General features: G+C 45.4%; 3 protein-coding genes and 1 pseudogene across 5 annotated transcripts; 1 reads left to right on the top strand and 3 right to left on the bottom strand.

The window, feature by feature from the left end:
• Window positions 1-30,946: 30,946 nt before the first annotated feature.
• On the bottom strand, window positions 30,947-37,321 carry ITPRIPL2 (ITPRIP like 2). Its single transcript, XM_030847154.3, has one exon. It carries the CDS (start codon window positions 37,168-37,170, stop codon window positions 35,572-35,574), a length of 1,599 nt encoding a protein of 532 aa, XP_030703014.1. The 5' UTR covers window positions 37,171-37,321; the 3' UTR covers window positions 30,947-35,571.
• A 20,747-nt stretch (window positions 37,322-58,068) lies between these two features.
• COQ7 (coenzyme Q7, hydroxylase) lies at window positions 58,069-73,736 on the bottom strand. The gene is made up of 7 exons (XM_030847127.3): window positions 73,602-73,736; window positions 67,702-67,880; window positions 66,431-66,545; window positions 65,424-65,563; window positions 64,713-64,781; window positions 64,200-64,278; window positions 58,069-58,654 (listed from the first exon to the last, which is right to left on the bottom strand). The coding sequence occupies exons 1-6, from the start codon at window positions 73,672-73,674 to the stop codon at window positions 64,201-64,203; spliced, it is 654 nt and encodes a 217-aa protein (XP_030702987.1). The 5' UTR covers window positions 73,675-73,736; the 3' UTR covers window positions 58,069-58,654; window position 64,200.
• A 5,833-nt stretch (window positions 73,737-79,569) lies between these two features.
• TMC7 (transmembrane channel like 7) lies at window positions 79,570-130,127 on the bottom strand. 3 transcript variants are annotated; one of them, XM_030847121.3, is made up of 16 exons: window positions 129,899-130,127; window positions 115,806-116,049; window positions 114,804-114,952; window positions 110,943-111,110; window positions 107,306-107,388; window positions 103,570-103,715; window positions 99,760-99,907; window positions 98,437-98,610; window positions 97,008-97,165; window positions 93,050-93,167; window positions 92,648-92,745; window positions 90,805-90,991; window positions 88,749-88,879; window positions 85,169-85,324; window positions 82,564-82,642; window positions 79,570-81,707 (listed from the first exon to the last, which is right to left on the bottom strand). In XM_030847121.3, exons 1-16 carry the CDS (start codon window positions 129,963-129,965, stop codon window positions 81,633-81,635), a joined length of 2,181 nt encoding a protein of 726 aa, XP_030702981.2. In that variant the 5' UTR covers window positions 129,966-130,127; the 3' UTR covers window positions 79,570-81,632. The 3 variants fall into 3 exon arrangements, with proteins under 3 accessions (XP_030702981.2, XP_060140970.1, XP_030702985.2); XM_060284987.2 differs by lacking the exon at window positions 129,899-130,127 and adding an exon at window positions 129,684-129,721; XM_030847125.2 differs by lacking the exons at window positions 115,806-116,049; window positions 129,899-130,127 and adding an exon at window positions 115,656-115,780.
• LOC115847368 (mitochondrial fission factor pseudogene) lies at window positions 94,944-95,688 on the top strand (annotated as a pseudogene).
• Window positions 130,128-143,974: the final 13,847 nt, after the last annotated feature.

Below are 143,974 nucleotides of genomic sequence, written 5' to 3'. Positions count from 1 at the left end.
AGTTTCCATCTCAATGCAATCAGAGGACAGAGGCAGCTTCAACTTCGGCAGCCCCTGGAGCGAGCGCAGATGCAAGGGGGGATGTAGCGCTCGGTTTGGCACTGCCTCGGTCAGGTGCCCATGTAAGCATAGGGACGGCACATCATGAATGGCAGCCCACTGGAAACACAAGGAAAAGAGAAGGGAAGTTCCCACAAAGGAAGTAAGGATGGTGAGGAGGCAGCAGCACCAGAGAGCCGTTACATTACTCCCACATGTGGAAAAATCACAACAGGGCAAGATATCCTATGGGCAAGGGCAGCTAGTAGGGGCTTCAGAGAGCACAGGTCTAACATCTGCTCATAGGGAAATGCCTTCCTGGTTATATTCAGATCCACCCTGATCAAGGACAGCACGCTTTTCCTTTCTTAGGGCCAGCCCCATACACATACAGGTCCTCGCTCTCCACTCAAGGGGACTTAAAAGTGTTGAGGATTCTGGGATAGCCTGTGGTCCAAAGCTGGTGGTCATTGGATGATTCACACGGGCAGTGTGAAAACAGCAACCTTATATAAAATAAAATCGAGAAACCAGAAGGGGGAGCTCTCATGTCCTGCTACTGACATGACTCCATGTCAATCGCCTCCCGGAGGGAAGAAGGTACCTTGCACTCCTGAACAGGAAATGCCAAGGCGGAATTTCTCCTAGCACAGCAACAGCCCAGCCAATGAGAAATGTCACTGCTAAGCTAATGAGACGTCATCACCACCCTGAGTTCCTCCTTTCCCCCAGTGAACTGTCATTTAAAACAGCCCCTCCCAACTCCTTCCTTTCCCCTATAAAAGCAGGCTCCCTTCCTTTGTTTTCTGGACATGCTTAAGGTTTATCATAGATTGCACGTCCCCAATCACAGTACTTTGCTGTTCCCAGATAAACTCATTTGCTGGTAAAATAACTAGCTGTTTTAATAATTTAAGGTCAGTTTTAAAACTGTTGACAGTTTTTAAGGTCAACAGCCAGGCAGTGCATTGTCCACTGGGTCCTTTCCACCCCTGACCTTTACAGCTATGCAGGAGTGGCTACACATAATTTTCAGGGCTCAGTGCAAAATGAAAATGAGGGGCCCCTTCATCAAAAGCAAGCACAGGGTCTTTCTGAGCATGGGATCTGTGCCACTGCCACTAAAGCTGGCCCTGTCCTCATGACATAAATGTCTTCTTTCTTGTCCTACTTAGAAGACTCCGGTACCCCTCTCTCCCCCTAGTCACCTGTGCCCCCCTCTTCCTTCACCTCTGGCTCCACTTTTATCTAGTATTGAAAACTAAACAACCAAACAAAAACAAAACAAAAAACCCACCTCTCCTGCAAGTTTAAATCCAAATATCTCTGAGGCTAAAGAGCTCTGCCAGGAGAAAGAGTTTTGCATTTTAAGTACCTTAAAGTACGTCTTACAGTATTTCTCCTCATCCTTGCCTAGAAACGGCCCCAGCATTTTTCGTGGGCCTCGGGTTGAAGATGAGTAGCTTCCTGAACGGAATCCCAGTCCCCAGGGCTGTCACCACTTGGTGATGTTTAATAATAACTATTTCCATTTATTGAGCCCTTACCCTGTGACCAAGTACAGCCCTACACACTCCACATACATGGATTCCATTCCATCCTCACAACAACTCTGTAAGCCAGGCACAAAGGCAGTATCCACTTTTCAAGAAAAAAACTGAGGCTAAGAGATATTCAGCAAATCATCCCAGGTCAGACAGCCAGTCAGTGGCAGAGCTGGGATCTGAGTCCAGGTCCGACAGGGAGCAGAGTTCCTGCGACACCAAACAATGTTTTATCATTCCATTTCTAACCCCACAGAGTCCCGGAGACTGGACACAGGGCAAATGAAGCCATTATTATCTTAAGATGCATGTGGATGCCTTTTGCAGTGCTCAAATCCATTAAAACTGATCAACTTTGAAGGTTACCATGGAAAAGAAAATCAAAGATAGGTCAACCAAAGTGCTTTTGGTGAGAACCAATGTCAAACACTACTAGACTATCCATGTTTCTAGGTTCAGAGTTAAAATCTCTGAAGCTTGAGCGATAGTCTTCCTGAATAAAGCAAATGGGCAATTAGTAGAAATGAATAAGTGTAAACCACCCTGCAGAGAAAGGATGGGTTGGAGATTGCTTTAGAGAGCTGGAGGAGAGGCTGTACTAAAATAGTGGAAACTTGCCCCGTCTTCCCTAAAACACTGTTTGAATCATTTATCCCGCCAAGTGTATTGAGCATAAATTTCTATGAGCCAGCCAGAGTGTAGGGAATGGGAGATTCAAGGTGGGCCATCTCTCAGCCCAAAGGCCTCCCGTGGGCCCCATTGCCTACAGGACAAATACCACCCCCTCGACCTGGCATTCAAGGCCTTCACTAACCTGACTTCATGCCATCTTTAGAGGGAAGGCACACAGTGCATGCGAAGCTGGAGAAGGCGAGGGATCGTACGGGCGAGAGCTGAGTTAACAGTGAGGTCAGGCATTGGGAAGGGAGAAGGGTCTCCTGACTGTCAGTTAACAGTGGCTCATCTCTGTGGCTGGGCTGACGTCACTGTGTGGGAACCACATTTTGCCTTCCTGACCGCCCGAACCACAGATCTCCCTGATGAGATCAGATGCCCCATCACAGTCTCAGAGTGCATGGTGTCTGACACACAAGCTTGTACCCCTTGTATGGGGCTATAGGATCAGGCCACCCGAGATGGCCGTTCTCTTGCTCTCTGTACATCCCCTGCTCGGCCAGTCCCTGCTTCACCTACGCCTACTCACATGACTAACCTTCTCTCTTAACTATGGAGCCTAATCAGTAAACGCCTACATACTTGCCCTGACCCCAGTTTGTGATTGTTCTAATCTTTCAATGAGAACTATCTCCACTATGATAGTTTATCAAAGAGGCATGCCCCTCTGCTGGTTTCCCTGGCCACTGATGAGCCAACCTGAGGTCAAGTCCCTCTATAACTGGTAAACCACCCCCCACGCTGCCCCCATAGCGAAGCTTGCTGCCATGTCCTGCCCGCCGTGCACTGCGCACAGTGGGGTGTGACTGCAGGACCTTGCTTCAGACATGTATGGTCCCCCATCCATTAAACCATGGATGTCTCTGTCACTGACTCTGGGCTCTTTCTTCAGTCTTGAAGCTGGGCAAGAAAAGTGCTTACAGGCCTATGGGGTACAGCCCAACACGGGGTATGTTCACTTGGTCGCCCCAGGCCTTTCCCGGGATCTGGTGCGACCCAGAGACTGTCCCTGCCCCTTGGGCCCCCGCCATTTCCAAAAAACATGCTGCTGACCCAGTGAGTAACCAAGTAATTCCTAAGGGGCCTGGTCTGCTTGATCCCAGACCTGCTCTCACACTGTCGGTTCAGCCAGTTTTCTCAGACAGAGGCACACCTACCTACCCATCACCCCATCTGACTGAAATATTACCCAGATCCTCACTAGGCATGTCTGAGCCTCCTAGCAAACCCCTCACCAAAGTCTTCTAAGGATCAAACTCTTTTTGCCTCAGACAAATCTTCATTTGTCAAAAGTTTTTTTTTTCTTTTGCTTCTGCCTTCTTCTTATCACTCTCTCTCTTTTTTTTTACATCTTTATTGGAGTATAATTGCTTTACAATGGCGTGTTAGCTTCTGATTTATAACAAAGTACATCAGCTATACACATACATGTATTCCCATATCTCCTCCCTCTTGCATCTCCCTCCCACCCCTCTAGGTGGCCAAAAAGGCTTTTTTTTAATTAAAAAAATTTTTTTATGAAGTATAGTTGACTTACAATGTTGCATTAATTTCTGCTGTACAGCAAAGTGACTCAGTTATAGACATTCTATTTCATATTCTTTTCCATTACGGTTTATCACAGGATATTGAATGTAGTTCCCTATGCTATGCAGTAGGACCTTGTTGTTCATCCATTCTATATATAATAGTTTGCATCTGCTAACCCCAAACTCCCAATCCATCCCTCCACTACCCACCTTCCCCTTGGCAACCACAAGTCCATTCTCTATGTCTGTGAGTCTGTTTCTGTTCCATAGATAAGTTCATTTGTGTCATATTTTAGATTCCACAGATAAGTGATATCATATGGTATTTGTCTTTCTCTTTCTGGCTTACTTCACTTAGTATGATAATCTCTAGGTCCATCCATGTTGCTGCAAATGGCATTATTTTATTCTTTTTATGGCTGAGTAGTATTCTATTGTATATATGTGCCACATCTTCTTTATCCGTTCATCTATTGATGGACATTTAGGTTGTTTCCATGTCTTGGCTATTGTATATAGTGCTGCTATGAGCATTGGGGTGCATGTATCTTTTTGAATTACAGTTTTGTCTGGATATAGGCCCAGGAGTGGGATTGCTGGGTCATATGGCAGCTCTGTTTGTCAAAACCTTTGATGTAATTTATGTCAACTGTGAAATACCTTGTAACAAATTTGATACTTACAGAGTATTGTTCAGTTGTGCGAAACCGGCAAGTTTCTTTGTTTCCCATCATTCTTCGCATTTGGGTCTGAAATTCTCTTCCTGTTTCAGGAAACTTACCTGTTAAAGATAATCCAGTCTCCTCTCACTTAAAGCAGACTTTTCCCAGGAAACAGAGGGATCAGAACTCTTTCCCTCAGCTCAAGGGCTGTGCCGTATCCTGACCCCTTCCCAAGACGGATGCATGGAACATGTAAGAATCCCAACGGCATTCTGGGAAGATTGTTGGGTCTGTAGGACCTCAACAATGGGGGGGGTCTCATCCCACATGTCTTTGTGTGGGGACTGGGGCTACGGTGAGCACTGACCCTGCACTTGAACTACCCTTAAATTTGGGGTTCTAAAGTGCCTCCCCTGCCTGACCCTACTGCGGGCCCCGCTTTCCCTGTCAGCTTCTGTTCTTGCTGCTTCCCGCTGAGGAGTCGCAGGTCTACGCTAGTCTGCATTGTGTTGTTTCCTAGATTTCATGCTGGAATCCGTTACCCATGATGGTGGGTCCTGCTCCTGCTTCCATCCTCGTGTCCCTGTGATTGTTTCTTTCCGACCCCAGCTTCTAAAGGTCCACAATGACCTTGGTAGCCCCAAGGCAGGGGGGAGGGTGATGTAAACCCTTGGGTGGCAGGGAGGTTGTGCAGCAGTTGAGACTCTGGGCGGTCACCCTCAAGTCCACCCTCACCCCAGGGTTTCCTCAATCTCTGTCAATCTACCATTCCTGAGCCACCTTGAATTCGATGCCACGCCAAAGCAGGTTTCTCTTAGGGACCCACAGTCTCTCTAGGCTGTGTCACGGAAAGCTGGATTCTCTCAGATCCCCCAAAACCTTTCTAGAGATTTCTACAACTCACTGGCCTTTGCTACTTCCTCCAGGAGGTAAGCAGTGAGGACTCTTAAACCTAATCTCTTACCTCACTTCCTCTCTTTCTCTCCCCTCCTCCTCCCAGCCGATTCTACTTCCCCATTATGTCTGGTAGGAATCTTCTTTCATCATTACCTCATAGCTGTTTCCTTCCTCTTCAGTAGTTCCCAGAGTGTCGTCCCAGACCAGCAGCAGCAGCAGCAGCAGCAGCTAGGAACTTGTAAAAAATGCAGATGATTAGGACCCAATCCAAACCTTCTGAATCAGAAACTCTGACAGTGGGACCCAGCAATCTATATTTGAATAAGCCCTCAGGGGGGTGCTGATGCATGCTCAAGTCTGAGAACCCCTACTTTAAGGTCTAAATCAATAGTTCTCCATCCTGGTTGCTTTAGGATCTCCTGGGTAGCTTTTAAAATTTAGTGGTTGCTAAGTCCCATTGCAGGCCAACTAAATCCAAAGCCCATAGAGACCAGACCAAAATCAGCCCAGCCAAGTGTAGATCAACAGAACTTCCCAACTGACCCACAAACAATAATAACAGGTGTAAGCATTAATAACAGGCATTGTTTTATGCAACTAAGTTTGGGAGTAGTTTGTTATGCAGCAATAGCTAACTGATACACAGCACATGTGTGAACTTCTGGTGGAACAGTGATTGATCTCCTTACTTCCCCAAACCCAGCCCTCATTTCTGTTCCATGCCTGTTTTCCTAGCTGCCCCAGCCACTGGGAGGATACCCTAGCCTGCCAGATCAGACCTTCCCACTGACCCTGACTCAGGCTCAACAAGGCAACCAGTCAGGACCAGATAGAGGCTCCAAATAAATAGAAATATAACATGAGACACATACTTAATTTTATATTTCCTACTAGCCACATTTTCTAAAAAGGTATAAAAAAACCCAGTGATATTAATTTTAATAATATATCTTGTTACATATTTTATTATATATTTCCTTTAACCCAGTATATCCAAAATATCGTCATTTCACCATGTGGCATGGCACATTGCAAATGTTGGCGAGCCACATACAGCTACTGTTTTGGACAGAGCAGCTCCATGCAGACCGCTACACACGTCCCTTCCAGAGCAACAATGACAGCAGGAGTGAGTAAGAAGCAGAAGGAGGGCTTCCCTGGTGGCTCCGTGGTTGAGAGTCCGCCTGCCGATGCAGGGGACGTGGGTTCGTGCCCTGGTCTGGGAAGATCCCACATGCCGCGGAGCGGCCGGGCCCGTGAGCCATGGCCGCTGAGCCTGCGCGTCTGGAGCCTGTGCTCCGCAACGGGAGAGGCCACAACTGTGAGAGGCCCGTGTACCGCAGAAAAAAAAAAAAAAAAAAAAAAGCAGCAGCAGAAGGAGCAGAAAGAGCAGAGCCTCCACCAACCATATGTCACACAGAATCTTGACCCAAGAACAACTGTGCCCAGCATTCTGCCGCTTGTAAGACATCTGCTCATGCTCTCCACCTGCCCTATACTTCTTCCCATTCTGCCCAACAGCTCAAATGTTGCCATCTCTGTGAAGCCTTCCTCGAATGCCCATAGCACTAACTTTAGAATTCTAAAACAGTTCTTAAAGACATACAGATGGCCAACAGGCACGTGAAAATATGCTCAACAACACTAATTATTAGAGAAATGCAAATCAAAACTACAATGAGATACCACCCCACACTGATCAGAATGGCCATTATTAAAAGTCTACAAATAACGAATGCTGGAGAGAGTGTGGAGGAAAGGAAACCTCCTACACTGTTGATGGGAATGTAAACTGGTGCAGCCACTATGAAGAACAGTATGGAGGTTCCTCAAAAAACTAAAAATAGTGTTGCCATATGATCCAGCAATCCCACCCCTGGGCATATATCAAGACAAAACTACAATTCAAAAAGATACATGCAGCCCTATGTTCACAGCAGGACTATTCACAATAGCCAGGACATGGAAACAACCTAAATGTCCATCAACAGATGAATGGATAAAGAAGATGTGGTACATATATATACAGTAGAATACTACTCAGCCATAAAAAGGAATGAAATAATGCCATTTGCAGCAACATGGATGGACCTAGAGATTATCATACTAAGTGAAGTAAGACAGAGAAAGACAAATACGATGTGATATCACTTATATGTGGAATCTAAAATATGACCTATTTATGAAACAGAAACAGACTCACAGACATAGAGAACGGACTGTGGTTGCCAAGGGGGAGAGGGACAGTGGAGGGATGGATTGGGAATTTGGGATTAGTAGCTGCAAATGATTATATATAGACTGGATAAACAACAAGGACCTATTGTATAGCACAGGGAATTATACTCAATCACCCGTGATAAACCATCATGGAAAAGAATGTGAAAAAGAATATATATACATAACTGAGTCACTTTACTGTACAGCAGAAATTAATGCAACATTGTAAGTCAGCTATACTTCAATGAAATAACTTCTAAAAAATAAAACTAAAAAATTCTAGGGGACTTCCGTGGTGGTCCAGTGGTTAAGAATCCACCTTCCAACACAGAGGACGCAGGCTCGATCTCTGGTCGGGGAACTAAGGTCCCATGTGCCGTGGGGCAACTAAGCCAGTGCACCACAACCTACCAAGCCTGCACACCATGACGAAGAGCCCGTGTGCCACAGCTAAGACCCGACACAGCCAAAATAAGCAAATAAATATTTTTTAAAATTCTACGAAACACACACACAAAAATAAAGTAATTAAGTTGTTCTTAATAGCCTGTCCCCAAAACAGCTACCACTTAGTGAGTGCTTTCTGTGTGCCAGGTACTGGGCTGAGCACATAACCTGAACTATACCATTTGATGCTGACACTACACCCTGAGTAGGAATTATTGTCCTCATACAGAGGAAGAAACTGAGGCTCAGAGAGCTAAAGGAGCTTCCAAGCTCACTCAGCTAGTTAGTGGAGGAACCAGGATTTGAACCCAGGGCTGTCAGGCTCTAGAGGCCATGCTTCCAATGCCTGGCCCCTCGCTAATAAAATGTGGTCCTTAGACCAGTAGCAGCATCACCTAGGATCTTGTGAGAAAGGCAGATCTCGGGCTTTTCCCCAAATCTACTTCTGAGAGTCTGAATTTTTAGAAGATCCCAGGTAGTTCATGTGAATATTAAATTATGAAAGGTGCTGGCCGAGGCTAGTCAGTATTTTAGTTACCTGTTTATATGTCTGTTTCATCCCTAGGCCACCAGCCCCGCAAGGGCAATACTGCACCTCTTTCACTTCTCTGTTCCCTGAACACCTATTACAGAGCTTCGCACAGTAAACTGCTGGGAACAGTATTGAATCAAGTTCTCATCCTGCCTATTAGAGTTTTTATCAAGCAGCCTACTTCCTTTTTTTTTTTCTTTAAACCCTGCCTAGGGAAAAGAACAAGAATCCACTGCACAGAGCCAATTTACTACATCTGCCTGTGTCCTCAGCAATAGCCTGTTCCACTTTAAAAGGCATGACAATGCCCTGGAGTCCCTGGTTGCAGAGCTAACCCCCCAAAGTTGTTGAAAGCCAGGGCCCAACACTCAGCTGTGCCGTTCCGATGTTTGCTCTTCAGGAAAGTAATTTTTCTGAATGGAACCCATTCTGCTATCTTAGGAAGGGTAAATCTTTGGAGACTACTCAGCAGAGGTAGCCCCAGAATTTTTACACTAGGAGACGCGTTGGGACTCTGCTGGGAAGGAGGATTGAAAATGAGGATGTCGAATAGCACATCAGATTAAGAATTTTACAATCTTAAAACATCAGAGCTGGCTGTGACATTGCATAAGATGAGTGTTTCAGAAATATTTCTTAAAAGTTTAGCAGTGGGCTTCCCTGGTGGCGCAGTGGTTGAGAGTCCGCCTGCCGATGCAGGGGACATGGGTTCGTGCCCCGGTCCGGGAGGATCCCACATGCCGCGGAGCGGCTGGGCCCGTGAGCCATGGCCGCTGAGCCTGCGCGTCTGGAGCCTGTGCTCCACAATGTGAGAGCCACAACAGTGAGAGGCCCGCGTACCACAAAAAAAAAAAAAAAAAAAAAAAAGTTTAGCAGTGTTGCCAAAACTCAGCCTCTGTTCACCAGTGCTAAATAGAAATGTGGAGACAGAGTTTTGGGTGAAGCAGAAAAGAATAGCTTTATTGCTTTGCCAGACAAAGGGGGCCACGGTGGGCTAATGCCCTTAAAACTGTGTGTCCCCTCCTGGAGGGGGTAGTGAGGAGTCTTATAGTGCTCAAGGAGCAGGGCGTGATCGGTTTGTGGACACTCTTCTGATTGGTTGGTGGTGAGGTAATCGGGAGTCAGCATCATCAACCCTCCAGTTCTAACTCATGTGGGGTCCACGTGCTTGTGGGCAGCGTACAGTTAACTCCTTCCACCTGGTGGGGATTTCAGTATTTGCAAAACAGCTCAAAGGACATGGCTCAGAATATTATCCACAGTGCTTGAGGAGGAGCTAAAGGTCCTTGACTTTGTTTAATGGCTAAAGTATTATTATTTTGTCTTGCTTGACTGTTTTCCTTTCTTTCTGCATTTTCTCACTTCTCTGATTAAATATTTTCTTTGACTAAAGTTTTTCTATAGACAGAAGGCAGGCAGAAGACATGGATGGGGTCTATTCTGGGAAGGCCTCATAGGACCCTGCTTGGTTACAGCAGGAATTAGCTTGGGTTGAGATTTTGCTCATCTCTTAGATGCTACTGAGATCCGGGATCCAGGAATGCCTGAATCTTGCCCCTGTCAATCTCCTTATACCACCCGCTCACTCCACCTCATTCCCAATGTTACTTAGGGAGCCACGTGCAAGGGATAGTAGCTAGACTGGAATCAAGACACTTTATTAATAGTTGAACCTAGACCTAATAATCACCAGTGTAAAATTTCCTTTAAATATGGCACAAATGAACCAATCTATAAAAGGGAAACAGACTCACAGACATGGAGAACAGACTTGTGGTTGCCAAGGGGGAGGGGGGAGGGAGAGGGATGGACTGGGAGTTTGGGGTTGGTAGATGCAAACTATTACATGTAGAATGGATGAACAACAAGGTCCTACTCTATAGCACAGGGAACTGTATCCAATCTCCTGGGATAAACCACAATGGAAAAGAATATAAAAAGAATGTATATATATAGTGTATAACTGAGTCACTTTGCTGTGTAGCAGAAATTAGCACAACCTTGTAAATCAACTATACTACCATCTTAAAAAAGGAAAAAAATAAAACTCCCTTTAAAAAGGGAGCACTTTTCTAGAGCACTCAGTTTAAGCTCTAGAATAAAACTGGCTTCTTAATCCCCGCCCCCATCCATGAATATAAATCTTGGAGCCTGCCCAGCCTCATGGAGTGGGGGAGGGGCTGAACAGAGCTGCAGCCATTGCCACACAGTGACCCCTCCCACTAGTGACCCACGGCCCAGGGAGTGTCCTGGACTCTCAGGGAGCCGACTAGCACCTTCCCCTCATAGAGGAACTAAAAGGGTGATGGGCACTGGGGTCAGGCATGATGTCTGAAGAGTCCTCTATGTGGACATAAATAAATCAATAACCTCTCAGGCACCACCCAACCCCCTTCACTTTGCACAAGAAAACCGAGATCCCCAAAGGAAAAGTGGCTCACACAACAGGACCACCGGCACAGCTGGAGTGAGAACTTGGGTTTCTGATTTCTGATTCAGAGCTTGGCAGATGGATTCTCTTCCCAGCTGGACACAGTCTCCAAGACTTATCAACTCTGTCAAAGAATGAAAGGTACTCAAGTGGCATCGAATCTCCTGGAAGTGGAAGTAGCACTCCCCTTGGCCAAAACAGGATCACACAGATACCCCTGGTTGCAAAGACGTCTGGGACAGCAGGGAATAGTATTTCCCAACTGACTGGCTTAGTGACCCATAGTCTAAGATGAGCCCACTCCTACCTGGAACTAATTCAGAGTAGGCAAAGAAATAGGGGGGATGGGTAACTTGTAGGTAACATCGTCCATATTACAAATGAATAGCCTGATATTAGAGAGGTAAATTGATTTGCCTAAGGTCACAGCTAATTAATGGTCAAATTACATTTCTCCCTTGATTCCCGAGTTTGAGCTCTTAGCTGCAATGAAACACTGACTTTCAGAAAGAAAACAAAAATATGCGACTCTTCAGAATTTTGGGAATCTAATCATTTTTAAATCATCTCAGTTCAAAGATACTTGAAATTTGTACACATTTTTCATTCAAAGCAGCAGATCGTTTTTTCTTCACAATGGAAGGATGTAGGACGATCAAACCTCACACCTCCAGGAGGCGCTACTCACACGGGACCTGTGTTACCAGCACCCTCTAAGTTGTGCAGTGCACGACCTGCCCAGCCACAGATATCGAACGGTGCTATGTTTAATCTGTCTGGGCTCCAGTTCCTTCATCTGCAAATTGAGCTGGTTGTTCTGGAATGATTCTGAGGTCCCTTGTGAGACCTGACGATACTGTGACAAACCATGTGTATTCACACAGGAGAATAACAAATAGGCCAGTACAGGAAGGTGTCATGCTTTCCCAGGAGGCCTTGCTGGTGCTTTGCCAAAGTGCAGCGTAGAGATGGTTCTGACATTCCCCATATTGCCCATAATACAGCCCTTTTGGTTGTAAAACACCCTTGTCAACAACCCAGAACTCTCTGGAGCTTAATTTTTCAGAAACCAAGTACGTCCTTATGGTCACATAAAAGTGATGCCTCTTCCTTGTCAGACTAGCAGCGAATAGGGTGCTGATCCTTGAAGGACACTCTTCCTGGGCATGGTGCCTGCTGTGAATTGGCATGACCTTTCCCCCTCATATCTGTCTAGTCCCCAGAGGCATAGGCCCTCTTATTACATTTTCTCAGCCTGGAGTTTAGCTCCACAGGCAACCTCCTGTCATTTGTCTGATGGATATTATTTCTTCTAAGAATCTAATTAGGATCTTTTAAAGGGTTCAGCCTGGGAGTGAGGGAATTAACTATGACTCAGAGTGTGTGCTTTTCAAAGCCAAGCAAAAAGTTAGATGATCATTTGATTTATTCATGTATTTATTCATTCCACAAACCCTGACAATGCACCTTTTTTGTGCCAGTCTCTGCTGGGAGTTCAGGCAAGTGAAGAGAAATGGATGATTTCTGGGCTTGCCTGGTGGCGCAGTGGTTGAGAATCCACCTGCCAATACAGGGAACACAGGTTTGAGCCCTGGTCCGGGAGGATCCCACATGCTGCGGAGCAACTAAGCCTGTGCGTCACAACTACTGAGCCTGTGCTCTAGAGCCCACATGCCACAGCTACTGAGCCCGTGTGCCACAACTGCTGAGTCTGCTTGCCACAGCTACTGAAGCCTGTGCGCCTGGAGCCCGTGCTCCGCAATGAGAGAGACCACCGCGGTGATAGGCCCACGCGCCATGGCGAGAGGCCCACGCGCCATGGCGAGGAGTGGCCCCCACTCGCTACAACTAGAGAAAGCCCGCGCGCAGCAACGAAGACCCAACGCAGCCAAAAATAAATAAATAGATAAAAAGAAATGGACGATTTCTTTCCACCTTGGAACTGTTTAGCCACATATCACAAGGGCGCTCCACTTCAAGGAAAGTGACGAAACATGGCACAAAACGCCATGGGTCCACCAAGTCACCTTTTAGTTCCCTCTTTTTGGGGGGTGGGGCCACGTAACTAGTTCTAACCAAAGGGCTCTAGCAGAAGTGACCAGTGTCATGAAGAAGCAGGGTGCAAACATCCATTCTCTCTTCCCCTGGCTTGGCGACCAAGAGTGCAGGGGTGGAGGTGTCTGAATATCTGTCAGCCTGAGTCTCTGAGTGACTGAGTGAGGCAGAGCCCCACCCCTGCTTCCCATACCCTAATTCAGATGTGTAGCAGGAACGAGAAATAAACATTTGTCTTCTTAAGCCACTGAGATTCGGGGATTCACTTATCGCCACTACAAAACTTAGCCTCACCTGACTAATCTAAAATCTAAACATTTAAACCAGTTACACTGGTGGTGATGGACCTGGGGAGAACAGTTATATACCTCATTTATTTGGTAAATGTTTACAGAGCACAGACTATATGCCATATACAGTGTTGTGGTTCCAAAAATGAGTAAAGGATTGTCTCTGTCCTCATGGAGCTCATGATTTGATCATGATCATAACATTACAGTGTCTGACACATAGTAATTGCTCAGCAAATAATATTACTACTCTAACTGAAGCTCAGATATCCACACCTGCAGTGCGTTCCCAGCAAGATTATTATTCCCCAGACTTCAATATTTGTGTATAGGTAAAATTCCAAATGGTAGTTCGCACAAAGCTTTAGTAGAGCACTTAATGGGTTCTGACAAAGGCACACAGCTTCGCAATCCAAACCCCTATCAAGATACAGAACATCTCCATCACCCCAGAAAGTGCTCTCATGTTCCTGCTTTTCTCATCCATGCTGATCTTCACCTCTGTAAAGATATCTAAAAGGGTAAAATTAAAGGCAAACACACATAATTCTAAAAGAGCAACTCAAAGTTCTGCAAGCCATGGATGGCAAACCAGGGCGGGGGGTGCCACTTACGGAGCACCTTCTGTGACCGAGGCACTGCAGATGCAGCAGTGAACTCAACAGCCCCCCAAATCCCTGCCCTCACTGTGTTTCTATACCGGTGTGGGGAGTGGGTGGCAATAAACACAGAAATAAGCAAATATATGGATTTCCAGATAGTGATAAGTGCTACAGAGAAAAATGAAGCAGAAAAGGAAACTAGTGGGTATGAGGCACGGGGACGTGGGGTTGCGATTTTAAAGAGGGTGGTTAGGAAACCTCACTGGGTGACAGTTAAGCAAACACCTGCAAATGGCAAGATGTATAGGAAAGTGTGATGAAGGAATACATGAGCGTATTAGTCTGCCAGGGCTGCCAAAACAAAATAACACAGACTGGCGGTCTTAAACAACAAACATTTTTTTCTGAAAAGTTCTGGAAGTCCCAGATCACGGTGTCAGCAGGTTTCTCCTAAGGCCTCTCTCCTTGCAGATGGCCACCTTCTCCCTGTGTCCTCACATGGTCGTCTCTCCATTTACGTGTTGTCTGTGTCCTAACCTCTCCCTCTAAGGACACCAGTCATATTGGATGAGGGCCCACCCATCTGACCTCATTTTACATTAATTATCTCTTTAAAGGTTCTATCTCCAAATACAGTCACATTCTGATGTACTGGGCATTAGGACTTCGACACAATGAATTTTGAGGGGAACACAATTCAGTCCATAACAGTGAGTGAATGAATGAATGAACAGATGAACCAGTCTGCTGCTTTGCTTCTGGGTGAGAAAGTGAAGGTAGCCAGAGAAACATGAAGAGAAACAAAGGACAAGGAACAAGCAGCCACATCAGGAGAAAAGCTGAGGATTTGACACGTGTTGTTTTTCAAATCCCTCTTGGCCAGTTCAAAATGTGCTTTTTTCTGGCTCTGGCTCTCAACTATTTCCAGAAGTGGTTTTATTAACTGATGGCTTGCAGCAGGAAGTCATAGAGGAAAACCCTGATCTTGGAACCAGAAGAGCTGGGTTCTGTATCTACTCTGCTGAGTGACTTTGAAGAAGTCACTTAACCTCTCTGCTTCATCTATAAAATGGAGATGAGAATCCTGCCCCTTCACAGAACTGGCAGAGAAGTGAAGTGAGGCAATCGGCAGGCAGATGAGGGCGTGTAGCAACAGGGCTTAGTAAACAGGGAAATGTAATATAAATAAAAGCAGAAGGTATTACTGTGAAGCTTGCAGTGAAAACTACTGCAGACAGCTCATAGCTGGGGCCTTCCGGCCACTTCAAAGGGAGTTTATTAAACTCTAGTCCCTGTCCTGCTTGTTTCCCCTCAATCCCCAGGGCCATCAGAGAGCTGGGAAGGTGCAGGCTGGGGAGAAGAAAGGCTTATAAAAATGGGAAGAGAGGTTGACCCCATCTCAGGCGCAGAACTGGCCATTCCTGCCTCACCAAGGATCCTTTATACACACACATACATATATAAAGCTGTAGATGTTTAATGCATACAACCTGATGTGTTTGGAGATAAGTATATACCCGTGAAACCAACATGACTGTCGATGCCATAAACTTATTCATCACCTTCAAAAGTTCCTCTTGCCCCCTTTGTTTTTGTTTTTTTTCTCTTTTGTGGTAAGAGCACTTAACATAAGATCTATCCGCTTAGTGAATTTTGAAGTATATAATACAGCACTGTTAGTCATGAGCTCTATGTTATACAGTAGATCTCCAGAGTTTTATTTTGTATGACTGAAACCCTTGGACCACCAGCCCCCAGGCCCTGGCAACCACCATTCTACTCTCTGCTTCTGTGAATCTGATTATGTCTGAGTCCACATATGAGTGAGATCACGCTGTATTTGACTTTCTGTGGTCTGATTTATTACTTGGCATAACGTCCTCCAGGTCCATCCATGTTGCTGCAAGTGGCGGGATTTCCTACTTTTTAAGGCTGAATAATATCCCATCATATGTATATACCACATTTTCTTTATCATCAAGGATTCTTGGTATCGAAAGCTGACAATAATGGGCCCCCTCCTTGCCAGATTTGGTACTAAGCCCTCCCCAGGCATCAATTCACTGAATCCTGACAATACCCTCTGAGTCTGGAGCTATTATCTACCCATTTTTTAGATGAAGAAACTGAGGCTCAATGGAGTTAAATAATTGCCCAGAGTCATGTGGCTATTAAGAGACAGAACTGAGCCCAAATCAACTTCCACCTACACCCTTTCATAATTACACAAAAGGCGCTAAGGTGTGCCTGGCACTAAGCAGGTGCTAAAGATATTTAAGGCATCTCAATTCTGTTTGAATCCCAGCTCTGACACTTCCTAGCTGTGTGACTTTGGACACGTTATTTACCTTCTCAGAGGACTACCCTGCCCGTCTGTCACCTCCAGTGCTGGCCAAGTGTGAGCTGGGGGTTGTTCTTTAGCCTCTTTGAGCCTCAGTTCCCTTAGCTGTACAATGGAGACAGTAACAGCCCATATCCCAAGTGAAAAGCACTTACCCCAGGACCTGGCATCTATCATTTTGTGACAGCAACAACAGTGCATCTACACCGCACGGGGGCAAGGAAGAAGAGCAGAGATAGAAACACAAACAGAAAGAATAAATTTAAATTTTGTATATTTTGCCCTTTCAGAGCTTAGGATCAAAAAATAATTATCTCAGCTAAAGATGTGTCATTATCCTTTGATTAGAAAACAAGAAACAGTGTGATGTGTTGTGTTTCCCTTTTTGCTTTGGCTACCAGAAAGCTCACAGCTAAATTCCATTCTTATTCATAGTAACTGGATAGAACAGAGTCTAGGCTTAGTCTTCCTTTATGCTATATGCATTTTAAAATTTCTGTTCTATTGACTTTATTGTCCTGTAACATTTAGAGTTAACATAAAAAAATTAGTAATCCAGCCTCTTGAAAAGTAGGTAAAAATAGTCAAGACATATTATGTAGTTATATGTCAACTATATATAGGCTAAAGCAGTACATTTGAAATCAAAACATTACCTGTTACTTGAATTTTAGACAAAGATAAAAGGCACTGAGATTACTTTCAAAGTAAGAGATTACTTTCAAAGTGGATTAGTTCAGATGAAATATTTAGGGGGAAAAAAATGTAAGTGATTCCCAGTGCAGGTCAATCCTACTTGCAGGCAGAGAGGAGGGTCAGTTCTGGGCCCCCAGGGTCCACTGGGCTGGCCCTCAGCTTTTCCAGGTCCCAGCTCTAGGAGGAGCAGTGGCCTGCACCGTTTCCCATGCCTTCAGGGGTTTCCTGTTTATCTTTCCAGATCGTGTGTCCACTTGCACAAAGATGTGAATCCGTGGCAGAAGCCAAGATGACAGGAGCTATTTCTGTAAGTCAGTTTGATGTTAAACATGCTGGAGGAAGGAAATTTACATTTAAATTAAATTTTGGTTATATTCCCATTGTACAGAGTCTCCAGAAAGAGTAACTGTGTGTGTGAGAGAGAGTATGTGTGTTTATATCCAAATATGATATTCTCTCAAATTGATGGTTACAAGGATTCTCATTCTGGTGCTAGTATAATGGCCAAAAGACTGGAAACAATATAAAATTAATCAATGGGACCTGGTAGGATGATATGCCCACAGAATGGAAGAGGACGCAAGTGTTAATAAAGAACGAGGACCCAGCCACTTTGGGAACTAGTCTGGTTAAGATGAACTCACACGTAACCCAGGATTTCCTCAGCCTCCGTCACTCTCAGAAAAAAATCCAAATTCCTCAGCCTGGCCTACACCAGGCTTTCTCACCGTGGGCACTGTTGACGCTTGGGGCCGGATAGTCTATGTAGTGGGGCGCTGTCTCGTGAGTTGTAGGATATGTATGGACGTCCCGGGGTGCCACCCATAAATGCCAGTTGCACCCCTGCCCCCTAAAGTTGTGACAACCAAAACTGTCTCCAGACATTGCCAAAATATTGCTTCATGCAACCACATGGATAAATCTCACAAACATAAAAACACACACACAAAAAGAGTACATATTGGGAATCCCCTGGCAGTCCGCGCTTCCATTGCAGGGGGCACGGGTTCGATCCCTAGTTGGGGAACAAAGATCCCCCATGCCGTGGGGCATGGCCAAAAAAACAAAAGAGTACATATTATTTATAAACCCATTTTGTTGGGAGAAAGAAGGCACAGGCAAGGGGCTTCTGGGATGAAAGTAACAGTCTGTTTCCAGATTGAAGTACTGATTACTCAGGTGTTTTTCACTCTGAAAATTCATCGCGTTGTGCACTTTTCCATAATTATGTTATAATTCAGTAAAAATGGTTTTTAAAAAATGAGGCGTATCTACATGGCTTGATATGGAAAAATCTCCAATACACATGGTAAGTGGGAAGAAAAGCAAGCTGAAGAACACAAATGCTGTAATTCCATTTATAACGTATTTCCGGAAGCATGGGGGCGGGGGGAGGGAAGCGCACACACTACTGATGGGAGTGTGAATTGTTAATCACCGCACAGCGTCCTCACTAAAAATGCCAAGGTGGCCCACACCCCACGACTCAGCACCTCTGGACCTCAGGAATGTGCTCTCGAGAAGTTCCTGCCCACTGCTCAAGGAGACTCAGACAAGGAATGTTCACCACAGTGATGACTGAGGCTCAGAGGAGTTAAGTAACTTGCTGAAGATCACACAGCCTGTGAATCAGAAAGCCAGGATCTGATCTCAGGAGGTTGAGGGCTGCTAGGGGCTCTAACTCTCCAGCACTTCTGCTGGTGCTGCATGTGGGTGGAGTGTCCTGCCACAGCTGGCTAAGAGTCCTCCGGTGGAGCTGCAGGTGTTCACAGGACGCAGGCTTCACAGTGTGGAGGTGAGTGCAGCCTCGCTACACATGCTGCCAGCCCATCCCCCCTAGACCTCAGTGGCTCCTTCCCAGCCTTGGGTTATGCCACAAAATGCCCCCGTTTTACTGCCTCCTCCTTGGGAGGTACCAGCCTCAGGGAAAAGAGGACACAAAGGAAAAGTCCCTCTCTCCTCTCTACTGTAGGTTAACCTGGAATGGCCCTTCCTCAGAGGGCCTGGCAGCCCTGCCCGTTGCCCCAGCCCAACAGAGGAGTGATGACAGATTAGACCCCACCGCCTTGTGGCAGGAAGCCAAGGGTGGCTCTTGCCTTTGGGAAGGGCAAAGCTGTGAGCTGATTGAAGAGATCAAAGGCAGCTCCATCCTTTTCAGATGAAATGAGCTGCTAACACTTTTAAAGAGAGAGAATAAGTAAACACTGAAACCATCTCGGGGCCGAAAAGAAAAGTAGTCACATCCTAGAAACTCTTGCTAGACTCTGAGCTATTCTGCTTTCTCTTCTTCCGATTTGGGATTATCCACCAAAACGTCAAATTCTTTCCCATATTGATGGTGATGATGGTGACAGTAACAATACCAGAGACTCTCACCACTGAGGCTTGTGTAAGGACTTTACATCTAGTAACTCATCTGCTCCTCCCAGTTCGCAAAGAGCCTAAGAAGGAGGTTCAGCTGGTAGCCCAGGCTTGCCACGGAGAAGACTGAGGCCTTGATCAGAGGCAAGTCTCAGCTCCAGGCCAAACCCTTTCCAACTCAGCTGAGGTCAGAATTCTAAGTTGGAAGTCCACATCCTGCCATTGTCCCCGATACGCTGGCCTCAAGGCAGGAGATGATGTCATGGGAACTGATGTTTTTGTCGGAAGGGATGGCAAGGCTGGGGGGAGGGGCGTTCGGAGGGCAGCCCTTCTCTCCCACTCCGGGTCGCTCACAGGGGTGTCCAAAGATCTTTACTTCTTTCTCACATGCTTCTGTGATATTTGCAATTTTTACAGCGAGCATAGATTATTTCTATGATCAAAAACAAACAAGAAAGCTATTTTCATTTTGAAAAAACAATCCAGGGCCAGTTTGCACTTTTCTAGATTCCCAGGGTCAGTTTCCGGCCTATCTGGGTCACTTGCTCCTTGGCCTGGCTCTCTGTGAAAATAACCTAACTGTCCGGGAGTCTCTCTCTGGTTCCTTCAAATTCAGGCTGCTCTCTCAGGCTCGAAGGGGTCATAGGCTGAGGATTATTTAGCACAGAGCCAAGCACCTAGTGAGCACCAACACGTGACCCCTCTGTTACTATTCATGAGTCTTAATTACGTTCTGTGCCAAATACCGCGCTTGCATGCTTGGTTGAGAGAGAGGTTCCCATTTTACGGATGAGGAAAATGAGATTCAGAGAGGCAAAGGGACTTTCCCAAGGATCTGAAGTCAAACCACATTGCATCTTCTGCCCGGCACGTCTTTCCCTCAAGTCTGAATTCAGTCCAATGTCACCTCCCTGCGTGGTCCCTCTCTGAGCTGATTCTCACTTACCTTGCCCAGGGCTCTTTGCCCCTGCCTTCACGTTTGAATCATATGGGGAACGTTAAAAAATCCTGTTTCCTGGCTGCTTCTGTATCAATGGCATCAGAATCTCCGAGGGTGTAATAGTAACTTGGGGGTAGGATGGAGTATAATACTGGAGGCCCGGCAATAGTGTTTATTAACACTCCCCAGGCGATTTCAACGTGCAGCTAAGATTGAGGTCTGTCTTCACTTTCTCATAAGAAGGACCAAAGTAGGGTAAATAACTGTCCAGTTTGCCCAGGACCGAGGGTGTTCCAGGGACATGGGACTTTCAGTGATAAAACTTTGAAAGCCCTGGGCAAACTGAGATGTGTTGGTTACCTTGGCCGAAGCCAGGTCCCACTGGCAGCAAAACCAAATGTCTCCAGGTATCAAGCCAGTACCTAAATGTCTGAAGTTGCCCGCAATGGGCAGTAGGAGATGGTGTTTGAGAGCAGACAGATGAAGAGAGCGTGTCCCACCTGGACCCTCACATTCAGGTGAAATAAACATAACAAGCAGTGCTGCACTATCGGACCAGAGCCACTTGTTTTAAACTTCCAATGGGCAACCTTCAACTCCTACTCTAGAGCCACCAGAACAATTGTCTACCTACAGCAGAGTCCAGTGGACCCATAGTTCTCAAGCTTACACTGCAATTACCTGGGGAGCTTTAACAAAATCCTGATACTCAGGCCCGGCCCACAACAATTGACTCATAGTCTCTGAGGGTGGGACTCAGGAGTTGCTATATTTTTTAATCTCCACAGGTGGCTGTAATGTCTGGCTAGGGCTGAAGACAGATGCAGTGGGCGACGAGATGAAGGAGGAAAGGGGGACATTTCTTCTCCACACCTGGTGTGTCTCTAAAACAGCCTTGGTGTCTGACTTATAAGCTTTGAAGAGCATTTCTGGTCTACCTGCTCTTTACAGCCACTAATAAAAATCAATTCTAAAGCAACAAAGATGTCCTGCAGTAGTTGAATGAACTGTGGTACATCCAGATGACAGAATATTTTTCAGCACTAAAAAGAAATGAGCTACCAAGCCATGAAAAGACATGGAGGAACCTTAACTGCGTGTTATTAAGTAAAAGAAGCCAATCGAAAAAAAGGCTACATACTATATGATTCCAACTATAGGACATTCTGGAAAAGGCAAAACTATGGAGACAGGAAAAAGATCAGGGGGTGGGGGGAGGGAAGAGTGATGAATAGTAGAGCACAGAGGACTTTTAGGGCAGTGGACGTACTCTGTATGATACTAGAACGGTGGGTACGTGTCACTAGACATTTGTCCTAATCCAAAGAATGTACAACCCAAGAGTGAACCCTGATGCAAACTGTGGGTGATAATGATGTGTCCGTGTAAGTCCATCAGTTGTAACAAATGTACCATCTGGTGAGGGATGTTGATAAGGAGGGAGTGGGGACAGTGGGTACATGGGAATCTCTATACCTTCCAGTCAATTTCGTTGTGAATCTATAACTGCCTCTAAAAGAATGGAGTCTTTTTGTTGTTTTTTTTTAATCAAGACTGAAGAAGTGCTTCCAACTCATTCATTCGTCAGGCACCACTGAGCACCCAGTGCCTGACCCAGCTGCATGCTGGGAGATCAGGGTGTGCTGCAGGGGGATGGCTTCTGCTGTGTGACACTGGGCAATATACTTAGCCTTCCTGTGTCTCAGTGATTTCCTCCATGTCAACATCAGCTTGAGGTGCCTGGGTCTCAAGTCGTATGGACACTCCAAGTGGGGCTGGGGATCCAGGGTCCTGGACCCATAGGCTTTGCTGTGGTAGAGAGAGATTTTGCACAATGGTGCTAAGGCAGCAGGGTTTTCTGGCATTAGAACAATACCCTGTGCAAAAGAGGGGAGGAAAAGGTCTTCTGAGTCACTGGTGGAAATTACTATGGTCAGTGGAGAGGGAGGAAACAGTGTAGGCATATGTGTGTACATGCGTGTGAATAGGTGTGATTACATATCGGGGGGGGTGTCTGTGAGGGCATATATACCAGGAGTGTGTGTATGCAATGGAGTGTGTATGTGTGAATGCCTGTGTGCGAATATGAATGTGTGTATATATGAATTTGCAGGAGGATTTTGTATCTATATGAGGACGTAGGTGTACGTATATATGTGAATTGTGGACATACGTGATGGATATATATGTATAATGGTAATGTGTGACTATGAATGCACAGGCATATTTGTGTGAGTGAGTGTGTATGAGAGTGTGTGCTGGTGGGCAAGTTGTTTAACCTTTCTGTGTCTCAGTTTCCTTATGTCTAAAATGAAGACAAGTACTTACCGTGGTAGGTTAAAAGTGGTCACAAGCTCTTTATACCCCTGCCACTGATAGGTGGAGTCCATGTCGCTTCTTTTTAAACCTGCGCTAGACCTGTGGTTTGTTCTGACCAACAGAATCTGGGTCTTACAAGACCTGCAGTTCTGCATTTGCACACGTGGAACACCTCCCCTGGAAGAGTCCAGTGGCCGAGGCATGAGAAGCTAGAGGCAAACGGTGAGGCCACATGGAGGGAAACTGAGGCACACCAGTCCAGCACCAGCTGAGTTCATAGCCCACAGGACCACCAACTGCCCACTACAGGAGTGAGCCCTCCCGGACAGGCCTGTGGTCCCAGTTGGCATCACAAGGAGCAGAACTGAAACTGAGAAGGACCCTCAGGTCCTTGTTACAAACTTCTTGTTTGTAGAAAAAGCTTTAGTCTCCTAGGTCTTCCCTGAGTTCCAAAGAGTAGGCTCAACAGTTAATGACCGGAGAAATGAGAACAATAAGGTCACAGGACTCCTGGTTTCCTCCTGAAGGGGTACAGATAACAACCTGATGCACATCTTTGAGGTGTTCTGCAAAAACTAAGACAGCCCCCACCAACCGGGTAGAGGATGGTGATACATGCTGACCACAAGCATGTGGACCCCAGACTGGTTGGAACCAGAAGGCTGATGACTGAGATTCCTGAAACACTCCCGTTACCTCCCTACCAACCAATCAGGAGAAAGTCCACAAGCTGATCACACACCCTGCAACCCTCACCCCTAACGTTGTCTTTAAAAACCCTCACCTAGGGGCTTCCCTGGTGGCGCAGTGGCTGAGAGTCTGCCTGCCGATGCAGGGGACATGGGTTCGTGCCCCAGTTCGGGAGGATCCCACATGCCGCAGAGCGACTGGGTCCGTGAGCCATGGCCGCTGAGCCTGTGCATCTGGGGCCTGTGCTCCGCAACAGGAGAGGCCACAACAGTGAGAGGCCCGTGTACTGCAAAACAAAAACAAAAACAAAAACAAAAACAAAAAAACCCAAAAAACCCTCACCTAAAAGCTATCAGGAAGTTTGGGTCTTTGAGCACAAGCTGCCCATTCTCCTTGCTCGCTGCCCTGCAATAAACACTGCACTTTCCTTCACTGCAAGCTGGTATCAGTCGATGGCTTTGCTGTGCTGTGGACCTGAGTTCAGTTCCACAGCAGAACTGCCAGCAGAGCTCATTAACACACAGACTCATGAGAGGTAATAATGGTGGTGGTTATTTTTGAGCCACTAAATTTTAGGGTGGTTTATGCAGCAATAGATAACTGATACTATATAGAGTTTTTAAGCACTTAGAACATGGGGTCAGCAAAGTTTTCCTTTGAAGGGCCAGATAGTAAATACTTTAGGTTTGGGGGCCATATGGTCACAGTTGAAACTACTTAGTGCTGCCTTTGCGGTGCAAAAGCAGCTAAGACAGTGCATTAATGATGAGGGTGACTGTGTTCCAATAAAACTTTATTTACACAAACAGGCAGCCGCTGGATTTGGCCCACAGGCAGTTGTTGGGCCAGACCTAGAAAACTGCCTGGGACACGGTACATGCTATAGAAGTGTTAGCTATGGGTGCACGTGTGTGAGTTCAAGAGTGTGTACGTCTGTGAGTGCATCATGTACACACGTGTCTGCATGTGACTGGATGAGTGGAAACGTGTGTGGAATCTGTTTAGTCCTTCTGTAAAAACACAGCAACTAGCCCGTACCAGCTGACGTTTCAAAGCACCTCCGCCCGGGGTTCCTGCTTCTATTCTGAGGAGAAAGCAAAGCATCAGAGAAAATCAAGAGAGGAGAGAGCTGGCCTGTCCCATGGTTTGCATCTGGGCTACTGTAGCGTGACACCCACGCCTTCCTGTCTGCTGGAAGGACGGTGAAGTCAGCTCTCTGGTTGGAGGGGGAGGGGAGGCCATAAAAATGAAAAAGGAACTCTAGAGCTTTTAAGGAGGGGCTTGGGGGGAGGCTCCTGTGTGTGGAGGGGGTGGCGGGGGGTGGCTTTTCTAGGCAACCTGTAAACATCTGCCTGCTGGTTTCGTTTTGTTCTCCCACTGTGGGACTCCAGAGGGGCTACTTCCTGCATGACTAACCGTCTTGGGTCAGTTTGCAGGGGCCAGAAATGCATCAAGTGTTAGCCTGGGAGGCAGTAGATGTGGGTTCAAATCCCTGTCCGCACTTGCTTACTAAGTGGCATTGGGCATTCAGCCTCATCTTGCTGAGCCTCAGTTTCCTTACCTGTATCATGGGGATGATATTAGCGCCACCTCCTAGGACTGTTACAACAATCAAATGAAGATACTGTGCATCCAGGCTTTGGTAAGGAGCTTTGCACACAGTAAATGCTCTGCAAGGTGACACTCTGACACAGACCCCATGGGTTCCTGTGCTGGGCTCCAAGATTTCCAGGAAGTCTTCCCTAACCCCCCGGGGCTGCCTTAAACTCCTTTGGATTTACAGTGTCATTGAAACCTGTTTCTTGCCTTCAAAGCTTCTACCTCTATTTGTTATTCAGCATTCGTTGGCAGGCTTAAGCCTCTGCCTCCTCCAGCAGATTGAAAGCTGCAGCCAAATGAGATGGTGTCTGTTTTGCTAACCACTCCGTCCCCAGGGCCAGCACAGGGCCTGGCACTCAATGATTAGTTACCGAATGAGTGTGAATGGAGATGGAAAACTTCATAATCTGGACATTTCTGGGGCTCTAGGGAAGAACATCTCCTCATTTTTAATCAACACATGAATTTGAGAGGCTTCCGATAGGGTCTTCCAAAACGGGGTTAGGATAGGAGCCCTCTTCAGCAGCCTCTTGTATTAGTTAGGTTAGGCTGGGCTATGCTGCTGAAACAAAGAGCCCTGACATTTCGTTTCAGAGGCCTAACAGCACACAGGTGGATTTCTAACTCAATCAAAGGCCAGTATGAATCAGGTGACTGGCAAGGGCAGCTCTTCTCGGTTCCATCTTGTGCTGCTGGCATCTTCGTGTGTGGCCTTTACTGCCTCTGCAGGATCATAACCAGTCAGTCAGCCCCATCAAACTGCAGGGGTGCTGGGAGACATTGGGTTCCTCGGGGCTACTCGGCAGGTAGCCGAAGAGTCTCTGCCACGTGTAGGAAGGGCTCAGACTTCTTGGCTGGCCACTCACAGGTCTCCCAGGTCCTGGTGTGAGGACTGCCAAATGCATTTTGAAGGCTTGGAAAGTGGAGATTCCTACTAATCAGACTGTTCTTTGAAAATCAGGTATTTATCAGAGGAAAAATAACCAATCATCACAGATCCTTTGCCTAAAATACGGAGCAGTGTTCTCAGTGCAGTTTCTTGCCACGCAAGACCCTGAGGGCCCCCCATCTCCAAATGTCAAAAGCATTTTTCTCCACGGTTGAAATACGTTTTAATGGTTTCACTTTGATAAGGATCGACAGCCGCCCATCAGAGGCTGAGCTCCTAATTCAGGAGACCAATGATTAAATAAACAATAAAGATAAAGATCTTTTGATGACATAAGGTCCTTAAAAGCTCTTGGTTGAGTCTGGCACACAGTGGGATGCCTAGTATTTTTTTTCCTGGTTTCATTGGAAGGTGACCTGATGGACTGTACTTTTTCTTAAGTGCTGGCTTAAAGTCACTGCGTCTAAGATGGCAGTGGGGGGAGGGGAGACACTGAGATAAAGCATGGGAGAAACCACTGAATATTCATGAAAAGAGCCAGCATTTTGTGAACTTAGGCTGTATATGATGTATGTCCTCTCCAGGCTAGATGACAAAAAGAATGAGGGAACTATCACTTCTATTATAGAGGCTTTTCTTTGCTGAGAAGTTTCAGGGTGACTCTGATGACACTTTTTTTAATTCAAAATTTTAAAAAAAATGTTTTCATATCCCTGGGGTTGTAGAAAAAGGGAACTGCTAGTGGGATTAAATCCTGCGCCTGCTTGGCAATATTTTGCCTTGTATGCCCCAGCTGAAGAGTTCTGTCCTAGGGTTTTATTCCTACACCACCACCGCCAACCCTTCAGCTGCCTGTCTCTGTCCCAAAGCAAACCTTACACACACCAGCTGGTGGTTCCACAGCACCTGGTGGGGAGATCCCAGTTTCTCTGCTGAAAGGTTCCAGAGAGGCCATCTGACCTAAGTCAGTGGTTCACAACACTAGCTGCATTCTAGAATCGTCCACAGAGCTGTAGCCATGCCTGGGCTGCACCTGGAGAGTTTCTGACATCACTGGGCCAGGGTAGAGTCCTGAGCATGGATAATTTTACAAAGCCCCTTGTATAGCCAGGGCCAGGACTGAGAACTACTAGCCTGAGCTTTCCACCAGGACTCAAATATCATTTGAGAAATGAAGTGGGGAGAAGTCTTAGAAGATGGCACAATTCAAAAGAAAGAAAGAGACATAACGGTGGTCGTTTCTCTCATTGGATGTCCTCCCTCCTGGGAACATGAACAACAAATATTCATAAGTGCTAACTCACTCACAGTCCTGTGGGAAAGGAAGTTTGGTGATGGGCAGGCTCTGAGCAGAGTGCCTGAGGGTGACCCCTACCCCTTAAGATACGGATTCACCTTCCTGTTGTTCCAGAGATGCTGGGGCACCACTCCTAAGATACGGCAACTAACGTTTGGTAGTGCTTCTCAATCCCATGTGCATTACTCTTTGATTCTCCCGATTAGCCTGTAAAAGGAGGGATTATCAACCCCATTTTGCAAATGAGGAAATTGATGTCCAGAAAACTTAACGGACTTGCCTAAAAGATTACAGCCAGGGAATGGTAGAGCTGGGACTTCAGTCCTAACATTTATGGAGCATTTACTATATGCTAGGACTCAGGATGGGTATAAATTATATAATTATGGAATTATAAATTCCCCAATTACTTCTCACTTCAGTGACATAATCTTCTGCTATTTGTTTCTAGCATTTCTGTGGCAGAATCTTATTTACTCACTAATACCCATTCTTTTTTCATATTTTGCTCAGGGCTGCTGTGTGCCATGTGCCGGGCTCTCTTTCCAGCTTCCCTTGCAGCTAGGAGTGGTCACGTGACACCATTCTGGCCAATGAGATGTAAGGGAAGTCTACTGCATTCCTTAATCCAGTTTCTCTTCTCCATGGCTGTAGTAGCCATTGTGGGATCTTGATAGGACAAGCATGAAGATAAAGGTGAAAATACCCAGAATGACAGAGCAAAGAGATGCCTGGATCCCTGATTCATCCCTAAACTGCTGGATGCCTACCTCCAGGCTTCTGGATGATGAGAAAAAAGAATTTGTTACTATAGATTAGGTTTTCACAAGTTGTGGCCAAATGTCTTCCTAAGTGATACAGTTTCCCACATGCCCTTTATCATTGCTGTTCTTTTCCTTTACAGTTGAACATGCCACCCACCAGCTGAACACCAGCCAGTACCTGACTGAAGCTGAAGTTTAGCCAAGAGGGGACACTGAATCAGTGTCTCAACTGTATTACCTTTGAGACCTATGGCATGTTGTCACCTGAATCAGCACTTTCATTTTCCAGCTTCCACTTGCTTTTATGAGATCAGGGCAAATGCAGGAACACAAACAGCCGTGTAAACACGCCCCCCAAAAGATGGCAACACTGCCACAACTCAGCCAACACTGTGCTTCAGCAGATGAGGGAAACCTGGATTCACTGCGGGAAGGTGGGTTGCATCAAAGTCTGGCTGTCTGAAAGTCAAACGCACAGAAGTCGAGGCTGCCTGTATTTACTCCACCGGCAGCCTCTCCAGATTTCTTCTTTTTTTTTTAAGTTTCCAAATCATTTAGCTACAGCTGAGCTACAAACTACCACTAACTCAGTGGCTTAAAACAATGTGTTCATTTTTGCTTCGAGTCTATGGGCCAGCTGGGTGGGTCTGCTGATCTGGGCCAGGCTTGGCTGGTCTTGGCCAGGCTCCTTCAAGTGTTTCAATCATTCTGTTGTCTGGTCAGTTGCGGGGGAGAAGGGGAAACGGAGCTGGTCTGGGATGGTCTCGGTCGTGTGTCAAAGGCGGCTGTCAGCTCTGGCGACAGGATCACGTGGTCCCTCATCCTCCAGCAAGGCCAGTTATTCACGTGGGGGCAGCAGGTTTCCAAGAGAACAATCAGAGGCAGACAGGCCTAGGCCGGGAACTAGCACAGTGCCCCTTCCGCCACATTCTACTGACTAAAGAAAGTCACAAAGCCATTCCAATTTCAACGTGCAGGTAAAAAGGCTTCCTTCGTGACGGGAGAGACTGCAAAGTCACTTCGCCAGGGGCAGAGGTATAGGAAGCTTTGGAGAACAGGGGCGGCTACTTTTGTAATCAGGCTACACGGTACCCAGAGTAAGAGCTTTTCCTACAGGGGAACACCATGGGCATCAAGGAGCAAGATAAACAAAATCTGGGTAGCAGAGAGATGGTTGGGTGGACAAAAGGGAAATGCACCCTGCAGAGGAGGAAGAATGAGCCCAAAGGGAGCAGAGGAAGAGGTTGGAGACACTGACTAAATGAAAATTCCACCCCGAAAACTGCTTCCACACTGACGCACACTGCGTGCCTAAAGTGCGGCAAGTCCTTTGCAGGCACAATCAACTTAATCTCATTCACTCCTATGAGGGAGGTCCTATTATTTTATTTTTTTTTTTGGGAGGTCCTATTATTAATCCCATTTTATAGATGAGGGAATTGAGGTCCAGACAGGATTGGGTAACTTGCAGAGAGACACACAGATGAGAAGTGCAGGATGCAAGACTTGAAGACAGGCCTCTTGGTGTTAAAGTGCTGGCCCTAACATGACACTGGTCTGTCTCCAGAGTAACTTGTGTCTCTGTCCCCACTCCCCTGCCTGGGCCTGGACCACTGCAGCATCTGATGATTTCCAGTCTGATTAAGTCCAGCCAACTTTTCCATAAAAGGTCAGATAGTAATTCTTTTCAGTGTTGTTTTGCAATTACTCAACCCTGCTAATGGAGAGAGAAAGCAGCCAGAGCAGTATGTAAATGAATGTGTGTGGCTGTGTTCCCATAAAACTTTATTTACAAAAATAGATGAATTGCCACCCCCTGCTCAACCCATTCTCCACCTTGCAGCCAGACTGGGCCAAACTCAAATGTGACCTTGTCATTCCTTCCTAAGGTGGACTGCCAGTATCTTGGGGACCAGTCCAGACTTTCAGTGTGGTTTACAAACTTGTGATCAAAGAGTGGCCCCTGCATCAGTGGCATTGCCATTATCTATTAGGAAGGCAGGCTCTCAGGTCACATCCAGACCTGCGGAATCAGAACTTGCATTCGGACGAGACGCCCAAGTGGTTTGCACATTCGAGTTTGAGAAGCTTTGGCTTCCAGAACCCCTGTGCCCTGGTGCCTTCCTACCTCTCCCACCTCATCCTTTGCCCCCGGAGCCTCCTCGCTCCCGCCCACCCCCACTTTCCAGCCAAACTGACTGCTCCTGTCACCTCTGTGTCCGATGCATTCCTCTCCAGCCCAGCTCCCTTCACGCAGCAAACTCCTATCTATCTCTGGATCTCAACTGCGACACTTCTTCCGAGCAGCCCTCCTCCCTGAAACCCCCGACTGCATGAGGTGCCCCTCTTCTGTGCTTCCAGACCCCCTCCCCCACCTAGCACCCACCACATTGCACAGAAATGACTTCTTTAACTGCCTGCCCTGTCACAGCAGTTTGTGAGCTCATGAGAGGCCGTATCTGTGGTTGCCTCTGTGTGTCCTCAATGCCTGGGGACAGTAGCCACTCAAGAACTAATTGTTGAAAACTAAACAAAACACAGCCGGCCACACCTTTCCCCTGGGAGAGTGCTCTCCACAAGCAGCTTAGCCAGCCAGTGGCTGCAGGTTTCCCCAAACCTCCACCTGGCTCCGAGGCTTTGAAGAGTCCTACGTGGCCTCCAAGATTCCATCTCTCATGAAGCCTGGTGGGTTTTCGTATTAGCAAATGTTTACCATTTGGAGAGGACCTGGGGGCCTAAGAGATTTCTGGGCAAAATTCTTGAGCTATAAATTAGCCACAGGCCAAGACTTGAGTTGTGTTTGGGCTGGTGTATGAGAGCCGAGGGTGGAGGGGGTGGAGGTGGGTGACAGAGGAAGGGCAGGGCCAGAATGTTCTCGATCAGAAAAAGACTTGAAGGCAGGCCCCCGGGTGCCTACAGAGCCATGAACTGGCATCCTTTCCCACCTGTGTACGGTGCCAATTCTGTACAATGATCCCAGCTTTGCTGTGTGGGAAAAAGTCCCATACACCCACTCACTGAAAGCAGGTGGGCCTGTGTAAGGAATCACAAGCCAGTGTAGCCACAGGCTGCTCTCCGGGAAGACGACAACCCTCCCCAAATCTGATGTTCAGTTCACAGGTTTCTACAAGTTCCTTTATTAATAAAGCAAAGTATGAAAGAACAAGGTCCCCAAATGACCCATATGATTAAAAGTGCAAATTTACTCCAACCTGAAATAGAAAACAAATGGCCGGCCTCGACTATTGGGCCGTGGAAATCTGGTGTGATTAGAACGCCTTTTAATCACACAACTGTAGCAGCTGAACCATAGTTGATTACCTCTTTGGTCTCTGTTATTGGAACAAAACATACACTATGACCACAGCCAACAGACTGCATCATAATACACAGTTTGGGGTCAAAATCCACACTAAAAATAACAGTAAAATAAGAGGAATGTTTTAAAGTCAAGTGACTGAATCAAGGCATTTTTTTTTTTAAGCAAAGGGTGCTAAAAATATTCCTGAATATCTGATACTTCAAAAACCAGATTACATATAATTTAGCTGCGTGTTTTAGTCTGTTCTCTCTGTACTGATGCTCACATACATCTTCGTCCTCTCCCAGCTTATACTTGCTTCAATCCCACCAAATCATGTGCTATGTAGGTACAGAAAAAATAAACAGCAGTGTCTAAGAAACAGACATGCAATTGTTTATAAAAACTAACAAACGCCACAATGATAACACTGAACTTTTGTCCTTCCCAAGGGATACTGGGAATGTTCACCAGGTTCATTTTTCCCACCACTGGGGAGGGAGGTAATAACCTTCCTCCACGTGGATACGATAAGTCATCGTCACGGTCAAATGCCACATTTTACGGAAAAGGTGACTTACTCCATGAGGTTAAAGGAGACACTTTGGAAGGCTATTAGTTTCCTTCCTTCAGAAGGCTAGGATGTCAGTTTTGGTGGGAGCCACGGAGTCAGAAAGGGATAGAAACATATGATCAGAACAGTTCTCTTGGCACTGGGGCTGGTAACAAGCCTAAGAAGCTTGGCTGGGAGACCCAGCACTAGTTTGCTGGTGTTCACAGCCACCAACCATCATTGCAAAGGCTAGGAAACTACTAAAAAAAAATAATAATTAATTTAAAAATACAAATAAAGAAGAAAACAAGTTATTCTGCAATCCTTCCTGATCACTCACCTGCAGACTCTGACAGAGCCAAGGAGTTTGGCCCCAACTCACCAGGAAGGAAATGCCAAGAGCTGGCCCCTAGTGGTCTGATGTCCCACCTGACTCCTACGGGTCCAGGGTGGAGAATCCTCCCGGGAATTGTGAGTTAAGTGTTATCTGTGGCCGTGTTCATTTGGGGGGTTTGTTTCTACAATAAAGCTTAGCTCTGAGCGATAAAGCAGACTTGAAATATCATGCCCCCCCACCATGTATAACAACATCATATCCATAACAATAAATATAACCTTATACATACTTGAGGGGTTACCGTCTAAGGCAGGGGTCGCAAACTGGTGGCCCCCAGGCTCAAGCAAATGTGTTTTTTGGCCCACTTGTGTTTTGGATATTTTTTAATTATGTTGTTTAAAAATCAGAAAGTTTCTTTTTTTTTTTTTTTTCTATTTCCAGCCCCACCCTACCCTTTTCCCCGCATGGAGCTGAGCCACGTGGCCCCTGAAGACGGCACAGCCCCCCATCACCACCCAACCCTTCTCTTATTTACCTCCCTAACTTGCTTCTGCAGGCTGCTGAGTTTGCGACCCCTGGCTTGAAGTAGCACATATCTAGAAAATGTGTTTCCTAACCCAGACCTCTCTCGCACCCTCATGTGATTTCCACCCCATCTCCCCTTCTGCCCAGCTCTTCGTTTCACGTCCATCTTAAGTCCTCCTTCCTGAAATCTTCGGATTTCTCTTGGTTTGCTCACATTTTCCCTTTTAGCTTCAGTTTCATTTTGCAAAAACACAGTCTCCTCCTCTCAGCCCACGAGCATTCCGGGATGACTCCCAAGACTGGTCAGTGGGAGTTACTGAAGGGTGTCTTAAGGCAAAATGGCTGAGTCATCTCCCCAAACACTTTCTTCGGACACCGGCTGGACAGTTAATCTTTTCTTAAAAGCACGAACAATTCTGAGCTTTCTTGTATGAGAATATTTGCAATACATGAACCTCCAGTACCAAGTATACACCAAAAATGTATATATTTCAGATCAAGGACATGATGGAGCCCTAATAAAATACAGAATCGAGCTTAATTTAAGTGCCTTGGGCAACCATCACACCTGACTAATATGCCGTATTATTTTCTTTGTACACAGTACATGTTTTGGATTACTAAACATTGATCAAAATTGATCGAAATCTCTAAGTTTTTGGTTACCATGTACAGAGAACAATTGCTCAGCATGGCATTTAAATAAAACATTAATATTTTAAAAATTCACAAACACAATGCCCCATTCATTAAAAAAAATAAAATTTAAAAATCTTGAGGATGGATGAGGCTTTGGGTAATTAACCTGAAAAAAAAAAACCCACAAAGAAACTACAAGAACTGTATGTTACCAGATTCAAAGTTCAAAATGCTATTCAGATAAAAGAGGAACCTATCCACTCAGCTAGAAATATTTGGAAAATTCAGCTTTTAAAGCTTTATAAACCCTCTAATAGCCTCGCTCTCCCCCACTCCAACTACTGGGGAAATTGTAGCTGAGTATGGAAACATTATAAATATATATATTTATATAAAGATCTACCTACTCTTGGAATTTATTTTAAAAATAATTATAAAAAACACTGTGCAGTTTATATCTTCGCAGGAAGTTGGTAGACTGATTCCTGTGCTAAATGCAGTACCTTATGACCTAACACTGACCTCAAAAGCTAGGAATGACTTTGTGGAATCAAGGGGAAATGTCCCCAAACAACCTCAAAGACACAGCACACCATTTGCAACTGTTTCTCTTACAGCCCAAGGTTGCAAAGGACATAAGAAATCTCCGTAGCTCTGATGAGAAGGATTCCCTATAAATCATTTGTTCACAACGATTTCCCCACAGTGGCCAAGCAGGTCCCCTAAAGAAAGAAAGTTTAAAGAGTTCCCTCAAAATAGCTCAGAAATTAAACAATGGCCCAATTCATGTGGCTACTTCTGTCTTCCAAGTTTTACCTTTAAGAGTCTCTGTTAAAAAAAAAAAAAAAATCCCAAAGCTGTAAAAATCCCAAAGTATATCACTGGGATTGGCTGCATTTTCTATTCAGCAGATGATGGACCATTCTAACCTTCAACTGAGTTTTATGTCGACTGATGCAACTGAGAGCTGTTAGAAATTTGGGAGGACGGTGAGGGATTTCAGAATGCGCTAGCTGCAAAATACACCCAGCCTGGTGATATTTATGCCCAGAGAGAAGAAAGAACAGACAGCTGACAAAGGATGTCTCCCTCCATCTCCCCCTAACTTGCCCTCCTCTGCTGTCTTTCTCCTCTGTCAGCTGATTGGGAAAATAACTGATCTTTAAGCACAGAGCCCAAGATACCGAACCCTAAGCGAAATGCATTGCAAGACCTGTGCTGAATCAACCCCTCCTCAAAGGTGGGCTTCGGGCCAATTCAAGGCCGCTTGGGCAATGAGAGCAAAACTTCCCAACTACGGAGGATCACTGAGCATTGGCTGAAAGCAGGCATTGCCTCTTCATTATCTCATTAAACTCGGAAAGAAATCTCCATGCAAAGGGGTTTGCCAAAAAGACTTAAAACAAAAAAAAAAGGTTTCTGTCTCCAGCCAGCAGCAAGCCCTGGTGACACATCTTGCTAGGCAAAGAGTGAAATATCAGTACATCTTTTTCGAGACCCAACATGTTTCATGCCCTCACCGGTGTTGTCAGAAGCACGTATCCTGTTGCCACTCTGCACTGTGACTGGCTCACAGCAGACGCTCAATGAATCAGCGCTGACTGGTGCACATCCCAGCGCGTGCCTAGAGGGACGTTGAGCAAGCCTGCTCCTCAAGGCTGCACCTTTCTTAATAGTCGATGTAACTGGCCTCCCTTTCAGATGCCACACTTGGCACTAGCGATTACCACAAAATGAAAGAACTGATCAAAATAAAGTGCTATTTGCTCTGGAAGTTTCACTAACCAACTCCCGACTGCCTTTCAACACCTGTGACTTAATTCTTCATAATCCTGTCAAACACCTGTGATGGGCCTTTAACAAATACATTAATACCAATTTGAACAGTGGAAACTATGTTCTTCAGAACATAAGCCTCTAGAATAGAACTACAATTCCAGTTGTAGATCAAGATTCAGATTTTTAAAAAGACAATCAGGAACCCAGGACCTACCAAGTAGTTGTGTCAAAAAACATTAGCTTCTTTAAATTTGGGGGCCAGAGAGATCTGTCTAAACAACCCACAATCCCTTCCTTTCCTGATCCTCCCTAAAAGCTGGATCCTTCTACAGAATCATTCCACACAAACCAACATTTGGACCAACTCTTAGCTGCTAACGTTGAACGTCTTTCCGTAGCTTGCCCAGGACACTCTGGTGGGCGTGAAAAAGATGCCACAGCTATCTGGATTGTGGAGCCAGGGGGTGATGCCGAAGCCACCAAATGTCATCCTCTGAATGTTCCAACACCTTCTGCAGGTCATCTTCCTTGCCTTAAACTGGCTTCACTGCCATCCCCACCCCCACCTGGTGGGTGGGGCTTCAGGAGCACCAGGCCAGGCTGGGGCTCTGGCAGGGTTTACGGTTCATCTTCAGGGAACCCCTGGGGGCGCTGATTCCGGGGTGGGGGACACCTGGCAAGGTAGCGGGGACCCCCATAGGCCCGGAGAAGCTGGGGCAGCCTTCGCCACGTGGACAGCAACCGTGCCGCTGCGAGTTCCCGGGCCTGCCTGTCGAAAGTGGCCAGGAGGTCAACCGGGGTGGCTTCACGCAGTACCTTGGGCAGTGGGCCCACCTCGGCGGCCGCCCCTCCAGGGCCCAGGAGGCAGTGGAAGAGTGTACGGCGTCGCAGCAGGCAATCCCTGAGGAACTGTACTAGCTCTTCCAAGCGCTCGCCCAGGTGCGCCTCGTCCCAGCCTTGTGCGGGAGCCCCCTGGCGTAGCAGCGCTGCCAGCAGCACTGTCTTGAGCACGTATGAGGATAGGATGCGTCCCCACTGGGTGGCGGCCGTCGGGTCCAGCCCGCGGGCGCCCAGGTCTCGCAGAGCTTTAAGCAACTGCAGGCACTTGAGGTAGCAGGCACCTGGAGGGGCCCTTTCCTGCAGCCAGCTCAGCAGCTTCTGCTCCTGGCGCGCCGTGTTCACACCCCACAGTGCATCGGCGCGCAGGCCTCCCGGGAGCTCCGACAGGGGCCCGACGGGTGAGGGTGGCAGTGGTGGGGCCACCAGGAAGACGCTGTCGCCCAAGTGGACGGCAGGGATGAGACGCACGGCCATGGAAAGGCGGCAGCAGCCGTAATCGGTGCGGCAGGGGAGGACGTGTAGGGTAGGGGGCTGCTCCAGGCCGCCTGGGGTCAGGCTGACCCGACAACGCCCCTCCAGGCTGTAGCGCACGGTGGCCAGGGAGCGCTGCAGGTGCGACTGAAACCAGCGCAGTACCAGCGTAGCCGAGAGATGGCGCCGCCCGCGCACATCCACGCAGAAGCCGTCGGCGAAGGCTTTGCAGTCCCGGAGCCAGTGGCCCCCGGAAGCCCCTGGCGGCGCCTTCAGTGCGCACACGAAGCAGCCGTGGAAGGCTGGGGCCAGCGCGGGCTCCGCGCCCAGGCTCCGCGGCTCCAGCGCCACCAGGGGAGGGAGGCGCAGCGGCACCAACACGTCGAAGCCGTCGGGCCGGCGGATTTTATGCTGCTCGTAGGCACTGCCTACCTGGATGAAATCTCCGCGAAAGGCCAAGGCCAGCGCTCCCCCGGGGATGGGGCCTGGGGACCCTCGGGCGCGGCCAGCCCGCACCAGCTCGCCCACGATCCGGCTCACGTGTGCTTTGCTGTGGCCCAGCACGTGCGGCGACAGGCGCACCTCGTGCTCGTAATAACTCTCCAGCAAGATGTCGAGGCTGGGCTCTCCTAAGTGTCTAGGAGATAAGGCGGAGTGGCCCCCCAGGCGGGGAGACCCCGGCAGGAAGCGCTGCCGGACAGCGTGGCGACAGCGCAGGAGGATGTAGCCGAGGAGCAGCAGGACGGCCACCTTGAGCAGCGGGAAGCCGCCGTCCGCGCCTTCGGGGGGCTCGGTCCGGGCGTCCCCGCTTCCCCGCAGGACATGGTAGAGGCACACGAGGGCGGTGCACAGGCCAGTCACCAGGGGCCAGAAGACGCGCAGATTCAGGGTGTAGTGCACCGACATTCCGGGCGCCCGGGGCAGCGGCGGCCGAACAGCCCAGGGCGCGAGCCCCGGCGGCGTCCCAGGCCCAGCATGCGCGCAGCGCCCGGGCAGCCCCGCTGTCCCGGTTCCCTTCGCCTCCGCGGCGGCGACCCCGTCGCAGGGCCGGGGAAAGGAGCCCTCCAGCTCGGCCTCCTCTCCCAGCTCAAGCGCTCCTTCCAGCAGCGGCCCGCCCTGCACGCTCCAGCTCCCAGCCGCGCCCCGTGCCGACTGCGCGCTGCGTCCGGCCCGCCGGCCCTCCCCGCCCCGCTCCCCGGCGCGCCGCCTTCGGCCAGCTTCTGGTCCCGCTGCGCTCGCCTCCTACCTCGGGCCGCCCTCCCGGCGCCGTGGGTCCCCGGAGTCCCCCGCTGCTCCCCTCCGCTCTTGTTCCCGTTACTCTGCCACGGGAGTTTCCTCTTCCGAGGGGAGGCGAGGCCGCGCCAGCTAGCGGGGAGGAAATGTCGACGTCTGGAGCCGCGAGGCGAGCGGGCGGGCGGGGTCGACCCCCTCCCGGGCCTCCGCCTTAAAGCGACGCGAGGCGGCGGGAGGGACTTCAGGACGCGCTGGCAACTGGCCTCCCGCGGGCCACCCCTATCCTCCCTCCCCGAAGGCAGAACCAGGAAGGCTCTGATTGCGGGGCGGTAGCCTTGTCCAGGGAGCTTCTGCAGTTGTACTCACACAAAGTTACACTGGGAAGTTGAAAGGAGGGAAAAAGAGCGCACGACGGAACCGTCCATCCCCCGCCCCCCCCAGCAAGTCGTGGTGGCGTGGTGTTGGTGGCGTGGCAGGCCCTGGAACGGAAGCTGCCCTTGCCAGTGTGCCGCTGTCCTTCATTCAAACCAGTATCTACTGAGTACCTACTATGTGCCAGGCGGGAGACCAGGTGCTGGCGAAATAGCAGTTGACAAAATAGACAAGGCTTCTGCCCTCCATAAAGCTTACTGCCTTTTGAGAAAAGGAAACCGAAAGACAAGGGATCCACAGCAGAAAATGCTCTGAAAGAAGCAAAACTGTGTGAGGGAGTGTGAAGGTAGGGGCTGCCCTGTGGAAGCCTGAGGCTCTCTGTGGGTCTGAGACCTGGATGAGGAGGATCCAGCCTTGAAGTAATAATCACAGCCTTTACAAAGGTCATACTGTGTGCCCGTACTGTGCTGATCACCTTACACATTCGCTCCCCGGTTCATCCTATGAAAGGGACACTATTACTTTCCCCATTTTTCAGATGAGGAAACTGAGGTGCAGGCAGGTTCACCCCTTGCCCAAAGTCACACAGCTTTTAGCAGAGCTGTGCCTTGAACACCTGTCTCCAGAGAAGCTGGGAGGCAGGACTCAGGGAAGGGGACTGGGGAGTCCCTTCCTCAACTGCTGAGAAGTGTCCTTTGTCAGGACCTACCCTGGGACCTCAGTCCAGGAAGCTTTGTTTTGTTTCATAACAGGGAGAGCTCCCTGAAATGATCGGCATTTATTTAATTATCCGAATTTATTTAAACAATTAACTGTACTTATTTACACTTCTTGCACCTTCCTTGCTCCCGGAGAGCAAGGGTAAATAGATTAAAAATGTCAGAACCCACATGCCATCTGGAAATCAGGACTCAGGATGCTCCTGGCTTAAGCACCAAGATGACTCCCAGGAAAGCCTCTCAGAGCTGAGCAGAAATGCTTTCAGATCCGCATTCCCACTACTATTAGCTGTGAGATCACGGTCTATTAGTCAGGATTCTTTGGGTTGCAGGTGACAGAAACACAGCTTAGAAAGCATTTTATTGTCGTATTAACTGAGACGTCCATGGGGCTCCTGCTTCAGTATGGCTGGATCTAGGTACGCTCAATCCACTTCTTAGCTCTGCTTTCTTCTCAGTGGGCTGCACTCTCTGCGAGCCTCTCTCCATAGGCCCCTGGCTGCTCCAGCCTTTTCCAGCCTTTTCCTCAATGAAGAAGAAAAGAGAGCTTCGGTTGCCTGAGAGTTGTAGCAAATGTCATGCCTAGGGATAACGTTGGGTCCTACTCTAAAAGTGACCAAGTAAGAGAATGCACTGATTAGCCTGGCCTAGGGTGGTGTGTGGACTGAAATGTGTCCCCTCAAAATTCATATGTTGAAGCCCTTTTTTTCCCCAAATTAAGTTCATATTCACAGGTTTCAGGGGTTAGGATGTGGGCAAATATTTTTGGGGAGCCACCCTCAGTAAATGATGTACTGTATTACCGTTACTATCTTTTCTGCCTGTAATCAGTTTCCGTAGCTCATTTCCTCCAGAGAGTTCAAGGTACAGACCTCAGAACTTTGCTCTTGGAAAAATCTACTGTATGTTTCAGAGCAAGAACAAATTCATCTATTCATTAATTTATTACCCAACATACCATGTGCCAGGCAGAGGGGGATGTGACGGAAAAGAGGGGGCTCTACACTTATGGACTAAAACGCCACACAGGGTGGATGGAGTCAGAAAACTGCCACTGTTTCATTGACTTTTGATCATTATTTCATTAAAAATCTCCTTTAATGTTTAATAGTTGACAAAGGCCACTCCTGGGTTTTTTTTAACAGCTCAGCAAATATATATACACACCCCTCCCAACATTTCTGATATCCCGGAGGTGTGTCCTGTGGAGGAAGAATGGCAACATTGATGAGGGGAAAAGGGAACGAGGTGGTGACATTTCCCATGGGAGGCCCAGGGAAGGCTCCTGGGAGGGAACATCTGATCAGGCTTTGAAGGATGGGAAGGGACAGTGTGTTTGATAGCATGTCTGGTATTTCCACTGCAAACATTTTCATCACATAACTAATTGGCCTTAAGGCAATGTTGCTGTAAAAGATAAAATAATGAAAACCAAAAGAGGGGCATTAAAAAGGACATAATGAAACATGAGAAATGAATAACAAAATTAAAAAGACTTTATTGCAAAATGCAAAAATATTGAGTACATTTAAAATGTGTGTCAATTTATGGCAATACTGCACAGATAATTGATTTTGTTCTGTAAGTTGTACCTAAGCAATTGCCTTTCAAGTCTTTTGTTTATAGTATTTTAGAGAGATTTTGCTTTTGACTCATCTCCCCATTCAGCTTTGCACTTTTTCTCTAAAATTTCTTCCATCCTTAAGAGGGGCATCAGCTTCCAAATACCAGGATGCATATTTGCACCTGAGCCTTGTATCGAGTTGGGAAAACTGTTTGTTTTTGGCAGGTTGTCACATGTCTACTGATAGACGTTCCAAAGTTCTATGAAAGGTGTAGGTTCAACTCTGTGCCTTCAAATCACTGAAGGATTTGCAAACTGATATGTTATCATTTTCTGGTACAGTATGTGCTCTGGCATACTGTCTTACTTCGCACTTCCAGTAACTTTTATCACCATATTTTCTATCAAGTTCACGTATGTAGTTGTTATCATCCTCTATTTTAAGACCGCCACGTCTACTCATCACTGTACAAACCATCATAAGGGCTGAGATTGATGGAATATTAAAATGAGAGTTCTATGTCAGTGGAGAAATAAAACCAAACTGTCAACCAATTGAAAGCAAACTGTCAAACCAAACTGTCATCCAGTTATTTTATCTTTTACAGCAAAATTGCCTCATGGCCAATTAGTTACGCAGTGAAAATGCTTGTGGAAATGTCTGTGCAAAGATGCTTGAGGCGTGAGTCCCGGGAGCCCTTTGAGAAATACCGTGTGCCTCCTGGACGCAGCTCTTCCCCTGTGGTGGCTCCTGAAATGCTCAGAACCAGGCCAGTGAGGGAGGTGCTGCCATCAATGCCATTCTACATACGGGCAAAGTGAGGCAGAGAGAGAGCAAGAAACTTACTCAGAGTCACACAGCTGGCAAGGCTGACTCCAGGGCTGGACTCTGCACCCCTCTGCTTCACTCCCTTTCACATTGTAAAGGGTTTTACAGGCACATCTCGTTTTATAGCACTTCGCTTTACTGTGCTTCATGGATATTGCATTTATAACAAGCAAGGTTTGTGGTCACCCTGTGAGCAAGTCTGTCGGCGCCATTTTTTCCAACAGCATTTGCTCACTTCGTGTCTCTGTCACATTTTGGTAATTATCACAATATCTCACGTTTTTTAAAGTTTATTTATTTATTTCTGGCTGTGTTGGGTCTTCATTGCTGTGCGCGGGCTTTCGCTAGTGGTGGTGAGCAGGGGCCACTCTTCGTTGCCGTGCACGGGCTTCTCATTGTGGTGGCTTCTCTTGTTGTGGAGCACGGGCTCTAGGTGCATGGGCTTCAGTATTTGTGGCTCATGGGCTCAGTAATTGTGGCTCATGGGCTCTAGAGCACAGGCTTAGTAGTTGTGGCACATGGGCTTAGTTTCTCCGCATGATGTGAGATCTTCCCAGACTAGGGCTTGAACCCATGTTCCCCAGTGTTGGCAGGCGGATTCTTAACAACTGTGCCACCAGGGAAGTCCCTAAACCTTTATTATTATTATATTTGTTATGGTGATCTGTGATTTTTTTTTTTTTTTTTTTTTTTTGGCGCGGTACATGGGCCTCTCACTGTTGTGGCCTGTCCCGCTGCGGAGCACAGGCTCAGCGGCCATGGCTCACGGGCCCAGCCGCTCCGCGGCATGTGGGATCCTCCCGGACCGGGGCACGAACCCGTGTCCCCTGCAACGGCAGGCAGACTCTCAACCACTGCGCCACCAGGGAAGCCCTGATCCGTGATCTTTGATGTTACTTCTTTGACTCACTGAAGGCTCAGATGATGATTAGCATTTCTTAGCAATAAAATATTTTTAAATTAAGGTATGTACATTGTTTTTTTAGACATAATGCCGTTGCATACTTAATAGACTACAGTATCATGTAAACATAATGTCTATATGCACTGGGAGATAAAAAAAATATTCATGTGACTCACTTTATTGCAGTGTTCTGGAACTGAACCTGCGGTCTCTCCGGGGTGTGCCCGTATAGGACAGAAAGAGCGCATTCTGGGAAGGCAGGTTAATTTATGTTTGTCTCTAGCTCCCTAACCAAGTGATGAGATTCTTGGGGGCAGGGACATATTCATCTTGGTATCCCCATCAGCCAACATCATGCCTGCTACTTTATAGAGCTTTATGGGAGGAAGGAAGGAAGGAAGGAAGGAAGGCAGGAAGGAAGGAAGGGAGGAGGGAAGGAAGGAGGGAAGGGAGGAGATTTGGGCAGGAAGGAAGGAAGGCAGGAAGGAAGGCAGGAAGGAGGGAAGGGAGGAGGGAAGGGAGGAGATTTTGACCAGCAGAAATTCAGGGAGGCCATTCCAGGTAATGGAAACAAAATGTGCAAATGCTCGAGGAGCATGTGACAGCTGGGTGAACAGGATGTCAACGTTGTTACGAAGTCTGGTGTTTGTGAATGGACACTGTGGCATTCACTGGCCAGCCATTCCAGCCTTCTTCCAACAAGCCTTCCACAGGCAGCAGTGGGGCCAGAGGCAGCAGCTCCCTTGGTGACCCGGTTCTGCTGTGTGGCTTAGGAATCTTTTCTGGAAGTTGGGCTCAGAGCCCTTTCCTGCAGTTTTCCCAGTGGTTCTGAAAGTGTCTGTGATAAATGATCCGTTGCCGTTTTTTTAAACTTTCCTGTGTGTCCTACTGTGCTTGACTACTGCACAGCTGACGTCATGTAACTCAGAGTACCCACACGGGTCTATCCTCTCTTCAGAGAGATGTGCCCATCAATCACTTTGGTGAATGCCAAGGCAAGGCCAAGTTGATGCAGATGTGCCTGAACACTTCCTATCAAGTGACTGGATCAGGGCGGCCAGTAACCAGGGGGCCTGACACCCAGCTTTGCCAACAGTGCCATCCAGTACTTGACGGTGACCAAGTGACTCAAACCTATCTTCTGTCTTGGAAAGTCTGAATGGGACACAGAAGCCGTGAGGAAGCAGAGTTCAGAATTAAGCTGAAGCCATATATAAGCAGAAGGATGGAATAGGCAGAGGCCTTGAGGAAACGGAAACCATTGCAGGTCAGGGGAGGGTAGGAAGAAGCCAGGAGAGTAAGCAGCTCACCTGAGAATGGTGAGTGTCAGAGTTGATATTGGGGCACTACAGCTGCCGGTGCCCAGAGAAAATTCCAGGCCCCCTCCTGTTTGATGAGCAGCTGCCTCAGTTCCTGTGGACCCTGATAATAATCCCCACTGGGCTCTGAGAGCATATGAATGTGTCTCTTCCCTGCAACCCAGACTCAGGGTTGGGGAGGATTTTTAGCCCGGTTCCCTGGAAAACAGAATCTAAGAGTACAGCTTGCGTATGGATGTGTTATTGGGGGTGCAAGCCCAAGGCAGCAAGAGTGAGAGCAGAGGGGGAGTGAAGCGGGGAAGGAAGGGGAACACATACGATATGTTGCACACAGAGCTGGTCACGCATTGCTGCAAACACAGCTGGTTCCCCAGTCACCCAACAGGCGGCACAGAGCCTCTTTATCTCTAAATAGTTAGGGAGGAAAAGGGCAGACAATTGAAGGGATGTCTCCTTCCCATCTCCTGTCCCTCATCTGTCAAAGTATGCCCACGGGGCACGAACTGACCACACTTCCCCACTGTGTCATGGGGCTGCTAGAGCAGCCAGGGTCTCTGTGGGTGTAGCCCAGTCTGAGCACCTGCGGGCAGTCTCTCCTTCTCAGTCGGCACCGTGCAAAGGAAGTCCTTGGTCAGTGGCTGTGACAGGAACCGGCTCTTTCCAGCTGTGAGAATGGAGTGAGTCGTGGCTAGGGCTGCTCTGGGCAAGAAGCAAGGCCGAGGCCCGCATATGCAGATGAGGCTGAATGGATCTGGGGAAACTGGGTCTGGTAAGAAGGTTCCCTGGGGGAAGTGTCTGCTAAGCTGATTTTGGAGGATGAATTGATTATTGCCTGATAAAGGGATTGAGAAAGCCGACTGTGCAGAAGTCCCTTCATGTATGGAATCCTGGAGAAATGAAAGCATGGTTTCGATTCCAGTAAGTCTGAAGTTTGGGGCTTAGGAGAAAAATGTTGAGAGATGAGACTGGAGAGCTGGTCACAGCCTCGTGTACCAGGCTGTCTGGTTAAAATGCTCTTGGGTATGGTTCATAGAAGACCCCCCAGTTCAGCTGATTTAATTGACAAGGACATTTTACAACCTCACAAACTGAAAGTCTGGAGGTGAGTGGCTCCAGGCTTGCTTAGTTTAATGACTCAACCATGCCATCAGATTCCTTCCATCTTTCTGCTCTACCATCTACAGACTAGCTCTCCTCCTGGTTACAGAATGACTGCCACAGTTCCAAGCATCACATTCAGATACATCCATCAGAAGATGGACCTAACACCCTGCCTGGTACTTTATAGAGGTGGTTATCTCCCTGGGATTTCTATTTTAGAACAAGGAAATAGTTCACAGAAATTCCCCAGCAGAACTTTAGGCAATTTTCATGGCCTAGAATTGCATCTTGTCCAGGCCCCAACCGGTCACTGGCAAGAGAAATGGATTGCCCTGACTGGTTTATATTAATGAGGATTTACCTCTGAGCTAGAGGTACAGTCACCTTTGTTAAGAGTTGATACTTGAATAAATTTGGGGTTCTTTTAATAAGGAAGAAGGGGACTAGGTGATGGGTAGATGTGTTAATTAGGATAGCAGTCCTGCTGTTGTTACAGAAACCTGACATTACAGCACCTGAAACAAAAGAGCAGTTTTTCTCTCATGAAACAGTCACAGAGTCAGGAGCCCAGGCTCCCTCCAACTCGATCCACTATGCCTAGGTGGTGCCCTGACATTGATACTGCAAGATGGTACACCAGCCCCTGCCTTCCAGCCCACGGGAAGGCGTAAAAGGACAAAGAAAAGGTGTTCTCTTCCTTTTAAGAGTATGACATAAAATTGCACATTCTGCTTCTGCACATTACATTGGCCAGGACTTAGTCGCATGTGTGATATTGTGACTTATAATAAAAAATATATATTTGGTCTTCATCTCTGTTCCTGGCACAGAGCTCCTAAAACCCTTGGAATCTCAAGTGATGAGAGCAGCAAAGGTGTCTTGTTTTGTTAGGGAGGTGACTTTTGGAAGCACCTGAGGGTGGGAGCTTGTTGCTAGAACCAACCTCATGATTAGAGGGTTGGAACTTTCAGTCCCACCCCCCGACCTCCAGGGAGAGGAGACGGGCTGGGGATTGAGTTCGACCACCAATGGCCAATGATTTAATCAATCGTGTCTATGTATGTAATGAGGTCTCCATAAAAACCCAAAATGATGGGGTTTGGAGAATTTCCAGTTGATGAACACATGGAGATGCAGAGAGCATGGAGCTCTTGGAGAGGGCATGGAAGCTCTGTGCTCTGTCCCACACACATTGCCCTGTGCATCCCTTCCATCTGGCGGTCCCTGAGTTATAGCCTTTTATAGTAAACTGATTCTAGCGAGTAAAATGTTTCTCTGAGTTCTGTGAGTCGCTCTAGCAAATTAATTGAACCCAAGGTGGGGATGGGGGGTGTTGGAACCTCTGATCTATAGCTGGTTAGTCAGAAGCACAGGTGACAACCTGGACTTGCAATTGGCATCTGAATGCGGGGCGTGGTGAGGAAACTGAGTCCTTAACCTGTGGGATACGGCACTATCTCCAGGCAGATAATGTCAGAATTGAGTTGAATTGTAGGACACCCAGCTGGTGCCTGAAAATTGCTTGGAGGTATGGGAAGAAAACTCTCCACACATTGAAATTGGTTCCAGCATTGTACATGGCCACATATAACAGCAAAGGAGGCTGGGAAATGTAGTCGTTATCCTAGATAGCAAGCATCCTGCTAAAAATAAGTGTTTTATTACTGTGGAAAAGAAAGAGAATAAGTGTTAGGAGGCAGTCATCAGCCTTTGGCATAGCAGGCAAACAACATTATCTGCTCTATGGGCTCCATCCTAATTGTGAGGCATTATTCATGTGATTACTAATTACATGTTTGTATTTCTAAATATATCCTGAGGTTTTTTTTGTGAGCAGGTGCTACATCTGTCCAGCACATGCTCAGTGCTAATTGTTAAATGACTGACTGAGTAAAGAAACTGAATCTATTTCAGGAGTCCAGCATAGTAGTCCCATGCTGATAAAGAGCGTTTCACTAGAAAATGTTCTTTCCTGATCTCCATTTTCAAAGCCACTGTTTATAAAAGAGTCATGAATAATGAAACCGACATCCGTCAAAGGGAAGCTTCCGTCTGGCAGAGATGAAGGGCTAGGAGAGAGCTAATGGGTCTGTAATGCAATTTGGTGCCAATAAAATGGTGCGATATTAAATTCAAGGCCGTGGGATTTACGTTATAAATCCAATACAATTAGAGAGTAAGAACCCTATCTCCCACGTGCTCAGTTCCTCTGGTTTGAGTCATTTTATGGACACAGACTTCCCACAGACATTGCCTGGTGATGTCATGGTGAGAATTTTGACAGTCATTACATTTCTGGCTGGAGGGCCAGCGGGGCCAAAGAGACTCAGAACTGAGTGGAACATAAAATCACCGGCTTCAGTAGGCACAAAGTTAATGTGCCCCTCATCCCTGCCTCCTGCTGTGAGAGCTGGTGATAAGGTCAGCCTCTCCTGAGTGTTCCCCACTCAGCAGGCAATGTTCTACTCAGGCACTTTACACGATGTAACCCATTCAGCCCTCACCACACAGAGCAACCTTATGAGGGAGGCCTATCTTTACCCATTGTGTAGCTGGGGAAACTGAGGCCTAGACGCAGGATACATACTTTGCGTGAGGTCAGAGCGCCAGAAAGTGGCAGAGCTGGGATTCAAACCCACGCTTCCTGTACTGATATTTTTAACCACCGCACAAACTGCCTGTAGTCAGTTCTTTCCAAATGGGCATCTGGTGATGTTTTCCGGGGTCTGGGGCAACAGAGCAAAATAAGACACGTGAAAGGCATTTTTCATAAAGCTCAGTTCCCAGGGGGAGTCTCGTCTCGCAGGGTAGGGACATTTCAAAGTCAGCACATAGCAAAACAACATCTAATTTAGTGCAAATTACCCATGATAGAGCGGCTTAGGGGTTCGGATCACACATTTGTCAAAACGCATTGAGCGGTGCACTCCAAACTCAGGCATTTCACCGTATCTAAATTTTCCCTCAAAAAAATTACAAACACATATTGGATTCTAATGAGTGATATGCATGCTGAAGTGTACGGCCTCAGCAGTTGCCTTTGAAATGTATCAGAAAATAAGATGGACTGATTGATGGGTGGAGAGAGGGATGGATGAACAGACAGACAAGAGAGAAAGCAGTCAAGTTAAACATTCATGGTAGAGTTTAAGAGGTGGGTATATCGATGTTCTCAGTACAATTCTTTCGGTTTCTCTGTATATCTGAAAAACGTTTTTAATATAATGTTGAGAGAAAAAAATACATTTGAAAATCGTTTAGGAAGTTGCTATTGTGGAAACTGATATTCTGTCTCCCATTGGCCATCACAGTCAGAGTTTTCTCCAGCACTGAAACCAAAGTTTCAGCAGCTGAGCCCCTGATGAAGGAGTTGGTTTGAGTTCATGGGTCAAATTGTAGGAATAATATGTACCTTTAGCCACCCAGCTTGAAGTAAAGTGATGAATGAGGTTGTCCATGCTATTTAAAGAACTCTCTCCCACACCCCAAAGCATGTTTATGTAGCTGTGAACTAAAATTCACATTTTATGGCAAGACAAGAAAAATTTAAACATAAAACCTTTTTCTCTGCCCTTTTGGCCTCCTCTCTCCCCTCTACGGTGCGTTGTTTATCTGCATTAGGCATCAACCAAACCTCCCCATTGGTAGAAATACCTGTTCAGCCATACAGAGCAGCATTCTCCCAGCATCAACAAGACAATTCCTTAGGAGATAACATTCCTTCTTAATCTTGTAAGGGGTCATGATGACCCAAGACCCACTATTCTGCGACTGCTAAATTGTGAAACTGTCAATAATACGCCATTTAAGTTACAGCTCTCTGTCTCAAAAACTTATATAATTGTGCTTTGACCTCTAACCAAGGGAACAGTTCTCAGCTTTTTGAGAGGCTGTTCCCGGCTTACAGTCCTCAATTTGGTTCAGATAAAATTTTCCATTTCTTTCTTAGAACGACTGATTAAATTTTTTCATCAACAACTTAAACTTACATATGATATGGTTCTAATATAGTCATTTTAAAAGTTTGTCCGTTAAAAGCACATCCTTCCACTCTGTTGCATGTTAAAGTAACCATTTTCTTCTAAGGAGAAATTGATAGTAATGATATTCATGGGATGGTGGTTTCTTTCTTTTTATAAATTTATTTATTTAGTTTTGGCTGCGTTGGGTCTTCGTTGCTGCACACGGGCTTTCTCTGGTTGCAGTTAGCGGGGGCTACTCTTTGTTGTGGTGCACGGACTTCTCACTGCGGTGGCTTCTTTTGTTGTGGAGCACGGGATTCAGTAGTTGTGGCACACGGGCTCAGTAGTTGTGACGCACGGGCTTTGTTGCTCCACGGCATGTGGGATCTTCCCAGACCAGGGCTCGAACCCATGTCCCCTGCATTGGCAGGACAGATCCCTAACCACTGCGCCACCAGGGAAGCCCATGGTTTCTTTCTTTAAATGCTAACAGAAAAATGAAAAGTTGGCAATCCTGGGCCACTCGAATGTGGGCAGGGCTTTTATCTGTCTCATGCCCCATTATTTCCCCAATGCCTGGCACTAGAGTCACTCACTGAATAAATATTTGTTGAATTCATTTTACAGGCCTGTGAAATCTGAAGGGTTGGGGAGAAGAAAAGCCTGCACCAAGATGCAAGCAGTCATTACTGAACCCATGGGCTGCTCTGTGGTCGGCCCCGTAGAGACGTCCTGTGATCATCTGTTTGAGGACATAGTCATCAAGGCATTCCAACCGGCAAGAGCAGAATGGCAGCCTGGCCAGGATGCCCCAGTGCAACACACACTCCGTACATTTCACTTGGGATGTCTTTCCCACAAGGAGAGAAAGCATTGCTCTGTGTTGCGCCTCAAAAGCCAAGAGGACCCTGTGTGTTTTGACACCCAAAGGAGGGTCACTGGCGATTTGCATCTCTGTTAGATGAGGAGTAAAAGAGACTCTGAAAAGAAACACAGCAGAGAGGAGCCCGGGACTGCCAAGATTGCAGGGATTTTCAGAAAAGATGCTAAAAGTGTTGTAACATACTAATGTAATGATGAGCAGATCTGGTGGAAACATCTGACCTGGAAAAGGTGCCTGGTTTTGAATATTGGTCACTTTTTTGGTGGTATCTTAATCTCTTCATGGGGATCCAAACCTCTACCATTTACAGTTTTCCTATGAGTCGAACAGAGAAGCCCCATCCCTAAACCGAACCCCACAAGGTTTAAAATTTGGCCATTTGTACCTCTAAGGTGGTTCAAAAGAAAGTATTGGGTTGGCCCAAGAATTTGTTCGGGTTTTTCTGTTGACGTCTTACGGAAAACCCCAAATGAACTTTTTTGGCCAACCTCATACTTAGAAACGAAGTTAGAATATATGGAAGTGGATGGAAACTGTTAAGGTCTGGAATACAGTCGGAGCACTTTTCATTTATGTGACTTTTGCAGGGGACCCGCCCATCTACCCTTGGGTCTGGAGCACATGCCTCCTTCTCGGTGAGTGTAAGACAGAAGGTGGAAATCCGCTGTCCCCTCACCCTATCCCACTGCCACCTGCTGGGGGTAACATATTTAAAGCTTGCCATTTCCCTTCAACACGGTCCCAAGAAACAACCCCTTACAGTGCTCAACCAGAGAAATACAGTGATGGGTTCCAGCCTTGGAAAAAAGAAGCTGGGTGTATGGAGGCAGAACCATGCTGTATATTCCAGGAATTTAAGAAACTATTTCAAGGGTATCTTTGCCAATTCGTGCGTTTCACCGCCTCTGCTGACATTGGACCCTCCCCCATTGCATCCCCACACTGTAAAGAGTGGGGAGCATGTTGCTCACTTTCTCTGCAACTGTAGTAACTCTCAGCCTTTGGGGCATTTTGGTCAATTGCAACTTGGAATGCTCTCGCTCCAGGGTCTGACTCTCTTCACCTGACCCGTGTGAACCCATCGCAGATGTAGATGTGATTCCTAAGTCTCTGAGCGCTGGTATCGCCAACGATCTCCGGAGCAGCCTGCCCAAACCTCCTCCCCAGCTCGGCCTGACAGTGGTCCACACTGTCCCTTCTTCGTGTGGCTTTCTTTCTTTTTTAAAAAATAAATTTACTTTATTTATTTTTGGCTGCATTGGGTCTTCGTTGCTGTGCGTGGCCTTTCTCTAGCTGCAGCGAGCGGGGGCTACTCTTCGTAGCGGTGCGCGGGCTTCTCATTGCGGTGGCTTCTTCTGTGGCGGAGCTCGGGCTCTAGGTGCGCGGGCTTTAGTAGTTGTGGCATGTGGGCTCAGTAGTTGTGGCGCACGGGCTTAGTTGCTCTGCAGCATGTGGGATCTTCCCGGACCAGGGCTTGAACATGTGTCCCCTGCGTTAGCAGGTGGATTCTTAACTACTGCACCACCAGGGAAGCCCCTTCGTGTGGCTTTCTTAAGGTCCCCTTCCCTCGGATGGGAATAAAGTAAGAGGTATGAAGTGACTCTCAGGACGACGGGCTCTCAGCCTTAGCTGCCACCCAGGACGGGTGTCTTTTTCTCCTCTCTCCCCCTCCCATCTTTCCTATACTTTAGGCTGGGCTTTAATTGATGGCATTAAATTGAAAATTTGCAGATAATTTTCCTTTGGACAATATCTCATCCCCCCAGCAAACACTTAACACTGTTAGTAACATCCTTATCACCTTAAGTAGCTTGGAATTGCAAAATATGCTTTATGTCCCTTTACTTTGATGAATACCAATAACTTTCTATTTCTTAATTTCACATATAGTAACTCTTCAAATACCTCAAATATTTCCATGGTCCTCCTGAACCTTAAGTGAAATCATTACTAAATGTTGTGGCTCTTAAAGGGTGGGGGATGGTGATTTCACTGAGAGCCCTTTCTACCTGCCAAGGAAATGGAGTTGAGAGAAATTCAAGGGGATGAAATTGTAGATCTTAAGAATTATTCCATGTTGAGGGCGAGGCTGAAGACAGAGGCAAGGATGGATTTGGCCTCTAGTTTAGGCAACTGGTAGATCTTTTAATCTCCCACAACTGGCACTTTATCTGGCACAGGGCAGATGTTAAGTACGTATTTGTGAAGGAAAAAGACCCCCCAAACCAGTCACTTCCTTGATTTGATTCCCGTATTTCTGTCCTACGTTCTGATTGTTTTCCTAGTCATTCAGCCTGAAACTCATCATTGACTCATCTTTCTTTTAGGTTCTGTATTAGTTAGGGTTCTCCAGAGAAGGAGAACCAAGAGGAAGTGTAGAGAAAAAGGAAGAGACTCATGTGATGAGGGAGGCTGACAAGGGCCAGGATCTGCAGTCAGCAAGTCAGAGACCTGGGAGAGCCGATGGTGTGGTTCCCGTGTAGAAGCTGGTGGCTTCAGACCCAAGAAGGTCCGGTGTTTTCCATTCGAGTCCAAAGGCAGGAAAAGCTTGTTGTCCCAGCTCAGCAGCCAGGCAGGAGGAGTCTTCACTCAGGAGTCAGCCTTTTGTTCTATTCAGGCCTTCAGCTGACTGGATGAGGCTCACCCACCTTGGGGAGGGCCCCTGCTTCACTCAGTCCACGGAGTCAAATGCTAATCTCAACAAAAACCACCCTCACAGAAACACCCAGAATCATGTTTGACCAAAGGTCTGGGCACCCCGAGACCCAATCAAGTGGACGCATAAGATTGACCAGCAGGAGTCCTTTCCGATTAGCCAACAAGTCCAGCTCTTCTTCTGGAGAGGAGCTGTCTATGCAGTCAGTATCCTGGCAGGAGAGAGAGGGACACGCAGTAAGGGGTAATGGAAGGGAGGTGAACGATGGGATTATTCAGAAGCTCCAAGGGCCTGGGAAAGCCCGAAGTGCCGGGCACGGCTCAAAGCACTTGCCACACACTACCTTGAAAAACCTCCACGGCTTAATTCACATACCATAGAATTCACAGATATAAAGTGTACAGTTCGATGGCTGTTGGTATATTCACAGTTGTGCAACTATCACCAGGGTCAGTTTTAGAACATTTTCATTACCCCACCCCCCACTCCTCCCAGCCCCAGGCAATCACTAATCTACCCTCTGTCTCTATAGATGTGCCTGTTCTGGACGTTTCACGTAAGTGGGTCATACGTTGTGTGGCCTTTGCGATCGGCTCCTTCCACTTGGCTTATTGTTTTCGGGTTCATCCATGACAGCCCTGGTGCCATCTTTTTACAAGTGGGGAAATTAAGGCACAGAGAGGTTAGGCAACACCTGGTAAGTGGCAGAGCAAGAATTCAGACCCAGGTGGTGTAGACCATCTTGTTATGCTGCCTGTCAACCCAGAGTCCCCACCCAGGTCGTCATCCAACATCAGGGGAGGCTACAGTAATGTCCCCCCTGGTCTCAGCCTTCCAGCCCATCTGGAACCCACTGCCCCACTTGCATCCACTCAAGTCTTGTCCCATCACGACTTCCTGGGCTCAGGGGATATCAGGCCTTTTGATCTGCCCGACATCTGTTCTCCCTTCTGGTAAGAGGACTCTGGCTTCCTTTGGGGGAACCACCTTACCCCACTCTTGACCCATGTGGCTTGGGTGGAGTTGTCCCCACTCCACCCACTTCAGGAGCAACCATGTAACCAGGCATGGCCAATGAGATTAGTCTCAATCCTCCAGGCCAGGTTGAGGGCCAGGCATGTGATCCAATTGGAGGAAAATGAAGCTAGAGGTGGAGGAGGGCTGTATTTTGGATTCTGGGAAAACAAAATTTTCTCTTTCTTCTGCAGAAGCTAGAGGAAAAGACCCTCATCCTTCTTTTGGATGGAGGAATGCTAGGAGGTGATGTATGGAAATGCTGCATAACAATAATTATGTGGCCATACTTGAAGAGGGACTTGGGGGCCACCATGAGCCTAATATCAACCCTGTGGAAAGCAAAGAGAGGAGAGAGAGAAGCCAAGTGTTTGGTTTGAGCTCCTGGATCAAACCATACCTGAAGAACACCCTATGGATTTTTCATTTAGCAGAACTAACAACTTCCTATTAAAGCAAAGGTGAGATGTTGTGTTGTGTCTCTTCTAAATAATATAAAAAGAGGAGTGTGAATTTCATGTCCTAAAATTCCTTTATTCCACAGTACTTAGAATAATATGCTACCTTAAAGCATCCAGAGGACTGAGATAATTATTCTTTTTAATGCCCATGTTGTCTTATTTAAGCACACATACAGGAAGTAAGTGCAACAGGTGGCATCTCCACGCAATTTTTTTTTATTGTTTCAGTAAAGCCAGTTGGAAGTTAGGCATGGAAAATACCGCACAAAGGCTGCTCGCCCAGCAGTACAGGGAGCACTGCTGTTCACCACTGCTCCCACCTGATGAAGACAACTTGGTCTGGAATATGTTTCCAGCTGTCATGGCACTGAATGGGCTGGAGAAAACTGGAACTACAAGTCACATCTTAGCAGAAGGCAGTGCCGGAGAAGTGGTGCAGTGTGGAAATCTTAAATCAGCCCAGAAAAATAGGATGTAAAGCAGGGGAAAGGCATCCATTTGGAGGCAGGTTTAAAATAAAGTCCTTGTGGAATTATACCATTGATTCTTAACCATGGCTGCACATCAGAGCTGCTGTATGCGTTTTTAAATTATATTCCTACCTTAGGCCCTGCCCAGAAGCTTCTGCTTCACTAGGACTGAGTGGAGCGGGAGCATCTGTAGATTTTTTTTTAAATCTCAAGAGTTTATTCCGATGTGCATGCCCAGTTAGGAACTCCAGGAGCAAGCAGTATGAAATTCTGTATAACCTTGGAAATGCTGAGGTTAACAAAAAAAAAAAGAAAACAGGAAGAAAGGATCATGAAAAGAAATTCTCAAAAAACAAAACACAGGGCTTCCCTGGTGGCGCAGTGGTTAAGAATCTGCCTGCCAATGCAGGGGACAAGGGTTCGATCCCCGGTCCGGGAAGATCCCACATGCCACGAAGCAACTAAGCCCGTGTGCCACAACTACTGAGCCTGTGCTCTAGAGCCCACGAGCCACAACTACTGAGTCCACGAGCCACAACTACTGAGCCCACGCACCACAACTACTGAATCCCACGTGCCTAGAGCCCGTGTGCCACAACTACTGAGCCTGCACTCTAGAGCCCATGAGCCACAGCTGCTGAGCACGCGCACCACAACTACTGAATCCCACGCGCCTAGAGCCCGTGCTCCACAACGAGAGAAGCCACCGCAATGAGAGGCCCGCGCACCAAAACAAAGAGTAGCCCCTGCTCGCCGCAACTAGAGAAAGCCCGCGTGCAGCAATGAAGACCCAACGCAGCCAAAAATAAATAAATAAAATAAACAAACAAACAAAAACCACAGCAGCAATGAATAAAAAGCGTTTCAAAGGACAAGAGTAGAGACATGGTCATGTGTTACGTGTTTGCCAGGCTTTGGGGTGCAGATGGACAAGAGGACTGAAGGGCACTCACAAGGTTGACCCTCCCTCTCCACTTCATACTTACGTCCAGAAGTTTCTAGGTGTGCTCATACTGAGATCAGGAGGATCGTGTTACTACTTGTAATTACTTTTGCTCCATTCTATGAGTCCACGTGATTTTTTAGCGTAGATTAGTTTATCAAACGTCAGCTGAGGGCCTGCTAAGCTCCAGGTGTGGGGACAGCCCTTGACTTTGAGAAGCTCGCTGCCAGCTTGGAGAGATGGTAGGAAAGCAGGTAATGACGGGATGCAATACAAATGCAAGAAGCTGACCGATGGGGGATGGGAGATGCGGTGTGGTATGACTTCCTCTATGAGCTGGGGGTTTAGAAGGGCAAATAGCCTTCATCAGGCAAAGCGCTGAGCACGTGGGTGGGAGGAAGGCGTGTGTCCAGGGAGCAGCACGACCTAATGAATAAACATTCAGTGAGACTCCTCGGACACTGCTTGACGCTTGAAGCCGGTTTCATCGTGTGGTACCCCTAGAGGGAGACTAACCGACCTCCCCTGTGTTTTCCTCTCCCTTTTCTGAAAAAGAAATTGCGTCCTCCCTGTTAAGGACGCTGAAGTCAGTGGGCCCGCGCAGCCAGGAGCAGCCAGGTGAGCCCGCCGCATCTCGCAGTGTGTGAACGAGACGTTCCACTCCCGTCCTACAGCGGAGATCCGGAGGCCGGATTATCAGCACTCCTAGCAATGACCTGGTCTCGCCCGCCGGGCGTGTCCCCGTGACGTCTGGCAGGGCCTGGCGGGTCGGCGGCCGGCCGCGGACTCGGAATGCCGGCGCGAGGGCGCCCTCTGGTGATGGTGGCGGGCGGGCGCCGGAAAGCCCGAGACCTTCCTCAACCTTGGCGCGCCCGGGAGCAGATCTACCTACAGGATCCGTATCAAAGGCCCGTGGGGTTCAGTCACAGCCCTGCCGGGCTGCCATTTCGGTAACGGGAGTGGGAGGAAGCACGTCCCCGAAGGCAAAAGGAGCCTTTTAAACCTTTGAAAACATATTCAGTAGAAAAGTGCTTTGTGCTCCTGCAGAGCCAGAGAGAGCGATTTTTTTTTTTTTGAGAGAGCGATTTTGAGGAAAGGTTTCTTTTGTTCCTCGCGGTTGGGAAAGGTCACGTTTTCTTCTCCCCAAATCACCCGGATCAAGAGACCTTAAGGAGGCCCAGGGGTGACGGTCCAGAGCTTTTATTATATGGTCAAAGAAGTCTGGGATCTCCATAAAGTTTAAAGACCCCAAGGGGTCCCTCCTCTGGAAATTCCATAGAGACTGTGTTCAGAGGTGGTCCCTGAAGCATTAGAGGTCCCCCAGTTCTGTGTTAATAACCCCAAATGCCCATCGCTGGGGGTCGAGAGTACGTAAGAGGCGGAGGGGCTTCGTGGTTAAGTTCTAGCCTCTCCAGCACCTAGCGTTTCCTCCTGTGCGGCGCGGGGGTCGGGAGAGCTGCGCTGGGTGGGGCGGTGTGGGAGCCGCCGGGTGCAGCTGTAGGGCAGTGCAGGTGGACCTGTGTGTAGCGCTGGCGCAGGGTCGCGTGACGGAGGTGGCCCTGAGGCAAGGCAGCAGCCAGCCGGCGGGGCGAGGTGGATCGCAGGGGCTGACTTGAAAAGGTGGCCAATATGGGTCACGAAGTGGAAAACGCACGTATCAAGGCAAGATGCCCAGTATTACTCCGTTTGGGGAACAATACAAACCCAAAACTGTATACGTATGGATAGACTTTTTGAGTCTGGAAATGAACACAGTGACTATTAATAGTGGTTACTTTTAGGGAGTAAGTTTGAAAGGGGTGCTTTTTTTTCTTTTTAATGTACAGGAGTTTATATTGTTGGTTTTTGGGTTTTGTTTTAGTTTATATTGTTTTTGAGACAAGTGTTACTTTTGGAAGTGAGGGGGAAAGGGAATGTGGCAGATTGCTAATAGTTAAATCACAAGGTAAGGCAAGTGGTCTCAGTTTCCTGGTAATCAACAAACAGGGAGATATGCTTGTCACTGTAAATACCCTTTAACTCTTGGAATATTTCACCATGTGCATACATCCACTATTCATTACAAAAATAGTTTTAATTTTTAAAAATACAGGGCAATTTAACCTTGTATTTAGCCCAACAAAAATTCACTGAGTGTCAGGCACTGTACCAAGCCCTAAAGATAAGGAAATGCCTAAGTGGTCTCTACCTTCCCGGAGTTCATGGTCTAGTTCGGTGCTTCTCAAACTGTAATGTGCTTCCAAATCACCTGGAAGTGTTGTGTATTGGTTATTTCTGTATAACAATTCACCTCAAAACCCAGCAGTTGAAAACAACGAACATTTATCATCTAACATAGTTGCTGAGAGTCAGGAGCTCAGGAGTGACTCAGCTGCGTGGGTCTGGCTCTGGGTCTTCATAAGGTTGCAGGCTGGCTGCTGGCTGCAGTTATGTCATCTGAAGTCTTGACCAAGGCTGAGGATTCACTTATGAGATGTTGTGCAACATGATTGTTGGCAGGGGGCCTCAGTTCTTGGCCATGTGACCCTCTCCACAGATTAACTGCTTGAGTGTTCTCACCACATGGCAACTCTGGCTTCCCCAAGGAGGTGAGATCCTAGAGAGAGGTCTTTTATGACTTAGCTGCCTTGGAGGTCGCACTCCACCATCTCTGCCTCATGGTTTGTTATAAACAAGTCACTAAGGACAGCCCACACTCAAGATAAGGGGAATTAGGCTCCACCAAACAGAGGAATATCAAGGAGTGTGTGGACATACTTTAAAACCACCACATCTTGTTAAAATGCAGCTTCTGATTAGGTAGGTTTGGGGAGAAGCCCCAAATTCTGCATTTCTAACATGCTCCCAGGTGATACCACTGCTATTGGTCTGTGGGCCACTTCTATTTTTTAATTTAATTTAATTTAATTTAATTTTGGCTGCGTTGGGCCTTCGTTGCTGTGCGTGGGCTTTCTCTAGTTGCAGCGAGTCGGGGCTGCTCTTCGTTGCGGTGCACGGGCTTCTCATTGCAGTGGCTTCTCTTGTTGCAGAGCACGGGCTCTAGGCGCGTGGGCTTCAGTAGTTGTGGCACGTGGGCTCAGTAGTTGTGGCTCCTGGGCTCTAGAGCGCAGGCTCAGTAGCTGTGGTGCACGGGCTTCATTGCTCTGCGGCATGTGGGATCTTCCTGGACCAGGGCTCGAACCCGTGTCCCCTGCATTGGCAGGTGGATTTTTTTTTTTTTTTTTTTTTTTTGCGGTACGCGGGCCTCTCACCGCTGTGGCCTCTCCCGTTGTGGAGCACAGGCTCCGAACGCGCAGGCCCAGCGGCCATGGCCCACAGTTCCAGCCGCTCCGCGGCATGCGGGATCCTCCCGGACCGGGGCACGAACCCGCGTCCCCTACATCGGCAGGCGGACTCCCAACCACTGTGCCACCAGGGAAGCCCGGCAGGTGGATTCTTAACCACTGAGCCACCAGGGAAGCCCTGTGGACCACTTCTGAGTAGAAAGGGAATCAAAAACATGCAAAGAACTATAGCTCAGATCACATCTTTGGAACTGCACTGCTTGCATGAATAATATCCTTTGTCATCCTGGCATGATCTTTGGATGGTGTCCCATTTTAAAATCACATTTCCTCTGAAAGATCAGAGCAGTAAAGTAAGAGAAAGACAAGATTACCTTGTTAATACACGAGGACAAGCTGTAATGGAATTAAAAACAATCAAAGAGGGATTCAGAAAATCTCTCTGGCCTTGTTCTAGAAGATTTCAGAAGCATAAAACATCAGACATCAATTCTGAAGGGGATGCCAAGCACACAGCAGCAAATCTGGGCTTTTAATAAGGGTTGAACAAAGTCCCTTCACAGGACTAAGACTCCTGACTGCAATACTTACAAAATGAGCTTTGATACAGGAAGGCAAGAAACAGCACCAGCACCTCAGAAGATCAAGGCTTCCACATGCTCTGCTGGCTTGAAGGCTGTACGTTAAAGAAATTGTTTCCCCATTCAACAGCCTGGACTGAATTTCCTTTCAAATATAGCATGAAACTACAAATCCTGTATTTTTTTTTTATTGCTATCATTCATACCATTCATACCATAAAATTCACCATTTAAAAGCCTACGTTCCAGTGGTTTTTAGTATATTCACAGGTCCATCACCACCATCTAATTCTAGAACATTCATCACCCCAAAAAGAAACCCGAAATCCATTAGCAGTTCCTCCCCATTCCCCCCATCTCTTGAAGTCCTAGGCCACCACTAGTTTATTTTCTGTCTCTGGATTTGCCTGTTCTGGACATTTCATATAAATGGACTCATACAATATATGGCCTTTTGTGTCCAGCTCCCTTCACTTAGCATGTTTTTAAAAAATTATTACTGTAAAATATACACAACATTTACTGTCTTACCATTTTTCATGTGTAGAGTTCAGTGGCATTAAGTACATTCACATTGTTGCATAACTATGGCCACCATCCATCTCCAGAACTATTTTCACCTTCCATACTGAAACTTTGTAACCAAACATGTTTTTAAAGTTCCTCAATGTTACAGCATGTATCAGTACTCCCTTCCTTCTTATGGATGAATAATATTCCTCAATGTTACAGCATGTATCAGTACATGCTGATATACTCAGCATATACTCAATGTTACAGCATGTATCAGTACTTCCTTCCTTCTTATGGATGAATATTCCATCGTATGAATATACCACATTTAGTTTGTTGATTCATCAGCTAATGGACATTTGGGTTGTTTCTACTTTCTGGCTATTATGAACAATGTTACTGTGAATATTCATGTACCACTACCTATTTGAACACATTTTCATTTCTTTTGAGTTTATACCTAGGAGAGGAGTTAACTGTACCATGGTAATTCTATGTGTAACTAACTGAGGAAATGCCGGACTATTTTCCAAAGGGGTTGCACCATTTTACATTCCCATCAACAGTGCATGAGAGCTCCAATTTCCCCACGTCCTCACCAACACTTGTTACCTTCCATCTTTTTGACTGTAGCCATCCTAGTGGGTGTAAAGTGGTATCTCATTGTGGTTTTCTGTAATGATGTTGAGCATGTTTTCCAAATGCTTATTGGCCATTTGTGTATCTTCTTTGGAGACATGTCCATTTGCCTATTTTTAATTAGACTATCTGTCTTATTGTTGAGTTGTAAGAGTTCTTTATATATTCTAGATACAAATCCCTTATCAGATATACGATTTGCAAATATCCTCTCCTGTTCTGTTGGTGGTCTTCTCACTTTCATGATAGTGTTCTTCCAAAAACAAAAGTTTTTATTTTGATGAAGTCCACTTTATTTTTTTCTTTCATTGCCTGTGCTTTTGGTGTCATATCTAGAGAACTGTTGCCTAATCCAAGGTCACAAAGATTTACCCTTATGTTTTCGTCTAAGAGCTTTAGAGATTTAGTGGTCCATTTTGAGTTAATTTTTCTATATGCTGTGAAGTACAGCTCTAAATTCATTCTTTTGCACGTGGATTCACATGCAAAACTCCAGCCTCTAATTTTGAAATCATCAGCAGGAAACGTAGAGAATGGCCTTCCTTTGGTTTCCTGGTAGCATTTCCCCCCAACCCCCGGCCCCACCACCCAGCTGAAAGATTCTGTTTTACAGCAAAACAATTTGTACAGACCAGGGGGCCAGGGGCCCAGGTCAGCATCTTCTCAATAAATCTCCACTGAATTTTGCTGACATGCACACAGGAGTAGTTCTGAATAACTAGTTATCTAAAACTGACTTCTAGTAAGGGAGAGCAATTTCTTCATTCAATCCCATCAACAACTAGTTATTGAGTGCCCATTATGTGTCAGTGATTAAAACAGAGATTTCTGCCCTACAGAGCTTACATTCTTGTGGGGAGAAACAGACAAAAAAACATAGCAAGTACATTATATAATATGCTAGAAGGCAGTAAGTGCTGTGGGGGAAAAGTGCAGAGCAGAGCAGAGCAAGGGGGATGAGGCATGTAGCGGGGCGGGGTCTGCAATTTTGAAAAAGGGGTCCTTTCAAAAGTGACATTTGAACAAAATATTAGGAGTTAGTGAGGGATTTGACCATGCAGATATCTGGGGGAAAGGATTCCAGGCAGAGGGAACAGCCACTGCAAAGGCCACAAGGCCGAAGCATGCCTTGGCATTTCAAGGAATAGGAAGGGGGCCGGCATGACCAGAGCAGATTGAGGAAGGGGAACTGGTCAGAGAAGGCCAGATCACGTAGGTCTTGTAAACCATTTTAGAGACTGTGACTTTTATTCTGTGGTAACTGGGGAAAGCCACTGGGAGGTTCTAAGCTGAGCAGTATTGTGATCTGACTTACGGTTCAAAGGGTCATTCCGGCTGCTGGGTTGAGAATGGATTGTGGGAGGACAAGGGTAAGAAGAACAGTTAGAGTGCTTCTAAAATAATCTAGGTAAGAGATGGGGTGGGAGGGACCTGAGTGGCAGCAGTTGAGACAGTGAAGAGGATGTGGTAGAACCTGAAGAATGTCCTGGTTGATGGGACTGTAATAGAGGCAGGTGTCAAAGGTGACTGTACAGCTTTTGGCCTGAGGACCAGAAGGATGGAGTTGCCATTCCCTGTGATGGGGAGGCCACTGGGGAAGCAGGACTGGGGGAGGGGAGGCAGGGAGCTCAGCTTGGGGTGTGTGGAGCTTGGGATTCTCTTGACTTCCAAGTGGAGGGATCTTGTAGGCAGATGGATATTTGAAAATGAGAAACCTGGACTGGAGATACAACTGTGAAGGAGTCAGCCACAGGCAGGATGAGATACCAAGAAAAAGATGATGGACAGAACAGAGCCAGGGACCACACTCTGGGAAACTCTGGCACTGAGATCCAGAGGAGAAGAGGAACAGCCATGGAGGCCATTTTCCTACCAGTTTGGTAGCTACTTATGTACGTTTTGTCCCTCCCTCCCTTTAAATGGGTACCTACTATGTACCAGGAACCGGAAAAGATGTTTAGCCCTCAATAAACTCATAGTCTTTACAGGAAAGACATAAAATGCACATTTATAAAATAATGGAGATATAGGCAATAACTGAGTAGGAAACTTGGCTTTTCAGTTGTTAACCAACTACACTAACTATACTACAGACATCTGTTTGTAACCTAGCACAAGAGTTGGGAATTCAGTTGTCTTCAGCGCTTCCCTCCCATGTTTAATTATTATCAGAAGATTGATTCACTTGATCCCATAAGATTAAATTCATGTTCTGTTTAGGAAAAAAGAGGTTGTAGAGGACTAGTCCACACTATCCTGGTGTCACAGTCCTTCAAAACAGGACCCACTGTGGCGAGTTGGCCCATCACGAGGTACTGATTAAACACAGGGCGCTGGGTGGGAGGCAAAGACCCAGTGACGTGATTCTTCTCCACGAGAAGCTGACAATCTAGTCCAGGGGTCCCCAGCCCTGACCCACGCCAGAATCGCCTGGGAGCTTTCGAAACCATTCTGATCTTGGGCCCCACCCTAATTCAGTCAGAATTTTTTCTTCACAACCTGAAAAATTCTAAAATGCTCTTCAGGACATTCTAATGTGCAGCCAGAGAAAAGAATACCACTGATCTAGGTTTTTTCATAAATTTAACAATTTGAAAATCATAGAAGATTTCAACAAAGTATGAAAATTATAGTCCGTTTTGGCCCATTCTTTTGGGAACAGACCTAAAGGAAATGATTATAATTCAACTTCACAAATAATCCACAATTTAGTATATTCTCTGATGGAAGTAACCTGCTCTAAACCCACAATTCACAATAAAAACAATGTCAGTCGACAAAGGATTAATCTCCAAAATTTACAAGCAGCTCATGCAGCTCAATAACAAAAAAACAAACAACCCAATCCAAAAATGGGCAGAAGACCTAAACAGACAATTCTCCAAAGAAGATATAGACTGCCAACAAACACATGAAAGAATGCTCAACATCATTAATCATTACAGAAATGCAAATCAAAACTACAATGAGATATCATCTCACACCAGTCAGAATGGCCATCATCAAAAAATCTAGAAACAATAAATGCTGGAGAGGGTGTGGAGAAAAGGGAACCCTCTTGCACTGCTGGTGGGAATGTGAATTGGTTCAGCCACTATGGAGAACAGTATGGAGGTTCCTTAAAAAACTACAAATAGAACTACCATATGACCCAGCAATCCCACTACTGGGCATATACCCTGAGAAAACCAAAATTCGAAAAGAGTCATGTACCAAAATGTTCATTGCAGCTCTATTTACAATAGCCCGGAGATGGAAACAACCTAAGTGCCCATCATCGGATGAATGGATAAAGAAGATGTGGCACATATATACAATGGAATATTACTCAGCCATAAAAAGAAATGAAATTGAGCTATTTGTAATGAGGTAGATAGACCTAGAGTCTGTCATACAGAGTGAAGTAAGTCAGAAAGAAAAAGACAAATACTGTATGCTAACACATATATATGGAATTTAAGAAAAAAAAATGTCATGAAGAACCTAGGGGTAAGACAGGAATAAAGACACAGACCTACTGGAGAACGGACTTGAGGATATGGGGAAGGGGAAGGGTGAGCTGTGACAGGGCGAGAGAGAGTCATGGACATATATACACTAACAAACGTAAGGTAGATAGCTAGTGGGAAGCAGCCGCATGGCACAGGGATATCAGCTCGGTGCTTTGTGACCGCCTGGAGGGGTGGGATGGGGAGGGTGGGAGGGAGGGAGACACGGGGCGGGGAAGAGATATGGGAACATGTGTATATGTATAAGTGGTTCACTTTGTTATAAAGCAGAAACTAACACACCATTGTAAAGCAATTATACCCCAATAAAGATGTTAAAACAAAACAAAACAAAACAAAACAATGTCAGTCTTCCGCTTACCTGATGGGCTCAGCAGTCTTCCTTGGTCAATCTTAAACATCATTGTGTTTTAAATTACTTTGTGTTACCAGTAAACTCTTTTTTTTTTCTCTTGAAGATTTCTGTTACTTTCTTAATGATTCATTCTTAATGCTTTATGAAAAAATTAACTACAGACCAAACAAGGACCAGCTTATTTTGCTATAATCTGAATGCACCTGGTGAACTGTCAGCCGTATGGCCATAAAGCAGCACAGAGAAAAATCAACACTGGAGGGGCTTCCCTGGTGGCGCAGTGGTTGAGAGTCCGCCTGCCAATGCAGGGGACACGGGTTCGTGCCCCAGTCCGGGAAGATCCCACATGCTGCGGAGCGGCTGGGCCCGTGAGCCATGGCCGCTGGGCCTGTGCGTTCGGAGCCTGTGCTCCGCAACAGGAAAGGCCACAACGGTGAGAGGCCCGCATACCGCAAAAAAAAAAAAAAAAAAAAAAAAAAAATCAACACTGGAGAATTTTATTAACAAAAAAACCTCTCGCAGTTTATTAACAAATTCACAGAACAGTAACTGTACGTTTCCTTTTCTGCTATTGTCACTGTTAAATTACTATCATCGTTTATACACAAGGAAAAGTGGACATACTTTACAGTCTTTCTGATAAATATATTGCCACGCTGCATCCAGCCTGGATAACGCTCTTCAGAACAGCGTACGCTGGAGCCTGTTAAAAACAACAACAATAAGCAACCCAAAGAAACCTGCTCTATGTTCACCTTCAGTTGTAAGGTACTGGCCTGGCATGGCAGGGTTGGGACTTCTCTGGATAAGTAATAAGATCTAAGAAACAATTTATTTTAATTGGGGGAAAAAAAAAAACCTATTCAAAAGATTGGAATGCCTCTGCTGCATCCAAAACGTTTGACCCAACTGGTTTCTCAGCTGAGAGGGAGAAAGTGCTGGGTAAAAGGATAAGGAAGAGAAGCAAGAAATAAGATTCCCAGTTGGGAGAAAGCCATTTGCTGGCTCTCTGTCAAGCAATGTATTGGTTCTCTTTGTCTGACAGCCACTTTGTATCTTTCTGGGAACAGAAACCTTCCCATCCCTCATCCTTCCAAATAAGGTCACCACAAGCAAACAGTAAAAAGGGTTCCCCACCAGTTCTGCGTCGTGTTCGAGGCCTATGTCATGGTGCTCAAGCTCTTCATCCCGAAATTTCCTTATCACCTGATTAAGGAAAAAGAAATAGAAGCAAGTCAGCCTACCAGCTCCCTGCTGTTCTGACTTATTTTGGAGACTAAAGCCTCATATTATCATCTAAGACACAGGTAGGCAAACTTTTCCTACAAAGGGCCAGAGTCAGTACTTCAAGCTTTTGGGGCTGTAAGGTCCCTGTCACAACAACTCAACTCTTCCATCGTAGAGGGGACAGCAGCCATGGACATGTAGACAGATGGGTGCAGCTGTGTTCCAACAAAACTTTATTTACAGAAACAGGTGGTTGGCCACTGACTTAGCTTCAAAAAAAATTAAACAGTTCCCTTATTTGCTGTAGAAAATTTCTGAGGATATTTATTTATTTAATCTGAAGGGTTTGTACTCATGGCATTTGCTCAGAATCTATCAATGATCCGGAAGCAGAGAGAATACAGGTCTGGGCTCAGGAAACACAGGTTTCAGTCCCAGCTCTGCCCAAGCACGTGACAGGACATACGGCTTCAGCTGCCTCAGTTTGCTTGCTTTTAAAATGAGGTGCTGCCCTAGGTTTCTGAGGCATCGCAATTCCCTAACACTCTATTTTGTTCCTCTTACCAAACTGCATATCTGCCCTTCCCCCCGCAGCAGCCCCTTCCACAGCCAGTCAAATACCTGAAGAAGCTCTTCATACTTTTCAGGCTCCTTCTCCATCAGCATCCTGATCTGGTTGTTGTAGTGGTGTGCTATGGACTCTTCCACAGCAACTGTGCAGGCCATTGCGCCCTCCTTCCCAAGCAGGGCAGTTCCCGCACCTGGAATTGTCAGACCCAGAAGGCAAAGGATGGGGCTGATACCACTGGGGATGGAGATCAGCTGAGGCCAGGGTTTGTCACCTTGGCACCCTGGACTCTGGGGCTGGATAATTCCTTGTTGCGGGGGAATGTCCTGAACACTGTGGGCTGTTTAGCAGCACCCTTGGCCTTTACCCACTAGGTGCCAGTGGCATCCCCAGTTGTGACAACCAAAAATGTCTTTAGATGTTGCCAAGCATCCTCAGGAGCAACTTGCCCCCCTTGAAAACCATAGTTTTAGGTGGTACCAGATCACAGTGTTAAACCCTGAATCACACAGTAAGAATGTTCTTTTTTCAGTGCTTTTTCTAACCTTCCGATTATGGCAGGAGTGAGTCTTCACTGAGGGTGAGTGTGTTTTGGGTTCCTCTATACCACTGATTCCCCCCGCCACCCTTCTTTTTTTGGCCGTGTCTCGTGGCTTGCGGGATCTTAGTTCCCCAACCAGGGATTGAACCCAGGCAGTGAAAGCGTCGAGTCCCAACCACTGGACCGCCAGGGAATTCCCTGACTCCCTTTTCAAGAGTGAGCAGATCTCAGGTTTAGAACCTTCATCGGGGAACACCATCTGGCTACAACTGAATCGCTCTAGCTTTTTCCTCTCTGTTGTATTTATTTTCACTGTACCTTCTATTTATAAAAGTTCTGATTTTAAGATTCTATCTTAAATAAATGTAAGCAAAAAAAAAGTCAATTTAACTTCAGAAAAATATTAAGTAAATTAAAAGGTTGTAAGAGGACACAGCAAGAATTGTAGAAGTGGTTATTTAATGATTCAATCACCCCAGATCCCTAAGCTCACACAGGCTCTTCTGGACAGACACATACCCAGTGCAAAGCCCAGCACATTCCAAAAGGGCATCAGAATGGTTGGCCGCACCCTGAATGCAACCATCAACTCATTGAACTTTTTCAAATGGTCCTTTTCTTGATCCCACATTTTCTGTAAGAAACATAAAAACAAAGACATGCAAGCATTCCACAGAGACCGCCTGCTATATAGCAAGGAAACTAATGCCCTGTCCATGTGCGGTAAAGGAAGCAAAACGGGCAAAATGATGAGAACTGCTATTTCTCCCATTCCCCTTGAATCGTCGAAGAAAAACCCTAAACATCAGGCTACGGAGAAGAGAGTGACAGCAAACCAAAAGAAGCATCTGTAATCTTAATTCCAGAGAAGCGGACCCCAAACCATGGTGCCAGAAGAAGCTCCTCCGACCCACAACGCGCCTATTCAAGGACAACAGTGCGCACCCAAAAGAAATGAGATGTGTAGCCCATTTCAAAATCAGAAGGGCAGAATATTACATTTTATATAAGTTCCTTTCAGAGAGCCAGAAATGTATCATTTACATCAAAGAAAAAAGGGAGAATGATTATAAGAGCTAACACTTAAGAGTATGTCCTATAGCCAAGTACTGTCAAATAGCTTTACATACGTAATTAACTTAATCTGCACAACTGCTTTGTGAAGGACGAACTGTTATTATCCTCATTTTACAGATGAAGAAAGTGAGGCACAGAGAGGTTAAGTAACTTGCCCAAAGGCTCAGAGCAGGCAATTTAACATGTGCTAAGTGTCTATTACATGCCAGGCATGGTATTAGCCGCTCTACACCAGCTCATTTATTCTTCACCAAAACCTAATGAGGTGTTAACAGCTCATTTTGCAGATATGGAAATGGAGAGGTCATGTGACTTCCCCCAGGTCACACCGGGAGAGAGCTGGAATGTGAACCTTTATAGTCTGTGTGACTATAAAGCCCAGGCCCGACCGTCTGCCCCTCAATATAAAATGTCTCCACTGGTCTCCACTATGGCGGAACCACAACGTCTCACAACTGGCGCTTTTACTTAACGCTGACTCTCAGCCCTTTTTTAATCGCCCGCACCGCCCCCCACCAAGATATTTTAATACTACAGATATACTGTATGTGTTTATGTACGAAATGTATGTGCTTGATAAAAAAATAATAATATGCTTTTTACTCCTCCATCCCCACCCGCACAACCAATTCTTGCTTGCCTGGGGACAACAGTATCTCCCTTGAGAAGGCATGACCCAATGCGATTCATTACTCAGATAAAGAGGCGCCCACCTGAATGACCGGCCCGACGCTCGTCCGACCCAGGATGGCCATCTGCCCTGCGTAGATGCGGTTCGCTCCATATTCACCTGCATGATCCACCCGGATTATTCGATCCACAGCTGCCCGACTGATACTGTCTAAGGTCACTCCCGAACTGCAAAATCTGACACTGCTGCTTCTTCCATAAGCTGCAACGCAAGTGTTTATTCTCCATTACTCTCGGGTAAAACTGAGTTGTTTCCTTCATAGACAGAAGAAAGAGGCACCTTAGAGCAAAGGTCACAAATAAGCTCCCCATAGGTGGGGTACGCCCACGGGTGTATTCTGTTTAACCTGCAATGGTTTTTGTTTTGCTTTTTGAAGTAAATTAGTTACCAATATTTAAAACATAGAAGATTTTAACTAAAGATCTGGACTCTGGCTTCAATCTAAGTGTATGATGATCTAGAAATACTGATCCTGTCTTCTCACCAGGCAGTTAACGTGGTAGCTGCCTCTAGACGGGCATGGTTCTCCAGTCCACCCGCTCGTGCCAGCTTGCTCTGTTCCCAACCCTGGCTGCACAGAACCCCTAGGGAGCTCTCAAAAGCACGGATGCTCCTCCCCCGTTGATCTCTGGGAGGGGACACAGATGTTTTTGAAAAGTTCTGTGCGCAAATCCTCTCTGCAGCCAAGGTTACGAACTGTAGATTTAATTTCGCCTAAAAATATCTGCACCCGTGGGCATCTGACTTTGAGAATTTAGCCTTAGAGCTTAGGTTTCATCTCATTATGGTACTTAATTCAACTGAACTCTTCCTGCTTTCAAAATATAAATTCTTCAGGATAGATTAGATTTTGTCTTTTAAAAAAATCTCCAAACAGTAACACCTTGACTGTAATCTCTGAGGCTTACATTAGGGCAGTCCCAAAGTTCTCTCCCCTAAGAGAAGAGTTTTGTAACATGTTTAGATGTATAAGGTGTTATCAACTCATTTTGAAGATATGGAAATAGAGACTCAGAGAGACCATTTAGTTTGGAATGTGAACTTTGACCTGTATTGATATCATCTTGAGATGTGTTTCAAGGCTCTTATGTATGACTACTGTGTGTTTAATAGATACTTCTTTTCATTTAGGCTAACTTGAACACCTACACAATGTGCAGAAAGTTTCATTTTGGATACATCTATAGTTTGTTTGTTTGTTTTTCCATTAAAAAAGGCTTGAGTGCTTTGGACACAGTGATGGGGTAGGCCTGATGAAATATGAGGGGGTTCTGCATTTGAACTTTTCAGGCAGGGGATTTTAAATGACTAAACAAAGGAGCAGTGGATATTAGGGGTCCGAAGCATGGTGACCCAGCTGTGATCCAGTCTTCCACATATAACCTGCTCCATCTCACCGAGCATATTTGACTCAAGAAACTGGATGGAGTCCAAGTTCTGCCAGGTGTAAGGTACCACTCACATCTGTGCCATCAGACAGTGGGTCACTGTGGTCTGTGGCCATGTTTTTATGTGGAGAATAATTTGAGACATTTGACAAAGTCAAGGTAACCTGTCTCAAGTTTTTGCCTCCAAGTCCAAGGACTGGTGCTTCCATCAGTCTGGCCTCCTTATAGAAAGATGGGGCCCAATTAAAATTGAAAACGATGAGATGACTCTATTTTTTAAAGTAATCTTGTTTGCTTGTTCTTTTATTTTGTTATTCCCATCCAGAAACGTGTTAATGGGAAAGAACTTTAAAGACAACTCAATACTCTTTTTTTTGGCCGCTCCCCATGGTTTGCGGGATCTTAGTTCCCCGACCAGGGATTGAACCCAGGCCCTCGGCAGTGAAAGCACCAAGTTCTAACCATTGGACCATTGGGAAATCCCTCAATACTCATTTTTAAGAAACCACTTACTGAGAAATAGCAAGGGGCTGAGTGCATAGGATGAGGGTGAGTTCAAACGCACATCTAACTTCTGATGGCTAGAATTATATTTCTATTAAAAACATACTTGAATTTTCCCTAGCACTGCAACACTCTTCCAGATTCAGGCACCTAATAAATGCTTTTTGGGAGTATGTGTGGAGGGTGGGGTATTGTAATATTTGCTATTTCTATCTTTTCATAATCTCTGCAAGGTCTCTTTAAAAAGTATGGGATGGATACTCCTGGATTGGAAAAATTAATATTATTTAAATGGCCAAACTACCCAGAACAATCTACAGACTTAATGTGATCCCTATCAAATTACCCACGGCCATTTTCACAGAACTAGAACGAATAATCCTAAAATTTATATGGAACCATAAACGACCCAGAATTGCCAAAGCAATCCTGAGGAAAAAGGACAAAGCTGGTGGCATAACCCTCCCAGACTTCAGACAATATTACAAGGCTACAGTAATCAAAACAGTGTGGTACTGGCACAAAAACAGACATATGGATCAATGGAATAGAATAGAGAGCCCAGAAATAAACCCACACATCTATGGCCAATTAATCTTTGCCAATTAATATACAATGGAGAAAAGACAGTCTCTTCAGCAAGTGGTGTTGGGAAAGCTGGACAGCCAAATGTAAATCAATGCATTTAGAACACACCCTTACACCATACACAAAAACCAACTCAAACTGGCTTAAAAACTTACATATTAAGACATGACACCATAAAACTCCTAGAAGAGAACATAGGCAAAACATTCTCAGACATAAATCACACCAACGTTTTCTTAGGTCAGTCTCCCAAGGCAATAGAAATAAAAGCAAAAATAAACAATGGGACCTAATCAAACTTATAAGCTTTTGCACAGCAAAGGAAACCATAAACAAAATGAAAAGACAACCTACGGACTGGGAGAAAATATTTGCAAACGATGCAACCCACAAGGGCTTAATTTCCAAAATACACAACAGTTCATACAGCTCAATAACAAAAAAACAAACAACCCAATCAAAAAATGGGCGGAAGACTTAAACAGACATTTCTCCAAAGAAGACAAACAGATGGCCAACAGACACATGAAAAGGTGCTCAACATTGCTAATTAGAAAAATGCAAATCAAAACTACAATGAGGTACCACCTTACACCCGTCAGAATGGCCATTAAAAAGTGTACAAATGGGCTTCCCTGGTGGCGCAGTGGTTGAGAGTCCGCCTGCCGATGCGGGGGACACGGGTTCGTGCCCCGGTCCGGGAAGATCCCACATGCCGCGAAGCGGCTAGGCCTGTGAGCCATGGCTGCTGAGCCTGTGCGTCTGGAGCCTGTGCTCCGCAACAGAAGAGGCCACAACAGTGAGAGGCCCGCGTACCACAAAAAAAAAAAAAAAGTCTACAAATAACAAATGCTGGAAAGGGTGTGGAGAAAAGGGAACCCTCCTACACTGTTGGTGGGAATGTAAACTGGTGCGGCCACTATGGAGAACAATATGGAGGTTCCTCAAAAAACTAAAAACAGAGTTGCCATATGATCCAGCAATCCCACTCCTGGGCATATATCTGGACAAAACTCTAATTCGAAAAGATAAATGCACCCCAATGTTCACAGCAGCGCTATTTACAATAGCCAAGACATGGAAGCAACCTAAATGCCCATCGACAGATGAATGGATAAAGAAGATGTGGTCTATCTACCTATACACACACACACACACACACACACACACACACACACAATGGAATACTCTTCAGCCATAAAAGAGTGAAATAATGCCATCTGTAGCAACATGGATGGACCTAGAGATTATCATACTAAGTGATGTAAGACAGAGAAAGACACATACCATATGATATCACTTATATGTGGAATCTAAAATGTGAAATTATTAAGAAATTAACAAATGAACTTAAGAAAGACTCACAGACATAGAAAACAAACTTATGGTGACCAAAGGGGAAAGGGAGTGGGGGCGGGATAAATTAGGAGTTTGGGATTAGCAGATACAAACTACTATATATAAAATAAACAACAACGTCCTACTATATAGCACAAGGAACTATATTCAATATCCTGTAATAAACCATAATGGAAAAGGAAAAAAAAAGTACAGTATGGATCACAGATTGGCAAAACATTATTTCTAAAAATCTCCTTTACCAATATAGGAGATTTTTCTCTATTTGTAACCACTTTAAAATAGTAGAAATTACATTCTGAAATTCACCACATGGTCATTAGTGTTATCTCTAGGTATTGGGGTTGACATACTAAATTTCTTCCTACTCCTTTTCTCTGTTTTTAGTTTTTCTACAGAGAACATTATTGCTATTATTATTTCCACTTTACTGTTAGTGAGAACGTACATTGGTGCAAATTGGTTTCTTAAGGGGAGGGTTGGGAAGGGAAGATTTAGCAACATATTTCTACAGTATGGATCACAGATGGGGCACAGAGCTAGAGCCAGAAAATACATATCCTGTCTCTAACACAGACCTTAGACAATTCAGAATTGCCATTTCTTACATATAAAATTGGGAATGATCAGGTTATTTCCTTTTCAAGGGAAAACACGCAATAATAAAACCTTTCTTAATGAGTTATCATGAAGGTAAAATGAGATACAGGAAGCAAAGTAACGCTTTAAATGAAAAACAATGATTCTTATTCTCGTATTGGCTCAACTAAGGAGCATTAAAAATCATGTTCAACAGTCCTGAGTTTTGCCTGCACTGTCACACACTTTAAAATAAAACTGAGAAATAATATATAAAATTGAGGCCCAGTGCTAGAAGCTCTCAAATGCATCATTTTATATTCATGTTTTCCCAAAATGTGAAACACATACCTATGATGGTACCTAGGAGGTTTCATGTGGTTTATAGGAAGACCTTAAGTGGCTATGAACATGCATTAAATAACACCCATGTTTTTCAGCAAGAGTTATTCTCTTCCAATTTTTTTGTCTTCATCAAGGAGATGGTCTCAGTTTACAGCTGACACATCTTAAACGTCTTCCTAACACTTGCTAACCTCCCTTTCTTACCAGAAAGAAAGATGATCTTGGGTTCAAGCCTTGGTAGGCAACAGTATCTAACACAATAACTTCTTGTTTTCAGCGTATTTATTTTTTATGATTACTTTTCTTGGGACAGGCGATACTGGTTTTCTGTTTACCATAAGGATCTAGTTTCCGTGACATTACTTAATTTAAAATGGGACACGGTTTAGGGAAAAAAAAAAAAACCTTTAGTAATCAAAATACAAGTGGTATTGCTATAAGGCAAAAGTCGTCAAGGTGGTACACGAATGATTTAACTTTGAGAAAATGACCTCACAATTTTCTGAGGCAGCTCGGATGAAATGAGGAAAGGAGGAGCCAGGATCCAGGCCTAAGTCTCCCTACTCCCAATTCGATACTCCTTCTAATACCCTGGTGCCTCTCAAACTTGCAAATGCACACGAATCATTCGAAGGTCTTGTTAAAATACTGACATAGCGATCCAGTAGGTCAGGGGAGGGACCTGAGAATCCGCGTTTCTAACAAGCTCCGGGGTGAGGAGTGGAGGTGTCGGGGGCAAGCGGACGCTGCTGGTCATAGGACTACCTACGAGGCCCTGAGCAAAGGCTACGAGGAGGACACCCCCACCCCCCCGTCCCCGGGACACTAAACTTTTAAGGTCGCCAACTGTCCTCAGTCCGGAACGCCGACCACACCTGCAGTGACGTCACGTAACAGGTGCGCAATTAGGTCATCCCCAATGCGCCGACCCGGAACCGGCGCTCCAGACGGTTACTGCGGAAAACCACCCCACTTCCCGCCCAGCGGACCCGCGGCGCACTACCGGCCTAGCCCCGCTTTTCCAGCCGCTCAGTCGCGCTCCGTCGCAGCCCTGTGACGTAGTGAACGTCTTCCCCGTGGCCTCTCCGACCCAAGCCTCAGGAGAAAATTCCCTGGCTCGCCGGCACGGGGCGGGGCCACGGTAATGCTCCCCCTTTACCTGAGAGGGACCTCGGGGCGCCCGTGCGCAGCTGCCACAGACAGCAAGCCGCCGCCGCCCGGGTGCAGCTCATTGCCGCGGCAACAGCGGAACCACTTCCTGAACAGAGCAACCGTGCCCTTGTCGCAGACTGATGACGCACGGCCGACGTAAGGCAGATAAGACCCGCTCTTGCCTCGGTGGAAACGCCCTGGGCCACCTGCTTCCACTCGATTGGTTGGAAACGTCAAATGAAAAGATTCTATTGGATGAGATCACTATCAATCACTCAGACCGACCGGGTAAAGGGTTGCCATGGAGATGAGAATGCTAAATTGTTCTTTCAAAGATCCCGACGGGGTAAAGATTACTCTACTCAGTTCCTGGGAAGGAGGACCATGAAGGAATTGTTTACTGGCATAGCCATTGTGTTTTATGCTTTACCAATATAGGAGATTTTTCTCTATTTGTAACCACTTTAAAATAGTAGAAATTACATTCTGAAATTCACCACATGGTCATTAGTGTTATCTCTAGGAATTGGGGTTGACATACTAAATTTCTTCCTACTCCTTTTCTCTATTTTTAGTTTTTCTACGGAGAACATTTATTATTGCTATTATTATTTCCACTTTACTGTTAGTGAGAACGTACATTGGCGCAAATTGGTTTCTTAAGGGGAGGGTTGGGAAGGGAAGGTTTAGCAACATATTTCTTACTTTTAAGTCTATATCCAATCTGACAATGTAGACTCATCAATTGTAACAAATGTATCACTCTGGTGGGGGAGTCGGTGCATGTGTGGAGGCAGGGGGTATATGGGAAATCTCTGTACCTTCCTCAATTTTGCTGTGAACCTAAAACTGCTGTAAAAAAAATAAAGTCTTAAGAAAAAAAAATTTGGACACTTTAAAAAATGCATATCCACTGATACAACAATCCTACTTCTAGGAATCTATGGAACAGAAATAATTTTTCGAATGTGTAATGTATATGAGGGCAAAAAATCAAAGGTGCATACCTGAAAGGATGTACGGCAAAACGTTTAATAATGGTAACTTCAAGGGGTTGGGATAGTGAGAAGGGGGCTTTCATTTTTTACTTTACACCCTTGGAATATACATATATATATATATATATATATATATATATATATATATACCTCTTTATTGGAGTATAATTGCTTCACAATGCTGTGTTAATTTCTGTTGTACAACAAAGTGAATCAGCCATATGCATACATATATCCCCATATCCCCTCCCTCCCACCCTCCCTATTCCACCCCTCTAGGTCGTCGCAAATCACTGAGCTGATCTCCCTGTGCTATGCAGCTGCTTCCCACTAGCTATCTTACGTTTGGAAGGGTATATGTGTCGACGCTACTCTCACTTCACCCCAGCTTCCCCCTCCCCCAGCCCCCCCCCCGTCCTCAAGTCCATTCTCTATGTCTGCGTCTTTATTCCTGCCCTGCCACTAGGTTCATCACTACCATTTTTTTTTTAATTCCATACATACGCGTTAGTATACGGTATTTATTTTTCTTTCTAACTTACTTCACTCTGTATGACAGACTCTAGGTCCATCTACCTCACTACAAATAACTCAATTTTGTTTCTTTTTATGGCTGAGTAATATATGTGCCGCATCTTTATCCATTCATCTGTTGATGGACATTTAGATTACTTCCATGTCCTGGCTATTGTAAATAGTGCTACAGTGAACATTGTGGTACATGTCTCTTTTGGATTTATGGTTTTCTCAGGGTACATGCTCAATAGTGGGATTGCTGGGTCATATGGTAGTTCTATTTTTAGTATTTTAAGGAACCTCCATACTGTTCTCCATAGTGGTTGTATCAACGTACATCCCCACCAACAGTGCAGGAAAGTTCCCTTTTCACCACACCCTCTCTAGTATTTATTATTTCTAGATTTTTTTAATATAAATTTTTATTTATTTATTTTTGGCTGTGTTGGGTCTTCGTTTCTGTGTGAGGGCTTTCTCTAGTTGCGGTGAGCAGGGCCCACTCTTCATCGCGGTGCGCGGACCTCTCACTGTCGCGGCCTCTCGTTGCGGAGCACAGGCTCCAGACACGCAGGCTCAGTAGTTGTGGCTTATGGGCCCAGTTGCCCTGCGGCATGTGGGATCTTCCCGGACCAGGGCTCGAACCCGTGTCCCCTGCATTGGCAGGCGGATTCTTAACCACTGCGCCACCAGGGAAGCCCTATTTCTAGATTTTTTGATAATGGCCATTCTGACTGGTGTGAGGTGATACCTCATTGTAGTTTTGATTTGCATTTCTCTAATGATTAGTGATGTTGAGCATCTTTTCATGTGCCTTTTGGCCATCTGTGTGTCTTTTTTGGTGAAATGTCTCTTTAGGTCTTCCGCCCATTTTTTAATTGGATTGTTTGTTTTGATATTGAGCTCCATGAGCTGTTTGTATATTTTGGAGATTAATCCTTTGTCCGTTGTTTCATTTGCAAATATTTTCTCCCATTCTGAGGGTTGTCTTTTCATCTTGTTTATGGTTTCCTTTGCTGTGCAAAAGCTTTTAAGTTTTATTAGGTCCCATTTGTTTATTTTTATTACTCGAGGAGGTGGTTCAAAAAAGATCTTGCTGTGGTTTAAGTCAAAGAGTGTTTTTCCTATGTTTTCCTCTAAGAATTTTACAGTGTCCTGTCTTACATTTAGGTCTTTAATCCATTTTGAGTTTATTTTTGTGTATGGTGTTAGGGAGTGTTCTAATTTCATTCTTTTACATGTAGTTATCCTATTTTCCCAGCACCACTTACTGAAGAGGCTATCTTTGCTCCATTGTATGTTCTTGCCTCCTTTGTCATAAATTAGGTGACCATATGTGTGTGGGTTTATCTCTGGGCTTTCTATCCTGTACCATTGATCTATATTTCTGTATTTGTGCCAGCACCATACAGTCTTGATTACTGTAGCTTTGTAGTATAGTTTGAAGTCGGGGACCCTGATTCCTCCAACTCCGTTTTTCTTTCTCAAGATTTCTTTGGCTATGGGCTTCCCTGGTGGTGCAGTGGTTAAGAATCCTCCTACCAATGCAGGGGACACGGGTTCAAGCCCTGATCTGGGAAGATCTCACATGCCATGGAGCAACTAAGCCCGTGCGCCACAACTACTGAGCCTGCGCTCTAGAGCCTGCGAGCCACAACTACTGAGCCCGCGCGCTGCAACTACTGAAGCCCACACGCCTAGAGCCTGTGCTCCACAACAAGAAGCCAATGCAATGAGAAGCGCGCGCACTGCAGCGAAGAGTAGCCGCCACTCACCACAACTAGAGAAAGCCCACGCACAGCAATGAAGGCCCAACGCAGCCATAAATAAATAAATAAATAAAAGATTGCTTTGGCTATTCAGGGTCTTTTGTGTTTCAATTACCCGTTACTATAAAATATTTAAGATACACTGCCATTGTAAAAATAATGTTGCTAATTGTTTTCAAATTAACACACTGCAATAATTTAAAATTATGATTGACTATTATATACCTTTTTAAATCCAAATAGTTGGTGAAAGTGAGGGTGTTGTAACATTCTCATGTAAAGCTCCTGAGTATAAATCTAGCTCTCAAAAGCCTTAAAATCTTGGCCGTAATCCCATTTCCAGGTCTCTGTTTCAAAAGAAAAAAATATATATATATTGACAAAGATTTGTGTGTCTCGGGCTTCCCTGGTGGCGCAGTGGTTGAGAGTCCGCCTGCCGATGCAGGGGACACGGGTTCGTGCCCCGGTCCGGGAAGATCCCACATGCCGCGGAGCGGCTGGGCCCGTGAGCCATGGCCGCTGAGCCTGCGCGTCCGGAGCCTGTGCTCCGCAACGGGAGAGGGGGAGAGGCCACAACAGTGAGAGGCTCGCGTACAGCAAAAAAAAAAAAAAAAAAAAAAAGATTTGTGTGTCTCATTTATTGTCAGGGACATTTGAAAACAAAATGTTAAGCAGCAAGGGAATGTTAAAAAAAATGTGGGGACTTCCCCAGTGGCCCAGTGGTAAGACACTGCCTTCCAATGCAGGAGGTGTGGGTTCGATCCCTGGTTGGGGAACTAAGATCCCACATGCCGTGGGGTGCGGCCAAAAACTTAAAAAAAAATTGTGATCCATCTGTATGATGTTATGTAACCTACTGAAATGCTTATAAAGAACTTTGGATAAAATGAGAAAACACTTATGAAAAAGAAATGAGAATACCAATTTTTTTCTTTCTCTTCTTTTCATCCTCCCTCCCTCCCTCTGTTCTTTCTACCTTAAAGGGAATTTGCCAAGACTAACAGTGGATGTCCACACATATTGCTCATACATGATTTTTACTTTTGTTTTCTCTGTAGCTTTCAACGTTCCCTTTATTTTCTATAATAAACAAGTATTTTTGTAATGAGAATACAAAATTTCATAAAGAAAAGGCTTATTATTCCCTAATTCAATCCTCAAAAATAGAAGTGAATGCCTATATTATTTTTCCTTTTTTTTTTTTTTTTTTTTGCGGTAGGCGGGCCTCTCACTGCTGTGGCCTCTCCCGTTGCGGAGCACAGGCTCCGGACGCGCAGGCTCAGCGGCCATGGCTCACGGGCCCAGCCGCTCCGCGGCATGTGGGATCTTCCCGGACCGGGGCACGAACCCGTGTCCCCTGCATCGGCAGGCGGACTCTCAGCCACTGCGCCACCAGGGAAGCCCTATTTTTCCATTTTAAAGATAAGGGATCTTTATCTCACAGTGGTAAAGACACCTGTACAAAATTACACAAAGTACAAAGCCATTCTATGTCCCCAGCACATCCCATGCATTGGAAAGACAATACACCAAATGGAATTTACTAATAAAGCAACACCCTATATAAAGAAGACACATTCAGAAGTTCTATCTTCCTAGGGATCAGACCTTGCAGTGCCATCCCAGGAAATTAATTCCTTTCTTCTCCAATACTTACTCAAGTGGGTATCTACAATCAGATATGTAGCTGCAAGAATTTACTTTGCTAACTTAAGAGTTAATGCAAACTAAAGACTTGCCAAACTGGATTCTTCTCTTTGCTGGAATTAGAATATTTTGTGATTGCCAGAAAGTGCAAGGCCACCTTGATAAAGAACAAGAACCTGAAGCCAATGGGACAGAACAGAGAAAAGAGAAATGTTTGCATGTACTTTCAAAATTCCAGCTCCAAGTACTTGTAATGAGGTGTGTGTGGGGTCCGGGGCAGGCGGATGGGAGGAGGGAGTGACTGAAAACTAAGTATCCAGTATTGGTGAATGATTATGAAAGTATACACTGACACAATGGAAGAATACCATGTAGTCATTAAAAAGAATGAGTAGCTACTCTCCATATAAAGATCTTCAAGATGTTATTAAGGAGAAAAAATGGAAAAGCTCATAAATAAATAAATATCACACATACAACTACAGATACATATCTGCTTGAATATATAAATTTCTGGGAGAATAAAATAAGCATTATTAGCAGTGCTTCCCTCTGGAGGTGGGATGGGGAGTCTTGAAATAACTTTATGTCTTTTAAGTTTAAAACACACACACAGGGCTTCCCTGCTGGCGCAGTGGTTGAGAGTCCGCCTGCCGATGCAGGGGACACGGGTTCGTGCCCCGGTCCGGGAAGATCCCACATGCCGCGGAGCGGCTGGGCCCGTGAGCCATGGCCGCTGAGCCTGCGCGTCCGGAGCCTGTGCCCCACAACGGGAGAGGCCACAACAGTGAGAGGCCCGCGTACCGCAAAAAAAAAAAACCAAAACAAAACACACACACACACACACACACACACACACACACACACACACACATCCCTCCTTGGCTTAAAAGCAAGTCTTAAAAGCACTCATTTGATGATTTTCTATAATTGAACACTTCTTTCTTCTGATTCTAGGAAAAGGTAAAGAGCAACTTTACAAACTGTTACAGCTTTCATGATCACCTGACTGCTAACAAGGCGCCTCCAAGAATTCAAATACACAGAATCACATTTTAAAACCTTCAAGACATAGTTTAATCAGTAGTTGTAATGCACATTTGTTAGCGAGAGCTGCACTTTAACAATTATACAGACGTCATCTGCAGTTATTAAAGTTATCAAAATATATAAAAACGTTCAAGTAAGAAGTATGCAAATTAGCAGCATTTAACTAAAATGAATATATTAGCATATTTCAGTATAATAATAGGGAAAGAAAACAGAGCTTCCATCTCACACACACACACACACACACACACACACACACACCACAGAAAACTTGACTGTTTTCAGAAGCATGGTGAAGGCAAGAATGTTATACATATAAATTCTCTAGGCAAAAATGCCAACAATTTAGAATTTTTTAAAAGTGAGGATGGAATGAACTTCCGTTTGCTCAAAATTCCATGATACTAGTTATTAGACTTAAAAATTCATAAACCTTAACAAGATAAGAAAAGAAAACCTCATCAGTTTTATAGGTATAAAAATATCCCGTGTTAATACTACCTGTAGAAGAGCAGGAAAACAAAACTTTGGCAAAGGGACAAGTACACAGAAGTATGTTAACCATGGTGAGCTTGGTACACAGAAGTATGTTAACCATGGTGAGCTTGTTTTGCTTCTCAGAGCAAGGAGTCAATCATTTTTGAGTAATGGGGGGAGGGGGGGAAATATACTTCACAGCAGCAGCTTTCTAAAACCTGCACCCACCTTTAAATTCCAGGCTACCCCCAGGAAAGGTTTAGAGCCAGTGAAAGGAAGGAAAACCATAGAAGGAAGGTACACACGGTCGTTACAAAACTACAGTACTTTGAAAAAGATTCTGAAGGTATTAGAATGAAAACTGCTTACATTAAACCATAATCTAAAAAAAAAAAAAAAACCATAATCTAGGCTTATATTAAAAGGTTTAAAGATATCAGTTTCAGTGATGAGGTATTTATCGCAGATGGTTTTTATGGTAACGGAAATCTGAAGAGATACTCTGCATGTTTTGTAAAATAAAATTAAAAATTTTAAGCACAAGAGAAACAACAGCCCTTACAAATATGAATACGTACATTTAAGACGCCAGCATTCAGTCTAGTTTGGTCCACCGGCACAGGCTGGCCTGATGCTGCAACCCACATGCCGAAACACTCAAAGACTCAACGGTCCTTTCCAGCCTGGCTCCGAACCATGAAGTGTGATTGAGAGACCTCAGTGCAGGAAGGGAAACGGCTTTTGGAAGACTGAGAGACAAACTTTGCCTCTCCATATGGATGGCACTCTGCCAAGTCCCCAAACCCAGGACTAGAGGGATGGAAGTTTTGTGGCTATCCAGGCCCTTAAAGGCAGTTTGCCCTGAGTAACAAAGCTGTGGCAAAATGCCCAGGAAGCTACGAAATCCTGGCTGCCATCCTGCCGCTGTTCCCCTCCTCATAGGGCTCAATCCAGGGCACTCGGGGCCTTGTTCATTCGCACAGCAGGAAGGGCTTTTCTCTCCTAGAATATTATTCTCATATTACATATTCTCATGTAGCTGAAATTACATAACCATCCTCTTCATGCTCCCACCATCTGGTCCAAACATCACAATTCAAGGGTTTCTCCATTTCAAAAAAATCGAGTCTCCATTCTAAGTCTACAGAACCATCCTAGAGAGTCACTACTTCTTAAGGAACACCTCTCAGCCTAAACCCCCAGAACCTGGCTCCAAAGAACTAACCCAGGCTCATGGATAGATGACCTCTACAGTTAACTTTAAAAGACAATACAAATAAGCTTGTAGAACTATAAATGGTCTCTCCGCAATTTTGGTTGAAAACCTTCAATGGCTTCAGCGTTTTGGTTGAGCCTGAGCTGCTGGGCCTCAGGCAAACCTACTTTTCTAAGTCCCTAAAGCATTAAACAGGGGCTGGGTTATGTAAACACAGGCACTGGAGCTGCACGTATGGAACCACTTGCAGGAAAGGCCCAAATTCCAGAAAAATATATTTAAAAATTTCTGCTAAAACCTCAGGTAGATGGTGTAGGCTGGCAGGTCACCAGGCCAGCCTGTAAACCGCACACTGCAGCATGTCCCCGTCAGTCTAGCTGGTTCCTCATATCCCTCTGGGCTTCTGTTAGTTTCTGGATTAGATAACGCTTGTCACGACTTTCCTAAAAACACAGACAGGTTCAAGAGCACATTCAATATATTTGGAAACAAATATCATTATTTCGACCTAAGAAATTACCTATCAGACTTGGTAGGTAATAACCACTGGACCATGGCAATGACCTCCAAATTGCCTCTTTCACTCTTCCTCCCTCCCCAGCCCCTGGTCCACAAAGCGGCCTTGTAAAAATGTTCCTTTAAAAATGAACATCAGACTTTTACTTACCACCCTCCAATGGCTTCCCATCACACTCAGAATTAAACTCAAACTTCCCACCAGAGCCCTCAGGTGATGCTGTGACCCCAGCTATGCTGTGACTCTAGCATCGCCTTGCCTCTCCCCATCATCCTGCACCCTCCAGCCACACCGCCCTTCCCCCTGGGCCCAGCAGTGCCCAGCTCACTCCTCAATGCACCCTCTGCCTGTTACTCACATGCCCAAGACCTCCCATAATTGGCGCCTCTCATCATTCGAGTCTCAGCTCCACCATCACCGCCTCCAAAGAGGCCTTCCGTGGCCACCATCTCAGCAGCAGACGGTCCACCCGCCACTGTAACTACCTCTCTGTATCATCATCATACCAGTTATCGCAATTGGAATTTATCTCTTTTCTTTAACTACTAAGCAGCCTTGTCTCTCTTCTTCACCTGTGTATCCCAGCACAGTATGAGGATACAAATGTTGAGGGAATGGATGAGTCAGGGAATGAATGGGGCTGGAGGAGGCCGAGCCTGAAGGCAGGGTTCTGGGGGAGTGGTGATGGGAAATCCCACCCTCTCCCTGGGAAGAGCTCCCCATTCCTTTCAGTGTCCTGGGTAAATGTCCCAGCCTTGTCCCTGGGACCGGTGCTTCCTTACCAGGGACAGCTGCTCTCGGAGCTGGACAACCACCCGCTTGTGCGCTCCTGCTAGGGCGATGAAGTAGAACATGACGAGACTGCAACAAAAGGCGAGAGGTCACTAGGGAGTTTGTACCATCTGAAGGCCACTGGAAAACAACCCGACACACTTCGCCTGGAACAGTTTTACTTTTGTTAGAAAAAAAGAAAGAAAACCCTCACGTCTCCCAAGCAGAGGGCATCAGAAACAGCCAGAGGTATACATCTGAAACTAGCACAACATTGTAAACCAACTATACTCCAACAAAAAGAAAAGAAAAGAAAAAATGAAACAGGCAGAGGGGTTTTATTGGGCAGCGGCAGCAGAGACTGATTCCTGCCTTGCTTTCTAGAGTTAATATTAAACGCTGCTGAGGCTCCCCTGGCACACACATGAGAGGGGAGAGAGGAGGAGATGGGCCAGAAGGCCAGCTCAGCACAGAAAGAACTGGCTGTGGGTGATCACTGTGGAACCTCCCTGGCCTCAGTTTCCTCATCTATAAAATGAGGATAATAGAGGAAAATCTAGTGATAACAAGCCTAAGATAATACAATTTTGAATAAAAGCGACTGGCAATTGGTTCCTGTTTTCTGTGCAGGGGAGGTGGCTGCCTGTCCAGTCTCCCCAGAGAGGGCTGAGGGCCATGGGAATCAGTGATGTCAGTCTTCTCTTCTGGAAGTCCTCATGGCCAAGGACAAGAATGACCCCCAAAGATGTGGAAGCCAGATCAGGTAACCACCACCAGATGGTGCCGGCCAAACCACAGCTGGGGTGAATCGATTAGGATGGAACCGCTGGACTCTGAGATCCTTGCAATTCCAGGCTAACTGGCTGCAACCCCACATCATTTTATGAATATCAAAGGTATCCTGCCTTTAACAAATGAATTCTTTAACCCCTTTCTTGCATTATGGTGGGGTTTTCCTCTAATAATATCTATATCGTAGGATAACTGTGCTGATTGCATGAGTTAATACATGTAAGCTACAATCAATTCCAGTGATTTGTGGTACTTCTCTTCTGTTCTATAGTCTCCAGGAACACTGAACCAGTGCCCCGGGGGGAAATACAGAATAGGTTCCTTTATGCCCCTGGTCACAACATTTTTGTCAACTGATCAATACTGTGTTTTATGTTTCTTGAGAGAGAAGGTTATTACTACATAATCCTGTTTCTGTTTCAAGACACCTTATTTAATATCACTGAACTCACAGCCAACAGCACCATGACACGTGCCTGAATGAAGCTTATCTAACACACATATTTTCTTCATAAAACCCATCCCAGCCTTCTTGCACTTAGGAACCCCAGACAGCACTTCAGCTCTATGCGTGAACAGTGAAATCACCAACCAAAAGCACAAAATGCAAGAAACATCGCACTAAATGGATCACAAAAAGGACACTTAAGTTACAGTCTGAGCTATGGTTTGAATATTTGTGTCCCCCTCAAATTCATATGTTGCAAAATCCTAATCCCAAGGTGATGGTATTAGAACGTGGGGCCTTTGGGAGGTGATTAGGTCATGAGGAGCCCTCACAAATGGGATTAGTGCCCTTATAAAAGGGACTCCAGAGAGCACCCTAGTCCCTTCTGCCATATGAGAATACAAGAAGTCTGTAAGCAGGACGAGGCTCTTCATCCGACCATGCTGGCACTTTGATCTTGGACTTCCAGCCTCCAGAACCGTAAGAAATAAACTTCTGTTGTTGGGCCACCCAGTCTATGATATTTCACTATGGCAGCCCAAAGGCACTGAGACACTGTGCATCAGGCAACTCAAATTTTTTACTACTCTATGCATGTCTACAAATAATCACCAAAAACAACACCATTAGTACTGATTTTGGGGTTACAAAAATATTTTAGCTAGTAAGCACATTTGCAATACAGAAAAAAATTACGGAATTTATGAATAATGAGAATGGGCTGTAATCAGAACAATGCCTAGTACAAAGTAAGTCCTCAACAGATATTTGTGATTAGAATTACACTCAAAGTGAATCACTGCACAAAATCCCTCGTCGCCCCTGCACCCAACACTTGTCATTTATCGAGCCTTCACTAAAGGCCAGGTCCTCTGCTAAGCACTTCACCATGTGTCCTTCTTCTCACAGCCCTACGAGGTGTGTGCCATTCTTATTCCCATTTTCCAGGTGAGGAAATCGAGGCTCAGAGAGGGTATGTGATGACCTGAGGCCACACAGCTTGTAAGTGGTAGAGCCAGGGTTCAAGTGCATGCTTCTAGTCTGGTGCTCTTCTCTCAGCCCAGTTACCAGTTCCTTTTCCAAAGAGCAACTAATTTTGTGAATAATCAGTAATATAATAATAGGCAACATTTCTTGGGTTATATTTTATAACTCAGGCTTCTGGCTAATTACAAGTGGGATCTCCCTGAACCTGCTCAGTGACCCTCTGAAAGAATTACTACTGGTCTTATTTTGACATCTTAGAGATGGAAAAGTGTGGCTCAGAGAGGTTTGGTACCATATCAAGAGGCGCGGGTGAGCTCCATTTTCCAGCGGAGAGGAGCCCACCAGCCACAGTGGAAAATACCTGCAGAATCCAGGTGGTTCTCACTCACCAGAGGATCATGAAGAAAGGCACTGCGAAGGCTTCCGACGTGATGCCATGGACCAGAGACTGCAGCGAGCTGGGGAAGGTGCTCACCATCTTGGGGACCACCTCCCAGGTGGTGTTGAAGTTGGTGAAGGGCCCACAGGCTTTGGAGGAAGGGATGCTACCAGGACACAGAGCACGGGGCTCAGGGCCAGGCCTGCAGCACAGGCTGAGCATCCCTCCTCTGCGTACCCACAAAGCTTTGTTAACAGTGACCCACAAGGATCCGCCTGACCTCATGGGCCTTCTGGAATATTCTGGTCAAAAATGCTTACCCTGAAATCTCATCAAGTCTCTAGACCTGACTTCCAGTTTATAGGAAATTCAGGACAGAAGGTCAAGTTTAAAAATAAGAGTTACCATATGATCCTGCAATCCCACTCCTGGGCATATACCTGGAGCAAACTCTAATTCAAAAAGATACATGCATACCCATGTCCATAGCAGTACTATTTACAGTAGCCAGGACGTGGAAGCAATCTAAGTATACATCAACAGATGAATGGATAGGAAGCGCGCGCACACACACACACACACACACACACACACACACACACACACACAGAGTGGAATATTACTCAGCCATAAAAAAGAATGAAATAATGCGATTTGCAGCAACATGGATGGACCTAGAGATTATCATACTAAGTGAAGTAAGCCAGACAGAGAAAGACAAATATCATATGATATTGCTTATATGTGGAATCTAAAAAAAAGATACAAATGAACTTATTTACAATACAGAAATAGACCCACAGACATAGAAAACTAACTTATGGTTACCAAAGGCAAAGGCCGGTGGGTAGGGATAAATTAGGAGTTTGGGATACACACTACTATATGTAAAACAGATAACCAACAAAGACCTACTGTATAGCACAGGGAACTATACTCAATATTTTGTAATAACCTAAAAGGGAAAAGAATGTGAAAAAGAAAAAGCCATATATATACGGCTGAATCACTTTGCTGTACACCTGAAACTAACACAACATCATAAATCAACTATACTTCAAAAAGAAAAAAGAACCTGTTACTTGAAGATAGCTACTCTGGTGATATTTTAGAACAACAATAAATTGAGCACCAGAAATTTAAAAAAGAAGAAGAAGGTCAAGTTAAATGACACTGTGAGAAAGCAATCAGACAACTCCAGAATGTGGGGAGTCTGCCCTTCAGTCTCTTAATTTAGTGGTGAGGAAACTGAAGAATCAAAGACTAAGGAGACATCGCAACCAAAAGTAATGAGCAAAACTTGAAAGATCTTCATTTAAAAAATAAAGCTATAAAAGACTATCTTGGGACTGGAGAAATTTGAAAATGGCAGGAATATGATATTGGCATTAATTTTCTTAGGTGTGATAATGTTATTGTGGATATGTAGAACGGAGAATGTCCTTATTTTTAGGAACTGCATGTTCAAGTATTTAGGAATGAAATGTCATGATGCCTACAGCTTAATTTCAAATGGTTCATCATCACACACACAAAAAATGTATGTATATACAGAGAGAAAACAAACGTAGCAGAATGTTAACAGCTGGGACAGCCAGGAAAAGGGTATATAAATTTTCATTGTTGCTTTTTTCAACTTTTCTATAGATTAAAATTTTTCAAAATAAAAAGCAGGGAAAAATAAAATTACAATGGAAAAAATTAAATTAAGGCTTACAGGAATTGCCTACATTCTTATCATAAAGTTCTGTGTAGGAAATATTCCACTGCAGCTCTATTTTAGGGATAAAAATAGATTCCTGGAAACAACCTAAATGTTGTTTAAGGAAATGGATGAACAATTTATGATCCATTCATACAACAGAATAAAGAACCACTGAGAGAGAGACAAACACATACAGATATGACTGTCTTAGACAGAAACTAAGTAGTTAGGAAATAGAATTGGAGAATGAACTTCCGCCATATACTCTTTTATACTTTTTTTTTTTTTTATTTGGTACGCGGGCCTCTCACTGGTGTGGCCTCTCCCGTTGCGGAGCACAGGCTCCGGACGTGCAGGCTCAGCAGCCGTGGCTCACGGGCCCAGCCGCTCCGCGGCATGTGGGATCTTCCCGGACCGGGGCACGAACCCGTGTCCCCTGCATCGGCGGGCGGATTCTCAACCACTGCGCCACCAGGGAAGCCCTCTTTTGTACTTTTTGAGTTCTGTTCCATGTGAATGTATTTCTCATTAAAAAAATCAAAGCTAAAAATTACTTTAAAAGAATGAGAGCTCTCTATGTGCTGGCCTGGAAAAGGGCACAATATAAACTGAAAAAAAGAATTAAGCTGCCAAACAGTATTATTCCAGATGCATTAAAGATACATTTTTCATAATAACTTTCTGGAAGGGTTCATAAAATGTTAACAGTGGTCACCTCTTAGAGTAGGACTAAGAGGTGGGAATGGGGAGCAGTATTTTCTCTTTAATTTATACCCTTTTCTGTACTGCTTGAATTTTTCAATATATGTAACATACCACTATTACAATAAAAATATATAGACTCAGTTTAGTTTAAAAAATAATAAAACCTGAGAGAGGAATTCAAAGTTCTAGACTTTTCATTTAAAGATTAAGAAATGGAAAAAAATAAGATAAAATACAATAAAGATGAAGAAATGGAATTCCATGAGACTGTAAGTCAAGGGTTGGCAAACTATAGCCCACAGGCCAAATCTGGCCCACAGCCTATTTTTGTTTTTTTTTTTTCATATTTATTTAGTTGCACCTGGTCTTTGTTGCCACACGTGGGCTCCTTAGCTGAGGCATGCATGTGGGATCTAGTTCCCTGACCAGGGATTGCACCTGGGCCCCCTGCATTGGGCGTGCAGAGTCTTACCCACTGCACCACCAGGGAAGTCCCAAGCCTAATTTTTATAAATGAAGTTTTACTGGAACACAGTCATGCCTGTTAGTTTATATATCATCTGTGGCTGCAACACAGATGATATGTAAACAGTTGAGCTGAATAGTTGCTATAGAAACCATATGGCCCAGAAAACCTAAATCATTTACTCTCTTTCCAGCCTCTGGTATAAATGGTTAGAACACTAGGGGGTGGCATCACTGGGATTTGAACCCTCAACTTCCCATCCTCAGGACTGAGCATTTCTGCTTTTTCCAAATTCCACACTAGACACTACATTCCTTGTGCCATGTCTGAATTGTCTTTATACCCCTAGCAGCTAGCACAGTGCTTGGCAACAGAAGACACTCCAAGTCTTCTCAGTGACCATGTATTAACTTCATAATCAGAAACAAAGAAACAATCCCAAAGGGGACGAGAAGAGAGATACTAGGAAAAGGGATCTGGGTAGAACAGAGCCAACCGACACTCTCAAACACAGTGAGAACCCTGCAAGCCCAAGCTCAGAAGTGACCCAAGATATTCCGAAACAAAGGTGGGCCTGGCTGAGCCAGGAGTGACTTACTGACCTCTGCGGGTGGAGCGCTACGAGGAAAGCCAATAAAGAATGCAATGAAGCCTTTAACATAAAAGACGGACATGTCAAGGAGGGAATGTTCTAGAAGACAAAGTCATATTTACCGTGCAATGCTGATTGTCAGAGGTATTATTGCCAAGCACAGCCCAATCAGTAACACCAACAGGAAGAAGAAATTAGAATTAGATGCTCTGAACTGCCTCGGAGAGGGTCTGCAGGTGTAAAGAAGACTTATCTAAGGGGAGAGGAAGAAAGAGGAAAAATTAAGAGCACAGCTTCCTTGAGGATAAATGAGCACAGTCATGTATTATAGGATGTAAATCGGTATAATCTTTCTAGAGTAGTCAGCAGTATAGACCAAAATTTTAAAAATGGGTCAAAAAATAAGTATATGGATATTTACTGCTACAGTTGTTAATAGCAGGGAATAACTGAAAGCAACCTAAGTAGCTACCCAAGGGGTTCCTTAAAGGTTAAAGTGCATCTACACAATGGAAAATCACATAGCCCTTAGAAAAGCTTTATATCCTACATGGCACTGTGAAATGAAAAGGGTAGATTCCAAAACTCTGTACTGTATGATCTTGTTTAAGTTTTTTTTTAGTATTTTTTTAAACATTTTACTGTAAATTTCTCTCTTTTTTTAGATTTACTGAGGTATAATTGACAAATAAAATGGTAAGATACTTAAGAGCGCACAATGTGATGATTTGAAAGAATTCGAAAAGTATTTATTCTCTACAGGGGTTTAAACACGTACTGAATATATACACACCACAACAGGAGATATTTGCTTGAATTTTACAAGCATATGTATTTTTCCTATATATTAAAAATAAATATTTCCATTGAGGGAAAAAAGACTTGAAGGAGAAATCAGGTGGGGACGGGGAGAGGGGTACAGTAACAGGCATCCTCCTTAACATTCTAGAAAGCTACAGCCTCGGGAAGGGGCATCAAGTTCCTGTGACTGCAGCAGCTGGAACATCTTGTGAGCCGAGGGCACTGAGCACCAGGGACACTTGGTGTCCTGTTAGGGTGTCTGGGGGCAGGTGGCCAGTCAGACGGGGGTGTCAGAACTCAGTCCAGTACCCGTGACCCATTCCATTACCCCTACGCTGTCTTTACTGGGCTATACGCTAGGAAACCACTGCCTAACCTATTTTCTGGAAGAAGAACAAGCTCCTCTGAGCTTTCTCGCATCCATCTCTCCCTTGGTGACTTCAGCCGATTTAAGTTTCCAAATGAAAGCATCAGAACATTCTTCAAAGGCCAAAACACCCAGGTAGAAAGCATGACCCAAATCAAGGCCCTGCCTACTGGATTAAGAGCTTAGGCTCTGGAGTGAGGTAAACCTGGGTTCAAATCCCAGGAGTCATTTATAAGCTGTGTGAGCTTGGACCAGTTACTTAACCTCTCTAAACTTCAGCTTCCTAATTTATAAAATATGGTTACTAGCAGTGCCTACTTCAAAGGGTGTATCGTTGTTATTGTTATTACTACGATTATTACTTCCATTTATGAATCCTCAGGGCTTGGCATAATAGGTGATCAATAATGTCAGGGGTTATTAACAGAGGCTACCTCTGGAAGAAGGGATGGAATACATATCTGTATTGTTTAAATGTTTAATAGTGAACATATATTGCCTCTACAATAAAGAAAAAGTTTGGTTAATAAGCCCAGATAAGTTAGTCCTCTATAGAGCTACTTCACCCATTAAGCACTTAGTTCAGGTACAATGCCTAGGGCCTGTGAGCCGTTTGAGGAGCTACACAAATAATTGAGAACTGAAAATAAATGCACCAGCTCCAAAATCCAAACAGAAAACTACAAAACTTTAGTTAATAAACCTTTTGTTAAACATCACCAAAATGAACCACCGTCAACTGATTGATCAACTGCAACGCAACTCGTAGTTACATACAAAAAACATTTTTTAAAATCACAGGAGCAAAATCATTCTTAACAAAACTCTCAAAATGACAAAAATGCGAAAATCCATTAGCCTTTTTTCCAGAATAAAAATATGTATCAAATAAGGGATGCAATTTTGATACATCTAATGGGATGTGGGTGGGCTCCAAGCACTTGTGCCGAAGGTCTTGCAAGGTCAAGGATGGTCTCAGTTACTGACCCCTCAACCCCACCTCTCCTTACCTCTTTCACGTAAAAGATGATAATGAACTTCAAGGTTGCAACTGCAGGAAGAAGGGGTGAGAAGAAGGCTCCAATCCAGCAAATGGTTTGCCCATAAACGATCCCTAGAACATTATCAGGGATAGCAAACTCCTGCTGTCCCCAGCACTGAAACAGCTTCCAAGAGGAACAGTAGGTCACCAGGATCCTGGAAACAAACAGGACCATTTATCACCTGGACTACAGTGTCTGCCAAGGCCACAGAACCACATCCACAAAATCAGGGCTGTTTCCACACATACTTCTTACGGAAACTGCTTAGTCATATGTCTAGAAGATGCAGAATGCAGTGAACTCTGGAATCATTAACACCAGGGTCCAAGTCTCAGATCTACAGCTTATCGGCCAAATAACGTTAGATAAGGCTCATTCTTCTCATCTGGAATGTGAGGGCATTATAACGCAGCCTACTTCACTGCGTTGCAGTTGACAGTAAATGACACGGGCAGTCTCTGTGCTCTAGTCTGCCACTCAACCCAAAAAGTATTGAGCTACTGTGCATCCGCACAGAAAGTGGCTTATGGGGACCTACCAGCCTGCACGCTGCTCCCTGGAATCCTAGAAGCTCTCTACAAAAACCCTAGGACCAGGGGTCTGAGATAAACACACATAGCTGTTCACTGTAGCATGACCACATATTAGCAAAACTACTGGAAACAACCTAAAGGCCCAGCAGTAGGGGCTGCATCGACAAATCAGAAGCCATGGGTACAGTGGAATAACATACAGTCCTTAAAGCGAGAGAGGAAAATCCATGTGCCTTGACAGGGAAAGTTGTTCACGGTAGTTTGTTTGTATGGGGGAGAAAAAGCAAGCTGCGGACCCATGTGGATGTACCACGATCCCATCTGTGGGGTAAAAAAGAACACTTCCAGCAAGACTGTGTGTTTACTTACACATGTATTTATACAAATGTGTGTCTTTAGTTTTAAGGACTGCTGGATCTACCCCAAAGTGTGAACAAGGGTCACCTCCGTGGAGTGGGGTGGGATTGGGAAGTAGGGGTAAGGTAACAAAAGACAATTCTCACTATTCTCTGGATCTCTGTATTTATTTAAGTTTAAATATTAAAAAAAACTTTAATAGGCACATGTTCACTTCATATTTGTGTAATTTTTTAAAAGGACAGTTTCTTTTTTAATGTTGACTTTTAAGGGCTTCCTGGACTTCTGGCATATACCAGGAGAATTTGTACATGTGGGTATAAAAGGGACTAAGTGAACAGGGTTTCACTTAAGGCTCAAGGAGATGCTGAGAATAATTTTCTTTTTTAATGACAGCATAGTAATGACAATCCTGATGGTGATAGTTAATGTTTTGTTGAGTTCTGTGGCATGGAGTGTTCTTAGTACTTTTATCTGCATTTTGTCATTTAATCCTCACAACAGTGCTATGAGGTGGGCACTGCTACTATTCCCATTTCACAGGTAGGAAAACAGGCACAGAGCTTAAATAACTTGCCCTCAGTCACATGACTAGGAAGCGGCAGTGCTGGGTCTTGAACCCAGACTAGGAAATGTGGCATCCACTGCAGCCCGGAGGGGCCGGCAAGACGTCACCCCGCGGCAGCCCCGCGGAAAGCAGCACCGTTTCTGCTTCGTGCTGCCTTTCCATGGGGCACATCATGGACCAGGGGGAGGTGATGGCCTGGAGCTTTTCAAAGTCACCAATGGCTGTCAGTGGTTCCCAGGATGCGGAACCATCCAGCACTTAGTGAAGAGCAGCTGTGATGGGAACCTGTGGTGGAGATGAGGGAAAGGGTGAGGGGGTAGGGGGAGATAAGAGGGGGACCCCTCACACTTACTTTCTAGGAAAATCCACAAAAAGGGTCACAGCCAAGATGATGATGAGGTCAAAGATCATCAGCTTGTACATTTCCTGCCCAACTTGGGTCTCCCAGCACTGAAACCCAGAGAGAAACGAGCCTGACTTGGAGCAGAAAAAGCCAGGTTCTCCCAATGCCATTTCCAGCCCCCGATCCTGCTGCCTCTGGGAGGCATCAGCGGATGCTCCTCTGAGCTCCAGCATAGACTTTTGTTTTCCAGCCCTTAGAATTAGAAGCGCCTGGCATGCCAGACTCTGCTACACAGCAAGAATGAGGATCGACTGGGATTCAAACCCTTGGCTTCACGGGCTGTTCTCTCGACCCTAATGCTACCACCCCCAAATGACCCACCGAGCAGGAGGCCCATCCCCGCAGCCTCACCGGGTAGAGTTTCTGGTTGTAGCCACAGAGCTCACACGGGTAGTTATCGCAGGATGTAATCTTGGAGTCCAGAGTGAACACCAACACACAGATGGTGGCCAGCCGCATAAAAACACACCTGCAGGGAAGAGGGTAGGAGAGAGGATGGGAAGAGGAGGGCTCAGGGCAGGCGGGCCCCTTGGAACAGGGCTGGGGTGCAGAGAAGCTGCCTTTCTTAACAGCAAACCTACAAATGGGCACAGAGTTTCTGTTTGGGATGATGAGCAAATTCTGGAACCAAACAGTGGCAATGGTGGCACAACACTGAGCATGTACTTAACGCCACTGAATCGTACACTTAAAAGTGGCTAAGATGGTAAATTTCATGTTATATGTATTTTACCACAATAATTTTTAAATGGCAGAGGAAAAAACAGATCAGAAAGCTGGGAACTCCTGAATCCAAGATGACGTAGCCACGCTGAGAACAATTCCTGGAAAGAACTAATTGAATCTTCTAAGTATCAGCCTTGAGAGATGGCTGATATACTGAGAAGTGAAAAAACTACACTGCAGAGTTTCATGTAGATACAATCCTATTTTTAAAAGAAAACAAAACATGTGAACGTTGGCATGAACAATAGGAACCGTGAAGATGAGGGCTGCTGGGGGAAAATGGATTCAAGAGAGGAGGGCAGAGGGCTCATTTTTTTTTTTTTTTTAAAGATGCTTCATCTATTGTTTGGTTTGTAATAAAAAAAAGAAATGATATAGAAACATTAAAAAGTGTGTGGGTAGGGGAGCAAACCCACCCATCCACCTGACATGCTGTGCCTCCCTCGGGCGGACGTGAGTACCTATCACCACCAAAGAGGTTTCCATAACTAAAAACTGAAACGGAATCTAATAAAAAGTCTGAATCTACATTTGAGGAGGGATACAGGAAAACAAAAGACACCATGACGGAGCAATGAACTAAATCCAAAGTAGAGAACATTCTACAGGACAAACCCCTCAGCTTCTCCCACAAATCAATAGCACAACACAAGGGGGGAATTCTTGAAAGAATAAAGGGGACTTAAGAGACATAACAACCCAACACAGCATGCTGCCTTTCTTTGGGTCTTGGTTTGAATAAACCAACCATAGAAAGCCCTCTGCAACTCCATCAGGGGACTGACTTAATTCTGTGAGGTGTGATGATGATTATGTTTAAAAAGAAAAGTTCTTGTCACTTAGAGATATACTGAGCTGTTTACAGGTGAAATGACATGTTGCCTGAGATTTGCTGAAAATAATCCAGCAGAGTGGGGGGGACCGCATGAAACAAGACTAGCAAAACGTTGGTAAATAGTTGAAACTAAGTGATGGGTACACATGGGGGTTCATTATACTGTCCTGTTTGAAAATTTCCAAAATAAAAAGATTTGTTTAAACAAAGATGCAAATGCCATCTGAGGCATTTGAGAAGCAGACAGAAAACATTCCAGTGTCACACACTCCCCACCTGGTCCTCCTTAACTCATGTGTGTTAACTCCCTGGGCCCAGCTTTACACCTGCCATTTCTTTATTTTTTATTTTATTTTTTTAGGAAACTGAATATTTGTTTAGTATGAGAAAAGACATTACAACAAATTATAAAGAGTCAGCGGTAGCCCGCTGCGGGCCTCTCAGGCCGGTGATTTGCCCGCGCGCCTCCATGAGCTTGGCCCACGGCCTCTGACGGCGCCCACGCAAGGGCCCCGGGAGCCGGCGGGCAGCAGTCCTCGCCGGGGACCCTCCAGCGGGCACAGGGGGACAAGCGTGGCTCTAAATCCAGCACGTGCATATTGAAGCAAGTGAAAGGATTTAATATGAAGCACAGAAGCAGATAATGCCGAAAAGCAAGCAGTAGTTGGGACACATTTAGTGAGTGGGGCAGCATTTCCTTCTCCCACTGCTGCTGAGATGGCAGAAATCAGTCGAGCTCAGTATGAAATGGAATACACCGAAGGTATTATTAGTCAGAGAATGAGGGTCTCAGAAAAATTAAAGGTAGCACCACCAAGTGCTGACCTGGAACAAGGATTCCAAGAAGGAGTTTCAAATGTTAGTGTGATTATGCAGGTGCCAGAGAGAACTGTTGTAGCAGGAAATAATGAAGACATTCCATTTTCAAGACCAGCAGATCCTGACCTTATACAGTCAACTCCCTTCAAACCTCTGGCACTAAAAACACCACCTCATGTGCTTACGCTAAGTGAAAGACTACTAGATTTTCTGGATTTAGAAAGACTTCCTCCAACCCTTCAAAATGAAGAAATCCATGCAGTTGGCAGGCTAAAAAGAGAGCGCTCTATGAGTGAAAATGCTGTTCGCCTAAACGGACAGCTGGTCAGGACTGACTCCATGTATGGCATTTCAAATACAGATACAACGATTGAAGGAACCTCAGATGACATGACCGTTGTAGATGCAGCTTCATTAAGATGAAAGATAATCAAACTAAATAGACGTCTACAACTTCTGGAAGAGGAGAACAAAGAACGTGCTAAAAGAGAAATGGTCATGTATTCAATTACTGTAGCATTCTGCCTGCTTAATAGCTGGCTCTGGTTTCACCGCTAGAGGTAACCTCAACTCTCAAAAATACTGTTTCAACAGCTGGAAATAAAAAGAATTTGCAAACTTCTCTGTTTCTGTCTTTGCATTGTATGCCGTTTTACAGTCCATGCCCTGAAAATGTATTTCTCCCAGAAAGGAGGTGGGGAAAGATTTATATTTGCAGAAGTAAAGGTATATTCTGTCGCTTGACTGTATATAGTTTTAACCAGTTTTGCCATAACACCTACTTAAAATTCTCCCTTTTCATGTTTTGTAAATAGGATCTAGTTTGTTTCGGTTTTATTTAAGGAATTTTTTTTGCCTCATCAATCTGCAGAGCTAATTCTATGAATGGGAGAGAAGAAAGTGTATAGGAATTGGATTTAGAGAAGTGTCTGTAAAGGAAAAATAATGCTTTATTTTGTCCTGTTTCTCAAACACTGTTAGATTAAACAGTTTAGTTAACAGACATTTTTGCATCCACATTTCAACATTAACACTACTGAAGTCATGGTCTGGTGTCAGATTTACTAAACTCAAGCCACCTCATGTTTCATGATCACCTTCAATAAAATAATTCCTAATATTTTCAGCAGTTTATCTAAGATGTGAGCAAAATGTGCATTTTTATTTTAGTTTTGCAGATGGTTTTCTATAAAGTACATTTTTACTAAGTCCATGTGTGAATGACTTAAAAAACTACAGAATAAGGTACAAATGTAGTGTATTTAATAAACTGTCAACCAAAAAAAAAAAGAGTCAATGGTAGCACACACAGTCGGTGACTGGGCCACATTTTTCTCAGCACTCACTCCAGCAAAAGTCTCAGGTTTCTGCTGCAAGTTCCTGCTGTAACTCTCGTCCCAAGGCCACGCATGGGCCTAGTGGGGTAGAAGCGTGAGGGAGTTAATGCCCCTGGGAGCCAGCCACCCTTAGGCAGGGGAGGCCAAATACTTGCTGGAGGACACACACTCCTGCATTGGAAAAGTCTAAGATATTTTCCACGCAAACTCCCAGAGATGCCCCATAGGACTGAGCCCCAGTTGCAACTTGCCAAATGACATACCTTTATAAGGTGCCTTCCCTTCTCTCTCTCACTTCCTCACTCTCCTACTGGTATACACTTGTCTTTCTAACATCTTAAGAGCAACATTTCTTCCAAAGGCCCCACCCTATGCCCTCAGCTGTCGATGTGCTAATACATGAAAAAAATATAGACGCTCAAGTCAAAGAGATTTCCCTGCATATGCAAACTCTGATTCATTCATGGGGGCTGTCTGAAGGCTGAAGAGGATTCTTGGCTCAGCAGGGAAAGGTACCACAATGGATTAGCAATGTCTGCCGTGGGCAGGGGAGGGGACAAGTGGTGACGTGCTTGGCATGTCTAGGCATTACCTAAGGATTGTCAGCCGGATCTCAAAGCCTGGGGAATAATCCTCATAGTGGATGATCTTGGCAAAGATTATTGGGGTGATAAAATTGGCCAGCGTGATCACAATAGAAGGCAGGTACAGTATCAGGAGGTTCTCTCCAAAAACCATCTTGTCAATTTCCTATGAAGATAACAGAACTGGTCAGGAGTATAATAATTTGCATCACAAATGAACTGACCTTAAAAGAACTCAACTGTATGTGTGTCAAGTCATATGCTGAACACCTTAAACTTATACAATATTGTATGTCAATTACATTTCATTAGAACTGTAAGGGAGAAAAAAAACCCAAACATGTTTAGCAAACAAAACAAAACATTTGTTTCATTCAACATGGCACCTAAAACTAAGCCATCTCCTTCCTTGGGTGTTCAAACGGAGGAACCATGATCTAGTACCATACTAGAAGAAAACTGAGCTCTACTGGATTTATTAAGGTGAAATATAAAAAATCCATGTATTCTGTATCAATGGGCAACTGAAAGCATTTTCAAGGCTGAACTAATTGACTTGGAACAGCCATTCTCTCCTCCTTTCATAATAACAGATTATTTAGTCACATATATGGCTATCTGAGATAAAACTAAATTTCCTAAGTAATTTGACTGTCTTCCTAGGTAAATGGCTCTCTGACTAAATTCTGGCCAAAGGGATATAAGAGGCAGTGTTAAGTGCAACCTCCAGGTCCTGCCCTTGAAGGGAAGGGGTGTGCTCTCATCCCCTTCACTTCCTTCCCATTGGCTAGAATGTGAATGTGGTGAGCTACCCGGTACCATACAGAAGAAGACCACATTCTAAGGGTGGCAGAGCTACAAGATGGAAGGAACTTGGGCCCCTGATGATTGATTTCATGAAGCAGAGCCACTAGACCAACCTGGATTTTTATTTATTTATTTATTTAATTTGTTTCGGCTGTGCTGCAGGACGCGGGATCTTAATACCCCAACCAGGGACTGAATCCGTGCCCTCTGCAGTGGAAGCGTGGAATCTCAACCACTGGACTGCCAGGGAAGTCCCCAACTTGGTTTTTTTTTTTTTTTTCCCCCAACTTGGATTTTTAAAACCACTGTTATTTTAGGTAAACTGAGGCCCCAGATAGTAAGCTGTGCAGTTGGGGGTTAGATCCAGGCAGTCCAGCCTGGATTTGAACATTGTAAACTCCAGGAGGAGGAGGAACCCCAAACACTCTATTCTGGATGTTTTTTTCTTTTTTCTATTGCAAGTGGAAACTAGTCACTCTGATTTTAGGTTCTCTGTCATATCAGCCAAACTTATATCCCCATATGTAAAACAGAATGATGATAGTATCCACCTGAGAGGTTTGCGATACACTTAGCATACATAACGTCCAACGGGACTAAAAGTTAAATTGACTTTCACGGAGCACTTACTTTTTTCATGTGTTCTTGAGAGAATATAGTCGCTCTATAGATTGCATAAAAGCATGCCGCTAAAACGGCCAGCACGATGCAGTTCAAAAACAGTCTCAAAGAGTAAATCCGTATCGTTTCTTCTGAGGTCCTTTCTGCTATTTTCTGCCGTATTCTTTCTTCCTCCAGATCTGCCTGAGAACAAAAGAAAGCTCATTTGTGAGCACTGCGATGAAGGGATATTTAGGGGTGGAAACTGGGACTCACCGTCATACTCTCCCTCTCGATCTTTAAAGTTTCCTAAATATTCATCTCCCCCAGGGATACCCTCCTGGACCAAGCCCAACCAGTTTCCATGTCTCCTAAATGAAGGCAGACCTTCTATTTAAGATTGAAATTAAACTCCACAATAACTGTGAAAACAGAACTATAACCTATTCAGGACATTACCTATATGTTACTATTACCTATATGTTATTTCTTTAAACAAATAATACACTTCATTTGATTCCTTCCATCTCACTTCATTAAACTTTTGATATCATGTCTCCTCCTTTTTTCGGTGGGTTTGATCAAGATGCTATCTGTTACTCCTTTTCTCCTGATTAATCTGGAAATTCCGCTTTTTCATATTCTCTCCACTCCACCTTATTACCATAGCATTCTTAGTCCTATTTCTTCTGGTTTAAGAGATGTTTATGACAGGTTCTCATCAAGCAGAAAAATAACCGTACAAACTAACAAGGATCTACTGTATAGGACAGGGAACTCTACTCAATATTCTGTGATAACCTGTATGAGAAAAGAATCTAAAAAAGAATGAATATATGTATATGTACAACTGAATCACTTTGCCACACACCTGAAACTAACACAATATGGTAAATCAACTATACTCCAGTAAAATTTAAAAAAAAAAGAATAACAGTTTTCTTCAACTAGGATTAAAATAAGTTTTCTAAATTAAAATTTAGAAATTTTAGAAATTTAAAATTTAGAAATTTCTAATTTTAGAAATTAAAGAAATTTTAGAAATTAAAATTTAGAAATTTTAGAAATTTAAAATTTCTAAATTTTGTTTTAATTTTCTAAATGAAAACAAAAACAAAAAATAGTACAAGGTGATGGGGGAGAAGGGAAGATACTACATCTTTTCCCAGCCCCAGTTCACCAGCTTCATGCTTGGGGCTCAGGTGATCAACCCCAGGAAGTGGTTCTCTGCAAAAAGCTCTTGAAAACTACATAGGGCTACACAGCTAAGCACTGGGGACAGCCTGGCCCCCACCAGCTCCTTTGCAAGCTGTAACCCCACCTCCCGCCAAGAGAAAACTGAGTGGCACTCACGCGGAGCTCGTAGCGCAGGCTGCTGTGCTTCAGGTCCGCCACGCTGCGGCTGGTGATGCAGAAGTCCCAGCCCGCAAAGATCTTGTTGCAGTAACTCTGGAAGTGCTCCTCGCTCCGGATCAGATTGCTTTTGAACCCTTCCACCGACCTGGCCCCAAAACACGTTTATCGTTCTTATAAGAACAACAAAATACAGGCCCATGGATATGCTTTGTCTAAAATTTAAAAGTTACACACAGCTGCATCTTCCCCCCATTTTGACATGCTTGGTCAAGTTTTGGATCGTTCTAAATATGTGGCAGCTAACCAGGCATCTCCCTGTTGAGAATCACTTCCTTTCACCCATTCAGTGGCTTCTTTCACAGCTGGAATAAAATCCAAACTCTTTTAATACACCCTAGAGGTCCTGCGTGACCCTGCACGGCACCATCTTTCCTCCCATAGGGCCACTCTGCTGCAATGACAAAGGCTTTTTTCCTATCCATAAACACACGAACCTCTCCTCCAGCCTCAGGGTCTTTGCACTTGCAGTTCCCTCTGCCCTCTCCTCTTCCCACGGCTGCCTCCTTCTTATTCCTCAGGTTTCACTCAAATATCCCCTCCACAGATTCCCCACCATCCCATCTAAAGTTGTGACTCCTGCTTCCAGTCAGTCTCTTTAATTTCCTTCACAGCAATAACCTAATCTCCAATCATCTCATTTATGTGTTTACTGCTTGTAGCCCCTTACCCTGACTAAATTTTAAACTCCTTGAGGGCAGGTACCCTGGCTGTCTTCCCACCTTTATATCCGGAATGCCTGGATATAAATATGGCCACTTTCCATGGATACTGGATACATGGATACATGCATGAATAAATGACTTAAATAGTAAAATAACCAAATATTTAGCGAGCGCCTGTTTTGGTCAGATGCCACTCTGTTGCACAAGTTCATAATCATTACTCATTCAAATGCTTTCCTGGAAAAAAATACACTCTGGCACTTGACATAAAAACGTCAAATGCCACACACTCTGTAGACAAACCAGGGTATTTTTAGGATTTGCTACTGAGTTGTGAAGACAATAGAAATGAAAGGAATTAGAGCAATCAGTTGTTCTGCCAAAGGTTCACAGCAAAGAATTTATGTCAGAACCAGCTGGGGTGCTTTTCCAAAATGCAGACTCCCGGGTGATTTCATATCCTGAGATTTTTAATTCAGTAGGTCTCATGGGGGGGGGGTCCAGAAATATGCTATTTATAAAGCTCCATGGTCATTCTGAGGTCTCACCCCAATTGAATGGTCTGAGAAAGCTAAGATCTAGAGAAGGGAAAAAGTATTTCCCTAGATCCAAAGAGCTAGTGGCAGAACTGGGGCTAGTACAATGATGACGATGATGATGATGACGATGATGATGATGACGATGATGATTTTAATTTAATAAACGTCTAAGTGCCAGGCCCAGTACTAAGTTCTTCACCTGCCTTGTTTCAGTTAATCCTCCCAACAACCCTTCTAGGTGTGTGCATTTCACAGACAAAGAAAATGAGGTTCACCGAGGTGAAGCCACATTTGAACCTTGGTCTCTTGACCCCTAAGTCCACCCCCATTGCCACCCTGTAGCGCTTCCTCCTCTCCGGGTAGGCCGCTCCCCATTACTTCACAGCCACCCTCCCTGCAGGCTTCCCCACGAAGCAGTCAAGGCCCGGAGGTGCAGAAGCTTGAGCAGGACCCGGAGGAGGCTTCACTGTTCAGCTGATAAAGCTTCTTCTTCAGGGCCCCTTCCAAGGCCCCCGGAGCACCTCTAGCAATGTGTTCCTATGGTCTTGTTTTGATTTTTTATCATTTACAAAAGATACTTTCATGTTCTTTGTCTTACAGACAGCCCCTCCATACGGTCTACACTGCCGGTCCATAAAACTTGGATCTGCCCTTGCCGTGAGCGCACAACAGCAAAGCCAGAACCCCAATCAACCAACAGTTCTTTATTGAGCATCTCTCAGCCCTCAAAATGAGCCACGGCTCCTCCTTGCCAGTATGCTGCCCGTTTCTGTGGGGGATGGACACACACCAGTTCATTTTCGTCTCACAGATCCTGACTCAGGATACGAGTGCCCAGCTGGGCTCTGGGGTTTTCTCTGTGGTGGTGAACCCTGGTCTCCATGGAGGACAGACTCAGATGCCAAAACCGTGGTCTCTTCTACACCTGTGATAAGGAGCTTCACAGCCCCATGGCTTATAGCACTGCCCGGCTCTCACAGGCACAATGAAGTGGGTAAGAGAGGTGGCCATCCAAGCATTCCCCTTGGGGCAGAGACAGTAAGCCGTCCATCAGGAATGGGTGGTTCTCCTTTCATAGTGTAGCGCTAGTGCTGGGAAGCGGCTGCCAGCCAAGGACAACATTTCCCAGCCTCCCTTTCAGTGAGCCGTGGTCACGTGACTAAGCTCTAGCTGATGGAATGTGAGTGACGTTCATCACTCTCAGGCTGGGCCCAGAAACACTTACCACGTGATACTCCTCCAAGGTCGTTTTCCCTTCCAGCCCTCAAGAGGAACAGCTTAAAAAGCCACATGCTGATGATGGCTGAGCTGCAGTCAACTTGAGTCCCAGCAGGACTGAGAAGGACTCTTCCGCACTAACCTGCGGCCCACTAAGAACTTCATGGGAGAAAGATTTACAACTTCTATCGTGTTGGGCCACTGTACTTTAGGGGATAGTTGTTTGTTAAAGTAATTTAAAGTAATTAATAATCCTCACTTTTCTTGGGAATTGGCACCTCCCACTAAAATGTCTGTCTACCACGTGAAATGCCACATTCTCATATGACCCTAACCCACTGGCCACAACTGAAGGGTCAGAATTGGGTACCTGAATGAAGCAGAGCCAGCAAGTCTCTTCAAAGGATTTCTGAGCCTGTGACCCTGGGAGTACACATAAGGAAGATGCCACCAGAAGAATCAGAGATGCAGGAGCCCTTGCTTTGGGTTGTTTTGAATCCATTCCTATATCCTTGTCCTTCCTGTAATTTGGACTTTCCTCCCTTCCTTGGTTCTCTCAGCCACTCAATTCCCCTTTAGCCCAGTTAGTCAGAGCTGGGTTTCTGCCACTCGCAACCCAGTAGAGACCTGGTTAGCATATATACCGGATCAAAGATAAGGTTGGTGGGACTTCCCTGGTGGCACAGTGGTTGAGAGTCCGCTTGCCAATGCAGGGGACACGGGTTCGAGCTCTGGTCCAGGAAGATCCCACATGCCGCGGAGCAGCTGGGCCCGTGTGCCACAACTACTGAGCCTGTGCTCTAGAGTCCATGAGCCACAACTACTGAGTCCACGTGCCACAACTACTGAAGCCCACGCACCTAGAGCCTGTGCTCCGCAACAGGAGAAGCCACCACAATGGGAAGCCCACGCACTGCAACGAAGAGTAGCCCCCACTCGCCGCAACTAGAGAAAGCCTGTGCACAGCAACTAAGACCCAACGCAAATATAAATAAATAAATAAATAAATAATAAATTTTAAAAAATAAAGGGCTTAGGCTTGATAGATTTAAAAAGAAAAAACAAAGATAAGGTCGGCAGAATGGTACTGGCAAATGTGTTCACTGATGATTGACTGAAGACTCTGGGCTGCTAGTCCAGCTCCCAGATGCTGCCCCCATCCTCCAGGTGTCCACAGCCTCCAACACACTCACAAACCTTTTTCCACAGAGCTTAGCCCTGCACTCTGCTCATCCTTTGGGCAATGGCTCTTGGAGTCCACGGACCTCCACGAGACTCCAGCCATCAAGAATAATTCAAAGAGAACATAATGACAAGATAAACTTTACCTTTTCACTATCCAAAGAAGGCTCAGGGCCAGGTAGGCAACTGTGCTTAACACATAAGCCAGAGGCAGATCATAGATGAAGTTCTGAAATTTCACCCCGTCAATGGTGTAATGTCCATAAAAGAGGCAGGTGTCCTCCAGGAAACCCTGAAACAAAGCCAAGGGCATGAGGTCAGATTAGTGAGTTGACTGCAGGGAACCAGGAAACCAGTCTCTGCCTCAAGGAACTCACATTCCAGTGTCACTGTTCATCCCTGAATTCCCCAGAGGCTGGAAAAATTCCAGATTTGCAGCAACATGGATACAACTAGAGATTATCATGCTAAGTGAAGTCAGACAGAGAAAGATAAATACCACATGATATCACATATGTGACATCTAAAATATGACACAAATGAACCTATTTATGAAACAGAAATAGAGTCGTGGACATAGAGAACAGACTGGTGGTTGCCAAGGAGGAGGAGGTTGGGAGAGGGATGGAGTGGAAGGCTGGGTTAGCAGATGCAAACTATTACATATAGAATAGATAAACAACAAGGTCCTACTGTATAGCACAGAGAACTATATTCAATATCCTATGAAAAACCATAATGGAAAAGAATATAAAAAAAAAGGGCGTATACGTGTGTGTGTATATATATGTGTATATATATCTGAATCACTTTGCCCTACAGCAGTAATTAACACAGCACTGTAAATCAACTATACTTCAATTTAAAAAAATAAATTAATTTTAAAAATAATTTAGCCCAATTTAAAAAAATGAAAAAAAAATCCATAGATATATGAGGTGCTCAACTAGAGTTTGGGGAATAAAGCACAGATAAAGCCTGAGCATTAAAAATACACAGGGGGGCTTCCCTGGTGGCACAGCAGTGCCCTCTGTCCCACATGCCGCGGAGCGGCTGGGCCCGTGAGCCATGGCCGCTGAGCCTGTGTGTCTGGAGCCTGTGCTCCGCAATGGGAGAGGCCACAACAGTGAGAGGCCCACGTACCGCAAAAAAAAAAAAAAAAAAAAAGAAGTCCATATAAGTGCACAAGAAAGGTTGAGAAAGATATGAACCATGGTGTTAAAGGATTGGTGGTCTCTGGGAAGAGGTAATTTTATTTTTTACTCTATAAGTCTTATATTTTTATGATAACCCTGTATTCTTATACTGAGCACTTAAGTAAATTTTTAATAGAAAAACAAACATGTAGAAACAGAAGACTCCATCTTTTCTTTAACCCTCCTGAAGCTGGGGCACACAGGCCATAAAACTTGCCCAACTGTACAAAACATGTTTTTATTGCCCCAGGTTGGTGTCAGGACTGTCATCAATCTCTCCTACAAAATAAAGTTACATCACAGGACAAAGGTCCACTGGGCCTGGAAAATAATTTCTCTGATACGATCATGAGCTTGCCTCAATTGTTTTCAGCAAAGACAAGCCACTGCTTAATCTCTCTGGCCAGCTCCCTCTTGGGCCTATCATTAAAATTTATATGTGACATGATAAAGGTTATTAGCTAAAACTACTATAGTAATCATATTACAATATATAAAGGTATCAAACCAACATGTACATCCTCAAACGTATACAGTGTTATATGTCAATCACATCTCAATTTTTAAAAAAAACACACACGTAAAAGATGTAAGAATGCTACTTACTTGCTATGTTGAGGACTGTTTTTCAGTGCATAAATGTGATACGCATACTGTAATGCATTAGTGAAGATTTTAAAAACAGGAAAAAAGATGGTTGTAAAAGTGCTACTTGCTCAATATGTTCAGAATACTTTTATTTTAGTCAAGGCATGGGATGTCGACTCTGTAATGTGTGTAGAAAAGTTTTTAAAATTCAGTGTGAGAGAGAAGTTGTAAGACTGCTACAGACTTGCAACCCACATGGAGAACAGAACCCTGCTATTTCCATGAATGGATGTGACAGTCATTTTGTAATACATATAGAAATGTGTAAAAACACTTGTAAGACATATGCTGAAGTGGTATTTGCTTGCTACATAGAAAACCCTGTTCAGCGAGTGGCTGTTTTGTTCATTCTATAAACATGAACAGAAGTGTTTAAAAACACATGAAAAATATGTGTAAGGCTGCTACTTGCTTGCATGGGTGAGAACAGTGATATTACAGGGAATGTACATGATGGCCATTCTGTAATGCATGTAGAATGGTTTTAAAAACACATATTGAAAACAAATAAATTGAAATTAACAACAATAAAATTTAATTAAAATTCAGTTTCTTGGTCACATTAGCCACATTTCAAGTGCTTAAGAGTTAGTGGCTGTCGAATTTCACAGTACAGATACAGAACATTTTTATCACTGTAGAAAATTCATTCTTTGGGGCAGGGCTGTTTTTTATCATGCATAGTTTATTGAACATTTATGATCAACTGCATCTAAGTCTCCTGTGAAATCTTTCCTATAATGAAGAAGATCATGGTGTGCGGTGACCTACAACAAGGAACTTCTCTCATGGGACGTGACCTAAAGAAATGGGGCTAACAGCAGTTCTGGGATTTGCTCTCACTAGCATGTGACCTTGGGTGAGTCACTGGCTTTCTTTTCTCCTTGCGTAGTTTGCAAGCTTCAGTTTTTTCATTTGTATAGTGGACATTTTAACACCCACCTGACGATTCCTCTCAGTTGTTCTGAGGAAAACATGAGATCAGAGATGTAAAATCCACTTTTTCAAAACCAAATGCAGTGGACAAATTCGATGCTTTCTATCTATCGATTCAGAAATGTTCAATAGCATGGCATTTTAATACCAGTAACTTTCAGAAAGGTATTTTTATATACTTGTATTTTTTAAAACATCTAAAGGAGGGGTTCTCAACCTGGGATACTTTTGGTCCCCAGGAAACATCTGGCATGTCTGGAGACATGTTTGCTTGTCACAGCAGCGGGGCTGCTACCGGCATCTAGTGGATGGAGGCCAGGGATGCTGTAAACACCCTCCAGTGCACAGGACAGGCCCACAGCAAAGGAGTGTCGGGTCCAAGGTTGAGAAGCCCTAGTCTAGAAGGCAGAGACACCACTTTTCATAGCTGCAATCTTATTTGCTGAAAAAAAGTGTGATTAAAAAAATGAAAGCACACACACAAAAACATTTTTTAGAATAAAGAAGAATTTAAAACGTTTGGAACTACTACAGGAAGGATGAGATTAATTCTACGTTAGAGCAGCAGGGTTAACCTGGGATTAATAGACTTTTAAGGGATTTCAGGGACTGCGTATGTGTGTGCACAAGTGCGGCGTGTGCATGTGCACATGTAAGGGCATGTATGCACGTGTGTACCACGCACACCTGCGTGTGTAATTGCTGGGAAGAGGAGTCACAGCTTTCATCCAGGTGGTCTAGGATTACAATATGTTAAGGTCTTTCAGTGTCAGAGAAGTTAAATAAATTCTATCTGGGTTTATTTTCACGGAAACTTCTTTCTACAGGGGAACTCAGATCTTGTTGCAGGTCAATACAAAGGGGGCAGGAATCAGGAAAAGGCCAAGGGCTGAAAGTGACAAAATACATTTCCTGTACATCTTAGCAGGGGCGGATGAACATTATCCTTGCCGATAAGGTCACTGCAAATCCTGTTTTCTTTCACTGGTACCTGTGTCAACACTCGTGTTTGATTCTCACTGCAGACATTCAGGAACCTGGTCTTTAAATTAACCTATTTCAGTATTGAGGGTCCAAATCCAGAATTATGTTAAATACTTACAGTGCCAGAAAGCAAGTCTATGATATAACTGTAAAAGTAAATGAGTCCAGAACTACTTATTGGATACACTGTGCATTGAATATCTGTAAAAAACAAAAACAAGAACGTCAGTAGAAATAGCTTCAGTCTCTATAACTTGTCTATCATAATTTGTGTATATATGCTTGTATATGTATATACATTTAGATGTCATATACAATTATATATGGATATGTTTGTGAATCTGTGATTTTCTATTTGCAATCTAAACGCCAGTGCACCAAGTACAGTACCATTTTCCCCTTTCACTATTCTCTAAATACCTGGGATATATGTTTTTTCTATACGTTTCCTATATGGGTCTAATAACAGCACAGGCTTTCTGATTGTATTAGTATTTTACGTTTTGGGGTTCATGTTTGCACATGTTTTGGAAGATGTGGTCGATAAAATTATTATTCCATTTTAACCAATCCAGTTTTAAAAGATCTCTACATGTGTGTAAATTAACAAGCAGTTTCACTTAAAAAAAAACATATGTTTACCTACATATAATTGACCAAGAAAATTTTTGAACAGCAATTTTAGTGACACTACATTATGCTAGAACAACTAATTCACTTCCTCTGTGTCAGTCAGCTATTGCTGTATAACAACCTTAAAGTCTCAAATTATTTAACCGCCAAACATTTATTTTCTCCTTCATGGATCTACAGTTTGAGTTCACTCAGCTGATTCAGGCTAAGCCAGGATGGACACCAGGCTCCCAGTTGGGCTGAGGTCTGCTCTACATGATTTCACTCTGGGACCAGACTGGAGAGGCAGTGGCTACCTGGGGGGGATGCTCTCCTCATGGCTCTTCTCATAAGGCAGGCCAACCACATAAAGCCATTTCAAACTAATACTCCACTAGACAAAAGAAGTCACATGGCCAAGAGCAATATCAATGGGGGCAGAAAGTATTCTCTGCTCACAGTGGGAAGCTTTGCAAAGTTACAATTACAGGGGAGTGACAAACTGGGGAAAATAATCCAATGTACTATCCCTTCTCTGGACCTTAGTTTCCCCTTTGTTAAAATAAGAGAGTTGAACCAGTTCCTCCAAGGCCAATTCCAGCTCTGCCATTTTATAATCCTGACATGTGTGTTCACTTATTCATTCAACAAACACTTCTTAATTACTATGCACCAGGTACATGCTGGAGATAAAATGATGAGTAAGAAATAGTTCCTGCCATCAAGTGGTAGAAAGGATAAGTAGAAGTTAGGTGTATATAAGGTGCTCAAATGGTTGTATGAACACAGTATTAGAGGCAAAGAGGAGGGAGACAGTCACTATTTGGAGCAGAGTCAGGAAGATGGAAAGAGACAGCTGCCACTCTGCTCCTCACTCACTGTCCTCAAGCCTAGAGGTCGGCAAACTATGGTCCTTGTGCCAAATCTGGCCAGCTGCCTTTTTTTGTTAATACCGTGTTATCGGAACACAGCTATGCCCATTTGGGACGTTTCTCCGTGGTCACTTTTGTGCCACAATGGCAGTACTGAATAGTTGCAACAGAGACCATATGGCCTGCCAAGCCTAAAATATTGACTATCTGGCCCTTTCCAGGAACGTGTCCACCAGCCACACCTGGCTTTTCATTTCTCTAATATGCTGAGTTATTCCCAGCTCTGAACCTTTGCAGATGCTGTTCCTCTGCATGAAGAAGCTTCCCCGAGCTCTCCAACAGCTGCCTTCTCCTTGTCCTCCTGGGCTCGCCTGACATATCCCTGCCTTCACAGAGGGCTTGGGGCACCCCTCAGCCTCCAGTGTCCTGGTGTCTGACCTCTCAGCACCTTATCCTTTCCCCTCCCCCAGAGGCAAATTCATAGCTTATATACCTCTTCATGTGGTCCCTTCCTAACGTCCATCCTCTGCTATAGTGCAGTACCCTGTGGTGGTCCCTGCTGTAGCCCCAGGGCCTGGCTCAGGGCCCAGCACACAGCAGGTGCTCAATAAACACTTGTTGAAGGAACGGAGAAGGGAAGTGAGAAGAGGAAGAAAGGGACTTCTGACCCTTATCTTAAGGGACAAAGTTTACTAGGTAAGTCGAAAAAAAAAGCATGTGCAGGAGGACAATGCAGTCAGAGGAAATAATGAGGAAAAAGAAGAGATGCGTGGTGTCCACGCTCAGAGTCCAGCTTCATTTCCTCCAAGAGCGTGGCCTCCCTCCGCCCAAGGCCCTGCTCACGGCTAAAGGGAGAACTGAACAGGCAGTGATGTCTAGTGAGACAGAATAGCATTCAGTTCTTCTAGAAAGAAATAATACTAAAAAAAAAAAAAAAGCTGCATTTATTGAGCACTTTCCATGGGCAAAGCACTGTATTATATTAGTTAATATTCATTTAAAAATTATGAGTATTGCTTAATCATTACTTACACTTAAGTTTTCTGTATTAAATAATATAGAATTTATATTATTGTTTTCAATTATTTGTACTTTAAATAATAAGTATTTATTATCTTTTAATGAGCTAAGTATTAAATAGTGTAGTACAACATTATTTGAATAATGAAACAATTGTCTCACTAGTTAAATCATCACCTTCATTCTACGGATAAGGAAAATGAGGCTCACAAAATCTAATCAACTAACAGAGCTGGGCCTTGAAACCGAACCCAGGGTTTTCACACAGCAGCAGGAGATATTTATCTGTGACATGGACATATTAGAAAATGAGAAGGCAGCACTGGGCATGCAGTAGGCACTCAAAAAGTCAGCGTTTCCACGTTATTCTTATTTGATTTTTAAGTGTAATAGAATTAAAACAAAAACAAATATGATGAGGAGGAATGTTTAGAGCCACAGAAGTGACTGCAGACGGGGCATTCTTCTGGGGAAAGGAGTCATGTGATAGAAGCAGGAGGTTTCCACTTCCAGCTCCTAGCACAGAGCCTGGTACTAGAGGGTGGTAAATAAACATCTCTGGAATGACAGAAATTATCCCCATTTGAAAAAACAGGATGCCCAGACCTGACTTACACTGAGAATTCAGTAAGAAAACACAGGTCCATTACCTGCCATAGCGTCTGGCAGATGACTGATGTTTAATAAACAGCAGCCTGAGCATCACCATTAACGGAGATAAAAGCCTTGAAATAAAAGCTTGAAATGAAGTCACTGGAGTCGACTGTATTACGTTTACTAAATAGTCCACTTCCCCACCCTGCATTGCTCCTCCCAAACGCCTTGCTGAACCCAGGAGTGGCGAGTTACTTGCACTGGCTAGTAAGGTGTGGCGAAAAGGATGTGTGTCATCTCCAGGCAGAAGCATCAGAAGCCAGCACATGTTTGCCATGGCTCTTTTTCCTTTGGACATCGCGACTATCAATGGTGCAGAGAGAGGCTGCTCCCTCAGCTTGGGCTCCAGAGTGAAGACAACATGGAACAAAGCCACCACCAAACACTGATGGACATACAGTGTGAGCAAGAAAGAAACATTTGTGGTTACTGGGTGCTGAGTTATGGGGTCATTTGTTTCTGCAGCATAACCTAGCCTATCCTGACTAATACAGTCACCCAAGACTTAGATTATAAAGATTGCTAGAGAAAGAAGCATTGTAGCTAGGTACACAATGAAAAGAACACTCCTCATGGCAAATCAGGCCTTACACTCACCCGCGCCTTTGGATGGAATGAGCACAAAGCTGCTGTTGGTGATCTTGTATCTGGTGAGCAAGACTGGGAGCAAAACCAGCATAAAGATGATCAGAAATATCACCAAATTCAGCAATACCAGAAACCGTAAGAAGGAGAAGTAGGACTGAATTCCAGTGCCAAATTTCCCTGGAAAAAAGGAATCCAGACATCACTGACCAGGAGTATTGATACAGTACCCACTGTAGGTTCAATCAGCCACAGAGGGCTGAACTGAAATTGGAGGCTCTTAGTGGGGGAGGGAGGAAGAATAATTTCAAGGCTCTACTTGAAATTATTAAGTTTAAACTTTCACATGTAAATCTACAATCACTCTTAAATCAATAATTTGAGATGGTGTGAGAGAGGGCTCAATATTTTCTCATAGGAATATCTAATGGACTATATCTAATGGACTATCTAATGGACTCAGCGCCATTTATTGAAAAGGCTATCCTTTCCCTAGTTAATTGCAATAGTGCTTTTGTAATTGACTATATATTTATGGACCTGTTTCTGAATTCCCTCTTCTGTTCTATGGGTCTATTTGTCTATCTTTGCACCAATACCAGAACTGTCTCATTATTGCAGATACAATAATACTTGATATATGGTGCTCTAAGTCTTTAGGCTTTCTTCTTCCTCAGGCATCCTTGGTCCTCTGCATTTCTATATAAATTTTAGAATCAGCATATTCATTTTCACACATACACACATGCACGCATGTGCAAAATGTGCTGAGATTCGGACTGGGATTACATGGAATATACAGGTCAGTTTGAGAACAAGTGACATCTTTACAATATTGAGTCTCTGATCCGTGAACATGGTATATTTAGGTTCTTTAATTTCTCTCAACAATATTTTATAGTTTTCTGTGCAGAATTATTTCACATAGTTCTTTAGATGTATTCCTAGGTGCAATGATACTACAGTATAACTTATTTTTTAAATGTTTGTTGCTGGTATATAGAAATACAGTTGGTTATATATATATAGATCTTATATCTAGCAACCTTGCCAAAGTTGCCTCAATTCTAATAGTTTGTCTTTTTTGTTTTCTACAAATAAATCATGTCATCTGCAAAAAAAAAGAGACAACTTATTTCTTCCTTTCTGGTCATTGACCCTTTTTTTCCCATCATTGTACATTGGCTAGGACTTCCAGAACAATGCTGAATAGAATCTGTGATAATTAGAAGTCTTTTCCTCATTCTCAATCTTAGAAGAAAAGCTTTCAATATTTCACCATTAAGTATGATGTGTGCTATACAATGTTTATAGATATTTTTTCCCAGATTAAGAAAGCTCCTGGGAATTCCCTGGCGGTCCAGTGGTTAGGACTTAGCTCTTTCACATTGTGGTGCCCTGGGTTCAATCCCTGGTTGGGGAACTAAGATCCCACAAGCCACACAGTGTGGCCAAAAAAACAAAAAACAAAACAAAAAGAAACAACAAAAAAAAGAAGGCTCCCATCTATTTCTTATTTGCTGAGAATGAGAACTGAATTTCACCAATGCTTTTTCTGCATCAGTTGGGTTAATCATATAATTTTTTTCCTTTATTCTGTTAAGGTAGTGAATTACATTCATTGATTTTTCAAATAGAAAACAAACCTTCCACCAAATAATGATTAAATTACTAAGGACAGACAGAAAGCACTCAAAGAATAAGGATGTCTGCTTGTTCTTGGTGCAGGCAAAGAACTTATATTCTGAGACTGAAGATGTGTGACCCACAATCTTTTCTTCTCTCCTTGACAGAGGTAAGGAGCTTAACTATCAATCCTTCACTTCCTGTCAGATGAGTACCTAGTCAGCCAAGAAATCACAGGATTGGAGTCACTGAAGAGAAAATCAAGGGCCCAGTTCCATGGGGAGAAACTACCTTCCAACACATAAGCCACTTTATGAATGAAAATCTTCATAAAAGCCACCACTTAACAAGAGAGGAATCTGGGCACGGTGGCTAAAACCTTGGGTCCTGAAGCTTGACTGCCTGGGTTCAAATTCTGGGTCTGCCTTGTTCTAACCAATGAACTTGGGCAAGTGTTTTAATCTCTCTGAACCACGCAAATGATAAATGCCTATGTGAAAAATGGGTTCTTGTGAGGGTCAACGGAGACCATATGAGTAAAATGTTGAACACAATGCCCAGTTCACAGTGAAGCCTCAATAAAGGTTAGCTTTTATTATTTTTTGCTCCAAAGATAATGTTCACTTAAACTTCTAAAGTGGATGGTTGAAGTTCTAAGTTTCTAATGAATCCCCCCCTGGAAATAAGTTTACATTCTCCCAATAAAACAACTAAAAAAGTTCATTGAATAGATTACCACTGGTATTTTATAGGTTTTAAAATAGTAATAATGGGGGCAATAAATTTTTTCACATATCCTGCCATGGTCCTTACAAACATCACAAAATTTCCATTTCAGCAGTTTTGAGGAGAAGCTTGTAAATTGTTTTGCTTTCTAGTAGAAACCGGGTAATCCTAAAAGGTATTTTCCCCCTGGCTCAGTTATGTCACCCAAATGTTTAATTTTTTTTTTCTGATTTTACATTTTGTCATAACTTCCAATTTTTGTATACCTGTTGTGGACTGAATTGTATATTGTTCCCCCCACCCCCTGCAAATGTATACGTTGGAACTCAAACCCTCAGTGTGATGGTATCTGGAAACAGGCCTTGGGGAGGTAACACGGCTAAGTAAGGTCAGGAAAGTGGGGCCCTCATGATGGGTTAGTCCCCTTAGAAGAAAAAGCAACAAAGCGTGCTCTCTCTCCCTAAGCACACACAAAGAGGAGGTCATTTGAGGACAGAGTGACAAGGTGGCCGGATATCAAACTTCCAGTCTCCAGGACTGTAAGAAAATAAATTTCTATTCTTTAAGTCGCCCAGTCTATGGATTTTGTTATGACAGGCATACCTTTTATTGTGCTTTGCTTTATTGCGCTTTACAGATATTTTGTTTTTCATACATTGAAGGTTTGTGGCAACCCTGCATCAAGCAAGTCCATCAGCACCATTTTTCCAGAGCATTTGCTCACTTCCTGTCTCTGTGTCGCATTTTGGTAATTCTCGCAATACTTCAAACCCTCCACCAGCAAAAAGATTACAACTCACTGAAGGCTCAGATGATGGTTAGCATTTTTTAGCAATAAAGTACTTTTTAATTAAGTTATGTACACTACTTTTTAGACATAATGCTATTGCACACTTAATAGACTACGGTATCGTGCAAACACAACTTTTATACGCACTGGGAAACCAAAAAATTCACGTGACTCGCTTTATTGCGGTAGTCTGGAACCAAACCCTCAATATCTCCTAGGTCTGCCTGTACTTCATCCCAATTCTCACCATTGCGGGAAAGTAGGATTATTAATATTTTCAGGGCGATGGGTGTCTTTGGCAGTCTGATGAGGCTTATTGAGCCCCATCTTGGAATAACATTTTTAAACGCACAAAATACAAATGGTCGTATGATGATCAAAACATTATTGTATAAACTAAATTTGTGATAGATTAATACATGAGCATTTTCATTAACATATTAAATAACAAGGTCTAGTGGCAGATCTAATCACTGCTGTAATTTCAAAGTCGTGATGAGCACAGATGCTATTCCCAGTCAACTACAACAACTGGAAGGAACAGGAAGACATCTGTGATGTTCCTGGTGACGAAGACACAGGCTCTATTAATCCTAACTGTGGCTAGTTGCTCGCGTTCATCATGGAAGGAAATGCTACATTTCAGCTGGGGGGTGAGTGAAAACAAAGCTGTCCTTTCCTCAGGCGCAGGAGACTTCTACGGAGGAGCACGTGCAGTGTGGGGTGTGTACCTTCTATGCTGCGAATGTCCTTCCGCCACAGCTCCAGGTGGGTTGTCATCTCGCGAGCCTTCTCTATGAACCTCTCCCAAGACTTGCTGCTATACCGTTTCCACTGGTCCCACTCAGATAAGTACCTCATTTGGGTCTCCTGAATGTCCCTGCATTGAGAAACAAGCATGACAATGACAAGGCAGGGTCATCAACCTCAGCACCAAATAAAACCCCAGCCGAGAGGATGTGCAAAACCTGGAGCCCTCATGCACTCCTGGTGGGAATGGAAAATGGTGTGGCCACTAGGAAGAAGTTCAGCAGTTCCTCAGAAAGTTAAACGCAGAATTACCATATGACCCGGCAATTCCACTCGTAGGTAGATACTCCAAAAGAATTGAAAACAGGGTCTCAAACAAAAACTTGTACACAAATGTTCAACGCAGCATTAAACACAATAGGCAAAATGTGTCAACAACCCAGATCTCCATCAAAGGATAAATAAACTGTGCTCTATCCACACAGTAGAATGTTATTCAGCCACAAAAAGGAAGGAAGTACTGATACATTCTACAACTTACATGAACCTTGAAAACATGAAGTTAAGTGAAAGAAGTCAGACACATGGATGATTCCATGTACATGAAATGTCCAGAATGGCAAATCTATAGAGACGGAGAGTAGATTAATGGTGGGCAGGTGCTGGGGGGAAGGGGAACAGAGTGACTACACACAACGATGAGGCTTTGGGGGTTGCAGAGCCACAAGATGGAAGCAGCCTGGGCCCCTGAGTGACTGCAACGTTCCCCCTTGACCTCAACCCAGGACTTTTATGTGAGCAAGAAATGAACTTCTAATACACTGAGATTTTACCTGTGTGCGTATCTTTGTCACAGCAGCTTAGCTTATCCTAAGTAATAAACTTTTAATTATGTGAACTCTTCAGGAAATGCATTCCATGCATAAAAAGCACCTCTTCCCAAAACATACACCATATGCCTTCCAGATGGCTGCTGGACAAACCTTAGTCTCCGCTTCTCAGAGATGTTCAGTGCGTATTTCCGAATGGATTGGTTGTCAAGGTTTTCAGTGATTTCTCCCTCCAACTGGGAGCTGTAAGAGTCTGTTGGCTTCAGCAAAGTGCCACTTTGCTTGTCCCGGGGAAGGATGGTCGTCCTCTTACGAGCAATAGACAGGTAGCTTGGCAATTCTTGAAGGAAAGTCACAGGTGGAGAAGAAAAGCAACTGGAGTCCAAAGAGAGGCTCTCTGGATAAGAAGGAAGAAAACCACCATTCACCCCAGTGAACTTGGGGACCAAAACCCAAAACTTATGTAGGAGACTTAGATCTCAGAGACCCTAACTAAACCTCACAGTCAGGAGCCTGGGCCACTGACAGAAGTATTTGTATCTTAATTATTTCATTTACCAGGATGGTGCTCAGGACAATGAAATCATCTGCAAAAGGGTTCACTTCCAGCAGGTGTGTTTTAAGTTACATGATGCCTGCATTCTAGTGTCTGGCTGCAGCCACTTGCTAGGTGTTTGAGTAATCTAACCTCTGTTTTTCATTTGGCAAATAGGGCTAGTGACATTTGCCCCAACTATCCTCACACAGTGTAGGGTATCCACTGTATGGCATAAAGCTCTGAAAAGCATAAACTGCTTTGCAAATGCATAGCGATAACAACATCATCAATGACAATAATAATAATGGCGTTTACGGAGCACTTCCTTTGCACCAGGCACTCTGTTAAGAGCTTCATGACCACTCATGGGATGTGGGCTGGCCTTACGATCTGCTTGGACCAACAGAATGCAACAGAAGTGGTGCTGTGCCAGTTCTAAGCCTAGCCTCAGGAGGCCTTGCCAGCTTCTGCTGTTCTTTGCACGCCAGCTGCTGCCTTGTGAACAAGCCCAAGCTAACCTGCTGGAGGATGAGACCAGGTAGAGCAGGGATGATCACCCCAACCGAGACCATGCCAGGCCAGCCCACAGCCAGCTGTTGTCCAACTGACCACAGATGCTCACACGTACCGAGGTAGGTACTATTATCATCCCCATTTTACAGATGAGAAAATAGTCATTCATGGGTTCTCCAACCCCTTGCCCAAGCCCTCGAAGCCCTGCATGATCTGACTCCTGCCCGCCTCTCCAGCTCCTCAGGCTCTCTGACCTCCAACCTACATTTCTTAGGATCCTTCATATACTAAAATGGGCCTGTGTTCCCTCCTCCTCAGAGCCTTTGCGTTGCTGTTCCCTCTGCCTGGAGTGAACTTCTTAGCTCCTACTCGAATGCCACTTCCTCAAGGAAACCAATCCTGCCTCACTGCACTATTGTAGGTGTCTTTTTTTTTTTTTTTTTTTTTTTGCGGTACACGGGTCTCTCACTGTTGTGGCCTCTCCCGCTGCAGAGCACAGGCTCCGGACGTGCAGGCCCAGCAGCCATGGCTCACGGGCCTAGCCGCTCCGCGGCATGTGGGATCTTCCCGGACCGGGGCACGAACCCATGTCCCCTGCATCGGCAGGCAGACTCTCAACCACTGCGCCACCAGGGAAGCCCTGTAGGTGTCTTGTTACTCATTTTCCCCCACACAGTAAGTCCTTCACAGCACTTATCACAATCTATAACCTTATATTTCTTTGTGTGACCATGTGAGTATGTCTGTCTTACCCAGTGGACTGTAAGTTCTCGGAGGGCAGGGACTGTGAAGATTTCCTCACCATTGTAACCCAGAACCCAGCAGCATCCCTGGCTCAGAGTAGTTCAATAAATACTTATTGGATAGATGGATGAGTGGATGACATTCGTAACTTGCCCGTGCTTAGAGAGCCTGAGGGTGGGGGCATTGGAAACAGAGCCAGGTCTGCCTACTCAAGAATCTCTATTAACTATACTTCAATAAAAATAAAAATAAAAAAAAAGAATATTCACTCTGCTACATCAGACCACAGCTGGAGGCCAAGTTTTGCTGTGCCTTGTGCAGAGGTCCAAGGAGGGAGAGCTTTCTGTTGAAGGTGAGGAACGAATGCCACTTTCAGGATGTATTTTATACCTGATCCGATTTTAGTTTGGGAAGACCATCCTGAGTGGAGACAGGACATGGAAGGAGGAGGTAGGAGGCAGCTGTGATAACCTAAGCAATTACCCTTCCAGGCAGCAAAGCTTGCTTGGGTTTGAATCTGGGGTCTGTTGATTACTAGCTGTGTGTCTTTGGGGAAATTACTTAACCTCTCTGAGCTTCAGTTTCCTCATCTCAAAAACTCATTCATTCACCAAATATACCTATCATGTGTCAGATCTGAAGCTAGGGATACTACAGTGAACAAAGTAAATACCCTACTCACATGGCACTGAGGCTACATAGAGGGGGTGTGTGAGCCCTGTGGATATTTGGGGAAGGGCATCCTGGGAGACGGAAACAGCAAGTGCAAAGGCCCTGAGGCAGGGGCATGCACAGCATGCTTGAAGAAGAGCATGGAGGCCTAGGTGAGTGGGGAAGAGTGAATGAATGGGAGCCTCGAAGGCTCTTTTGTTGGTGGCCCCCAAAGAGTCACACCAGCCCTCTGTGGTCTCCTCCCCTTGAATCCGGGCTGGACCCATGACTTGTTTTTAAACAAAGGTCGCGAGAGAACTGATACTCTGCCAGTTCCAGATCCAAGCCTTAAAAGGGCCAGGAAGCTTCTACTTTGTGCTGTTGGGAGCCTGGGGCTGCTGTGTTAGAAGTCCAGCGATGCTGCTGACACAACCACGTGGAGAGAAAGAGGCCCCAAGGCTCAAGGAGGACAACCAAGGAACTGGCTGACAGTAAGGATCAAGGTCCCGGCTTATGACCCCAGCAGGCCGTTGCAGCTGGTCCCCAGCCACCCTGGTCGTCCTCGCCAGGCCCCACCATGGGCACGAAAAGGCCACTGGATGCTCAGACCCAGCAGATAGGACACAGAGCTGAGCAAACCGTCTCCTCTGTAGCCTGCTCATTTCCTGATGCGCAGGATCAGCAGAAACAATAAAATGGCTTAAGCCGTCACATTCGGAGCAATCTATCAAGCAACAACAGGGAGCTGGGACAGGAAGAATGGAAAGCAGGGATCAGAGAGGTGGCCAGGACAAATCAGGTCAGACTCTGTGGGCTGTGCTATGACCCTTCAATGTGGCAGACAGGCAGCCACCCGGGGCTCTGGGCCAAAGCGTGTCGTGATCGGAGCACGTTTCAAAGGATCCCTCTGTAGGCTTCAGGGCTAAGGACGAGATCCATCACAGGAGTGCCAGCTTGTGAGAATCAAAGGCGATCATGCAGGCGGAAACACTGAGCACAGCCCTGCACGCAGTGGGCTCTGTAAATGTACTTATAGCTAACAGCGAGGGAGCGCCGGGGGGAGGGGACCGGCCAAGGCCTTGATCCGAGCTGGAGTCTGATGGTGCAGAACTGTAATCCTTGCCTCTCCGATGGGCAAGTTCACATCGCAGAACAGCTGTCCCACTGCTGATGACACGGACACACGTCTGGAGCCCTGCCAGTCACCAAGCGCAAGCCGACAAACCCGGCTCAACCTTCACTCCCGGCCCCAGCACCCCCCCCAGGGCATGACACACTTCCATTAGTAACATGGCTCCCTAAGCAAACACGGGGGTCCGGGGTTGGGGTGGAGGCTGAAGGCTAGAGGCTCAAAGCCCACCGCTCCTCCCTCTGGCCAGCAACAAAGGGCTGTTATGAACCAGAACAAAGGCCTTTGAATATGGAGCGGCACTGACCCACTGAATATTCAGCAGCTGCGGGATCCAGGGCCGGAGCTGGAGACGGGCTGGCTTGTCACCCACTAGCCAGGCCACCCCAGGAGAAACAAAGACCGCCTCTGAGTCACACGTTTCTCATCTCAGGAACGGTGGGTATAATACCATGACCTCAGCAGCGTGATCATGAGGACAAATGTACCAACAACATAAATAATACTGGCTGGGAATTTGGGAGCATACCTTGCTCCAGGCTATTTGCAGTACACGATATGCATCACCACACTCAATTCTCTGAGCTACTCAGTGAACAGAATTATCCCATTTTACAGATGAAGAAAGTGAGGCTCGGAGAGGTTAGGTGCTTTGCCCACTCACACAGCTAGGAAGTGCTGGAACTAGGAACCTATCACAGGTCTGTCAGATGCCAAAGCTATAGTCTTTACTATGAGACCACTCGGTGGGCCATGGATTTGCAAGTGCTTTGTAAACAATAAAATGCCACACAAACTAATCATCTGATTGTTCTTGCAGCCACACCACAGGAAGGATACATCCTATTCACATTTCCCAGCAACAGCCTCTGATGGAAAACTCTATTTTCAAAATGGCCATCACTGAAGAGGAATGCTTTTTCCTTTTCAGACATCCTTGGGAAGTTCTGCATCTTCAAGTTAAAAGAAAAATCACAACTATACCCTTGAACACAAGCACCATTATTTTTGTAGCTGGTACACTTCCAACCCTTTGCATATAGGACCACACACTTTTCAAAGCATGACATCACTGAATTTCTCACACCACCCTGCTGGGAAGGCTTTGCTGCCCTGGCTTTTCAACAGGGAACCTGAGGTCTGGAGAGATGGCGGCTTGCCCAAGGCTTTGATGTCAAGACAGACTCCTGGTTCTACCGATTCTTAGAAAGGCAGGTGGCATCACCTCTCCTAGCCTTGGTTTTCTCATCCTGAGAGGATAAGAATGGCTCACTAGTTACTGTCGGACGTTCTCCTGAGTTGATCATTTAAGCCTGTGGTGTGTAGGCTGCTTGATGACCATGTGCATGGGAGGCTGGAGCAGGTCTCAGATACTGGGCTGCCTCCACCTAGGAAGGCCTAGAATCTGTTGGCCACTGGAGTCAGATTTCAGCAAGCAGGAGGTTACTTAGGTGGGAGGATGACTGGGTAATTATTACAGGAGATATGGGGACAGGGGCAGGGGTAACTACTTCTTCTGGTATCTGCTGTTCTTCCAGGTTAAGGACAAAGTTAGTCTCTCTGAGACTTAGAGCGGTGCCTTGCTCACAGAAACCTCTCCATCTGGAGAATGAATGAATGGATGGATGAATGGGCAGAGGCAGGCACATCTGGAGAGCATCCTGACGTCCCAACTTGCTGGGCAGCTCTTTCCACAGGACACCAAATCCTACCAACGAGCACAAACATTCCCAGAATGTGGGCACAGGCCAACTGTGACCTAAATGGCACCAAAACCACCGCCAGCCTCCCTCAGGGGCTTGCCGAGAACCTAGCCTGACCGTATTTGGTGCCGGCTTCACTCCAGGGTTTTTCTTCCCACTCACAGAATCATGGAAACTCTGGGGAAGAAGGGACCTTCTGGGTCATCTGGTCCAGGCAACCGGCCAGCTGCTGTGGCAATGAGCTCTGTTTGATACCTTTCATGGAGTCCCTCTCTGTGTGGGACTCTGGGCTGGGGGCAGGGGCTCTGGAGACGATGAAGGTTTACAGACTTGCTTCCCGCCTCGAAGAGTTTCCCCCCCGCCTCGTCCAACCAGCACTTATCTCCCAAGTGCCCAGCCCACTGCATCCCTGTCATTAGCCCATCCTCCTCCCTATGTGTTTACCTGCGTATTGACTCTGACCGTCTCCCTCCCCCATTAGACTGTGACCTCCATGAGGAAAGGGACCCCATCTCTCTCCTTCACCACGGAGTCCTCAGGCTGTAAGACAGAGCCTGACACATGGCGGATGCTTAATAAAAACCTGTTAAGTGAATGAACGCATGCATGAATGAACTGTGAATAAATGAATTTGGCGCTGAGGATACAGGCAACATTGGCTCACCCCCCAGGTAGACCAAAGTATATGTTTAGCACACCAGCAAAAGAGGGGCACCAAAAAAATGAGAAGAAGATGTAAGGAATTTAAGCATTTAATATTATTCTTTTCTTTAGGGGTGACTTTTTATTTCACAATTGAAAAAGCTGGCAAAAAAATATTGATTGGGATGTTGACTGTATATTACAGCCTTTCTACTTCAGGTACTTTACACAAGGCAGCCCTATTAGACACATGCACGTACACCCAGTTTGACGCTACCAGTAAGACAATGTAGACATCGATTTCAGAGCTTCTTAGACTTCTTTCCACTCATGTCTGTGTGTGTGACATTGTTTTGATTTTGGATGCTAACTGGAGCTGGGGCACCTGAATAATTTCTGCTCACAGCTGCCAAAGGGTCTTAACCAAGGAGCTCCCAGCGCAGGGGATCTGGTTAAAGCTTCTATGACATTTCTACCAAGTGCTCAAAAACCTCTGAGGCCAGGGGACTCATCAAGGCCCTACTCCTGGCAGGACCACCCAACCACCCATCCATTCATTCACCCATTCACTTGAAAAGATTTACTGAGCAACTGCTACGTGCCATGCACCGTTCTAGGACTGGGACACAGCCTTGAATACGACACACAAACTCCCCCTGCCTCTGGAGGAGACAGACAATAGACAAGTAAGAACAATATATTTCAAATGATGATAGATGTCTGGAGAAAAATAAAGCAGGGGTGTATTTGAGCAAAGCCTGAAGGGAGGGAGGGAAAGAGCCACGTGGTTATCTGGAGGAAGAGCATCCAACAGAAGATAGAGATGAGCAAGGTAGAGACAGAGAAGAGCAAGTGCAAAGGCCCTGAGGCAGGACTGTGCCTGGTCAGTTCGAGGAACAAGAAGGCCCGTGTGGCTGAAGGAGAGTCAGCAGGGTAGGAGGTCGGGGAGAAACAGGCCAGGCCACGTGGGGCCTGTGGGCCATGTTGTTACCTTGCTTGGGTAAGGTGGGAACCAAGCGGGGTTCTCAGCAGAGAACAATCTGACTCGGATTTAACAGGATCTCTCCGGGCAGCCATGTGGCAATTTCTGTCCTTGAGCTACGCAGGTCGGCATGGCTACAGCCCATGGCAGGGCATCACGTGTCAAGGGGCACCATCCTGCAATGACGGAAATGTTCTATAATGGTACTATTTAACGTGGTGACCGCTAGCCACTTGTGGCTACTGGGTTACTGAAATGTGGCTGGTAAGACTAAGGAAATGAATTTTTAATTTTATCAGACTTTATTCAATTTACATCTTACAGCCACGGGTGGCTAGTGGCTACTGTACTGGACAACACAGAGGGGCCTTTTTCACAGGAACCCAGAACCTAGTCTGAGAGGGGAGGAGCCGGGGCCTTGGGAGCCTCCTCCATCTGCCAGACTTCAGAATCGCAGGGCTGGGGGGACCTGCGTGAGTCACACCACCTGGCACCTGGGTGGGGCCTGGGGAACGGCTGGGTCCCAAGGCTTTATGACCAGACAAGCAAACAGCCGTCAGGAGCAGTGACTAACTGAGCAATCAGATCCATGCTGAGCCCAGAACCCAGGCCTCCTGGTTTCGAAGCCAGTAGAGCATCCGGTGGACTGTCCATGGAGCTGTTACGGTGCTTCTGTCTGTCTGAGGAGGTGACATGACACGTGGTTAAGAGCACTGGCTCCAAAGCCCGCTGCCTGGATCCTAACCCCGGCTCCACTTGCTACCTGTGTGACCTGGCAAGTTTCTTGACCATTCTGTGTCTCAGTTTTCCCACCTGTAAAATAGGGGTAGTAGTTCCCACCTCGCACAGCCATCCTAAGGCTATTAGATGGCTCCTGTATGTCAAGTGCTTAGAAAAGAGGGCAGCAAATCTTTTCTGTAAAGAGCCAGATAGTAAATACTATTTACCACACGGTCTCTGTCACAACTATTCAACCTGCCACTGCAGTAGGAAAGCAGCCATAATGCATGACTGTTTCCTAATGAAACTTTATAGAGATACGTGGTGGCCCAGATTTGGCCCACGGGCTGTAGTTTGCAGACCCCGGCTTAGGGCAGTGCCTGGCACATCGTGCTACCTACTTGAAGCCAGGACTCTGATTATTTATTGATGAACTTAATGTACATGAAGATTTAAATCTGCAGTGGCAAGGGGGAGGAGGGGGTGTCCTCTCGCTAAGGACCAAGCTACTCCCTATGTGGAGTGTTTATCTTCCTTGGCTAGGACCTCTCCAAAAAAGACTTCCAACTTTCCTGGAAGTGACAATAACCAAAAATTCGCCTTTACTGAGCATTTACCGTGTGCCATGATGATGTCAAATCCTTTACCTAGCTATCTCCTGTGATCCTCAGGAAGGGCCCTTCTTATGTATTACCCTTATTTTGCAATATGGAAAGTTCAGAGAAGACAGGACCTTTTTCCAAGGTCAAGTTAAGGTCTGAACCATGAGGGCAATGACCTCAGCATGTCTTACTCACTCTTACACCCCTACTGATTAGCATGGGGCTGGCACATAACAGGGACTCAAAAAACATGTCAAATTAATACACGGACACGGTAGCTCTATTCACAACATGAACATCCTTCTGTTGCAGCAGCTTGTCAAGTAACATCTCAGGGCCTCAGTTTCCAGGGGGATAAAATGGGCAAATAACACCTACTACACTGAGTTGCTCTGAGGAATTAAAGAAAGTTACCCACTTGAGTCCCAAATCAAATTGCTGACGGAGCCTACTGACCCTCAGGGACCGGCTCCTGCTAGCTGACCTCGTCCCATCTCCTCTCCAAGCTCCAGCCCAAGGCCTCCTCAGATACATGGAGGCCATTCCCACCTCTGCCCTTTGCTCTTCCTGTAGCCCCTCCGAGCACTCTTCCCACCGGGGCTTCCCATTCACCTGTGCTGGCTCCTCTACATCCTTGGGCCTCGGCTCAGCGGTCCCCTCCTGGGAGGGCTGTCCAGGCGGGCCGCTCCCCCTCTCTGTCTCATCACCTGCTTATCTCCTTCTCAGCACCTATGCTTAGCTGTCTCTGACCCATTTCCCTCCACCTGTTTAGGGTCTCCCCTGCTGGACTAGAAGCTTCGTGAAAGCACGTCCCTTGCCTGCCTCTTTTGTCCCTAGGCCCCTCGCCTGGTGCATGCTTTTGGCCCAAAATCAGTTCCCCACCTTCTCCTGGTGGGAGTGGGAAAACACAGAAGGGCTGGGTGGTCCCACAGCCAAACAATGCTCTTTTACAAAGCAGCCAGATTGCAACAAAGTTAACAACACTGAAAAGTCATTTCCCCCTTTTATCCCTTAAATTCTTCACTTCCTGAAGAAAAAAACAAACAAAAAAAGCCACTCACGGCCTCTGGCCTTTGGGCCTAATCCGGTCCTGAACTGCTGGGCAGACAGAGCTCGGCCTCTTCCAGACAGAGGGGAAAAAAATAACTCAGGTCAGAAGGCTGGCTTACTGTGGCCTGTGTCCAGGCCTGCACAACAGCCCTCCCACCCAGTACAGCTTTGATGAGTAACCTGGATGAATGGACTTAGCAGATAAAGTTAAAAAAAAAACAAAACACTGCAGGTCAAACGGTTACTTGTCTTCAAATTTCCTAAAATCGGTCAGACTAAAATAGCCCACGGAATAGTTGTTTAACTACATAAGTATCTAACAGATACCTTCAGAGAGTATAGGCACAGAGCACATGCAGTCATCAAACCTGATAATACTGGGGCTAGAAAAGGCCCTAATAATCATAATCATAATAATACCAAGAGCTACCATTCAAGTGCACAGCGCCTGCCCACAAGGTGCTGCTTATCTCATTAAATCCTTTCAGTGACCCTAGCAGATGGGGGTACGTGAAAATATTTTGGAACTAGGTAGAGGGGATGGTTGTACCATATTGTGAACGCACTAAATGCTGTACACTTTAAAATGGTTGATTTTGTTATGCGAATTATGCCTCGATCTCCGCCCCCAAAAAAGTCACTGCATGCATGCTAGCCGAAGGACTCCCGACAGGAATGAGCATGTAGTTATACTACACATCCTGTACACAAACATTTACTGGCTGGTATGAAGTACTGACAGACTGGAATATGGTAAATATTTGACAAAGGGAAAAAACCATGCAGAGTCACTCCATTCAATAAACACAGAACATGCCAGGTACGATGGGGCTGAGGGGCGAAACGCCCTGGAAGAGGGCAAAATGCCTCATGGTCAGGGGGTGGGGAGGCGTTGCCTCTTGGGAGGAGGGGACATTCCAGCTGAGAGCAGAAGTGTGAGGAGCTGGCCCTGGGAAGAGCAGGGGGAAGGGTGTGCCGGCTACAGGGAACAGAGGCTGCAAAGACCTGGAGGGAAGCGCTGGGGCCTGGGAGGGGTGGGGAGCAGGTGGAGAGGCCCTGGAACAAGGCGGTCCTCCGGCTTCCATTCCTGTCAGAATCTCCACTTTATAGATGAGGAAACGGAAGCTCAGAAAGGGCAGTAACTTGCTCAAGGCTACACAGTTTATAAGAGGCCAAGTCGGTGTCTGAACCTGGGTCTGCTTAATTCCAAAATCCCTGCCCTTAAAAATGATACAACTCAAGAGAAGTGAGAATACAGTTCAAGGGATACTTTGACAGGGTGAGGCTAGCGGGCTCTGTGGGTACAGAGACGAGACATAGTCTAGCCTGTGGGAGGGGAGGTAGTCAGGGAAGGCTTCCAGGAGGAAGTGACACCAGACTGAAAGATGAGAAAAATAGTATGCCTTAAAAGGAAGTAAAGTAATTGCCTCATGGTAGAGGGAACAGCAGAAGCTTCTCAGTCTCAAAAAGTGGCATGGGAACCATCAGGTGGGGGTGGGGGGTGTGTGTGGAGATGGGAGCTAAGATGGGGACCAAATCACTAAGGGCATCCTTTCAACTAGTGTTTATTGAAGGCCTCCTATACACCAAGCACTGGGCTAAGCAGGGGGATGCCATGGTGAGCCAAACAGGCCCAGGCCCTGCCCTGCTGGAGCTTACCATCTAGTAGCAGAGCAGAGACATCATAACAACAGTTAACACTTACATGGGCCATGGCAGCCACTCCCCAGGATGGCCCCCTGTGACCCTCCCCTCCTAATATTCACGCCTCTATACAGGCCCCATCCACACTGAACAGGGCTGACCCATGTGAACAACAAAAACAACACAGTGTGATTTCTAAGACCAGCTCATAAAAGACACTACAGCTTCCGCCTTGCTCTCTCTTGGATCATCTGCTCTGAGAGAAGCCAGCCACCACGTCTCGAGGACACTTAAGCAGCCCTCTGGGAAGTCCACATGGAGAGGAACTGAGGCTTCCTGTCAACAGCCAGTGTCAACTCACCATCCATGTGAGCGAGTCATCTTAGAAGGGATCCTCCAGCTCCAGGCAAGCCTTTGAATGACTGCATGGCTGGCTGACACCATGACTGCAATTTTGTAAGACAGACTGAGCCAGAAAAGCCTAGATAGGTCACTCCCCAATTCCTGACCCACAGAAACCTTGAGGTAAGTGGGTTCTAAGCCTCTAAATTTTGGGAAAATTTGTTCCAAGGTACAGATAACTAACTTAAGCATTTACTTATTTATATAAGTTATGAATTTATTTATATAAGTAAGTTATTTATATAAATTATCTGAATCCTCATAATGACCTCCTGAAGTAGGTACTTTCGTTATTTAATACATAAGGAAACTGAGGCACCAGGCACTTAACTACCTTTCCCAAAGACAAAACCAGTGAATGGGAAAAAGAGGATTGGCATCTGAGAATACAGAGTCTAGACTTGAAACCACTACACTATAGCTGCCAGCATGGCTGTGGGTATACTCCATCATTCATTCATTCATCACAGGTTTAGTACCTACCACGTGCCAGACACTGTTCTAGGTCCTAGGGGAACAAGAAAAAGCCCCTGATTTTCATGGCACCCACATTCTAGAAAGAGAGATAGCTAATAAACCAGGAAATGATCAAACCACATGACTTCAGATGGTGCTAAGTGCTTTGAAGGAATAAGCAAGGTTAGGGTAAGAGATAGGGGGGTACTTCTCCAAACAAGATGACTCCAGAGGTCTGCCTCTCTGAAGTGACATTTGAGCAGAGACCTGACAGGAGCAGAAAGAGGCTGCCATAGGAAGATCAAAGAGAAATGCACTCCAGGCAACGAGAACAGCAGATGCAAAGGCCCTGAGGCAGAAATGACCTTGATATGTTGGAGGAATGAGAAGGCAGTCAGTGTAGCTGGAGCAGCATGGGCTAAGGTAAGGCTGTAGGTGATGAGAGCCTGCAGAGATGGGCTGGGGTCCTTGCTGGCCTTGTTGGAGGCCTGGAGTTTGTTCTCAGAGCAGTGGGAAGCCACTGAAAAGTTTTAATTAAGAAGGCAATTATTGTCTATTCAGCCATAAAAACAAATGAAATAGTGCTATTTGCAGCAACATGGATGGACCTTGAGATTATCACACTAAGTGAAGTAAGTCAGAAAGAGAAAGACAAATACCATACGCTGTCACTTACCTGTGGAATCTAAAATATGACACAAGTGAACTTATCTGCGAAACCGAAACAGATTCACAGATACAGAGAACAGACTTGTGGTTGCCAAGGGGAACGGGGGGTTGAGGGAGGGATGGAGTGGGAGTTTGGGACTAGCAGATGCAAACCATTATATACAGAATGAATAAACAACAAGGTCCTACTGTCTAGCACAGGGAACTATATTCAATATCCTGTAATAAACCATCATGGAAAAGAAAAAAAAAAAAGAAGGCAAATGTTGTGATCTGTTTCATCATTAACAAGGATACACACTTCCCAATTCTGTAAACTAGACGCCCTGTGTCTCCTGACCCCCTCCAGCTGTCCTCCCGAGATGCTCATACAGTGCGTCATGGTTTACAAACTGCTGCAAAGTCATAAACACAGTCCCTTCTGAGCCTTCCACTCATGCTGGTGGGTACAAGGTCATAAAATATCATCTGTCCAAGGGACAGGGAGAACCTTTTGATTAGAGGCGCTAGTTACAGTACTCATAAAAAGATGCTTAGAGATCCCCTTGAACACCCAGCAAAGATCCAAGGAAGAGGAATCTCCTTGCCTTCTGTATGGGAAACCAGGGTTGGCATCTTAAATGTGATGAAGTGTGATTAAATAAGAGAAAGATAAAAAATCATGTGGAAAATACTTGAATAGCTATTACTGAAAGGCTGAAATTGAGCTGATGCCAGCACTATTAACACTGCATTAGAAAATAATTAGCATCAAACCCAGTCTTTTTTCTGATTCCCGAGCAAGTTCCCGGAGTTTGAGTCACTCTAGATGTTTTTCTCTTTCTTCTTCTAGATGTTGAGATCAATCCAATCAGAGGGGCCCAATGCCCAAATCTACACTCATGCTTTACTGTAGATCCTTGTAACAAAATCTCTATTCTCAAATTGAAATAGAAAAAACGCTGCAGATAAAACTCACAGTGGGGAAGTTGAAGCCAAGGTACTAGGTATTGGAAGCATTGTCCACACACACACACACACACACACACACACACACACACACACACAACCTCACAGTGGGGTCTTGTGTTTTCTTAAGGGCAAATATAAGATATGAATGCTGCAAGGAAGCCTGCCTGGGTACTGGCAACTTTTCTATCTTGACTGAGTAGCGGTTGTACACATTTATGTTAAAATTCACAGAGCTGTACACTTCACTCTTAAGTTTTACCCAATAAAAAAAGGGAAAAGCATATACTTGTCTGGCTACCACTGATAGTGCCTTTTCTGTATCAAGCACTGTGCTAGGCACTTCACACATTTTTCTCTCAACTAATCCCACCACCATCTTATTCCCATTTTACTGCTGAAGAACCTAAGGTTCAGAGAGGGCAAGTCACTTACCAAAGATCACACAGCAATAAATAGCCGAGGCAGAATTCAGTTCTAAGTCCATCTAATTGTAAAGCCTCGTATGTTTGGGAGGCAGGCACCTGGTATCAGAATGTTAGGGCTGACAGGGATCTCACAATCTTTTCATTTAACATCTAAGATTATTTTGAGACTTGCCCGGGATCCCTCGACCAGCTTTGGGAAGGCAAACTCACCACTGTCGAGACTCCCATTCTAGTGCTCCTTTTGGTAGGGCATGGGCTCTCTGAATTGGGTGAGGATGGGTTGGAGGAGGGAGACCAGCAATAAGAAAGATCCGCTTTCCCCCAAGCCGGGAGGTGGGGAGGGGGCCGGGCCCGCGCCGAGCTCCCAGCACCTCGCGGCCGCTTGCACCCGCCGGCCGCCTGGAGCCGGGTCCGCGCCGCCCTACCTTGGTGGATGAAGGCCTGCCTGCTCGGCCTGCCGGGCGGGAGCGTACTGGCACTGGACTCGCTCATGGCTGCGCCGCGCGCCCCCGAAATGCCGCCGGAGACCCGCTCCGGCCGCCACCGCCTCCCGGCCTTCCCTCGCGGAGCCGGGATTCCAGATTCCGGGGCTGACGTCACAGAGGCGGGGGCGGGGGCGGGGCGTCCCGGTGGCCCTTCCCACGCCCGACCCCGCTGGACCACCCGAGCAGCCTTGCGTTGGGAGGCGAGGCGTAGCCGGGAGGCAGTGGGAGGGTGCGGCTCTGCCGCGTCGGGGACCCATGAGGCGCGGCTGGAGAGCCGGAGAGACCCGGGACAGCTCCGTCCAGCGGCCGCGAGGAGGGGAGACCTCCCAGATTTTAAAAAGTGTAATAAAAATAACCAAGACGCCGAACAAGTGTATCTAGTAGGTTACCATTTGGGTACCAAAAGGAAAAAAAAAGAGGGGGGGAATATATTTGTACATGTTTGTAAATGCATAAGATATCTGTCGAGTGGGGAGCTGGGAGGCCTGGATGAGAAAGGTACGAGGGATAGTTTTTCACTACGTGCCGTGTTTGTCTTTTAAAATTTGCACCTTATCCACGTTTCATCTCTGCCTCTATCCAGGTACAGCTTAAAAGATAGAATGAAAAGGAATTAGCAAATATAAATAAGTGCCAAATAATTAAAGAAATGTAATTGTATATACATTTGTATACAAGTAACTTCCAAATTAAATAAATGGGAAGTGTAGATAAATCGCCTATGCAGAAAAATTCTAAATAATTTATACAGCTACTTCAAGGAGGTGGAGCCTGACTCCCCAGTCTTTAAGTGCGGGCTGCACACAGTGACTTCCCTCTGAAGAGGACAGTGCGGAAAGGGAGGGCGGGGCACGGCAAGTAACTACCTGAATAATACCTGACAAACACTTGCTCAGACAGATGATCCAGGTCGACATCAACAGTGATGTCATGTTGATGGTATGTAAGCACCCTTGATATGATGTGATGGGAATGACACTCTACCTGTGTGGGTCTTTCTCCCCCAAACCCATAGCCAAATCATAAGAAAAACATCAGATAAACCCCAGTCAAGGGACGTCCTACAGAAGACCTGAATAGCTACACAAGACTGTCAAGGTCATCAGAAACAGGGAAAGTCAGAAACTGTCACAGTGAAGAGGAGCCTAAGGGGACATGACCGCTTAAATGACCACTTAAGTGTAATATGGTCATCAGGGTGGGAATGTGTAACAGGAAAAGTAACAACTAAGCAAATCCGAATAAAGTATGGACTTTAGATAATAATACTGTGTCAATATTGGCTCATCTGCTACTGATGTAAGATAGTAATAATCACAGAAACTGAGTCTAAGGTGTATGGAAATTCTCTGTGATATTCTCAAATTTTTCTGTAACTCTAAAACTATTCCAAGATAGAAAGTTATTTTTTTTAAGAAGTAATTGCCTGGATCAAAATAAATGCTAGTAATAAATGTAGTAAAGGGTTGGGTCACTGAGTTTCCAATTGGAAACTGGTTTCTAGTTATTCCCTGAGTGAGCTTGGCCATGTGACTCAACCTCTCTGAGACTCTGTTTTCTCACCTGTAGAAAGGGTTGTAGTGAGAATAATCCCCTGAAGTGCCTGGCAGAGCATCTGGGGGAAAAAAACCCAAACAAACCTAATCTGATGCCAACCTCACACAAAAGAAAATCCAAAGATATAAATGTAAAAAATAAAACCATGAAAGTGCTTTGTAAAAAAGTGTTTTTGTTTTGTTTGAGGTTCGGTTTTGTTCATTTATTCAAACTACATAAAATTTTAAAATTCTGCAAGACAAGCAATGACATTTCTATGAGGCTATTCCTTGCAATGTTGTTTATACTAGCAAAAGAAAGAAGCGGCCTAAATCAATATAGATACAAGGCTGGTTGAATACATTTTGACACATACATCCAGCGATCAAATAGCTGTATATAGAAAGTTCTACATATAGAAAGTTCTATGTGTGGAAATATACACTTAAGTGAAAAAAGCAAGGTGCAGAAGAAGTGTATTAGGTAAGCTACCATTTGGGTAAAGAAAATACAAGAATATGTATGTGCTTGGAAATGCATAGTAAATTTCAGGACAAGTTGGGGGTATTTACTGATAATCCTTTTCTTCTGTATTGCACAGCTATATTACCTATATATGCTTGAAGTTTTAAAAAATTACCTCTAAAGTCTGTGGCACAAAGCAGTGTCAAGAAACGATGGCTGTTTCTGTTGTGAGACAGTGCCTCCTTCTTCCCTTCCTCACCAGAGGCCACCTCCCAGCCCTGATCCCAGCCCACAGATCTGGAAGGAGATGGATGGAGCCTGCCAGTGCTCATCTCCCTCCTACTGGTCTCACGCGGCACCTGGCACCTGGCCCTGGCTTGGTCTGCATCCCAAGCCAGGAGAGGCCTTGGGTTCTCTCTGGGGCAGGGGAATGAGCCCAGAACCCTGAAGGAAACTCCTTCCTCCCAGGAGATGACTGATTTTACAGGAATAGAAATAGGGTAGTTCTTTGGGAAGAGGTCTCAAAAATCTGTTGGAAGGAAATAGAAGGGGGAAGAAGGCTGGTAGCGGACAAACAGAAATTCAGACAGAAGGATGGCGAGTAGGACAGAAAGCAGAATCAAACATGGAATTCTTGATTCCATTTAGGTATTGCTTTATTTCAAGGGGAGGCGCATGTCTTTCCACAGCGCCCCCTATCAGCTTTATCTATCCTAGCACTTTACTTTTACTACTTGGTTTGTCTGTTTCCCGCACTAGAATACAGTATGAGGAAAGCTATGGTGGGGTCTCTCTTTTATTATTAGGATAATAATAATAGCTGCCACTTATTGAGGACTTACTCTGTACCAAATCCATATCATGCATTATCTCATTTAACTTTCATCATCTCTAAGAAGACAGTAGGAACCTTCAATCCCCATTTTAGAGAAAAAAGAACCAGGGTGCAGAGGGACAGGGTGGAATCAGCCCTCTGCTCTCCTTCGCCACCAGCGATCACCTGACCCAAAGCACCACCACCTCTGCCGAGGCGAGGACTGCCTCCTGCCTGTCTCCCTGCCTTGTCCAAACCTTGTCCACCAGCAGAACCAACTTCTCAGAAAGGAAATTGATCTTGTAATTTTCCTGCTAAACATCCCCTCCTCCTCTGGTTTCCTCTTGCCACTTAGAATACACCCTCGCTCTCCTTATCATGTGTGGAGCAGGCTTTGGGGGATCTGTCCAGCCCCATCTCCTACCATCACCACTGTGGCTGGCTTCCTTTCTCCTCCTATCTGAACACACCTATCTGTTCCTGCCTACGAGTTCATGTTTGCTGTTTCCCTCTTCCCAGAGCCTGCACCTCACACTTGCCCCTGATTTTGTCCGCTTCTCCCTTCACATGGCAAAATATGGCCACATTGCAGCCCCAAGTTGATATAAACTCTGAAAAGACTGATTAGAGGTCTGAGTCACAATTCCCAGATCCTGGGAGGGAGAGTCTGATGTATTGTATTTGACTTAAATAAAGAGTAAAGGACTTCCCTGGTGGTGCAGCGGTTAAAAATCTGCCTGCCAATGCAGGGAACACGGGTTTGATCCCTGGTCAGGGAAGGTCCCACATGCCGCTGAGCAACAAACCCATGTGCCACAACTACTGAGCCTGCGCTCTAGAGCCGGCGAGCTACAGCTACAGAGCCCACACGCCCCAACTACTGAAGCCTGTGCGCCGCCAACTACTGAAGCCCACGTACCTAGATCCCGAGCTCTACAACAAGAGAAGCCACTGCAATGAGGAGCCTGCGCACTGCAACAAAGAGTAGCCCCCGCTCACCACAACTAGAGAAAGCCTGCGCACAGCAACAAAGACCCAATGCAGCCAAAAAAAAAAAAGAGTAAATTCCTGGCCCCATTGACCACGTTCTTAATGTAGATTGTCCTGGTGCATCCTATTGCCTTTCCCCATCTTTCCACCCCCAACAACTGTCATTCCACAAGTGATCTACAACAGAAATGCTTTGTAAACTGCAAATGTCTAAATAAATGTTAATATAGTAGCTGTGGCTGTGTAAGACATAACTATGGGGTTGCAAAATGGGACAAAAAAGGGGGCATTTTATATACCACAGATGCGTGCAAATAAAGTTCATCATCTTAGTTCATTTATAGCCAGAGAATTAGCCAGTAACCTTTGCTACTCTGAATTTTAGTGGAGAGTTTGAGTTTGCTGTTGGTTTGTTTGCTTTTCTTTACTCATTTGGCTGATTTGCCTAAAAGCTTTTAGAACAATATTTTCCTCACCTTCTGACATGTTCCCTGACTTACACCAAAGTTCCGACACCTGCTGATTGTAAAGATCGCAGCTCTTTTATTTCTCAGCAGTGATAACCCAGTCTGATTCTCTTAAGGGATAATGAGAATTTATTAGAAGGTTGCTGGGTAAGACACAGCTGAGCCTCAGAAAGGATGGAAACCGAGGACTGGAGGGAAACCAGGAAGATGATTCTCTCTCCCCTTTTCTCATTTTGGCTCGTCTCTGAGGCTGCTTGTTCCTTCTCACACTATGTCCCAGCTTTCCACCAGTACAGGTGGCAGAAAATGACCGGCGGTTGCTGGTGCAGCCAACAGATCTTCGTCGTTGCTCTGTCTCTCTACCTGTACTTTTCTGAGTAATTTCCAAATCTGTTATTAAGCGCGACACCAGCCTCATTTTAAATCAAGTTTGGGAGACCTTTTCATGCAGGACTGTAGAATTTTCCCACATATATCACCTCATGAGGAGGAGACAGCTGTGGGTGCAAGTATTACCATGGAAAGAAGAGGGAAGCATTTTCTGTGGGTTGCTAGGCCTTGGTCCTACCAGGTGTCTTCCTCTAAGAAAGGCCGGAACAGAGCAGTAAGTTTTGAAGTGTTGTTGCATAGGTTTGAGTCAAGGATTTGTTTTTTTCTTCTTTGTAAGAAAAGAGTGTTCAGTAATTGCAAAAAAAATTTTTTAATAAAAAAATAAAAATGGGTGTAAATTATTCTAAGGCGCTTGTATCAGGAATGCTTTCATTTGTAAGTAACAGAATGCCCAGCTTAACCCTTCAGGGCATTTTTATTTATTTAGTAAGATATCTCAAGATGAGTTTGGCAGCTCATCAATGCCATCAAGGACTTAGGTTCTGTCTTTCCGCTTTGCCATCCATAGCATGTTGGCTTTTTGTCTTCATCGCCACAAGATGGCTGCCACATCTCCAGACATTACATCCATGTTGAAGGTACTAAAGAGGGATAAAAGACAAAGCCAGCAGAATTTGGCATTATGACTACCCTTAGCTGCTAGGAGGGTTGGGGAAGTGAGGATCTGGTTCTCTAGCTTATAGAATAGGGTTAGGAATGACTACTGGGTGGTCCAGCCAACATTGTCTGCTCTACCTCTTCTTCAATAACAAATAATACAAATGTTCATAAAAGACGGGTGATTGCATTAAACCAGTTCTGCCTTGACTCCTCTTTTCATTCCCCTCACCTCCTTCTCCTAGACGAGATGGGAAATCCTGGCATGGAGCAAAGAAGTTTCCCTGGGCTGCAGGCCCTCTCACGCTGACTGTGCTTTCGTCTGAGGTCACTGTCTCTAGGACATGCTGGGAACAGAGCTTCCACAATCCCACTACCATTTGCATTGCTCCTTCTTTTCCTTCCTGTGGGATCTTGAAGATGTTCTGGGGTGGTGAACGTAGAGTTCCAGAATGAACAACCTTGGTGCTGTTCATGAACATCCGTGTCTAATAAAACAGATGCCAGGCTAACGTGGAAGAACATGATCTCAAAAATGTGTCTCCAGGACACACAGATCACTCACAGCGGTCCCTGCAGGAAAAGTCAACTCACTAGCTTGTAAGAATTATAATAATGAATCTCCATTGCTGATCAGATTATCATAGAATATCAAAAATCCTATCTGGGGACTTCCCTGGTGGCGCAGTGGTTGAGAATTCGCCTGCCAGTGCAGGGGACACAGGTTCGAGCCCTGGTCCAGGAAGATCCCACATGCCACAGAGCAACTAAGCCCGTGTGCCACAGCTGCTGAGCCTGTGCTCTACAGCCTGTGAGCCACAACTACTGAGCCCACGTGCCTGGAGCCTGTGCTCCACAGCAAAGAGAAGCCACCACAGTAAGAAGCCCGCACACCGCAACAAGGAGTAGCCCCCACTCGCCGCAACTAGAGAAAAGCCCACACACAGCAACAAAGACCCAACGCAGCCAAAAAAATAAATTCATTAATTAATTTTTAAAAATCCTATCTGTTAGCCTGGTCACTTTATTTTTAGGAATTTACCTTAGGAAAATGTAACACATAGGCACAAAGGGTTACAGTGAAACTAATGATGGTGGCAATGATGACAGTGAAGCCACATTGAGTGACTACTTTCTGAAGGCCGGACACCGTTGTATGTACTTTATGTGGATTAATCCATTTAATCCTTACAATAGTCCAGTGAGGTAGGGACTACCATAACCCCATTTCACAGATGAGAAAAATGAGCTCCAGAGAGTTAAATATCCTCTCCAAGGTCCTGTAGAGAAGTGACAGAGTTGAGCTTGGATCTCAGGAAGTCTGAACCCAGAGTGCACATAGTCAACCACTGTGTTTTTATGATGATCCTATTTCAAATATAAAACAAGGAATTCCCTGGCAGTCCAGTGGTTAGGACTCTGTGCTTTCAATGCCAAGGACCCGGGTTCAATATCTGGTTGGAGAAGTAAGAACCCAAAGCCACACGGTGCAGCCAATATGTGTGTGTGTGTGTGTGTGTGTGTGTGTGTGTGCGCGTGTGTGTGTGTGTATGTATAAAACAAACCAACAAAAAAAGAATGTCCGACAATAAGAGGTCAGTTGGGTAAATTATCCATTGAATGGAATGCTAACTAATCCTTAACAACGATGTTTTAAAAGAACTCACATAATGACATGAAAAAAATTTTCACAACATTTGTTAAAGTGAAAAAAAATTGAAACAGAATACAAAAAATATAAAGAATATATAGGATATAATCCTATTTTAGTAAAAATGTATGTGTGGGGCTTCCCTGGTGGCACAGTGGTTGAGAGTCCACCTGCCAATGCAGGGGACACAGGTTCGTGCCCCGGTCCGGGAAGATCCCACATGCCGCGGAGCAGCTGGGCCCGTGAGCCATGGCCACTGAGCCTGCGCGTCCGGAGCCTGTGCTCCACAATGGGAGAGGTCACAACAGTGAGAGGCCCGCATACGGCAAAACAACAACAACAACAAAATGCCAATGTCTTGAATGAACACACACCCCCAAATCGGACAAATTAAAGATTAAAGGATTAAAGGATAATAAAGAGGCTTGAAGATAAATGCAGTTCCTCCCCAGGTGGGCTTCTCTATAGGGCTGCTTGAGTGTCCTTACGACACGCTAGCTGGCTTCTCCCAGAGCGGGTGATACAAGAGAGAATAAAAGGTCTTTTATGACTTCGCCATTGAGGTAACATACTGTCATTTCCACGACATTCTACTGGTCTCATAAATTGGCCCTGTTCAGAGCTGGAGGAGAACACACAGGGATGTGAGCACCGCAGGATTAGGACCATTGATGGCCATCGTGGAGGCTGGCTATCACAGCACCTACCTCACAGGGCTGTCGCGGGGATTAAATGCATGACCATACGGAAAGGATTCCAGACCAACGCTCTGTATACTGTAAGGGCTCATAAATGTTACCTTTTGTTATTATTGGCCCAGGGAGAACCAGTTTCACTTTCTTCAGCTACTTCACTGTTATTGTAACCGAAAGTGGGTCCAGCTGCTCCCCACTCAAAAACCAATAAAGAGGCAAGGTTGGTGGCAAGGAAAGTTTGCTTTATTTTGGATGCCAGCAACCGGGGGTTTGGGGGAGAAGGTGGACTCCTGTCCAAAGGCTGACTCCCCCTCGCTGAGAATCAGTGGGCAAGAGCTTTTATAGATGGAGGGAGGGGGCTCCATGCAGTAAGAGCACAGCCAGCTCTGACAGTCATCTTGAAATTGGTCCTGCGGTGGTCTGACCAGCATCATCTTGATTGTTCTAAGTACAGTTAATCTTCAGTTCCAGGGTCGGTTTGTTCCCATTTCTTTGAGGCCAATTCTCAGAATCATGGCAGCTTATGTCATGGCTACAGTCTGGTCATCATGGACTGGTCAAGTTAACTTCTTCTACACGGTGGAGGTTTCAGTATCTACAGGACAGCTCACAGGGTAAGGCTCAGAATATTTTCTAAAGCCCTTGAGAAGGAACTAAAGGTCCATGACTTTGCTTACGGACCAAACTATTACTGTTTTGTCCTGTATGATTGCTTTTGTTTGCTTCTGCATTTTCTCACTTCCCTGATTAAGCTTATTCTTTGGCTAAAGTTTTTCCACAGACAAAAGGCAGACTGGGGACATGGGGGGCAAGGACCATAGGGTCCTGTTATGTTTCATTACCATTAAAAAAAATTTTTTTTAATTTTAAATTTTTAAAATATATTTATTTAGGCTGTGCTGGGTCTTAGTTGTGGCATGCCTGCAGGATCTAGTTCCCCAACCAGGGATCCAACCCGGGCCCCCTGCATTGGGAGCGCAGAGTCTTACCCACTGGACCACCAGGGAAGTTCCCTCATTACCATTTTTTTTTTTTTTTTTTTTTTTTGCGGTATGCGGGCCTCACACTGTTGTGGCCTCTCCCGTTGCGGAGCACAGGCTCCGGACGCGCAGGATCAGTGGCCATGGCTCACGGGCCCAGCCGCTCCGCGGCATGTGAGATCTTCCCAGACCGGGGCACGAACCCGTGTCCCCTGCATCGGCAGGCGGACTCTCAACCACTGCGCCACCAGGGAAGCCCCCTCATTACCATTTTTAAGATAATAATCTTTTTATCTTTAATCCAGGATGCCCCTCAGAATCACATGGATTTTCAGCTTAATATTGCCTTTTAAAATAATTTTAATTGTCTTTTGAATTTATGAAAAGAATAATGCTTGTTCAACTTTTCAGAAATATGTATAAATATGCTTGTTTCCAATGACACAGAAACAAGAATAAAAACTAACATCCCTCTTAATACTCTATTCTATTTCCCTCTCCAGCAGTAACCACTTTTAAGCTTATGTTCTTCTGACCACTTTACCTTAACTTACAGACATGTTATGCTGATATTTAATAAATGGGATTCTAGTGTATATGTAAGTCAGCGGTTTAGAAACTGGTGGAACAGTTTATCTTGGGAATCATGCCTGTTATGTCAGTGCATTTAGAAGTCAGTCGGCTTCCAGCCCCATCCTACTCCCCAGTGCCTGATCATTGGGGGATTTTTTTCTAGGTGTTGAGGGGATATTTTCGTAATTTGTGATTCCATGTGGGATGGAATAATGGAATTGTGACAAAGTTTGACCCCCAAATAAGTCACTTGGCTTGACTCCATTTCAAGGCTACAGTGCGAAATTGGGGAAAGTCTGCAAGCTCCAAGGAGTCGGACGCTGGCTCTGATGTTTGATAGTGGTGTGTCTTTGGGCAAGTTTCGTTTTTCTTTGTTTGTATTACTTTCTATCGCTCAGTCTCCATATTTGTAAAGCTACCTCATGGAGAAGTTAAATGAGGTCATACACGACGTCAAGTGTCAGGTGGGCTCCCAGCCCGAGGTACTTAGTATAGATTGGTTCCCTTTCCGGACGCAGCACCTTCTGGACAGACTGCAGGGACTTTCCACAAGGGGGCGCAGGTGAGGGGTGTGAGCGGATCGCAGCCTTTGGGCTGAGCGCAGTCCCTGCTTCTGGAGGCTCCGGGGCTACGTTTGTATTCACTTGCAAGCATCCTTGCAGTGTGTAAACACCATCCTCTCGGGAGATGGCAGAATAAAATCATGTCTTGGATATAATGTGTGCTCCAGGGGGTGGCAACGGCTCTGCTTTGTCCCTGGGGAGCCTGCCTTCTGGTTCCTATGGAAGTTTCACAGCTACTCTTCCCAAAGCATTGAGTCAAATCCCTTTTGTGACCAGGAGCCTTAGTTTCACCACCTTTAAAATAGATGGTGTCATCCTTTCCAGTCCCTCTCCATCAGGTTAGCTGAAGAAATCTGGGCACAGTTGGGGGCAACTCAAAAAAGTAACATGCTTACATTTAAAAAAAACTGGCTAATGGTAACATTCCAGATCTCATCTCAGTTCAACCCTCAGAACAACCCTGTGAGGTAGGTACTATTATTAGCCCGTTTGACGATTGAGAAAATGGAGGCACAGAGAGGGTTAGCGACTTTCCCAATGTCATACAGCTAGGGAGTGGGGGAGGCAAGTTTCAAAGTCTTTTTTATCCAAACTCCACAGCTTGCATGTCTAACCACTGCACACACAGCCTTTCTGCTTGAGATAAAGACACCTTTATCAGAGTCAGAAGATGTAGTTGAATTATAGTTCTTTTACCACAGTAAATTGGTCCTGGGCAAATCCCCTGGTTTTATTTATTTTTCCATCAGAAATTGGGGTCTGGACAATTCCACTCCTGGGTATATATCTCAAAAGCAAAAACACTAATTTGAAAAGATACATGCACCCCAGTGTTCATAGGAGCATTATTTATAATTGCCAAGATATAGAAGCAACCTAAGTGTCCATCAACAGATAATGGATAAAGATGTGAGATATATATACACATACACCCAATGGAATACTACTCAGCCATAAAAAAGAATGAAATTTTGCCATTGGCAGCAACGTGGATAGACTTGGAGGGCATTATGCTAAGTGAAGTAAGTCAGACAGAGAAAGACAAATACTGTATGATATCACTTATATGTGGAACCTAAAAAATACAACAAGCTAGTGAATATAATACAGAAGAAAACTCACAGATGTAGAGAACAAACTAGTGGTTACCAGTGGAGAGAGGGAAGTGGTGAGAGGGAAGTGGGGAGGGGAAAGATAGGGGTAGGGGAGCAAGAGGTACAAACTATTAGGTATAAAATAAGCCTCAAGGATCTATTGTACAACATGGGGAATATAGCCAATATTTTATAATAACTATAAATGAAGTATAACCTTTAAAAATTGTGAATCACTGTATTGTACTTCTGTAACTTATGTAATATTGTACAGCAACTATACATCAATTAAAAATAAAGAAAAAAAAGAAACTGGGGCCTGGGGGTAGTGTGACTCTTCAATCCCCTAATATCCCTCTCATGAGGTTGTGTAGGTATCAAATGTGATAAAAGGTGTGAAAGCGCTTTGCAAACTGTAAAGCGATGTACACACATGTAAGGGGCATGCTGACAAAATTGAAGATGATGACGGTGAGGAAACAGCCATGGGCTGGAGGGTCCTCATTGAATTTTTGGGCTGGTTTATTTCCTTCTCCTGTCTCACTCTCAGCTCCAGTGACTGTATTCATTCAGTGAATACCAAGTGCCTCTGACATGCCAGGCTCTATCCTGGGTACTGGGGATTCATCAGAGGTTCCTGGCAGAGATCTTGCAGCACCCAAGACGAGCCTCGTAGGTAGATTCTCTTTCTTGTTACACTTGCCACCTACCAATCTGGAGTGACCTGCTTGTTTCTCTGGCCTCCTCTTGCCCTCTGTGTACCAGGACCAGTTTCAGATTTCACCCGGGAAGCTCCCGAGTTTGTGAACCAACACAAGCTTCATGCTTGGTACACAGTAGGTTTTCCCCAACTGTTTCCCGGAGGAAATAAGAAAAGGCTGAATAAATTCTAGAACGGAGAACTGGGAGAGGTTATTTGGGAACACCCTATGGGTTCCTGCCCAAGATCAGCACCACCCAATAGAAATATGAAAGGAGACACATCATACCGCATAAATGTTCTAGTAACTGTGTTTTAGAAAAGAAGAAACAGGTGAGATTAATAATAATTTCATTTTAAAAACTATATCCAAAATATTATCATTTTAACATTCAATTTAACACTTGTTAATGAGTTTTTTTAAAAACTCTTTTTGGTCCTAATTGTTAAACACATCTCAGTCTTTGGAGCCACAATTTCAAGCCCTCAATAACCACACATGGCTAGTGGCCAACGTTCTGGAGAGCGCAGCCCTAGTCCGCGCGCCCTCCGGGTCCCCTGGGTGCCCGCAGCACCCAAGCCGTTGTGCAGCATCTGGTGGGCGCTCTGTATGGTTTGATCAATGGAAGCAAAGAATGAATGCAGACTCGAGGTTAATGAATAGAGGTCTCGGATGCCAACAGGTGCGCTAACTCAGCACTCGCAAGAACCTGGCTCGATTCCACGAAGAAAGCAATCGGCCCTCCAGGCAGGAAGTCCAGCGCGTGTGCAGGGACGCGCAGTCTACCTGCTGCCAGGCCCAGTGTCGCCGACGCTCCTCGCGGGTGAGCCAACCGGGCGGCGGCCGGAGCGCCAGGCGCAGGCGACGCGAACTTCGGTGGGAGGTGAGGTGGCCTCGCCAGGACGCGGGGCGGGCCCTGGGGCTGCCTTGCCAGGTATCCGCCGAGTTGGGCGACGTGGCGGAGCCCCCTCGCTGACCCCGAGAGGGGGTCGATGGGCAGAACAAGGCGCCCCAGCGGGGCGTGTCCCCAACGCGGGTCTGCAGCAGGGTGGCCCCGGGTGGCAGCCTTGGCGGGGAGTGGGGAGCGAGCAAGAAATGGGGGGGAGAACCATTCGGGGGCGGGAATCGGGGGGTGGGGGTATCGAGACAGTGGCTCCAGCTCCAGGCAGCCGCGCGCGGACCTCCGCGCTAGGAAAGTTTCCCAGGGGTGCGCGCCAGCTGCCGCCTCGGGCAGCCCTCCCCTGCAGCTGAAGGAAGGAAAGGATAATCGCATCCAATTATCTGGCGCTCACTCAACCTTGCCGGACGGGAGAGCTTCTCTTCGCGCCGCGATGGGAGTCAGAGAGCGGGCTGTGGAATCACACCGTTTATGCGCTGTGCGCCTTTAGTTAAATTACTTACCCTCTCTGAGAGCCAGTTTCCAACTCTGTTAAAAATAGGACGTCCCTCCTAGGGTTTCTGTGAGCCTTTTGTGTGCTGGGAACCCAAGAAGTGCTTCCTAAATGTTAGACTTGGTTTATTTACCCTTGGGCTAATCTCGTGGGATAGGGTCTCCTGGTCCCATTTTCCCATGAGGAGATTCGGACTCAGACGGATTTAGTAACTTGCCCACAGCAATTAGATGAAAATAGCTGGATTTGAAACCAGGAAGTCGAACTCCAGAGACTGGACTTTTAACGTCTAATCCAGGTTCCGCTACTTCCTAGAAGGATGAAGAGGGGGTGGGGATAAACTGCTTCTGAGACTCCTTCTCCCTATCTGGGAAATGGGTATAATATATTTTTTAATTTATTTATTTTTGGCTGAATTGGGTCTTCGTTGCTGCACGCAGGCTTTCTCTAGTTACGGCGAGTGGGGATTACTCTTCTTTGCGTTGCGCGGTTCTCTCACTGCGGTGGCTTCTCTTGTTGCGGAGCACGGACTCTAGGCATGCGGGCTTCAGTAACTGTAGCACTTGGGCTCAGTAGTTGCGGCTCACGGGCTCTAGAGCGCAGGCCCAATAGTTGTGGCGCACGGGCCTAGTTGCTCCGCGGCATGTGGGATCTTCCCGGACCAGGGCTCGAACCCATGTCCCCTGCATTGGTAGGCGGGCTCTCAACCACTGTGCCACCAGGGAAGCCCGGGTAAAATATTGATAGTGCCTAACCTTTGGGCTTATTGTGAGGATTAACTGAGCTAACATGTAAGTGCCTCCCTGCTAAAGTGTGCATGCCACAAGTGTAGGATTTTTTTCCCCGTTTTGTTTGCAGATACATCCCTAGTGCCTGGCACATAGTAGATGCTAAATAAATATTTGTCAAATGAGTAAGGAACACATATTTCTTTTTATCCTTTACAACAATCCTTGCTACTCCCGTACTACTGATGAGGAGACTGAGGTTCAGAGAGGTTAGGTAACTTGGGAGATGTCACACCGGTGGCTGGTAGAGGAGTCAATGTTTGAATCCAGGTCTGTTTGATCATAAAGTCTGTGTAGTTCTGATGCCCGACCCAGGTACTA

Source organism: Globicephala melas, chromosome 15, assembly GCF_963455315.2.
Source record: "Globicephala melas chromosome 15, mGloMel1.2, whole genome shotgun sequence".
NCBI lineage: Eukaryota > Metazoa > Chordata > Mammalia > Artiodactyla > Delphinidae > Globicephala > Globicephala melas.
The sequence above is the reverse complement of the archived record's forward strand: the minus strand, read 5'-3'. Positions and strand labels throughout refer to the sequence as shown.

What these genes read in the sequence shown, in the direction of transcription:
- COQ7 (XM_030847127.3), bottom strand. Translation starts at nt 73,674, where the DNA reads ATGAGCTGCACCCGGGCGGCGGCGGCTTGCTGTCTGTGGCAGCTGCGC. An exon ending in GCGTCGGGCCGGTCATTCAG is followed by an intron (nt 66,546 to 67,701) that starts GTGGGCGCCTCT and finishes TGTTTCTTACAG; the next exon opens with AAAATGTGGGATCAAGAAAA. An exon ending in TCGAACACGACGCAGAACTG is followed by an intron (nt 64,279 to 64,712) that starts GTGGGGAACCCT and finishes TGTTTTTAACAG; the next exon opens with GCTCCAGCGTACGCTGTTCT.
- ITPRIPL2 (XM_030847154.3), bottom strand. Translation starts at nt 37,170, where the DNA reads ATGTCGGTGCACTACACCCTGAATCTGCGCGTCTTCTGGCCCCTGGTG.
- TMC7 (XM_030847121.3), bottom strand. Translation starts at nt 129,965, where the DNA reads ATGAGCGAGTCCAGTGCCAGTACGCTCCCGCCCGGCAGGCCGAGCAGG. An exon ending in GCAGGCCTTCATCCACCAAG is followed by an intron (nt 116,050 to 129,898) that starts GTAGGGCGGCGC and finishes CTTCTTATCCAG; the next exon opens with AGAGCCTCTCTTTGGACTCC. An exon ending in CCTTTCTTCATGATCCTCTG is followed by an intron (nt 82,643 to 85,168) that starts GTGAGTGAGAAC and finishes CTTTTGTTGCAG; the next exon opens with TCTCGTCATGTTCTACTTCA.